Source organism: Gopherus flavomarginatus, chromosome 1, assembly GCF_025201925.1.
Source record: "Gopherus flavomarginatus isolate rGopFla2 chromosome 1, rGopFla2.mat.asm, whole genome shotgun sequence".
NCBI classification, from domain to species: Eukaryota; Metazoa; Chordata; order Testudines; family Testudinidae; genus Gopherus; species Gopherus flavomarginatus.
In genome coordinates, this window is record NC_066617.1 from 200,722,341 (window position 1) to 200,866,519 (window position 144,179).

General features: G+C 41.9%; 3 protein-coding genes across 4 annotated transcripts in view; 2 read left to right on the forward strand and 1 right to left on the reverse strand.

Moving 5' to 3' along the window:
- Positions 1-1,704: 1,704 nt before the first annotated feature.
- Positions 1,705-10,095, forward strand: SOD1 (superoxide dismutase 1). Its single transcript, XM_050962351.1, has 5 exons — positions 1,705-1,849; positions 4,443-4,536; positions 5,284-5,353; positions 7,748-7,865; positions 9,787-10,095. Exons 1-5 carry the CDS (start codon positions 1,775-1,777, stop codon positions 9,895-9,897), a joined length of 468 nt encoding a protein of 155 aa, XP_050818308.1. The 5' UTR covers positions 1,705-1,774; the 3' UTR covers positions 9,898-10,095.
- A 3,887-nt stretch (positions 10,096-13,982) lies between these two features.
- Positions 13,983-88,777, reverse strand: SCAF4 (SR-related CTD associated factor 4). 2 transcript variants are annotated; one of them, XM_050957089.1, is made up of 20 exons: positions 88,597-88,777; positions 64,058-64,141; positions 63,409-63,453; positions 60,648-60,809; positions 59,696-59,831; positions 57,289-57,428; positions 55,860-56,036; positions 49,492-49,589; positions 47,711-47,819; positions 46,985-47,152; positions 42,191-42,276; positions 37,180-37,370; positions 33,641-33,741; positions 32,395-32,508; positions 31,551-31,707; positions 29,876-30,030; positions 25,254-25,428; positions 25,031-25,111; positions 24,719-24,910; positions 13,983-15,182 (listed from the first exon to the last, which is right to left on the reverse strand). In XM_050957089.1, the coding sequence occupies exons 1-20, from the start codon at positions 88,624-88,626 to the stop codon at positions 14,347-14,349; spliced, it is 3,237 nt and encodes a 1,078-aa protein (XP_050813046.1). In that variant the 5' UTR covers positions 88,627-88,777; the 3' UTR covers positions 13,983-14,346. The 2 variants fall into 2 exon arrangements, with proteins under 2 accessions (XP_050813046.1, XP_050813041.1); XM_050957084.1 differs by having other exon boundaries at positions 49,492-49,592.
- Positions 88,778-138,035: 49,258 nt separating this feature from the next.
- HUNK (hormonally up-regulated Neu-associated kinase) overlaps positions 138,036-144,179 on the forward strand; it is a 79,044-nt gene continuing 72,900 nt past the window's right edge. Inside the window, exon 1 of the mRNA XM_050937189.1 lies at positions 138,036-138,692. Coding sequence (XP_050793146.1) covers positions 138,435-138,692 — 258 coding nt within the window. The 5' untranslated portion in view covers positions 138,036-138,434. The remainder of the gene's footprint in view (positions 138,693-144,179) is intronic.

Consider the following 144,179-nt stretch of genomic DNA (forward strand, 5'->3'; position numbering starts at 1 on the left):
TATTTGGAAAAATGGTAGTATGAAATACTCACCCCCTTCTAGTCAGTGGCAGTATGCCATTGAATTCTATGGGTAAAATCCTGGCCTCAGTGTATTGTATACTTATGTTGCATTGGTGTAAATCAGGTCACAACTAGGTGTCCGGGGCCTCCTGTGGGGCCATGAGCAGGTTTCAGAGGGTCTGCTAAAATAAACCAGAAAGTGAGGCCAGCGTTAGACTCGCTGGGACCCAGGGCAGAAAACCAAAGCCTAAGCCCCACCGCTTAGGGTTAAAGCTAAAGCCTGAGCAATTCAGCTTTGCAGGGCTACATGTGGCAGTGGGCCCCATGCCATTGCCCTGCTTGCTACTCCCTAATGCCAGCCCTGGCTTTTAATCTACTGGATATGGAGAAAAACAGTTGCTGTGGCACAGGTGGACCAGGGAATTTTTATATCATGTTGGGGGGCCTCAAAAAGAGACAGGTTGAGACCCTGGATGTCACGAGACTACTTTCTATGCTCTTCAATGTCTCCTATGAGATTGAGTGCACATTTATCACCCTCAATGCTTGCTGACATGGGACTGTAGGATCAGACCCTGTCTTCCCTATCCTCTGTCATATTCAGGCCTGACTTGCTACCCCTCATCCAATACAATGCCTTTCTTTTTTTCAAAACTTAAGCTCATTTGCCTCCCTCCCAAGTTGGCTGGATCACGTCCTCTCTGTCTCATTTCTCTTTGACCATTTTAAGGAGGTAATTGATTTTCAAAATAGCATGAGTATGATTTTACATCTCATGAGTATTCATGGTGAAACTGATATGAAGAAGGGTTGCTTTGACTATCTGGCTGAAATGGAATGATGGGACCAAAAGGTTCCATGAGAGTTGGAGATATGTGTCAGCTGGGTTATTAGCAAGTAGATGAGCCTAGAAACAGGATGAGATGTGCCCAGCTAGCTCCCCGGTCTGACTAGAAGCAGGATGAGATGTACCCAGCTAAGAACAATAATAAAATCCATCTCAAACTAGAGATAAATAGGCCTAGCTAGCCTAGCCTTTCAAATTGTGAAAGCATCAGTAAACAGAGTTCTTGTTTTATCCTAATCTAAATGGGATAATTACAATTTAGGCCCATCTCCACAGGCTGAGGAGGTGGAAGAATGCAAGTGTAGTGATGAGGGAATATTTTTATAAAAGACCCTGTAATCAAGCTTGTAACCTTTTTTATGTAACATGCCCTGAGGCTCTGACACTCTCTTTGCAGACTCTTCAGAAAGCTCAGCGTGCTGTGTGCAACACGTTCCAGCCCTTTGTAACTTTGTAGGATCACAGCCTTGCACCCAGCCAAACGTAGGTAAGAAAAAGAACTGCCTCCTCCCATAGGGCAGAAGGACACACGCTGACGTAACATAAACTCTAGTCAGTGAACTCCCTGGGCGCAGATTTGAGGCTGGACTACACAGAGACACATGCCGCGCTAGCCCTGCCTCCGCACTGGCCTCTTCCGCTCCTTCTGCCATGCTCCCCGGAGTCCCTGCGTCGGACAGGCGGGCGCAGAGCAATTAAGAATGAGGAGGGCTGCAGTGCTCCCTCTCCCGATTGGTGGGTTCGGGCGGCTGATTCTGTCGTCTGGATTGGTTGAGCCTCTCCAGAGGCGGGCAGAGGCGCGCAGGCGAGCTTTGTGATTGGCTGCGCGGCGGCGGCGCTGCTATAAGAAGCACGGCGGCGGGGGGAGAGAGGGCTTTGGGGACGGTCGCATCGCATCTCTAAGTGTTTAGCGCGGGGCGGTATCATGGTGACGGTGAAGGCCGTGTGTGTGCTGAAGGGAGAGAGCCCCGTGACGGGCGTCATCAACTTCGAGCAGCAGGTCGGCCCCGAGGGAGGGTGAGGGGCGGGCTGGTGTAGTGCTCGGGGGGAGGCTGCGGGTGCTGCGGCGGGGAGGAGGAGCTGAGTCATTGCTGGCTGCGCGGGGCCGGGGCTGAGCTGCGGGTTTAACCGCCTGGGGAAAAGGCTGCCGGGTTGCTCGGGCGCCTGGATGCGCCGGGAGGCAGAACAAGTGGTGGGGGGCGCTGGCCCGCAGCCAGCCGCTGCCTCGCCTCGCCTCGCCTCGTGTAACCGCGCCCGCAGGCACCCGCGACAGCGGCGGCTACGCAGCTGCAAAGAGAAGTGCGTGGTCAGGCGACGCGCGTCGGCTCCCCCTGCGGCTGGGCTGCCAGCGGCGCCGCGGAAGGGTCGTTCCCAAGTACGAGCTCGGCCCGCTCCTCTAAGGGCTTCGGGGAGCTGGTTCTGAAAACCGCCTCTGATAAGCTTTGCTGCTGCCTGTGGCGTAGGGAAGGAAGCTCTTTGAGTCAGGTTGCTGAACATCCACCTACATAGCGAACTGTGTTACTGCTCGAAATGGCTTTCAAGAGCCAGTCTCCGGCCACTTGAGATCAGTGGGGACAGAGCCGCACTAGAGAATTGGACCCTTTGTGACTGAGCTGGCTAAAGTGCAAGTTCAGTATGTCTCCGCTGGCTCTGCTAACTAGATACCAGTTCTGCCCGTGTTTTCATAGCACTTGCATAAATCTAAGTTGCTGTAGGCTCTGTGCACTCTGGAAGACTTTGCAAAGCTACCGCTGCACAGGGGACAATATTGGTAGGCCTGACTGAATCACTTCAGTTTGGCTGTGTCCATATTTGTGACAAATCAACAGTTGAACTTTAGTTTTAAGTTACTAAACCTGCTGAAAGGCTGTTTTCTTAACTAGTTACACCAGATGTAGACCATTTAGCCTATGACTACACTGCCCACTTTACAGCATGGCTGCACTGTGATATGGGCAGTGCAGATAAACTTTATCCAAAAAACCCCACACCAAATGAGAGGTGGTAGTTTTATAACCAGGAGCTGTCTACAGTGGTGCTTTTCAGCCCTGAAATGTGTTGCTTGGGGCAGGGGAGTGTCTTCACACCCTTGCATGCCTGTAGGTTTAGTGCTGAAAGTGAGAGTGTAGACACAGCTGTAGAGTCACTCTGACTGTGAAGTGTCTTGTGGGTTGAACTATGCAATAGTATGGAAAACTGGGAACAGCTTTGCTTTGTGTGTTCTCTGCAGTTGGGCACTGACACCCCCTCTGCTGTATCTGTGCAGGCACAATGCCATTGATTTCAGTTGGCACTCATATAAATGAGGGAAAGAGTAGCTATGCCACCTCACCGAGCCAGTGTTGCTCTGAGATCATCTTGCCCACCCCTCCACGCAACCAGTACTTGGCAAGACTTGTGTGCTAGTGCTCCGTACTTGAAGAGGGCATGTATCCATAAGTGTTACTCAAATAGTAATGTGCATAACAATGATTCCTGGTAAACAGGGCCATGTAAAATAGTGCATGGAAAATGTAGTTTCATAACTGATATATTAAACTAAAGAGACAAGGTGGGTGGAGTAATAGCTTTCATTGGCCCAACAGCAGTTGGTAAGAGACAGTTTTTGAGCCACACAGCTCTTCTGCGGGTCTGGGAAGAGTGACAGCAAAATGCAAGGTGGAATGGATTGATTAGCATAAATAGTGAACTCATATTGTAAGGGACCATTCAAGGTAGAGTGGCCTGTTAATGCCTGTGCAGTCATAGGACAAAAGGGGGTGGGGTGCTTATCTGGTGTCTGTTCAGTCCATGATTTTTAGTGTCTAGCAAAGTAATTATTTTAAACTCCCAGGCTCATCTTTTTGAAAGTGTTGTGCAGGTTTAAAGCAGTTAGGTTTTCCATGGTACTGAATACTGCTTTTCTTGGACAGCATACTGCTTAAACTCTGGTCTTCAATCATAATGATCAAAAGTAGCCCTGCAGGAGCCTAAATTTTCCTGCAGATAGAAATTACTAAACTCTCTATCTAAGAGGGCTGAAAACAGAAAAGATGATCCACAGGTTACAATATCCTTTACACAAATTTCCAAAATGAAGCTAATGACGATTACTTCCAGGCTAAACATATATAAAGGAAAATCACTATTTATACTGCAGAGTTTAAAAGAACACCTTAAAGCATGAAAATAAAATGTATACACTCCCTTGAAAAGGAAAATAGCTCTTGGCAAGGGTCTTAAAATATGGATGCCAACAAGATAACTTTCTTGAACAGCAATTGTGCTGTGGGATTATAACATAGAAACCAATTATCCTACGTTATGTAAGTGGTCAGGTCAAAAGACTGCTTTGTATCTTCATTTGAGGCTTGAATCAATAAGTCTCAGCACCTGTATTGCTGGATGGACTGACTATATTTCATGTCAGTTGTGATCTGATGCAGTAGTTGTGAACAACTACAAAGTGCTGTACAAACTATGGAACTGCAAGGTGTATTCTCTCCATTGATTAGCAAGCCTCAGTTACAGCTTTATCTGCTGCCTTAATCTATAACAATTAGTTGGACTTTTAGAGTTTTAACAGAGAAATAACTTTCTTTTTCCATTTGAAGGATAATGGACCAGTAACACTCTCAGGAAGGATTACAGGTTTGACTGAAGGAAAACATGGCTTCCATGTCCATGAATTTGGAGACAACACAAATGGTGGGGTTCTTGTCTGGGCTCTCTTGCTATAGCTAAACTGCATTCTGACACTTAAGTTTATGGCACTTGATGTGATTGTCCTTAATATTTTGTATTCCGGTCCTATAAAACTACTGTAGTGATACTTGTACTGGAATCAAACTCCTGTGTAAATTCAGTTTCTGTACTGAAAGGAAAGAAATATAAAATGGTCTGTCACTGATATCAGCAACTAGCAGTATCTCACTTCAAGAAACTGGATGGTAAATGACCACTGGATCTGAGCTACCAGTATTCTAACACAGTAACTTTAAATCTGAAAATAAATAGGCAGTGGAATGGAACGTGAGGCCAGCTAGCTCAAATTTGGACAATGTTTAACTGGTCTGCACCCACTATTGGGTGGATACACTTTCAAAGTATCATTTTCAGCTCAAGCAGGGATTGACTCACTGGAGATTTAACCTTCCATATCTATGTAGGTCAATCTGAGGAAGCTTGTCCTGACAGTCCTCTTGAGATACCGTGGATAAATCACTCTGGAAGTTCTCAAAGAAGCATCTCTTGTGAATAAACTCTAGTGGGTGTTCAGGGCAATAGTCATTCCACCATCTTTGACTGGAAAGTGTCACATTATTACAGGAAATGGTTAGTGAGTTGTATTAAATGTGTATAAGGCATCTTGCTGGGGAAATAGGTATATTTATGCGTTAGAAAGTTTACTCATTTCTGCAATAATTTTGTAATGAAGGCTGTAACTTGTTACAGGATGTACCAGTGCAGGTGCTCACTTCAATCCTAATGGCAAAAACCATGGTGGACCACAGGATAAAGAGAGGTGAGCATCAGTATTTAACTTCTTGCATTCTATGGATCTCTACTAGACATAAGCTGGTTTTAACACCAGTTGCTCCATCACCAACAGTCCCTCTGAAACTAGGGTAAAGTTCACCCAATGCCATTGGCCTTCCTCAGTCTTCAGGCACTGCAGTCCACTGGAGATTTGAAATTGCAATATCTGGCTCCACATTGCCTGTACTAGGGGCAGGGGGTATCTCCCAGCTTCTATAAAACAGGAGTTAAGGATTAGTGCGGAGGCTTGATAGCTGTGTGTACCTAATGCTACCAAGCTGAGCCAGATTTTGTTCCTTAGAAATTCCAGAGGCCCAATTGTGTTGTCCTGTATAATGCCCTTGTGAGTAATTGACAAATGACAGAGCATCTGGTACTTGACCACCCTGTAATCAGAACTGGCACTGTGGAGTTGAGAACTGAATTGGATCTAGATCTGTTTATAATGGTGATGAGTGAAGCCAAAAAAGTGAAGGAGTTAGGCTAGTGTTCACATTCACAAATGTGACTAGACTACAGCACTGTAGCAGGTGTAAGCATCTAATTTAATCTTTATTGTATATAATGGAACCAAATTTGTGGACTTTTTGTGCTGTTAATCATATTGAGCAAATACTTCATTTAGGGTTTATAGTAAATGTGGTTACTCATTCCAAATGTTTAAACAACTTCTAGGAGTGTCCCAAGTGAACTTCTAACAAAGTCAGCCACACCATAAACATGGCTGTAATTGTCAGACTAGCCAAGCTATTCCTTTCATTTGATTCCACTTCTGCATTAGAGCAGAGCTTTTACCAATCCTTCAAAATTTCTGCCATAGTTCTAGCAGAAATGGGTGTGTAACTTCAGCATTTAGGTGTTGGCTGTAGTGGTCCTGCATAGACTTTTATTGCTTATGCAGTCAGTTTTGTAAGCATCTTTTGGAAAAGGTTCCAAAATAAGAGTGTGGAAAACTAGTCTTCTGAGCCTTCACTTTTTAAAAATTCCTTTGGTATCAAGTTAAGGACCATTAAAAACCTTCTGGATGGTGGGGGGTGGAGAAGGAGAACTAGCATAGCAATTTTCCTTTAAAATTACTATGCCTCCTCTAGAACTCTAAAGGATTCAGCAAAAAGTATGGAGGGGAGTGGGTTGGGGTAACTATTGACCAAAGCAGTCTCTCTTTAAACGCTTCTGGTATTCTAGTCTGGTATTCTGATTACTAGTCAGAATAATGATGATTCATCTGTCTCCAAATTACATCTCAAGATGGACTTCTGGATTTTCAAATTCCTGGGTAACTAGAGCAAGCACAGAGTCTTAGTGTCTTGCCTATAGTTTATTTTGCAATTTATAAAATACAGATGTCAGAAAAGAAATATTACAGGCAATGATGCTAGTACAAGCAAAATACAGCCAAACACTAACAATCTCAAATTGATATTTGGACATGGTGAATTTATGTACATTACTAATTTAAATTATACACAAAGGTATTCCGCATCATTTCTCTGCAAATCATAATTCTTCTGGAAAATTCTGGATGTTGAAGAACAAAAACAAATCTAACCTGTTCCTCTTCTCTCCCTCCCTCCTGCTGCTTATGGATGCATGTCCTAATTATTGAGAATCAGATAATGGGAAATACATGCTAGGGAGAATGTTCCACAGTAGGCCAAAGCCCTGTAAAATGCCATATAAGGTCACTTCTCATAAGAATAGAAAGTCACTTTTTTAATATTCCAGATCATGGTACCTATGTTTTTCCTCTCAGCTGGCAGCTTGCTTTGAGTCAAATAGCTGTTGATCACAAGTATTGTGGTCCTGCATCAAAAGCTTTAAGTGTCTACTTGTGCCCTTGTCAGTCTGATGTTTTTAGTGTCAGACTAAGCCAGTTTAGAGATCTGCCTACTTGAGATGAATAACTTTTTGATAAGTTGAAAATACTATATGGTAAGTGTGGACAGATCAACTTTACCAGCTGGTGAATTTTGATGCATTTTGCAAAGATTTTTGTAGGCTGGACTGCCATCTGTCGTCTTTAAGACATGTTCAGAACACTAGCTATGCTTTGTGGTCTCCAGAGCTCTGCCTGGGACTAAAGTCAAACTGAACAGTTTCCTTGCCATTGTGTTGGCAGACTTCCCTTATCCTTAAATAGCTGATTCTTTTAAATAGTGAGGACTTTAAGTTGGGGAGAAGATGGGGTTAGGTGGCATGCTTTACTCACTACTTCGGTTCAAAAACCTGGTACAAATGACAACTCAACTGTTAAACAAGAAACCAGAAATCTAACACAATGTCAGTCACTACATGGGAAAAACTAATGTCTTTTCTACTAGTGAATGATTCAGACTTAATGTCTCAAGACTCAAACAACTTCTATTTCTGTGCATTCTAGGCATGTTGGAGATCTTGGCAATGTGATTGCTAATAAAGAAGGTGTGGCAGAAGTGTCAATTAAAGATTCTTTAATTTCTCTTACGGGACCGCTTTCTGTTATTGGACGCACCATGGTGGTAAGTATCAGCTGACTAGTATCTGTACTGAAGTCTTGTTGAGAGACTGAAATCTAGTATAGTGCACATGTATTACAGAAGCTACAATTCTTTGACTGAAAAAGCTGAACCAGTGACTGTGTTTGTAAATGGACCCTGTAGTATTAACTGAACAGCACTATTAATCTAAATTAGGTGTCTAAAGATGAGCTAAATGTCAACACTAGCATTTCTGGATATCTTAAACTAATTCTTCAATTCAAACTACTTTCTGGGGTTTCAGAATCTGTTTTCTCTACACTACTACTGCAACAATTCTGCCTTTGCCAGCAAGAATCTGTGTTCCCCTAAAAACAGGGACAGGGTCATGACTGCAGGTTATTGTATTTTTGTTTAATGAAGTTACCTGAAGTTTTACAGAATTTGTGTGAAAGCACCTGCTAATAACAAGCAGCCGTAGCTGTGTGTACAAGTCATGCTGAAGGATGACTTTTCAGCCTCAAACTTAAGCTGACCTGCATTTTTGACTTTAAAACGTGTGGTAGTTCTCTTGCATGAACAATAGCTCCAAAACTTGAAGCCCCATTTAAAATGAGACATGGCAAACTTGAGGTATGAGTTGCATAATGAAGGCTTGTGTGAGGGGAGAAGAGAGCAGTTTCAAGGTGGAAGGTTAAAGCCTACTTGCACTTAAAAAGACTAGAAAATCTTGATCCACCATAAAGGAAGAGGTGGGAAGATGCTGAACATGTTGGAGCTCTTGAGCTACATGTGTAGTCCTTCCCTGATTTCTGATGTCACCTATAGGCTTTCATGATGAATTGGTGTCATGTGTCACTTGTCACACAGACTACTCCAACTACTTGATTTCTGCAAGTGGTGTCTTCCTGGCTGGCTTCTGGCAGGCTAGATTCTGAAGCTCACTTCCTCCTTCACTTAACAATTTTTGCTTCTTTCCAACTCTCTCCTGCCAAGTATCATTCAGTAGGTGAGATACTAAAAAAAGTTGGCTAGAGGAAACTGTGGATCTGTCTCTGTATTGCTTCCTCTAGTATTTGAGGTGTGGCTTTCAGATAACTGGTTTGAGTACAGGTGTAATCTGATTCAGTGAAGGATTTGACAAGAGGCACTTTAGCAACCAGGGTCTAAAGAGTGACTTAATAGTGAAGCTGCTAACCTGTTACAGCATTAATTAAGTTGGCTGCTAACACTTTAGTTCAGTCACTCTCTGGATCTCTATTGTAGACTACTATAACTTAATGCAAAGTTCTCGTTCAGGAGGTATACTACGCAAGGTAACTGGTGTGAAGCAGTTGCATCACTGGATTGTGAATGCACTGTAAAATCACCACTGTTTGATCAAGCAGAGAAATTACTTGTGCCATCCATTAGGTTTACAGCATAGGCACTAGCTATGAATGCTTTAACCTGCTACTGGCTATTGAAATCTTCCTGTTGGCTTGGGTCCCTATTACAGGGATGAATTTAAATATTAAATAGCTTAATACTCCCCTTTGGGTAATGGTGCCAAGATATTAAGGCTAATTTTTTTAAGTTTGGATTTTAACTTCAGCTTCCAAATAAGAACTGGAGGTTACTCTTGTGGCCAATCTAGACTTAAGGAAATATTGACACTCATGCTGAGTACTTATGAGCAGTCAGGTGCACTTTCATATACAGCACAGAATTATTTGAATCTTGCTCACTCAACTCTTATCTAGAAGTGTAACTTCTAAGACACTGTTTCCAGCAGTATGAGGGAAGTAGAAGTATCTTTCCTCTCACTTTAATATATTAAACTAGATGACAAACTTAGCTTTCCTTGGTGATATGAAGTAGAATTCAGAGGGACACATTACCACTAAAGTTGCATGGCTAAAGGTTGAAATTTTAATTTTAATCCATTTAAATGGCAATATATTAACACTACTATTTTCTTTAGGTTCACGAGAGAGAAGACGACTTGGGTAAAGGAGCAAATGACGAGAGTTTAAAAACTGGCAATGCTGGTGGTCGTCTGGCTTGTGGTGTTATTGGAATAGCTAAGATCTAAATATTGATTCATTAAAATGGAAATGAGAAGTAGGCTATATAGCCATTTTCATTTCACTGAAAACATCAATATTTTGGCCTTGTTCTGGCAAAAGCTTTAATTGTACTGCTACTTTCAATCTATGTACTGGCTAAAATAGTGTAAAGATTTGTGATTTTGTACAATGTATACTGCAATTAAAATGTTGATGGAAATATATATAGTGTTAATGTGTTCTAAAGTCATCTCTGTAGGATTAAAACATCCACTTCTGAAGATGGATAGGATCAATATCACCATGCATGTATGCAGTGGCTTCCAGTTCCTAAACCCTTAACTGGTGCAGAAATTACTTAAAGCCTATGAATGAGCACTGTAATACTAACAGTAAAACCTTCTATAATGAAGGGATATACCCTGCTGTATAACAGCTGCACTGGAAGTCATTCATTCAACCCCTAGTACCACTGATCTTGTAAACAGGGTTCCCCATATGGATCCCCTTCTCTAGTGTAATCTGGAAGACCAGAACACTAAATCCCAGTGAAATATCTAAAAACAAAACTCTTGTACTATTCTAACTCTTCTTATAGAACTGCCTGTGTTATTGAAAGGAGGTATTGTTGAACCAAATGCTGGGCACACATTTCACATACACAGTATTTTGACTTCACTTTCTGCAGTACTAAATGATTAAAACTGCCATACAACATGCTTAGTTCTGACTGTGTAAGGGTAAAATTTAACCATGCCTCTGATGTAGAGGACAACACAAATCGCTTGAAGGAATTGACTTAAGTATCAAACATTGAAATGGGTAATTTCAGCAGAAAATAGTTTCTCCTACAAGCTATAGCTATACTGCATTTTGGGATGGGAGGAAGTAAAACAAACCTAACACTATCATCACACAGTGAAGATCTTTATTTCCCTACATCAGTTACAGGCGTGGTAGTGAGAACAAGGGCAAGTATCTAGGCTGGAAGCCTTACCTGCTTATCAAAGTGCAGTATTGTCTTTTAGATAAAGATCCATAAGATAATCTTGGCAAATGTACTAACTATCATACATCTTGAACTAATGAAGTTGACAAGCTGGAATGGCTTGGGAAGATAGTTCACCTGTTACCAACCCAGCTGGCTTAGCCCAGGTCATGTTGGTGAACTGACCATGCACTTAAGCACCATCCATATGAAGGTCATGTAAGGTTTTTTTCTCCAGGTAGTGTCACTCAAGGTATGGCTACATTTGGAATTTCAAAGCACTGCCATGGCAGCGCTTTGAAGTGTGAGTGTAGTCAGAGCAGCAGCGCTGGGAGAGAGCTCTCCCAGCACTGCATGTAAACCACATCCCTTATGGGTGTAGTGTGCAGCGCTGGGAGCCATGCTCCCAGCGCTGCTGCCCTGATTACACTGATGCTTTACAGCGCTGTATCTTGCAGTGCTCAGGGGGGTGTTTTTTCACACCCCAGTTGCAGTGCTGTAAAGTGTGAGTGTAGCCAAGCCCTTATTTAGTGTACATTATAGTAACAAAGCATTTAAAGGGCCTAGTAATTCCTGGGGTATACTATTTAGACACTTCTATTTCTCAAGAATGAATTTTAATAAAGATCAACAATCCTTCATATTTTGAATATATAAAGTGAGCTGTGGAAGTAGGTGGCTGCACTTCTAGCCACCTAGATGCCCATGTAATTACAAATGGAATGGTTCTTTGAATAGCAATGAAACTGTAGAAAATGCATATACTTTCATTTGAGGTAGGAAACAATAACAGATACTCTATGGAACTCTACCATTCTAGTCTAGATATTGACTTGTCTACAACAGCAGTACTGATACTAGTGAGGGGTTATTTCAGGGTTTCAGCATTACTCAACCACAGGAGCCCTGAACCTTTGAAAGAAGGTGTACTAATACCACCATCTTCCCCCAACAACCCTTTCCTTTAAAATCAACATATTGGATATGTGCCTGTTTGATTTTACTTCAGGACTGAAGATAATTTTGTCTAAATTATAAAATTGAAATTGGCTTACTAAAGGTCAACTCTGTATTAAGCACTGTACAGTTTGCAGATGTGGATTGATCCATGGTATCAGGGAAACTTGCATAACAACACCATCTACTAGTTCTACTCACTACAAGCTAACCTACTTCTTATAGAATAACTGGCTTTTATACAACTGGGCCAGGTATTTACTTTCAAAACAATTTTCTTATACCATTGATACTTAATAGTATGAGTTTTCTGCTATAATGAAAAAAATTTCAGGTGAAGTGATCAATAGTAAATGGAACCTATGCCTGGTAGTACCCTATCAAAATACTCCTTTCCAAAGTGATGACCTACACCAGTTAAGTTCATGAAAAGAAAAAGGTCAGCACCTCAGCAATGCCTGGTTGCACTCATTTAAGTGCAACTCAGATTACAGGCATCCTAAGGGGAGATTTCAAAGGTTAACCGGACAGTTAAATATTAATCAAAGTAGGCTAGCCTAAAATATGCACTATTTCACAATGTTACTGGCACACAAGTTAAACCATATTTACCCTTTAATGTTTAAAAAAGTTCATATACAGGGCACCATTAAGAAATGGCATTGCAATGGACTGTTTGAAAATCTGATTTCTAAATGGAGATGGTGGAAGTGTAGGGTGACACTTGTAACTTAAATACATAATTGATTATTTCCATGTCTTTTGATAAAATGTATCCACTCAGACCTCCCCCTCCCTTATAGAATTGACAGTTGTTGCTAAGACAGTTTTAAACTTCAAATGTGTTTATATATATATTAACAAAAGGTTAGGTCCAGGGGCCTGCCATGGAACAAACATTAAGGATACACAAGTTTTAACACATGGAATTTGAGTTCACTGCAAGTATGTAAAGTTTTTTTCTCTTTATTCTGCTACTGCAAGAACAAAAATATGTCCTCTTCCCCCTGATATCCTCCCCCTATTGTTACCTCCCTCCCAAAAAATCCCAGCTATGAAAAAAGTATTGATGTAAGAAAGCAGCTGCCCTTAAGAAAAAAATCAACTTTAAAATGCAGAGCACATCTAGCCCCAGGGGAAAAACATGGACAAGATTCATACAGGGTTTTTTCCACTACATTTTATAGTATAACAGGCTTCAGTTGAACCTCTGTGTAACATAAGCCTCATTTTCTTGTGCACAGGGTAATGAAGGAGAAAGAACTTCCAGAAGTAGAATTCTTTGGGATTTGGTTCAGATTACTGTTGGCAGCCTCTAAATGGTTTGCAGCAGAAGAGCTATTCAAATTAGTACTTGCTCTTTTGTAGTTTTTTACAAAAAATAAATTTGTCAGAGAAAGAACAGTTAAACTTACACAAACCCAGGAATGTGTATTCTTCCATTAGTTTGATAGTTAAACCACCACATGGGCAAAAAGTTTAAGCCTACCTCTTGCTACAGTACAGGAGATAGGCAATTTTAATATAAACAAACAGTAATTGGCTAGACTTGTGTGAAGGAACAGACAACATTTTATAAAATCCTTGAATATCCCCACCACCACTTCCCATCCCCACTTAAAAAATATAGGTTAGCATTTTAAATTGGTGATTTGGTGTCTCTGATTTCTCCCCCACCCCCCTTTCCAAAAAAGCATTACAAGTACAAAAGATGGTGAACTGGTGCTTCCCCAGCCCACCAAATACAATCTTAATATAACATTACAAGCAGAGCAGACTTTCTGAAGTGGTCTGCTTTGTCAGTAAGTATTTTTAAAGATTAATTAGGGCAACATTTATTATAGAACCAATTGGAGAAAAAATAAAACCTTGATTGCATTGCAAACACTTAAACAATTACCTCTTCAAATAACATTTTAAAACCACTAACCTTTACCTAGTATGGTCAAGTAGATCATTAAAATGCAGCAATCTAAAAATCAAAACTATTACAAATAAAAATTTGCTTTTGTGAATAGCTACACAAACAGATGTATTTCTTTTTAACAATTATAAACAAAACAGTCTAATTTAGACTCCAGTACAGCATTAACAGTTCAAACTTTAAGATGTTGAACAATCCTTTTCCACTTCAGTGCAGTGTAGGAAGAATAGCACACGTTAAAGTTTGTTACGAAAATAGAGTTTATTAAAAACACATCCCTATTGTTTTGAGAAGCTTTCACCGTTACCTTTTCTTAAATTAAAAAAAAAAATAGAAAGCACTTCTACTTCTGATTTGTAAACTTTTTAAAGTCAAAACTTTAAAAAAGTTACAGCAAAAATGGGTAATATTCATATCTTCAGTATTTTGTGTTATGTTGACGCTATTTTAAATAGAAGGGAAGCAATCAAATTGCTTACAATTCCCCACAAACTACTGAGGGGCTGTGGTATAGCAGAAGCAAATATAATACAGCAGTACTGTACAACTCTAAAGCTCTACACTCCATTAAATGTCACTGTCACGTTTTTGACAAAATTCCAGTCTCTAGCGAGGAGCCTCTACAACTGAGCCAGTATCCTTTTCGGCTTGCTCAACAGATGAGGTAGCCTCAGATGTTAACTCTTCATCAGGTTTTACACCTGTAGGTCCAGACTCCCCTTTATTAAGTTCTGAAACAATGTCTGCATTTTCCACTTTGCCACTATGAGATTCATGGTTTTTGTCACCATCTGCCCTGTCTGTCAGCTCAGGTTTTTCCTTTCCTCGATTTTCTTCCTTGTCTCTACGAGACTCCCTATCTCCAGAATCTCTCTCTCTGTCTCGGTGTCCACTGGACCGTCTATTTCTCTCTTCCAAGTCTCTATGTCTATCACGTTCAGGGCTTCTTCTTCCCCATTCTCTCCTTTCGCGATTACCAAGTCGCTCATGATCTCTATCATCGTTGCGGTTACCATAGCGCTCACGCTCATTTTCTACCCGGTTTCCAAAAGACCTCCTTCCAAACCTTTCCTGGTCTCTATTAGGAGTGAATGTCTGCCTATCATTCCTAAACTGCCTCCCATCTCTATTATCTTCAGGCCCACCTGGTCCTCCAACTCCCGGTATCCCACCAGGCCTGACAAAGTGACCAGGTGGTGGAAAAGGGTTTTTCATTCCATGTGGTGGAGGCATTCCAAAGCTCCCTGGTCCTGGAGGTGGACCTCTGTGCAACATATGGGGAGGCATGTGCCGAGGTGGCATCAAGGGAAACCGTTGTAGATGAGGTGGTGGCATTCCTGGAGGTCGCTGGAGTGGTATTAAACCAGGCCGTGCACCAAGGAGGCCAGTAGATGGTGCCTGTAGCCCGATCACAGGAGCAGGTGGTGTAACCCCTTGAGTACCTGCAAACCAAAAAAAGTAAATCTGTTACAAAAAGTCAGTCTCTTCTGAAAGTTACTCCTTTAAAGCTCATGGAAAACAGTAGGGTTAGGAAGTATGGACAAATCAGAACTGCTTGCATAGTATTTAAATTTTATTTACTCCTTGTAGTTTGTCTCATAAATACACATCTGCCATATACTGAACACTGTAAAAGAAAACACCATTTTTTAAACAGAGGTTGTGTTGATACATTTGCATTAAAAATAGTTAATACTAAATAGTATTTTTGTTTTTCATACGGTCGTCTACCTTTAAAGCCTGGCAGCTGCTACTGTGCAGGAGAGACTGAAGTGGGCTGTTTATCTCCACCTCGCTGCACTGCTCTGGCCACACCTCCAACTTCCTAGCAATTTATATTCCACATATTTCACAACTGCTGCAGCACCTTCCCCACTATCCAACCTGTGAAGTGTAGTTAAAGTAGCAGGAAAAATGTTAAATTATTACCCAACTGAAAATAATTAGGATTAGAATTTAGGCAGGAGGGACAGAGTCTGAGTGAATGGGGGAGGGGCAGCAGGTGCAAAATAACTTCCTGAGATGGGGGTGTGGCCAGAACTGGGAACCTGGGCAGGTGGTGAGATTAGATACAACTCATTTTACTTTGTTCTTTAAAGGTGACAACTGCCAGGTGTTGGCCAAATTTTAACCTTTAAATTACTTTTAGCAGTCTCGCTCAACTGTTTTTCATTCTTAAATTTGGGCACTATTTGAATGCTGTGATCAGATAGAAGGAAAAAGTATAAAACTTGAGAACACCTCACTAGAACAGGCCCAGTCCTGAGTTTGTTTACATCTATCTATACGCTCCGTACCTGGGAGTCCAAAACTCAAAGAGCAGACTGCAAGAACAGTAACAGCCAAGTATTTAAAACATGTACGGTGGGAATTTATCTTGCACAGTTCCATTTGTTTACAGTTGATAACATGGCTGGCCCGTTATTTAGCTTTTATAGTGTATCTACTAACCCAGCCCTATGACTTATTTCAGTCACTTCTGTTTTCTGCTCATTGAGAAGCTTGTCTGAAAATACTTCTTTCCAGCTAGAAACTGATACACACATGGCAGTCGCCATTTTACAATTTTTTTTTTATTTCAAGGGAAAGCAATCTCCAGGACTCAACTTTAACCAGAATACTGGCAGGATTTCATTCAGCATAACACATGTAAATTGATCTTAAACTGTCTCATTTTGTTTTTAAACTTTTATCATGAAGATAATAGGTTTTATTCATAAAAACAGTCACAGGAAACTTAGACTAAGTGAACATAAAGCTAACAATGCAACTTATAGACATTTTGAGACTGCTCCTCCAGGGGAGACAAAGAACCAGAAGCCATGTATTATATTTTTAAATTACTTAAGAGTACCACTACAGAAGGCCTGAATTTTAAAGCCATAGTTGTGGGCAGAGGGAAAAAGACACATCAAGTGACCTCTCCCCCATTTCACATCCCTCAACTCCATTTCAGCTACAGTATCGACTCAATTCAATGTGAATCTGACTATATATAGTCCTCTCCCACAGGTAAACATGACATGTTTAATGATCAGTAGAGTGTAATGCTTTCCCAAGAACAATCTCTCATCTCATAGTACCCCGTCTTGTTTCCAGTTTAACTAAATTTAGATTAAATTCCTTGGGACTAGGGTCATCCATCTCTGACACCTAGCACTATGGTATCTTCCTTGCTTATAGCATGGATATTAAAGGCTCTAGATAGCAAGAGTCTACTGGCAGGAATGATAAAGAAGCTGGCTGTTGTACTGGTCCATGGTACGGTCATCCATCTTGTTGCCTTCCTCTCCAACCAGATACTTTAACTACTGAGTTCGATACCGTAACATTCTTGATAAAGAATCCATCAGTAAAAACTAGCTTGAGTTGTGTTTTTTTTGTCTCCCAAAGAAGGGCATTTTGATAATGTCTTCACCATATCATTCTTGTAATTGTGCCTATTATGATCTGGTTTACTGTTTCTGTGAACAAACTAAGCTCATGAGACTCCACTTTCTCATATTTGTACAATGCTCAGCACATAGTCAATACATGCTAATACACATTTTATTCTTCTTAAATGTCAAAGAATGCCTGAGAGTCAAAGTAGGTGAGGTAATATCTTTTATTGGACCAACTTCTGTTGGTAGAAGGGACAAGCTTTTGAGTTTCACTGGGCTCTTCTTCAGGACCACTTAAAATGAAGTGTGCAATTCAGGGTTAGCAGACAGTAGTGTGTACTACAAATTACTGTAATGAGCCATAAAACCAGCATCTGTGTAGTCTATGGTTAGTTGTTTATATTGTGAGGCAAAGTTACTGCATAGAGAATAAATGTGACAAAAAACAACCTAAATCTGTGATGTAATGAGTTTAAAAAGGCAGGTAGATGCCTTGCGTTTATATTTGGCATAGGACAATGAGAGTACATTGAAACAAACTTTAGAAACATTAATATGACAAAAATTTTAATTCCATTTTTGAAGTCTTGGTTGCTCATTAATTTCTCCTCCTCCGCACACTGAAAATGCAGTGGTGTCTATCCCACCCCCAGTCTTCTCATAGTGTAAGAAAATAAAACAGTCAGCAAGTTCCTTTCTTCCCAGAGTAGCTGAATAGATTTCACTGTAAGTGAAGCATCTCGGATGTTTTAGCCTTGCACCATACAAGGTTAGGCTATATAATTTCTTACTGAATTGACTCAAGCATTAGACTAGTTATACTCTTAGCCCAAAGTCCATAAATTACATATCTAAGTTTACTGACAAGTGCTAAATAAAAACTAAAACGCTACTTTGATTGTACATGCAACTTTTGGTATAATTTACTTTGTAATCTTCTAGGGTAGAAACAGGATTTCAGTGTCAAACTGTTTATCATCAAATGTGAAAAGCAGCATCAAAGCTCCTGCTAAAGACATCTGACCTTGTAAGCAACATGTGAGTTAACAAACAAAAAAAACCCACCCACTCTAAGAAGTGTCCACCAGCAATTGTGTAGAGTAGTCATGAAAATGTACCTGCCCTGGAAGAAGATCTACTTGCCCATCCATGACTATGGTGAAAAAAAATCACATCTCAACCACACACATTTATTGTAAATTTTTTTGTTAATAATTGGTTTAAATTACATATAGCCATTTATAACTTTCCAGATGGGTTAACTACATGCTTCATTCTGCACCTCTTACCTAGAACATGGCATGTACTCATAACAGACATTAATTGCCATTATTATATAAGGAATATGTGAGGAGTCAGGTTTCATTCATGCAACACATATGGATAAAAAATATTAATCACCTCCACAGCTTTTACCAGCAATATATGCTAAGGTGATAGGAGCTTTTAAAAGTGTACAACACAAAGAGCTCAGCAATAAAGTGTATTTGAAATATGTTCTTCAACCATTTTCAACACAAAACATGGATGTTGCCTCAGTGAAGTAGCATTACACGTATCAAAAGCTGCTATTGTGATACTCGACTTCATTCATAGATGAGCTATGCCTCAAAATGCTGTAATAGCCTTGTTTTGTATAAGAGCTTTAGTCCATGGTTTGTCAGGTATAATATACTAGAACAGTTAATATATTCAGTTTAATATACTTGTAATGAATGATACAGCTAGATTTCTAGGCCAATATAATTCCACTTCTGTTCATCTCCTCCTAGCAATTTTTACAAATCCACGTTTCTTTTTGGTAGGTTTAGCATTTGTAACTCTGAAGTAGCTGAAAAATATTACATTTGTGTGAAAAACCAAACTCTGGACAATATTCAGTCCAAAGTCCAGTGTAACTTTATCCATTTTTGCTCCAAAACACACCCTCTTCTGGAGATCTGTTGGGGTGACATAAAAATATTGAGATTCAAAATTCTGGGACATTGGTAGACCATGAGTAGGGCAAATGTTTAAGATGGAGGTTATTGCTAAGATTTTTAGATGTTTAATTTCCAACTCTCAGATTTTGCACTGTAAATCTCTGGTAAGATTTTAACACTGCTCCTCATAAAATTGGAAAGTTAAATACTGTCATGAAATCCTTGAAAATGGTGCTGCACAGTAAAAATTTCTAAATGTAAACAGTAATTTCCTCCAACATCACTATTTCCTTCATTATAATTTTATGCACAATTTCACTTGACATAGCTTCTTGTGTTTTTAAGATTGAGTCCATGTCTGAACCAAGAAATGTTGTTTCTCTCAGTTTTCTATCGTATCCATTAACGCAGGCCAAGATTAAAAGAAGCCTGCATGTCTAAATTTAGGTTGTAAATCCATATTTAGGCACCAAAAAATTGATCTGATTTTCTGTAGTGCCAAGCACTCAACAGCTTCCCCAGAAGCCAACAGAAGTTGCTGAATGTTTAGCACTTTTGAAAATTATGGTATTTATTTAAGTTCCCAAATACAAACTTGAGAGTCTAACTTCAGGCTTCATTTTTTAAAAATCTTGGTTATCATATCAAGCTTTGGCTACCAATATATAAAATACGTTATTGATTTTATAAAACATTTGTTAGTGAAATCAAAGCATGTCACGTGACTGATTTACAGTAGAGTTCAATTACAAAATGGTGTTTGAGAGCTCTCCCTCCTTTACTGGAATGAGTTACCTAGGGAGGTGATGGAATCTCCATCCTTACAGGTTTTTAAGGCCTGGCTTGACAAAGCCCTGGCTGACATGATTTAGTTGGTGTTGGTCCTGCTTTGAGCAGGGGGTTGGACTAGACGAGCTCCTGAGGTCTCTTCCAACCCTGATATTCTATGATTCTACTATACTTCTCATTTGGTCACTTGTCTTGAGAGTTGGTATTGCTACTACATTAAGGGAGAAAATAAAATGTTTATTGTATTTTTATAACAATGAGTTATCACAAAAAAAGTCTAGCAGTACAGTTATATCACCAGCACAGTGTAAATTTTAAAAATAGTCCATAAACTTCCTTTCCTAATTGCCACTTTGTAATACACATGCACTGCTTCTATTTAGCTCAAAATAGTGTAATCTTTTCTCAGTGTTTTACTTCATTTTTCTCTATTAACATAGATTACACTAACATGCAGACACCTCACTGAAGGATGGCAGAGGGTGAGAGAAGAGATATGCACCATACATTTTTTATTATCAGGAAGTTGATTATAGCAAATCCAATGGAAACAGGAGGCAATTTGTTTTAGGGTAGAATGCAAGTGCCAGAGTTGGAATTTTGATGGTCACCAGAACATTTCTACTTATATCAAATGTGACAGTATCTCGATTAGCATAAAAAAAGCCAGGTCAGAGCCTTTTAACATCCATCTCAAACATATGTTCAATAGTGACATGCCTACTAAAGCTAGGGTATTTGTTCAATAATAAAGTACCACCCAGTGAGTCAAGTCCACCACTTCTTGCAGGAGGCAGATCAAGGATCTCTGGAGGGATCTAAAAATCTGCTTTGCGTATGGGAACTTATGACATCACATTCCAAGTTTTGTTATGAGCAGTTTGGATGAGACCAAAAACAGCAAAGTGAAGTTGTGTTTCTACAGACTTGCTCAGATTGAGAATACTATCATGAAAGTAGATGTGATCAGGAGCATCCACTGAATTAAAGCCACCCTGACATGGCTGTAAAACTTCACTTAATGTTGAGGAAATAAACAGTGCTTTAGATGTTCCATTCCAAAAAAGATCTTTTGAAAAGGTGGAAATATTTAGCCACTGTATTGGCTAAAGAGTCAAGCGGGTTTTAAACTGGAGAAATATATTAAATGCGATAGGTTGTAAAAATTATTAAAAAACTGCTCTCATATGTAGACATCACACCAAAAAATGTATTTTTTCATTTTGAAGCTGAGTTATCAGCACTTGAACACAGCAGTACAATGACACACTGCTACTAGAATTAGAGCTGTGTATCAATTTTTCTTCCAAGACTACTTTTTTGTATCTTCTACATGAAATAATCTGTGCATCTGAAGGTGAACTATATGGTTAAATATTACATTAAGGCCAAAGATCTTCAGATAGTAAAAATCACTATGGAGACTCACAGTGTACAAAAGGGTCCTTTCAGGAATTAATACTGTACAGACAATTCAGACACAATGTGACTATAAAGATAATCAGAACCAAAGCTGTCTGTTGAGAAGGGAACTATACTGCAGATATGAACTAGAGAGGTCACTGGAGTGACAGACCAAAAAATAACTATGACATCACTGCAAAACAGCATAAGGAAGCTTACAGTAATTAATCCATTTAGAACTCTATATATAATAATACATGTTTTTTGTAAATCAAACAGATAAATAAGCTTCATTTTAATTTACAAAAATATTAGAAGAAAGACCCTGACTTTATACAGATTACATTTAAAGTATTCCCAGGCAAGATTATTAGGATTAGACTTTTATGACCATCTTGTCAGAACAATCTTCTGTCCTTATATTCCACTGGCTGAGATACGTTCTTCTATGTTGTCCACATCGTTGAAGATCATTTTCCCCCTCCTTCCCCCCACCAGATCACCCCTAGTTCCTCAGACGGACCTTCATGATGCTCTTGAAAGATCTGAAAATCTTTCCATCTATTTGCTTCCCCACTTCTCTCAATTCTGAAGGCCCACCTCGTGGCCTAGGAGAAGCTGGACAGGGCTTCACGTAGAATTTCTCGATGTCTATTCCAAATAGCTACACCCCATATTCAAGAACGAAAGGTTCTATTGTCCAATGTGTTTGATGCCCCTTGCCTGCTTCTCTGCATGGCAATGGATAGCTAATTGCAGGTGACTGTTTACAGCCTCTTGTATTATCTTCTAATACCCTTCCCATTTTGATAATAATTCAGAAGAGTTATGCAAGGCACTCTACTTTACTATCCTAAGTGCAAAAGAACAATTTCTTCCTCCCATCCAGTCTCTTGAAGGTCTAGTGAACAAGAGACGAAGTCTGGTTCTCTCACACAGCAATACTGAACTCAACCCTCTAGGGTAGGGATGGCCAACCTGAGCCTGAGAAGGAGCCAGAATTTACCAATGTACATTGCCAAAGAGCCACAGTAATATGTCAGCAGACCCCAATCAGCTCCCCCCACCCACCCACACACTCCCAGTACCTCCCACCCACTGGCAGACTGGATCAGTACCTCCCCTGTCCCTCCCGATCAGCTGTTCCGTGGCACGCAGAAGGCTCAGGAAGCAGGCAGGGGAAGGGCATGGCAGGCTCAGGGGCAGGAAGGGGTGGAGTGAGGGCAGGGCCTGTGGCAGAACCAACGGTTGAGCAGTGAGCACCCCCCGGCACATTGGAACGTTGGCGCCAGTAGCTCCAGCCCCAGAGTCCGTGCTCTAGGGGTAGTGCACTTTGAATATTCCTTTTAAGGGTGCAAGAATTTCAGTTGATTTTCAGTTAGTAAATACAACAAGGATGTTAATTTCTGACTTTTAATTTGTAAAACGCACGCATCTCTTTGTATGCATTTATTTCTACTGGTCCTGTGATGTTTTTGTCTCTCACCTGCATGCTCTTGCATAATTCCTTGGTATATATAATCTCTATCGTAAAAGGGACACCTATTAACCTGAAATAGTCATTTTTAGTAGTGGCAAAGTAGGAACAGGTATAGTACCTGAAACAAGCCTGCTTGAAAATTTCGGCTTTTATAATCACTTTTCAAAAAATGCTTCTCCCTCTGCCCCACTCAGTAAATATCCAGAATGTTGGAATAAACTAATCTGACTGTAAAATCAGCACCACAGTTTTTCCTGTATGCAAAGTACTGTTAATGTATGAAGTTAACAAACTGATAAAAATGGAGACAAAAATTTTCAGAGTCAATTTCTCTAAGCTCTTTCACATGTAAACACAGAAATTAAAAAGATTCAGAAATGTTTTGATTTTTTTTAAAAGCTGACAATGTCACTTGAATTTATTTTCCTTCATAAAGTTGGTTTTCACTTCACTAAATAAAATCCCTTATATACAAAGTCAAACAGCAAACTGTACAATACTCTAATAAAGTTAATTGTTTTGAGTAAGCTCTAGGTTATACATTATGGCACCATTACCAAACAGATTTGAAAAAAAACAAAACACATTTTTTTTATAGAGTCGGTTATTTAAAAAAAAAAATCGAGACATTGTGATGTTCACATGCCTTGACTGAATAACCAAGTGATCTTATCACTATAACCACCTTCCCTACAGTTTGTTATCCCCCACTTGTCACACTGGATTAGATTTTCACAAGTGAACACTGATTTTGAATGTCCACTTTGAGGCACCTTAAGCAGCCTGATTTTCAGAGGGTGTGCGCTCAGCACTTTCTGAAAATCAGGTCTCTTGAAGTTATCTCAACTTTTGAGCTTCCAAGTGGAGGCCTCCAAAAAAAATAAATCACTAATTGCTTTTAAATATCTTGGCCACCATGTCCACTATGAGATTTTTCAGAGTAAGCTCCATGTCCTTCTACTTCTATAACGCACTCAGCAAATTTCTGGACACTATACTAAATAATGTTATCCTTTTATATCATTCACGCCAAGCTCTTCTCTGTAAACTCCAACCAAATTTAAAAGATGATTAGCTGCAATGTTAGTATTTTATTTTATTTTTATCAATATGAAAATTAGAGCAGACTTTTGAGTGCATATGTGGTGAATTGACACATACTGGTAGAAGCAAGTAAGGGGTACATGAAAGACATTCTTAATACACCCGTAGAAAACGAAATTGCCTTTATAATCTGCATGTATTTACATGCAATTAAAAAATAAATAAAAATAAAGTAAACCAACTTTGGTATGTACAAATCCAATATGTTTTCAAATCTCTTCTCCTATAATGTAAATATTTAATAAGATTTAATACTTAAGAGATCATGTACCACAGGCAGTTACTAAAGCTTTGCATACAGCAGAACTAGGTCAAGACAATATATATAAAATTACCATTTTTGTAGACAAAAAATAAATATACCAAGTGTTCAGATTTTTTAAAATTTATTTTCAGGAAAATAGCATTCTTTCAATGGATGTGTACAATTTCCTCCATGCACACAAAATTCAAGCTTAGAGCACAGATCATGTCACATGATCAAAAACCAAGCTGTCATAAAGATAATTGCTAAATTAAGTCTTATTTGGATGAGTGTACATATTTGCTGGAACAGTCTAAACATTAGACTGAGTCAGTCAGTCCTAAGCTTTATCCAAGATTTAGAAGTAGATTAACAATATAGGGTCTTCATTTATGAGGAAACAGAAGACAAATTTTAAAGTTTAAATGCTTGTTCTAGACCAAGCCAAATGTATAAAAAGGCCAGTATTGGCCATACATAGACAAGACAGAACTTTCAGTACACAGCTTGCTCTGAACTGTGTTAGTTTCCCATACATTTTAAATAGGTAACAAGAAGCATAAATATCCTAGTTTGCTTTTAAAAAAACCCTGATTCTTAAACAAACTGAGCATAAATTGAAAAATATGCAAACAATAAAAAACGAACTTACCAAGAAGTGGAATAGGTTGAGTGACAGGTGGAGGAGGTATGTTAGTGGGTGCTACAGGTGGTGGACCAGTTCCAAATATTTTGGATCCATCACTAGTTTCAGCATTCCCTCTCGATCCAGAAACCACAGTTGGAATGGGATTTCCAATAGATAAGTCTTTTGTAGTGTCTTCATTTATTCCAGCCACAGTAGCTGAGGAACAATTACATTAATATATGAAAAGTTAGATGTTATTTTTCCTGCATACACCTAATTCCTTCTCTCTACAGTCCCCTTAATCAAATGTACACACACACACACACAGACACTTACAATTTGGGATGCTTATTCCTGGAGTGTGAGGAACAGATACTGGAGGGGTTATAGGAGGTGGCGGTCCAGGAGGAAGAAAACCTATATGAACAAACACAAAAACTGACAAATTTTAACACTACGTACTTTTAAGATCATATTTTAATTCTGCAGTTTTACTGCAGACACTTTAAATGGTTATAAGTTTAAATCAAAGTATATTCTCTGGAAGTACTTCATATACCTGGGGGCAAATGCATTGGATTGAATCCAGGTCGCAAAAATGGAGGTGGTGGTGGTACACCAGGGCCAAACCCAGGAGGAGGGATCCCTAAAGGAGCCGTGAAAGTAGGAGGCTGAAGTGCACCAACTACAGGAGGACCTGACGGATGTGGTGGAACTGATGGATGTGGTGGAACCTACAGAGGAAGGAAGGAAGAGTTAGCCTCAAAACCACATGCATTTGGTGAGAAATAGTCTGCTGCGCTTACTTTGTTAGACAAGACAAAGTAACAAATTTATTGTCAAAACTGAAACTGATCACAGATGGCTATGATTTTACTCAAACACTGGCGAACACACAAAACACCATCACATTAAATTGCAGTTCTGCTCTGAAAAGTGACTAGATAAAAATGGCACCTTATAAATAAGGATACGATTTGGTCACGGATTCCATTGCATCTGAGTAGCCAAAAAAGGTACTTTTTACTCCTAATAGCACTGGAGACCCATGATAGCTCTTGATTTAACTGAACTGTATTCCTTAGAACATAAGAACAACCATACTGAGTCACACCAATGGTCCATCTACTACAGTATCCTGTCTTCCGACAGTGACCAATGCCGGGTGCTTCAGAGAAAATGAATAAAACAGGGCAATTGCACAAGAAGGGAAGACTCAGCTCAACTCTCAGATCCTAGGCTGAGTTTGCATGAGCTATCTATCAAAGATGATGTCTTTTTGCCATAAAATAAGCAAAGTTGATATGGAGATTGAGAGGAACATACAACCCTATCCCACCATTCTCATAATTTTTTTTTAAATTTAACTTTGTTTTTCAGAGCAGACTTTAATTTATTTTTATTTAAAGTTTAGACTATGCCTGAAATATGACAACATAATATTTCCTATTTTAAAATGTTATAAAGTTAGTTTTAATTTACATTTCCTTCCTGCTGTGTGTATTGTTTTGGTTATATTTCTTCGATATAGTCATTAGTCAGTTTTCATAAAGGTGTTATGAGAGTTTTCTGTATTTCCTGCTAGTGTACATGGACATTTTTACTGGAAAAATTTCATGTAAATCAACATCTCATTTATTACTATAAAAGGTAAGTGTGGTGGTTTTACACCTGGTTAATGTATCTTATCTGAAAATTAAAATAAAAGGACTTCTGATGTTTACATATGATATGATAGGTGTTTGTCCTCTTTGTTGAGTTTTAATTTTATGCATTAATTTCTCTAATAGAACTATATCCCAAACATAAGCGAAACAAAACTTTCTCAGTGTATTACAACAAGTAATAACAGGAGAGCATTTTCTTTTCCCAATTCCCAATAGTAATAGCCATGATACCACTAAAACATACTGAAGATTTAAGTTTTAAAAAGATTGCCTCATTAATTGAGAGACCTAAAAAGATCTCTAATGGGTCATTTGGAAGACTACATGTAGTTACTGACCAATGGTTGATTTTTGGGTGGTATCTACTTCCTAGAAAGGAATGGAAAAAGGCAAAGCATCTGCTTCAAAGAAAAGCAGGATCGATACTTGGGCCTCTAGTCCTTTAACCGTTTCTTCCAGTAGGGAGACTTGCATACACTTCATACAGATGAAGTCGCTTCTGTCCTCCAGGAGAAAACCAAACATATCCTGTGCAGGTCACAATAGCTGGCACCTCACTACCTGTATTTTCTTCCTTGTAATATATCAAGAGCCTCTTCATACCATGTTTTTGTTGTTTCTGGAAGCCTGAAAGACAAAAGCTCTGTGCGCTCTCCCTAGGAGAACTTCCAGGCAAACTCCTTGTGTTTGCTTCTTCTCTGTTCGTTGCTCCCTAGGTTCACGACTAGCTGCCTTTTTATAATCTGTATTGCTTTAGCGCATAGAAGAAGGGAGATCTCATTCCTGCTTGTATGTTGCATGATACAGATTGACTTGTCCCTGCTGAGAGGCAGAAAATAAAGGCAGGAACTCCTGACTGTCCTGAGTTCCAATAGGTTAATGTGAAGACTGGTTTCTTGAAGTGACCATCTGCCTTGGAGCTCTCCCTCCCAACAGGGATGCATCCACTGTTACAGTGACTATCAAGATCACTAACAGGGATGGCTTCCCAGCAAGGGAAGCACACTTTGAATCCTGGTGAGCCCAGCATGCCCTTCCAAGGAGAGGAAGTCTCTCCAGAGGGAGGACAGAGGAACAAAACTAATCCTTTCAATTACTAAACTAAGCTAATCTAACTAACTAAAAAACTAAAGAGAAAAAAACAGCCAAGGCACGCTCAAGATGGACATACTAAAGCTTCATCTCAGGCCAAGGCAGTTGAGAAGGAAGTGAGGCTGGTTCACCCAGGCAGCCCTTTATAGCCTTGGGGTGGGGCATGGAGGTTGCATAGGGTGCATGCACGGGCTGAAATGACATAGCTAATGAAAGTCTCGGATCAAAGGCGTATGCAGGGCACGCACACCTGAAACAGAGAACCCATAGGGATACTCCTCAAAGAAGCAGCATTACTGCACCATAACAATGGATTTTTCTAAACTTTTAGTGAAGTACTCAAAGGCTAACTCAGTGAAGTATCGAAAACACTGATTTTTGTTCAAATTCTACAAGGGCTGTATTTATTACTTTTAAGTCAACAGCAAGGAAAGTTAGTTTATAAACAGCATATGGAACAAGCTAATGCACTCTTGTGATAAACTGACAGATTGAAAGGTTACAACCAATCTGGTTAAGAAAACTCATGCAGTAGCTTTTATTGGACCAAAGCTTCCGGAATAAAAGTCAGGATTTGGTACTGTGGGCACAGCATTCCGAAGAATCACTGAAGGCAGTCCAGGGGGGACTGAAGAGCAGTGAGGATGGGAGCTGGTATACCTCCAACACAAAGATAAGCAACCATTTTCAAGCTCTCGGTACAGGTATCACTGCTGAGAATGCCTTTGAGTAATCTGAGGGAATGGTTCAGAAGGAGATCCCTGTTGACTGGAAGGCATGGTGGGATGCATTGTCTTAGGAATGAGGGTTCCACTACTATCATTCCCAAGTGGCGGAGAAAGGTGGTGGTGGTCAGGGCCTCCCTCCTAAGGGGGATGGAGACATTCATCAGCCATCTGGACTGGGAATCCCGAGAAGTGTGCTGCTTGTCTGGAATCTGAATTCAGAATTTGACAGAGTCTGCCGAGACACATCAAGGCCTTGGACCACTACACCATCCTATTTATCCACATGGGCATTGGTGATACCACCAAAAATGACCTTGAGCTGATCACTGCAGACTACGTGGCTCTGGGAAGAAAGACACAAGCCAACAATGAACTTGGAGATGCCAATCCACATCGGAGCCTTCCCAGGAATGTGGCTTGGCTGGTAAGAAACTCAGTCATGCATGGACATGTGACTTGCCCATGTAACTCCAAAACTCCATCTTGGAGCTGGACTTTGCATAGGAGTGAGGGGGGGTCTCCACTCACAAGAGAAAGTCTATTTAAACCCCTGGGACACTCCTCCATTTTGTCTTCAGCTGGCTAAAGAGAGCGCCTCTCCACCCCAAGGATACCTGAAAGGGACTGGAACAAAGGACAGTAGCTACAGGAGGTATGAGTGTTTGCTGGACCCAAGCTAGAAGGAGACTAGTCTGTAAAAGGAAGCTTACTGAGTGAGGTTTTTATCTGTATTCAGTTTCTTAGACATAGACTTGCGTGTTCTATTTTATTTTGCTTGGTAATTCACTTTGTTTTGTCTATTATTACTTGGAACCACTTTAATCCTACTTTCTGTGTTTAATAAAAATCACTTTTTACTTATTAATTAACCCAGAGTATGTATTAACCTGGGGGGTGAGGGGGGCAAACAGCTGTGCATATCTCCCTCAAGTGTTATAGTGGGTGAACAATTTATGGAGTTTAAACTGTATAAGCTTTATACAAGGTAAAATGGATTTATTTGGGGTTTAGACCCCATTGGGAGTTGGGCATCTGAGTGTTAAAGACAGGAACACTTCTGTAGGCTGCTTTCAATTAGGTCTGCAGCTTTGGGGCACGTAATTCAGACCCTGGGTTGGTTTTGGAGCAGATGGATGTGTGTGGCTCAATAAGACAGGGTGCTGGAGTCCTGAGCTGACAGGGAAAGCAGGGGCAGAAGCAGTCTTGGCACATCAGTTGACAGTTCCCAAGGGGGTTTCTGTGACCCAGCCCGTCACATATACCTCATCTCCATCTTCTGTGATTTTTGTTACTATCATTGAGACTTAGTTCAGCAGCTAGGATGAGACCAGTTGCTTTTTGCTAAGGTGTGCTCAGCTGGAAGGTAAAACTAGGCTGAAGTTGCACTGCCTTTTTTTTTTTAAAAAAAAAAAAAAAAAAAAAAAAAAAGATTCAAGCAGTTGGTATCAGGTAGAAGCTGGATGTGGGAAAGAAGATTATATATGTGACACATTGCCAGGGTTACCAATTAGCAGACAGGCATACCAGAATAAAAAAAGGCTAAACACTACCTCAGATACTCTGTGACTTTTCTTTCCCCCACTCTCCCATCTCTATGATTAATTCAAGAACTGACAAGTTGAACTATGATTTAAATATGTTTCTAGTTGCAGCTATCCAGCAGCAAATGGACAGAAACAAGTAAACAATCTCACCTGTGGAGGAGGTACTGTTATAGGTGCCGGTATGGGAACAGGAATTGGAACAGGCAATGCTTTAGGGATAGGTGACACTGGTTCATTATGTGTAGTTTCTGCACCTCCATTTTGAGCTACTTCATTTTCAGATTTCTTAGAAATTCCTTTCCACTCTACAGGAAATAAATAGAAGCCAGTTCAGTTGAAAAAGTATGAATATTTAGTCACTATCGACGGCTGCTAAGTAAAGCCAATGTGACGATTATGTTGCAAACAATCAGCTAACTGTCTCTATAACAAATTATATGTAAAGGTGTTTCTGAAAATACAAACTGAAAAATCTCTGTAAATACAGACTGTACAACAAGCAGTCACTAAAGCCAGCCAAGTTAAAAAAAAAAAAAAAAAAGTCTTCCAATATTCATTTAACAGCTGATGTGACTCAGATCTTTGCATTCAGAACTGCTGTTGCATTTCTGCGAAGGATTCTGAAGCACATTAGCGACAATAATGAAAACAGTGAGATGTTGCCTGGAACAAGCTCTGCAGTCAGTACGCATAATTAGTTATTCCAGGGCAAGGCAAAGACAGCTTTTCCCTTTGATAATCACCATGTTGGGAGCACTAATATTGTATTAGTGCTGTGTGGTACAACATACTCCTGTGAAAAACAACATGAGAAAACACTAGTCAAGTACCACTAGAGGAGTTTGTAGCTATAGCTAATGCTCATTTTATAATGGAGTGAGGACATATTTAGGGGAGGTCCCTATTGCCAATCAATGCTTTCTGAGAAACCTGCAGAGAAAAAGCAAGATGGATGAGGCAAAAAACTACATGGAGAAACAGTCCAGATATTAAACACAAAAAAGAATAAAACAGCAAGAAAAAAGACAAGAGATTTAGAATGCCGTTCTTGATGATGGAACACAAGTGTTGATTTACTATCAACAGAAATGCTGCACTGAGATGAGACTGAAATAGTGCCTGAGATGATACAAAATGCCTGAAATCACTTAGGTTGCTGGAAGTACAAACATTTAAGCAAAGCCAATGTGAAGTCTACCGCAGATTATTGCTGAATAAGCTTTCACATATCGCTCATTTTAATGTATTCTTTGCTTTTTTGCTTATTAAAGCATTTATCTGGGAGAAAAATGACCCAGAGCTAACTAAAAATTGGATAGAACAATGAAGAATGTTGAAACAACACTGATTGGCCACTGAAGTTTCTCTCACACATCAATGGCTAAACTGTTAAAATCAACAATAGTCTAGTGTTCCATATCACCAATTCACAAAAACAGACACAATAACTTCCAACTTTAAAATAAATTTTGGTCACATGGTTGTTTTATGCACTTTTTAAACCACAACAGTTAGTAATAAAAGCTATCGTTAGCATGTGTGTTAAGCCATAAATGGTCATTCCCACTAAGTGGTTTACCACGATATCTATCGCTGTTTTCTTATTATAAATTTAACAAAACTTGAATTTTCAGTACATGTCTACACATACAGAAGTCTATGCGCATAGTTTAGGTCAAGACAAATATAATATTTCTATACAATCAATATTAACATGTTTGTAAATAAGAATGATTTCTATTGAAACAAACTATTCTCAGCTCTAGTTAAAATCAACCCAAAATAATTCATTTGAAGATGATTTAAAAAAATCTGTGTATTTTACCTGGGCTAAGAGTTTCATTGTCCAACATTCCTCCTTCACAAAAACTTTCAAGGTCTTCAGGCTTCACTTTGTCCCACGGTACATAGGTAACACCTAATTCTACATCCCAATACTGCTTATAGTCTGGTTTAATTCCTTTATTTAAAGCCCATGCAATCTTAAGAAAGAAAATAGAAAAAAGAAAAAAAAGTCAGAGCCCAGCTGCATTTTAACTTTTTTGTTAAATACTCAGAAAATATGCACTTAAAATTAAACAGCATTCAGCATCACAACATAGGTCAGGAAGCAACAGAAGGATACTGTGTCCAACTGGAGCTGCAGGAGAAATTTAGGCAATTATAAATACGGGAATTTAACCAGATTGTCTGTGCTAATTCTTCCACATATTTTGTAAAAGATGCTATAAGATTTTGATTTACTTTAAATGATCCCAAATGGTCAGCACTTCATTTTGGTTTCATTCAAGACAGCACTGAACTTTCTAAAAAAATATTGGGACACTGATTTATACTGATTCAGAAGAAAGAATGCCACTATTGAATCAGCTTACTTTATTTAGTAGTCTATTTTCTTTGAGGGTTTCCCCAAAATGATTACAAGACAAACGGAATTTAAGACAGGCACCCTTTTGTCAGCTTAAGAGAAACCCTTGTTAGTGACCTGGAGGAGGAGAACGGATCCAAATGTCATCAATTTCCATATACCAAATGCTCACCAATATCAAACTAAGTAGGGCATTCACATAAGTTACTGAACATCATGCTATATATAAAATATTAAATTTAAGGATCATGGTAAGTTTTAAAACTGTTTCAATCTATTATAACATTTTTCAAAGTAGTACCTTTATAGATTTCTGATTGACTTTGAAGTTGCCTCGGCTCAGTTTTTGTAGGGCACGGTAAGCATCCTGTCTGTGAACCATTACAATATAGGCACATCCTCTAGGCGGTATCATCTGTTACAACATGTACAGGAACAACATTATTTAAGCTGCTACATGTGGTAAAACAAAAGGTAACCAATGTATTATTAAACAGAAGTAGGCTGTAACAACAGTCTTGCATGTCAGGAAGACCTCTGGATGAGTTAGAGGGCATAAACAGATCTAATACTTATTAGCGGATAACCTTCTAAACTAATATCAAGATGACATTAATATTTATCCATCTAAAATTCCTGTTTAGAGAGAGTGTAGCCTGATAAACAAGGGGGCAAGTGCTTATGCCACAATGTAGATATTCCATGTGAGGGAACATGCTCATGAAAAGTACTCCATCCTTAATATGTCTGAGAATAGCATATACATAAATTAGCTCCAAGATCATGGCATTTTTAATGGTTTTCCTCTAATACATAAGCAGTTTGTTTTTCTAAAAACTACAAATTGCCACCTACACCTCTGCTTTCAGTTTTCTCTTCAAATGGTTGTAATCATTTTAACAATAGTCACTTTTTAAAAATTATTTTTACAAAGCTACCTCTAATTTGTTTTGAGGAATCAGAGGTAGCAGAGAGAAGCTACAGCCAAATTATGGATTTTTGTTTTTTTGTTTTTTATTTTTTAAGTTTCACTGCTAGTAGGACCATAAGCTATATCAAAATAACAAAAAATTAAGAGAGACTGCCGTAAGCTTAAAGGAAGTGGAAGAAAAGTGTACTAGCAGAATATTACATAAACAAGTTTCTGCAATCAAGGGGTCTCCACACAATCAAACTTTGGGCAGGAGAATGGAGGACAACAGCTGTGCAGCGAGCATCCTGCAGCTAAGCTCCTCATCTTTCACTTGGGTCTCCTAAGACAAAGCATGGTGCTCATGAAATTGGGGTACTCTTCTGGGTTAACCCCAAGAACAACAGTGCTTTTAAAAGCAAGTGTCTTGTAGCAACCGCTTCATATTTTCCACAAATCTAACTGTGGCAATAGTTCAAAAAAGATGATGGTACAGTGTAAAAGGTAAGTGTTGATCTTGGGAATGAACACTAAAACAAAAAGTTGTTTTAAATAAATGAGTTGTTTATAAATAAAAGGCCTCTTTATAACAAAGGCATATCATGACCTTGGCTTATATTTCACCTTTTATACTCACATTTATAGATTCAATCGGGCCAAACTCCTCTAAAAGACTTCCAACATCCTGCTGAGTTGTTCTTTTGTCTAGTTGTCCTACCCACAGTGTAGTACTACATACTAAAAGAAAAACAAAGTCCGATACTTAGGACTTTACAAATTTGCACTTTTAAATTTTACTTCTGCAATATAAAGGCTTGTGTTAAAATGGCCATTAAAGATAAATTGAAGTTTTTTTTCTGTTAGAAAAATATTTATAATTCAAGTATTTATAATATTACAAAATAAATATATCTTTTAAAACAGAAACATTTGAAAGTTATTTCCGTTTTTCTTACCTGCCAGGAGCTGAATTTAGGGTTCTGTTTAGCCATGACTACATCATAACCATTGTTAGAATGTATGCACAGATTTCAAAATTATAAATAAATGCTTAATTGACTTGGAATTTTAAAGAGTCACACATTTTAAAATTTGTGATAGAAAGGGGGGAAAAATTTTTTACTGCTGTGTCAGTGCAGATCTGTGGATTTCCCAACAAATTATAATGAATGAACCCTAACAAAGCAAATACTAACTCCCAATGTTTCACACTTCAGTTACAGGCCAAGGTGACAGATTCTAGACAGGTGACAATACAAAATGAAAGATCTTGCTAGCAAGGTGGTACCTGGCAGGCACAAGATAAGGCCTTCTTTCCAGCAGACAGGATAAATCAATTCGAATGGATGACAGATCCCTCCTCTTAGAATCATAGAATATCAGGGTTGGAAGGGACCTCAGGAGGTCATCTAGTCCAACTCCCTGCTCAAAGCAGGACCAATCCCCAACTAAATCATCCCAGCCAGGGCTTTGTCAAGCCTGACCTTAAAAACCTCTAAGGAAGGAGATTCTACCACACCTCCCTAGGTAACCCATTCCAGTGCTTCACCACCCTCCTAGTGACAAAGTTTTTCCTAATATCCAACCTAAACCTCCCCCACTGCAACTTGAGACCATTACTCCTTGTTCTGTCATCTGCTACCACTGAGAACAGTCTAGATCCATCCTCTTTGGAACCCCCTTTCAGGTGGTTGAAAGCAGCTATCAAATCCCCCCTCATTCTTCTTTTCTGCAGACTAAACAATCCCAGTTCCCTCAGCCTCTCCTCATAAGTCATGTGCTCCAGTCCTCTAATCATTTTTGTTGCCCTCCGCTGGACTCTTTCTAATTTTTCCACACCCTTCTTGTAGTGTGGGGCCCAAAACTGGACACAATACTCCAGATGAGGCCTGACCAATGTTGAATAGAGGGGAATGACCATGTCCCTTGATCTGCTGGCAATGCCTACTTATACAGCCCAAAATGCTGTTAGCCTTCTTGGCAAGAAGGGCACACTTAAATGGTTCCCTTCTTTGGTTAGCAGATGGAAACACTTATTGATTAGAGAGGTGGGGTTTTTTTGTTGGTTTTTTTTTAAGCCAGGAAGGAATAGTGTCAGGGATCTGTAGACAAGAAGTGTATTTAAATTAATTACAGTTAACTTGGTTCTTTAGGTTGAAAATGGAACAGAGGTAGTTCAAAATACAGGCTTCCACAACCACCACTTCAAAAGTAAGTATGGCAGAATTTGACTCATGGAATCTATCCTTTTACACTCCCTGTAAGTAGGTATAGAATGGCTAACCGTAGATAACCTGCATCTCCCAGTGGCAACAGACATGACAAAGAATTGGGAGAGGGATTGGAAAAGCAGCATCTAAACACCTGAGGCACTTGGTAGGTCTTTTCACCTCTAATAATAAAAGCATTTGAGAGTGCGCTGCCCAAATGTGTCTGGCTAGTCAAAAAGTTCCTCATTAACAGGCAAAGTAAACCTGCTTCAGCCTTTACCCACAAATATTAAAGAGGACAGGTCTTCTTCTGGACTGACACTAAATTCAAGGTCTCTTATTTTGTCTACTGATTCCAGGAACTACTTCATATCCCCAGGGAAAACGTAGAAGAAGCCTCCATACTTTTTTAATCTAGAAATGTAGACAACACAAGGTTCAGTATCAGCTCCACATCCTCCAAGCCAAAGTCCTTCTGATTCAGACAGATCTACAGTGCTGAACAGCAGAGAAGAGGAACCAGGCTGCTCAATTCGTCAAGGCAGACAGTGTGAGAACTGCAGATTTCTTGGGAGAAGCCAAAGAACAAGACTGGGTGCAGACTTGGCTTCCCTCTTTACAACGCCTGAGAATCTCAAGGTATAGAGGTATTCCAATAAGGCTACACTATCAAAGTATAATACGACCCACAAAAGGGAGATGGCATGAATTCACTCAAACAGCTTTGGAATAGGAGGAGAGTCGACCACCACTATGGTTTGGAATTGTTTCTTCCCAGGATGCATCCAGGCATACCTCAAAGCCCAACTCAGATGGCACCAAGCTTAAACCAGGCAATCCTTAGCACTGAGACTGACATGGAGGAGACTCATCCCTTTGTCTGGCCTTTTAGATGGCCCTTGTAGAGGAAGAGGCAACAACCCTGGCACAAGAGAGTTCCCCTGATCTTTAGGAGACCCAGTCTTCATCTGAGGAATCTGCAACATCAGGAGATGCAACTGGAGTTTGAGGACATTTCCCCCCCCCTCAGATCCAGGTCTCTGTTTTTCTTTTTCCTCACCTCGAAGTTCCTCCTATATTTGATGGTAGAGATCAGAGGGAACTCAAGGTCATCTGACAGCCCAGGTCTAACTGAACCAACAGATGAGACAGTGGTACAGCACTATTGTCAAAAGGGAATAGCAACCAAGTCAAATCTAAGACCACCACCGGCAGTAAGAAGTCAGCCCTCGTGGTGCTGACACATTAGAATCTCAAGTAGCACGGATGACTTTCCAGCACTGAGAGCTCTCTGGCACCAGCACTTACTGAAAGTGCATTGTCTGAGGCTTTACATCAAAGATTTCAAACCCAGACAAGAACCATCATGATCATCCAGTCTGAACTCCTGTATAACACAGGCCATACAATTTCCCTAAAATAATTTCTAGAGCATCTCTTAGAAAAACATCCAATCTTGATTTTGGCATGTTTCTGTAAGAGTTATTCCATTCAAACTAAGGCAGCAAGAGTTAAAGCAGCAGTCCCTCATCCCCTCCCCTCCCTTCCCCCCACCAGTCTGTCATATTGACCACACAACATGCAATGAGGTGTGTGGTAGCCATCATTAGATTGCAAAATACTTGAGTCTTCTGAGACTGCTCAGAAGTGATTTTTCACTCATTATTAATTCATCCACAAATCTCTCAAACCCATTGAAGGCATTGTGCCTAGTTAAGGGTTTTAGAAACCAAATTCTATGTTTGAAATTTCAACTGTTTTAGATGTAACATTTGTCTGGAATTTTAACAATTTCTTCAGCCTCACAGAACTCAAACTGCTAAAAGAAATTTCCTCACCTTTTCACAGAATGCAGCTGTTTAAAGAGAAAATCTTAAGCACCTGAGAAAGGATGCTATAATAAGAACCATTTTGCACTAAAGCCTCCTTTCCTTTCAAAGTAAAATGATCAAAGGAGAGCACTCACCACTAACAGTTTCTGATTTGATTTGAGGAAGACCTTTTGATCTGCGTTCTCTCTCTTTTTCTCGTTCACGCCTTTCCTGCGACCGAGATCTAGGAGAGTGTCGGCGCCTATCCCGGGATCGAGAACGAGAGCGCCGATGACGCGACCTTCGAGATCGAGATCCAGACCTCGATCGTCTCCTTTTTGGAGATCTAATTTTAAATAAAAATATTAACATACAATGCTTTGTTTAAACACACAGTAGAAATATCTATTTGACTCATTGGGAGCGAAAGTTCAACAATTGCATTTTTTAAAATTTTGAAATCAAGCATTAGTGTGCGTACACACTAGACATTTACACATAACAGTACATAGTGTATCCCAAATAAGTATTTATACCAACTGTAAACTTAAGCAACTAAACATACTTTATCTATACTACAAATTTGTTGTAATTTATTACTCTTTCAACTTCTGATATCCTCTATCACTTTTATTTTACTCTTCTATTATAGAACTAATTTCAATATCTATTATATCACAGAAAGTACCTGCAGCTATAAGTGAGGAAAACTTCTCTTACAAGATAACTAAAAAATTAATAGAAATGTCAGTGAAAAAGATGGTTACCTACTTTTGTAACTGTTGTTCTTTGAGATGTGTTGCTCATGTCCATTCTAAGTAGGTGTGTGCACTGCATGCACAGTCATCAGAAGGTTTTCCCCTACTGGTATCTATCAGGTCAGTCCAAGAGCCCCCTGGACGTCAAGGCCTTGAGCTCAGATACCTTCCTGGCTGAAGTTATCGTGACCAGGAATGCCACCTTCCATGAAAGGTAGAAGAGCAAGCGTGTTGCTAAGGCCTCAAAGAGGGGCCCCCATTAACCTGGAGAGTACCAGTTAAGGTCCCATGCTGGTACTGGATGGTGAACTTGAGGGTATAACCTGTCTAGTCCCTGAGGAAGCAGCTCATCAGGCTAGTGAGCACCAATCAACCGTCAATCCCTGGATGGAACGCAGAGCTCGCCGTCAGGTGAACCTTTAAGGATGAAACCGCCAGACCTAGCTGCTTCAAATGCAAGATGAGGGGTATTGATGCTTTCATCAGATGTAACCTTCTGCATCACCGAAATAAAAAATCTCTTCCACTTGACCACGTATGTAGCTCTAGTGGATGGTTTCCTGCTGCCGAGGAGGACCTCCATGCCGTGAGGTGGAGAGAGACGATGTTGGAATGCTGGAAGTATCCATGGTCCTGGGTGATTAGGTTTGGCACCAAAGGCAAGGCGACTGGAGCGTCTACTGACAGTTCCAGGAGCGTGATATACCTGTGTTGACAGGGTCAGGCTGGAGCTATCAGTATGACAGATGCTCTTTCCCTTCTGACCTTGAGCAGGACCTGGTAAATGAGCGAGAAGGGTGGGAATGCATAGAACAGGTGGTCCTTCAAAGGAAGGAGAAATGCATCCATGATAGAGTCAGGGCTGTGGTTCAGGAAGGAGCAAAACTGCTGACACTTTCTGTTGAGTCTTGTGAACAGATCTACCTGGGGAACCCCCACTGTTGGAAGATGCTGTTCACGATGTCCAGGCGAATGGACCACTCGTGGTTGTGGAAGGACCTGCTGAGATGGTCCTCCAGCTCATTCTGGAATCCTGGAAGTAAGATGCCTCTAGGTGTATTGAGTGGGCTATGCAGAAGTTCCACAGCTTGAGGGCTTCCTGGTATAGGGGAGAGGAGCGTGCGCCACCTTGTCTGTTTATATAAAACATCGTTATTGTATTGTCCATCATGACTGATATGCACCTGCCTTCCAGACGGGATTGGAAAGTTTGGCAGGCTAGACGAACCGCTCTCTGCTCCCTGACATTGATATGAAGTAAGAGCTCTGCTTGGGACCAGAAGCCTTGAGTCCTGAGGGCCCCTAGATGTGCTCCCCACCCCAACACTGACGTGACCATGACAAGGGACATTGAGGGCTGGGGCTTGGAGAAGGGCACCCCTGTACATGCCACTTGAGGATTAAACCAGCATATGGAGGGACTCTCCAGTTATAAGAGGGACTCTAACCAGAGGTGGGAGCAAAACTATCTTGTCCAGATTGTCTCTGGTTGGTTGGTACACTAATGCCAGACAAGCCTAGAGAGGCCTGAGGCGCAGTTTTGCATGCTGAACTACATATGTGCATGCGGACATGTGACCTAGCAGCTTCAAGCAGCTCTGCGCCATCGTGGCGTGAAAACGCCTGAAGTCCTCTATGATGGAGCAAATGGCTTGGAAGTGAGGCTCCAGTAGTGTGAGTGGAGTCCAGGATTGCTCCTATAAACTCTCTCCTCTGGATAGGGGATAGGGTTGACATTGGCACGTTCAGCAACAGACTCTCTGTCAAAGGTTGACCGGATCAGGTTTACATGCATCTCTACCTGCGCCCTGGAGTGGTCCCTGACAAGCCAGTTGTCGAGGTATGGGAACACCTGCCGTCTCCTCAGGAAAGCAGCGATAACTGACATGCACTTGGTAAACACACGAGGGGCCGCGGACAGGCCAAAGGGGAGGACTGTAAGATGAGTGCAGTTCACTACGAACCTGAGGAACCTCCTGTGGGACAGGACTATCGATATATGAAAGTATGCGTCCTTCAAGTCGAAGGCAGCATACAAGTTCCCCAGGATCCAGGGAGGGAATGGCGACGGCAAAGATACCATGAGAAACTTCAGTTTCATGAATCTGTTGAGGTTTTGCTGGTTGAGAATGGGTCTGAGACCCTCTTTGGCTTTCAATCAGGAGTAGAAGCCCTTTCCCCTTAGCTCCTGAGGAACCTCCTCTACTGCTCCTGCACTTAGGAGTGTTTGCACCTCCTGCACAAGAAGTTGCTCGTGAGAGCAGTCCCTGAAGAGGGACGGGGTAGGGGGATGGAAGGGAGGAGAGGAACAGAATTGGAGAGAATATCTCAATTCTACTGTGCACTGCATCATCAGTCTGAAGTTATCTGGGTCCACGCACAATAGAAGTGGGATAGATGGTTCAAGAAACAGGGAGAAGGATCCAGGATGTGGTCTGGTGCCTCGCCTGGGTGCACCCTCAAAAGGCATGTTTGGAACCGGAGGGCTGCCTCGTTGAACCTTGGCTTTGGGTGGATGGGGACTGAGGAAGCCTACGTCTATTGTTCCTGCCCTGATTCCTGGAGTAGTCCTGCCTAGGCTGCGTAGGATAACAACACAGGAGAGTCGGGGGCTTAAAGCGCTTTCTGTGTGGCTGGTGCCTACAGTCCCAAGGACTTCAATGCTGCCCATGAAACCTGCTCTGAAAACAACCCCAAGTCTTCAAAGGGCGGGTCCTGTATTGTTTGTTGGGCCTCTGAAGGGAGGCCTGACACCTGCAGCCATGAATTCCTCTTCATGGAGACAGCGGAGAATATGATTCGCATTGTCAAGTTTGCCGCATCCAGGGCAGCCTTCAACGGGTCCTTGCCACTGCCAGAGCCAGTTGGGGACAAAGGGCTCCCTCCATGAGGAGAGGTTTAAGTATGAAGTCCCTCTCTTTTTTAGTGCTATGACGAAATCCCTTGCAAATCCCACACTAATTTGTCTGATGGGAGCTCAAACAGGACTCGTGGGGATCGCCCTTTGGCATAGGTTTATGGCAGGCCCCGCACGGCTTGAATTCCTGGGATTGAGGCATGCCCCAATCCCTAGGAAGGGGGAAACCAATTTGGGGGGGAGGGACCAAATTGAGGTGGGAACCCCCCCCCCAACAGAAACTAACTAAGCTAACCACTACCAAAACACTAATTCTACTCTATTTATAAATGCAATAATAGAAACAACTAGGGGAGTGCAAGAGAAGAGACACGCAGATCCAATGACTGTCATGGGTGGTAAGAAGGAACCCAAGTGGCGGCAGGTCAGCAGGGCCTTATATGAAGCGCCATGAAGGTGCAACTCCAAGGGCACCGACCCAACAGGTACCACTAGGGGAAAAACCTTCCAATGACTGTACACGTGGTGTGCGCACACCTACTTGGAATCAACATGAACAAGCACTCGAGGAAGACTACTACTACTTTACACTATTATTTAAAGCTAAGCAAACCAACGCCTGACAGGTATTTCAAGGTAATCCTCCAAAAAACCCCAAGTAAAGTGCTGCAAAGGAGTGGCCCTGGTAATTCAGTAGGCATATTTGCCACATAAATACAGGTGGCTTTTTAACAGTATCCCAGGATTCTGTTCGGATATGCTATCTGTCTTTCTGATAGGCAAAACCTACAGCCCACAAAATCATTCAAGTGCTTATGGATTTTTTTGCAAAAATAGTGTTGTGAACTCTAGACTCCTCGTACAAATTAAATAATGACATTCTGTCTATTTAAGATTTCTCCAATAACTGCAAAGGGAGAAGTTATTCTTCACTTTTACTAGAAGAAGAGAAATGTAATACTGATGGCTCTGAGTGACTGTTTCATTCCACTCAAGTAGTAGCTGTATTTCAGAGATATAAGAGTAATCCCTATGTATCTACTGCAGCAACTTATTTGGCCCCCCATTATTGTAGTATCCAAGCACTTAATCTTTAAATGTATTTATCAATACAACCAATGCAGTAAGAAGGTCATTTTACCCATGGAGAAGTGAGGCATAAAGATATTAAGGACTTGTCTACACCAGGAAATTTACTAGCATAGTTATATCATATATCCTTTGTGCATACTCGTATTCTGGAATAAGCGTGTCCACATAGGGATTTATCCTGCCATCTCTATAGTGGTAAAATTATACCAGTAAATTTCCCAGTTTAGACAAGCCCTTAGTGACTTGCTCAAAGTCACCCAGGAAGAGCAGGGAATTGAACCCAGGATCACCAAGTCCCTGGCTACCACACTAACCATAGGGCGATCCTTCCTCAACACACAGATATACTTAGTAAAGCATTTTGAATCCTTTTGATGAGATATGCTAAAGTTTATATATATATATGTAAAAAATATCATACATATATTTTCAGTGCTAGAAAAAATTACATTAACTTACCTTGATGCTGATCTAGATCTTGATTTTCTGTTATCAGAAACATGTCGTTTAACTTCCTGAACACAGGGCTGTTCCACCTCCATATCCTAAAATACCCCACAAGTTAAAATGCTGTAATTGCTGCAAGTATTAATTTTATTCCAGTTTCTGACCGGACTCAATTAGTCTACCGAATACAGTTACATGAAATTCAATTCATAGTTAGATATCCAGAATCAAAACATGATATGATTTTGTCCAAAACAGATTTTACTGTTTTATTCACTAGTGCAAAAAAAAATAAAATAAGCACAATACATCTGTAATAAATACTATTACTACGTCAACATTTTAAAAATAATTCATACAAAACTTCAATTTTTAAATTATTGATTTTTCTCCATGATTAGTTAATTTCAGCATGTTATGTTATTAGGTATAATAAATGTTTCTAGTTAGAATAGGGTATGAATAACTAATGACAGCCAAGCTAAAAAAACCACATTGATTTTTTTAAAAACCTACTGTTGTTATAAGTAACATACAAAGTCACCTAGTCTGTGTCTCACAATGTGTTCCACAACAGTATGTTCTAATAGTAGAAGATATTTGCTCTAACTGCCAGTTCAAATTTTCCACTTTGTTTTAACATTTTCTTTTAATTGAGCACCAAAATATTAAATCACTGGCAAAATAAGGTGTGCATGAAGGGACACACCCTGACTCTTGTGGGGAAGATACTAACGAACTCTTCCAGGCCTGTTCAGCACAAATGAGGCACACCTGCAAGGCTTGTTCTGCCGGAAGAGTGAGCTTAAAAAAAGAGAAAACCTGACACAGGAAGAGGCAGGGAACAGGAGGAGGACTGTTCCACCTCAGAGACTGCTGACAGCAAAGACAGGCCAGCTGAGAGGGAGAAAGTAAAACTGCCCCCTCACAAAGCAGCACACACCCTAAGAGGAGGACCTGGAGGTAGCCCCCATTGAAAGACAACAAATCTGCTGACAGACTAAGCCCAAAGGACTGAATTCAGAAAGACTGCCTGATATCCAGGCCACTTTTGCCTTTGTTTTCACACAGATTCTCCTCACTCATAAGGGAAAGAGAGGGGAGCAGACCTCTCTTTTGTCTGTTTTATTCAGAGAACTCCTCATGTGCTACTAACTGGGGGAAAGACACAACTGGAAGTGGGGTCTGGAGGGAGCCCCTGCCTCCTAGTCTGCAACAAGGAAACTTTGCTCTGAAATGTCTTCTGGGCCCAACATGGGGCTCCCCCTTCCTGCAGACTTTAAGCAAAGTCTATAGGAGAAAGTTATACTGGGTGGATTATGGGGATTGTAGAGAGTAGGGGGGAGTCTTATCCATATTTTAAGACCTTGAGGTTTAAATGCTTAACATTTTCTCCTCCCTCTCCATTCAAAAGCAGGGAGTATGACTCCATCCTGCTCTTTCCCATGCCTCCCAATTTTCCACCATCCTCTCCATATTCCTTTTCTCAGACTTCTTCTACTATCAGGTCTCTAGTCAGAGATACCTATGAGGAGGGCAAGGTGTCATTTCCATGAATTGTGAGATGAAATGTTATCAAGCAACCACAGGCCTAGTGTCTCATTTTTCAAGGGTAAAAAATATATATATAATTATGTTCATCTACTCTGGCCAACTGAATCAAGTCACCTGCTTTTCTCAGAGCTACAGGAGCAGCAAAGGTCCAACTTATTGATGTCTGAAGCAAATAAATTGACCAGCAGGGTCCCCAACTCTTGGAAGACTGAATCATTCTGCAGCTCAGTTTTCTCTCCCCTGATCACTCAGCCCGAAACCTTAGTTTTGCCAGAACATATGAAGCTGAAACTAGCTAACTCAAACTGTGTTCCACAACAGTTAGAGGGGGTAGATCTCACCCTAAATCACAGAGGAAGCAGTAGTAAGGAGCCATGTATCTCATGGCTTTCCCAATTGCCTACAATCCCAGATAATGGATGCTCCTCTTGAATTCTCATGGGAACTATTTTTCTTCCCATTTGCACTTGATCAGGCAGGCAACTCTAGTAAACCACACAGTAAAAATTTTAGACAGAAATTTTCCTCACTGATGTTTCTAGATTTGTTCCATCTTCTCAGGGAGTGAAAAACTTCAGTGAGGAAGGTTATCTCTGACTAGAGACCGGGCACTGATCTTATCGACAGAAGAAATGCCTGGAAAAGCCTACTGTAAAGGACGGTCCACTCAGCTGTAGGTGAGCAATAAATCATCAACTCCAGATGAATGGCTTGCCAAATAGTTGCAGCAGCGTGTTTGTGTAGTCTCTGAACCAACTGTTCACTTTGTTACTGTATTTTTATTATTTTACATGACTGTAGCACCTAGGAGCCCCAGTCCTGGCATTGCACTAAGCATTGTAAAACCAATGAAAAAAAGACAGACCCTGCTCCAAAGAGTTTACAATCTAAGTCTGCAGGAAGAATGAGCCTTTCAAAGTGTGTGCAGAACCTGAACCTCAGGTTTGTTAAGTCCCACAAAAATGATAAGGAGCATTTGTCCCAGATGATCACAAAACTGTGTTGAAGAATCTGGATCATTTTCCAGGAGTTCTGAATTACCTCCTGTCTGCTACAAAACCTGAGGTGGTTGTCATCCAAAAGGGCTGAAATGTGTATACCCTCTTCTTTGAGGACGGTAAATATGGCCACTAAAATCTTGGGAAGAAACATGCTGACAAAAAGCTGACAAAAAATCCAAGGATGTGGGAGAGGGAAGAAATACTGAAAATGGTGGTGATCTCAATCACAGGTACTAGAAACATGATAGACCAATGGAAACAAGCAAGTACGGGATTATTTTTATATCTACACAACATAAACAACTCCTTTGCTGGATGTCCTGAATGAAGAAAAAGGGTCACCATCCACAAGCATGCATCTTACTGCCAGAATTTACAGGAAACAGGACCAGGATTGGGATGGATCCTCATCATTATTTTTGGGAACCAAGGCAAATCTTAAATATCAAACTGCCTCTTCAGAGGGTGGGGCAGGTGAAATCGCATATAGGAACAGTCGGTTATGAACCAAGTCCTGAAAAGCTATCCATTTGCTTGGGCTGAAGGGAAGCAAATTAGGGACATGAAGTTTGGTCAGAGGGGATAAAAATGTGGTAATTACATTGCACAATGTCCAAAACACACTGGGATCCCAAGTGGATTTTGCCCAAACTGACAGAAGAAACCTTCTCAAGCTAGCCCTGATAGGGAGGCACAGTCATAATCAACACTCTGACTGCTCAGTGGCTCCTAAGAAGTAATCTCTCTCTGGTAGAAAAAAGGACTGCTTCCTAGCATTTGCCAGTACCCCTAAAGTTCTTAGCCTGAAGAAAGCAATCATTTTTGTCTCTGTGCACAGAAAGCTTGTTCACATTCAAGGCCTCAACAATTTACTTTTTGTGATTATAAAGGGAGCCTGAATCTGATAGATTCGGAAGATAGCCTATGTCCCAGGACTGCAACTGAATGTATACCCTGGCTACTGTGGTGGAACAGAAGAAAATCTTGCGATATCACAGGCTGCATCATAAATTGAGAAAACTTGGTACGGATTCCAGAGCCTCTTTTTTGTAATTGCATTGCTTTTTGGATCTCCATTTGGATGATTTACTGTCTTTAATAAAAGAAAGGGAAGCTCTGGAGGTGACTACACAGGCTATAAGTACGCACAAGACTGCTGAGAATGCACTCAATCTCCTTTCAGAGAATGTTCAAGTCTTATCCTTACATTCTTCAGGGAAACTGCCCCCTCAAAAGTCTTTCACGGATAAAGTCTTAGAATCCCTTTCAGAGATGGCGAATTTTGACTTCTTGTTTTTAGGAACTTTATATACTTTATATACGTTCATTAGCTTGTTCATTTATAAGTCAACCCCCCAAGATGGTTAGGTAAAAATGGCAAAAGCTGTATGACCCTTTCATAAGCCGATCCTATATTTCAGGGGTTGGCAAACTTTGGCTCCCGGCCCGTCAGGGTAAGCTGCTCGCGGGTTGGGATATTTTGTTTACTTAGAGCGTCTGCAGGCACAGAGCCCTGGGGCTCCGTGCCTGCAGATGCTCCAGGTAAACAAAATGACAATGTGTTAGATATTCAATTAAATGATTCCATAGAGTTTAAAATCATCAAATTTTGGTGTAGACCCCTGCTCTTTGATGCGTCACTTTTTTGCCAAAAATATTCAGCTTATGAACAAGTATACACCGTAATTTAAGTCAGAATTTGCTCACTGATCGCTTCGAAGAAGGAGCCAGCCACTTTAAATCCACAATATCCTCCAAAACCTCTGAGATAAGGGAACTATCCCTTACCTACCATTTTTCATTTTAAGGGGAATTTCTTGGAATTTTTGAATCTGCCTCTATTTCAAATATATTGTTAATCTCTAAAATGAGCTCATTAACATAGTTTACCTCCAGAATTAGAGTCAGACTGATATTGCTGCAAGGACTTTGAGGAGAGAGAGTATTCCTGTAGCTTGATGGGGATGGAGGGCGAGATGAAAAGAGGTAAACAGACTTACCTGCAAGATCCAAATCCAAGTTTTTTCCCAAAGAGAAGCAGGAAAAGAGTAAGCATTGCTTCTGCTACACAGAGGCAGAACATTTGTGGTGCAGTGTCTACTGAAGCACTTTGGCACCTAAACTTCTATCAAGTGAGCTGCCTCCATGAATGTCTGTGGGCACAGTTACCTTCAGTAGTCTGACAGATTACCTGCTAGTACTTTTAAACCACTAGGAGCCTAAAATTGTATTGGATAGCAAGAGTCCTCACCTGCTGATGTGTTTTCTGTATGTGTGGTTCACTCTGTACTGGGAAAGGAGATTGGAAAGTCTGCTGCACTGCTGGTGTTTGCGGTATCACAGGCTGAGCCATAGGAGGAAACTGTGGGGTAGGTAGAAGTCCAAAACCTGGCATTTGTCCATTAGGAGGGAGTGGGACCTTTAGGGGGAAAAAAAGTTCATTTTCAGTCTTGGCTTGGCTTGATTAATGGAAAGCTGCAAATATTTTGCTCAGAGCAGCACTTCAAGTTTTATATGAAAAAAGCACATATATACATTAACTATGTGTCTTCATACATGCATTTATATATCTCCCTAGTTGTGTGGCCCCTTTCAAAACGCAAATGAAAAATTTAGCATGCAATATGTCATTAGAATATGTAAAATACATTAACATGCACTCACAATGCAACTTAGTTCTAAACATTTTCTACTCTAGGGGACTGACAAGGCTCTGATGCTGCAACACATTAAATTTTCTATATGTAAGTACTGCAATTGAAGTCAATGGAACCACACATGAAATTATGTGTATAAGTTGTTTACCAAAGCTAACGGTGTATACAAACGTTATTTCTTCATATTTAACATATTTCCTTCCAGTTCCATGCATCAAAAATATTAAATGATTCCACATGAAGAGTAGACATTCTAAACATGTATTAATAAAAGTAACAAATTCCAAAGGAAAAGAATCTCAAAGGTAAATCAAAGCTACCTGATGGTGCATTGGATCTTGCTGCATTCCCATCAGCCGCGATTGAAATGGGTCTATATTTGGGAGCTGTGGATATACTGGCTGCTGCATACCTTCTCCTGGAAATCCACTAAAAAACAGATAATTACTCTGCAGCAGCAAGGCAATGTTAATATGTAAACATTCTATATTTACATTTAAAAATCTCATTGCTGCTTCACATTTAGATAAAAATTTAGCTGAATACTCCATAGAAACCAATCATCCAATTATAGGTAGAGCTGGAAGTGATTTCTTTAGTTAAGGCTACCTAAAACTTTACATTACAAGACCCTATTTTCAATGATAACTTTGCCAAAATTTAATCATCCAGGCTGAGATTTTTCATGTCAGGTGTCTGTCTCAGGCTACACCCATGTTTCAGCAAAAAAAGGTTCAGCTGTTTGAGAACAAGGTTAGAGAGAAAAAAAATCTTACAAATGTTTTGTTGAGAAACTCTAGTACCCTCACACTTTGGAGCAGGACTTGAAGTTTGGCCAAGGGAGGTTGGGGAGAGAAGAGGGATGTGTGTCACACTGCGATCAGAGAAGTGCCTTTTGATGCCTTATTCAGTGCACAGAACAGACAGTGCTCAGGAAATTAACCAGATATGCATAGGGAATAAGGGTGTTATAGAACCCTTGTCTCTTCTGTTGCAGACATTGGAAGGTGTGTAATGAATGGAAGTGTGAAAAACTGAACTCTAGCCATGACTCTGCCACAGATTTCCTTTGCGATGCAGGACAAGTCACTTAAACCAAACTTTTCAGTGTGAGTTCTCATTTTCTGTTTGCCCAACCTGAGACAGCTGGATCCTGATTTCCAGAAATGCTACATATTTAAATACAAATGGAATCAATGGGAGCTGTGTTTTAAACATGTAACGTGCTATAAATACATTAAATGCACTGAAAAAAAATCAGGCCCAATATGGCCTCAAGTGGTACACCCAGTATTAGTGGATACTTTCAATAATTTTGGTCTTAATCTTTATGTGCCTTAGGTCCCACCTGTAAAACAGGGACACTACCACCAATTTACTTCACACGGGTGCTGTGAAGAGAAGTTCATTAATATTTGTGAAACATTCAGATGCTGTGGAGACAAGCACCATAAAAAGAGCTTATGAGGAAATTAACATTCTGCATTAAGTGCGGAGCTTGGGTTGTGTGTGACAAATAAGACATGAGGCCACATATTCAATATTTTTGTTTAGATGCTTAGTAACTATCCATTCACTGAGTACCATCCAGCCTGTGCACTGAATGAGGCAGGGCCATTACAGGCAAAAGTATGTAATCACGTAATTAAACACTACCACAATGCGTATGCACAAAGGGGCTGAATTGAAGTTGCACACGAATTAAGGATGCACTTTACTCTGAGTGCTTAAGATTGCAAACTCAATTTTCTTTTAATAATTCTGTTTCTTCCACAGCCAGAAAAGCAGTCAAGTTCATTTTATTAATAAAAAAATGCCTTGAAATATCCATCTATAAAAAAAAAATACAAAACTGAAATCTTGCACCAATAACTAGATGAGCTGTTAGATAACCTACAGAACAGATTCTTCACCCAATTCTGTGACATGTCAAACTCTTACACGGTACTGTTTAAATAAAAATAATGTAGTCAAACAAGTATCAGTATCTAAACTTGCAGACTCTTTATTTCTATATTGTCATAACCTAGAATTTTAATTGAAGCTTTCTTGTATTCATATGAATCTTATTAGTTTTATTTTACGAAATCACAAAACTTACAATGGTGGTTGAGAAATGGAAGGAGACGGAGCTGAATCCTCTTTCTTTGAGTCTTCTACTGCTTCTGGCTCATCATCATAGTCAAATCGATCTAGCAGCTTCTGAAAGAAGTTACATTGAGCCAACTCCACTTTCCTCAATATTTTATAGCTAAAATGTTTCTATTACGTTAAGGATATAAATGTCTTACTATAAAATTTTAGCAACTCCGGAAACAAAAAGGCAAAAGATATTTTACTCAAGGAGCAAAGAAAAAGAGTTACCTTTTTTCATAACTCGTGCTCTTCGAGATGTGTTGCTCATCTCCATTCCATTGTAGAGGTGTGTGCTCGCCACGTGCACCGGTGCCAGAAGTCTTTCCTCAGTGATATCTGTAGGGACCGGCACTGGTGCCCTTTGGAGAGGTGTGCACATGTCACGGTATAAGGGGCACTGCCATCACCCCCTACCCTCAGTTCCTTCTTGCAAGAAACTCTGACAGTGGGGAAGGAGGGTGGGTCATGGAATGGACATGAGCAACACATCTCGAAGAACACTAGTTAAGAAAAAAGATAATTGTCCTTTCCTCGAGTGCTTGCTCATGTCCATTCCATTGTAGGCAACTCCCAAGCAGTACCACCAGAGGAGAAGCACAGCTCTGCCAGATCCAGAATCACCTCTTGCTTGCTGGGTGATGGCGTAGTGCGTCATGAATGTGTGTACCAAAGACCATGTTGCAGCCCTGCAGACGTCCTGGATAGGGACATGCACCAGGAAGGCTGCCGAGGACACTTGAGCCTTGGTCGAGTGGGCCTTCACTATAGGCGTTGGCTCGGCCTAAGTCAGCTCTTAACAGGTTCAGATGCAAGTGGGTGATCCAATTCGAGATTCTCTGAGAGGACACCGGGAGATCCTTCACCCTGTCCACTGTGGCGATAAAGAGCTGGGTTGATCTATGGAAGGGTTTGGTGTGCTCCAGGTAGAATGCTAGAGTGTGCTAGGCATCCAAAGCATGTAGCCACCTCTCCTCATTGGTTAAGTGTGGCTTCAGACAGAACACCAGGAGGAAGATATCCTGGTTGACATGATAAGGGGACACCACCTTAGGAAGGAGAGCAGGATGAGGTCACAGCTCCGACACCCAGCGGAAGAACCGCTTCTACTTTGCCAGGTAAGTCGCTGTGGGGACGGCTTTCTGCTTTCCCCTTTCCAGCTGCTGTACCTGACTAGAGCAGGCTTGTTCCTCTGGGGTCAGCCACGCAGCAGCCAAGCTGTGAGGTGAAGAGAGGGAAGGTTCGGGTGCAGAAGCTGACTGGTGTCCTGCAAGAGTGGGTCCAGGCAGCTTGGCAGTGGCCACAGAGCAGCCACAGCCAGATCCATAAGTGTGCTGAACCAGAGCTGGCATGGCCACACCAAGGCGATCATGACGACTCATGACTCATCCCTTCTGATTTTCAATAGGACCCTGCTGATCAGCAGAATTGGCATGAATGCATACATCAGATCCCCCGCCCATCACAGGAGAAAGGCATCAGAAAGGGCACGCCTGCCAAAGCCTTAGAGAGAGCAGAACTGATGACACTTCCTGTTCTGGCTGGTGGCAAACAGATCCATTCAGGGAGCCCACCACTTCTGGAAGAGCACCCGGACAACCTCCAAGTGGAGTGACCACTTGTGGTGAGAGAAAGAGAACCTGCTGAGGAGATCCACCAGCATGTTCTGGAAGCAGAGAAGATGTGAAGCTTCCAGGTGGACTGCGTGCTGGATGCAAAAGTCCCACAGGCGGAGTACTTCCTGACAGACAGCTGACGAGTGCACTCCCCCTTGCCTGTTGACACAGAATATTGAGGCCATGCTGTCTGTCAACACCTGCACTATCCCACTGGACAACTGTAGCAGGAAGACACCACAGGCTAGGCGGATGGCTCTGAGCTCCCTGACATTTATATGTAACACCAGCTCCTCTAGAGACCATGTCCCCTGGGTCTGCAGCATACCGAGATGTGCTCCCAACCAAGGTCAGAGACATCCAATATTAGGAAGACTGTGGGCCATGGACACTCAAACGACACTCCTTCCAGCACTAACCCTGTGTCAGTCCAGCACTGCAGAGAGGTAAGCATCTTCAGCGGGATCGTGATGACAGTGTCCAGATGATCCCTGGATGGAGAATAGATAGTCACTAGCCTCAACTGAAGGGGCTGCAGTCTGATCTTCACATGATGGATGAAGCAAGTGCACGCTGCCATATGACCCAATAGTATGAGGCAGACCCAGTTCGTGGTGAGCAGATGTGCTGAGATGCTGTCAACGAGATCTGACATTTTCCTGAATCTCTCCTGCAGCAGAAATGCCCTGGCTCAGGAAGAGTTGAGTACCACTCTGATAAACTCTATCCTTTGGATTAATGTTGATTTTTGCTCATTTATCAACAGATCCAGGGCATGGCATGTGGATTGCAGCATGGTGACGCTGCGCTGGACCTGGGTCGTGGAATGGCCCTGGATGAGCCCATCGTTGAGGTATGGGTAAATCTGGATACCCCGATGTCTGAGGTAAGTCGCCACCACCGACATGCACTTGGTAAACACTCTCAGGGCTGTTGCTAGGCTGAAAGTTAGCACTGCAAACAGGTAGTGGGCAGTTCCAACCGTGAAGCGCAGGAAAAGTCTGTGTCCATGGAATATCGATAATGGGAGTAAGCATCTTTCAAATCGAGGGCAGTGTACCAGTCTCCTGGATCCAGGGAAGGGATGGAGGTGGCCAGGGGGGGCCATGTGAAACTTCAACTTCTTCAGATATTCTTTGATGTTTTGCAGGTCCAGGATGGTTCTTTGACCGCCCTTGGACTTTGGGATTTAAAAAAAATAATGGGAGTAAAGCCCCTTGCCCCTGAAATTTAAGGGAACTTCCTCCACAGCTCCCACCTGCAGAAGGCCTGCACCTCCCAAGCGAGCAGACTCTCATGAGACGGGTCCCTGAAGAGGGACTGGGAGGAGGGGACAGATGGACAGAAATAAATTGAAGGGTATAACCCTGAGCCACAGTGCTGAGAACCCACTGGTCCGACACTGTAGAGGCCCAAACAGGGAGGAAAAGGAGACAGGCAGTTGGAAAAAAGCCGGGAAGCAGGATCCAGGACACAGGCTGGAAGGTCGCCACTGAGTACACCCTCAAAATGCCCGCTTACCACCATGCTGGTTGTGAGTGGAGCTCTAATGAGCGGAGGATGTTGGCTGATGGCCTTGCCAGTGCTTATAACCCTTGCCGTCTTGTGGAAGGGCTCCAACCAAGTCTGACTCCCCAACCTCTGGAACTGTTCCAGCTTAAACCACTTCCTTGCCAGCCCCGGGGTGTACAAGCCCAGCGTTCGCAGCATTACCATCGAGTCCTTTTATATCATGCAATTTGGTATCTGTTTGAAGAACAGTGCCAGGCCATCGAATGGAAGTTCCTGGATCGACTGCTGAACCTCCGTCAAAAGGCCCGAAGATTGTAACCAGGATACTTGCCTCATGGAGACAGCTGAGGACATGGTTCAGGCTGCAGAGTCTGCCACATCTGAGGCCACTTGAAGGGTTGCCTTTGCCACCACCTTGCCCTCATTGAGGATTGCCAGGAATTCCTTCCTGGGCTCCTCAAGCAGCAAGTCCAAAAACTTGGCCATGGACTGCCAGATATAAAGTCATGGCGGCCAAGCAAGGACTGATGGTTGGCCACTCACAGCTGGAGGCTGAAAGATAAATACTTTTTCCTTTCATAGCGATCGAGTTTCTTTGCCTCTTTATTTTTGGGCTCATTGACTGCAGACAACACCAGTGAGCTTACAGGTATTCATAACCCTTGGAGGGTACATAGTATTTATGTTCTCCTCACTTGGAAATGGGGGGGCTGTGATGAAGGCGTCTGGCACAGAGTCTTAGTAATTTTTGCCACTCCCTCATGCACGGGAATGCCACCCTGGCAGGGGCTGCTAAACTTAGCACATCGAAGAGGGAGTCTCAGGCCTCTGCCAACTCCTCCGCTTCAAGACCCATGTTTGAGGTAACCCTCTTTAAGAGATCTTGATGAGCCTTAGCATCACCTTGGGGGACTGGGTGAGAGGCTCCATAATCGTTTTGTCAGGCGAGGATGAAGGAGGCAGATACCGGTGGGTATTTCATCTTCATCACCTCCTCCATGGGCACCTCTGCCGTGGCTAGGTGACCCTGAGGGGTCCTCTATAGGGTCATGTCTGTGTATGGAGGAGGGGGGAAGGGATACCATCGCTGACCACTTTTCTGATGCTCCCAAGGCCATCCTATGCCCCTATGAAGACTGTGGAAACTCCCAGGGATTCCAGAAGTGCCAGGGGGGCAGACCACTGGCACCAGATGGTGCTGCGGAGAAAGCCAGTGCCCCCGATGGGTGGCCCTGACTTGCTGGCAAGGACTCCTCCTCGCTATCAGAGCCTGAAGAGGAAGGTCCGTGTCTGGGGGGCCAGGACAGTGCCCAAGCCGTCTGTCTACCCATCCCATTGTTGCTGACCTCAGAGCTCCACTGAGGATCTGCATGAGGGCAATGACCCCTTGTGCCACAATCCCGGTGAATGGTGATGGCATTCGGCAGATCAGTGACAGTAACTTAGTGATCTACACCTGCCTGACACTTAGTGAGTGATCAGTTGAGCGGGAACAGGAGTGAGTGGGCTGCTGCGCTGGGGATCGGCGGCATGCCTGTGGTAAACCATACTGGCATTCCAGCAACAGGTAATAGATTCCTGAACAGGTGGCTCAAACTGCTGCAGCGGTGCCATACACTGGGAGAGCGATTAGGGCAGTCCCGGTACCGGGGCTGTGGGAATGGGTGCTGCACCTCTCTGGGTCTGCGTTGTTCCACTGGCAATTGCCTGCTCAAGCCCGAGGAGCGCTGCCCGGAGTCCGGGGACTGACATCCAGGACTCTGATGGGTGGGCTGACCCATGACCGGGATGTGGTGGCTCTGCACAGGTGAGCGCTGGCAGGACACTTCCTGTGGTGAGGAGCAATGTTACACTGATGGGGACTGTTGGAGGGGTGTCAAGGCAGATTTTCCCCTGAAGCGGAGCACCTCCATGGCCAGCACCAGTAGGGACAATGTCCTTCGTGGCCTGAAAAGCCTCCGGTGTGGATGGCACTGCCAGGTGTCGAATGCCTCTGCCGCTTCCTGGGGTGGTGGGCTGATCCTGTAGTGCGCTAGCCAGCTCAGCAGAAGCTGGGTCCTGACCTTCATCTGGAGGTGAAAAGCTGCCCTTCACAGGTCTTTGCTCCCCTCTGGCCCTCTCCTTCCCTTTACGGGACACAAGAGAACATCCGCTCCCGGCCTTCCTTTGCTTTCTAGCTGGTACCGGGGAGGGGGATCAATGCTGGTCTGCAGTCGGTGCCGGTGGCACACTCCACACCGAGGCCACGATGCTATGAGCGGAGTCTGATCTGGACGGTTCAAGTGCTGGTGTAAGTGCTGACTCCATGAGGAGCGCTCGGAGGCGAATGTCCCACTCTTTTTTTGGTCCAAGGTTTAAAACATTTACAAATGCAACACTGGTCACTAATGTGGGTTTCCCCAAGCACTTCAAACAGCTACTGTTGTGGTCACTGACTGGCATAGGTTTTCTGCAACAGTCACAGGGTTTGAAGTCCCGTCAGAAACTACAAGCTAACACTAAACTACAGTCAGGGAACTAAAAATTAACAACTTTTCAATAACTATATATGTCAAAAGTTCACAACGAGCAGTTGAGAGGAGTAAGCTTGCTGAGCTAAGGAGATGTTCCAGCACCATCACTGGTGATAAGAAGCAACCAAGGGTGGGGGGAGCCAGCAGAGCCCCTTATACTGCGGCATACACAAGCTACTCCAGACGGTGCCAGAGCATGTCCCCTACGAATACCACAGAGGGAAAAACTTCTGGCACTAGCAGATGTGGCGAGCACACACATCTACAATGGAATAGACATGAGCAAGCATTCGAAGAAGTAAAGTTTACTTAAAGAATAGATCTAACTGTTCAAAACTAGTTTTATTCAATTTTTGAAAGCAAGGTCAATCCTTAATACAGGAAAACAAGAAAACCAGTGATCTGAAAGTCAAGGGACCAGAGGGAGTTCTGATTTTTTTGTTCTAGCAGTTGGACGTTTGTGGGCGGGTGCATACCTCTCTGCACAAAACATCACTTGGAATATTTCAGAGCTCAAGGTGAAGTCCATGTGGCCCCCAACAACCAGACCTTTTCAGAGAGTCCCTGGCTTTGGGGCAGGGCACACGCACATCCCAAAACTGGGGATCTGCACTGACAACACTCAAAGGTGAACTTCCTATTAGTTATGATGTTAAAATGATCCTTATGAATATGAAGATCAACAAAGGATTTACCTTATCAAAAGAAGTTTTTTGCTCAGGTGGTGGGAAAGCAGCTTTTTGTTCTGGTGGTTGTGTTGTTGTAGTCTTCAACTGAGCAGTAATAGCCTGAACCTGAGCCATCACAGTATTATCTATGACTGGAGACTGGGGTTTTGGAGGCTGCTGAAAAGTCTGAAGAATCTGCTGAAGCTTAACAGAATAGATGTTAAATCAAAATGAGTTTTTCCATTTCAAAAAAATATGTCTGAACTACTGTTAACAGAATAAGTTACACAATATTTGTAAGACAGATACAAATATAAAAACGTAAACTAGACAGGTGGTTAGTTTTAAGAGGTCAACATACTTGTGTGCTGGTATAGCACTCATTTGTTTACTCTTGATAGTTAGATGGGTACCAGCAATGGATTTGTTGGGCAGGAAGTCACTAGGAAGCAGAAGGATATTCATAGAGACACTCTTGATATGTGTGGCCCTGCTCATCCTCCCCTGAGACAATCAATTATGTTCCTCCTAAAAACAGATTCTCTCTACAAGCCACATCAGAGCTCACTGGTTTAGTTTTTGCACTTTAGCCCCAATAAAGATAGTAAAATGGCTGTTAGTGCAGAAGGTGAACAGTGCCCTACACGCAATTTATTAGTCACAGGGGTTGTCTGTTGTAGCTGAACAGATGAAAGCATATACACAGAGTCATGACAAATATGAGAGAACATTATGAACAGAGTGAATATTTCCGTTAAGTCCAGGTTTGAAAGTTCTGTTTGCTCTAATTCAGAGGAGGATTTACAAATTGAGTAATTCAGGTCAAAAGCAAATTCAATGGATTAAGGCTGTCTCTACCCTTAAGGGAAATATGGTGTCATCAAGAAAAACTTAGATGCTTTGGAAAATCAGGTTAAGTCTAAAAACCTATCTGCGTTAAAAAGAATGAATGTTGGGAGTGAATTTAGAGAGCTTGTTCTGAATATAAAATCAAATCCAATGATCTAGGTAGAGAAAGTTTATATGATCCACAGGCCACCTTCTAGTATCTCAGAAGCAAATGGAAGATTTGCTTCTGAGAAGATCTTGCTCACTCTGCAAATGTTTGATGAAGGGTGCTAAGTAAAATATAGGAGAGAAAGGGTTTCTGGATAGTAAGTGCAATACACTGTTCATTACATTGATAATTTAACTGTGAGGGTTATTGGAATGTATCAGTGAATTTTCCACAAAAATATTGACATTACTGGATGTTTTACTCATAAAGACCACTGAACATTCAAATAAGTTATCTTAGCTCTTGAATTCCATATTTTTAACGGTTTTATTTGGGGGAGGGGCGGGGTACAGTATTATAGATTTTGTATCAAGGCTGTAGAAGCAACTGCTGTAACTAAGTTAGGTGATTTGTGAGAGAATTAAAATTACAATTGTAACTGAAATACAGATAGCTTACCTGTTGTCCTTGTGTTGTCTGAAATAACTGAGCTACAGCTGCAAAGGCATCAGAACTAGGCAATTGTGATACAGTAGGTACTGAATTAGCAGTGACCTGGGTGGGTTCAGATAGAACCTTTGCTGGAGAGGGTGGTGAACCTGCAAGAGAATTATATTGAAAACCAGTTCACTACAATTTAAGGTACTAACAGTCCACGTGTGTAATATAAAATATTTTACCTTCCAATGAAGAGAGAATACTCATTACTTTGTAAACTTAGCTATCCCCCTCAAAAGAATCGCTGATGTACATTAAATTCAGCCAAATCAATGTATCCGTATTCCGGTTTATACCACTGTGAACTAGGCCTGACAACATGCTCTAACGTTCTTTTAGATATCCCATTTACTATCTAGCACCTGCATGCTCTGTATTCAATGACAGAAAACTACGAATATTGGATCTCATAGGAGGGAGTCCAATGCATGAAACTTTGACCCAATGTTCCATTTATAGTATTACAGTTTTATTTTTTTTTTAAGAGGAGTTGAAGGTGAAAACTTACCTACTGAAATAGCAACTAACATTGCATATCAATACATTTGTAAAATAAGCTCCAACTGCAAAGTTTAAATTTTTACTATTAAATAATTCTTTCATTAAATAATTTATTCTAGGTTCCTATCCAATGGTTTATTTAAGGAGAAACAGCTGTCAGTGCCCCCAAAAAGTGAAATCAGTGGCAGCACTCCAGATGAGGATGCGCACCTCTGACAGAGGTAGCATACTGCGGACATGAACCACCACAGTATGTTGACCTAACTTAGGTCAACTCAATTTGTAGTGTAGACAAGACCTGGGTAAGTTTCCCAGACCTGAAGAAGAGCTCTGTGTAAGCTTGAAAGCTTCTCTATCTCACCAATGGAACATGGTCCAATAAAAGATATTACCACTTTGTGTTTCTAATATCCTGGGACCAACACAGTTACAACAACATTGCATATCACAATGCCTGACTTATTTGTATGAACATGTGGATCTACTGACAGTTTAAATAACTGCTTTCCCTTTCTGTAAGTCAACGCTGCAAACAACATTCTGAAAAATTTGTTTTCCCAGAAGTCAAATGCAAGATTAAATGTTTTGTAATGTTTCCAAGAGTGTGATTTTGCTCAAAAAAATTACATCTCAAGACTTGCTCAGTGCATGTATTCAGTTACACTGCTTGCTTATGGGACAAAAGTAAGTTTACTACTTTTTACTCTTTGCTGGATAGGCTCTGCAGTGCCATGACTGAGCTGGATTCTATTCCATGTAATGCATTAACAGAATTGTTTACTGCAGGGCCAAATTATTTCCTCTATTACACTTATGAAATCCCTCTGAAATCAGTAAGATTGCACAGCTAAATCTGAGGGAAAGGAATTTGGTCTGCTAGTTACCAGTGGCAGTACAGGAAAAGAAAAAAAAATACAGATCCCAGTCACATCTCAAAGTGAGTTTTGCAAGGCTGTCAGTGAGTTACTAGGTATAGCAAGAGATGTCTCTGAGCTCTGTTTTCCTGTATGTTCAGGAAAAGTGACAATAGGTGATGTCTTCCTAAACATTATTGAAAAACATTTCACAGAAGTCTTGTGACCTGACACTATGCCTCACTTATACCAATTTAAACCATGTACAATACTGCACACTATTCAACACCAACCCTTTATCAGAAATACAAACTGGGTATTCAGGATAAGGATGGAGATGTGTGCTACAGATGGTGGAAGGAGATAGTTCAGAGAAGGCAAAAGATTGAGAAGGGGAACCAGAGAGTGGAGAATAGGTGGGGTGTTGAGTGACAATTATTTTATTGCATTTTATGGCTTGCACCAATGTGTTATGCAGTCTAAATAACCTTACAAAAATCTTAAGGCGTTGCAACAATGCTGTGTAGGCAACAATACGCTGTGTAGGCAACAATATTTTTATATACTTTAGGGCATGACTGTTCTCCATTGTAAGATGTTCATACTTTACTGAATCAGATGCTTAAAAAGGAACACAGAATTATACACTGGGAAATAATAAAAAGTCTCACAGATACAAGAAGAAAATTAAGAAGGAAGTCATTTTTAGTGGGAACATTACTGTCAACACCCAATAGGTCTATACATACTTAGTTGTATGGAAAGACCCAAAGCCATATTAGCTCAAATTTCAATAATTTCCAATAACATAACATATGTATAAATATACAGCAGCAACATTTATTCAGAATGTGTTCAGATTCTTCTATATAATTTTTGTGATAAAAGTGAATTTTGCAGTGTGCTAGTGACCTTGGTTTACAAACATGAGGTACTTTTACCTTAGTGTACCAAACAGTAACAAGTCATTGGTTCCATAACTTTTAATTTACAAGTTGTACTGACATTCGTACCTTCATTATTTGTAGCATTTTCTGCCATTGGGGCTGCACTACTAGTTCCTGCTGCCATATCCAGGAGAGGCTGAATGATCTCTATTTTAAACACTCCATTTTTCTGCCAAAGGTTCAGGACACGAACTATCTTACTCTGTTCAAATAAAATAAAGTATTAATAAAGAACAAAATATTCCTAATGCATAGGCTCAAATTTTAGTTCCTGCACATAAAGAAATGGGTGACTGGATCAGTGGTCTTGTAGCATGCTCAACATTTAGACACAGCTTGATTCCCTGTTGCACAAGTTAGGAGGATCCACACTACTGGATCCCCCACTCCTCCTTTTTTGGGGGGCAGTGGGGGGTACACTAAGATAGCTTGTGCCACTCTCTAGCAAACTCCTCTGGCAAACCAAAAGAATAGCAGTGACAGAAAATTACGAGTTGCAGCCAGTCATATGGCCATTTAGGAGAGTCTGATGTGGCCTTTGGAAGAATCCTAGAAGGGGAAGGCAGTGAAAGAGCCAAGAAAAGGTGAGAAAAAGACAACAAAAATGCAGAAGTGAAGTGGGAAAGTCTGACAAAAGGGAGTGAAAAGAAAATGTTAGAACAGAGTTTTGAAGTTGGGGGTGGAGGGGGACAGAAGTAAGACTATCTGCATTTCTTTCAGCTACAAACACAATTAACTGCAACAAGTCCCTCACAAGAAGGATCCCTGAAAAGGAAATAGTTTTGGCATGGTCTCCAATTGGACAAAGGCATGAACACAAAGAACAGAAAATAAGTTAAAGAATTTATCATCATCAGGATCTCCACTGAAGTATTATCTCTAATATTACCACTACCCACACAAAGACAACTATAGCATTGCAGTCAAGGCAGAGAACCACCAAATTAGCTTTCACATAAGCAAGAACACACAATTAAGAATTCAGCCATTCAAAACATTCAAGAAGTTTTAGCTATACCTTGTCTTCAGATGGACAGAGATATAAATACTGGAATGTGGCAGTTATATTTTTAGAAAATCTTGGCCCAAAAACATCCTTGTCTGTTCCAAACTGGTGACGAGATTGACGAACAATAGAGTCAATAACATATAATCCAGGGACTTTATATTCTGGTTTGCACTGAAAAGATAGATTGTTCCCAGTTATTGCAGGATAGCATATATAGTACTAACAGCATAACCCCCCTAATGCCCCAACAGGTTTCAGAATCACTACAAGCAACCTGCACCTTGTACTTAATATTTTTCTGCAGGTCCCAATACAAAACTTGAATTCTAGTATTTACAGTTCTCTTTTAACCAGTACTATAAGGCTGTACACGGAGCTATATCTAACACTACTAAATCTAATAGCAAAATGTGTTAGTAATGTGTATCCTGATAAACAAAGTAGCTAAAATACTTATTTTTGAGAAAGATTGGCATGGCAATACAATTTAAACTTGAGTAAAAACACTTACATAAAGCAAATACTCAAAATATTATTAATCATGAACCATAACTATCCAGGCTTTCCTACTAATTGAAAGACAATCTACAGGAAAAAGAATGAACTGCAGCAAGCCTATTTAAACACATGATGCAGCAAAAGTTTTACTATTTAAATCAATTTTATACTAATTAATTTGGTGGGCAGGACAACGTAAGGACTGAAATGAGTTAAGATGATAAATATGTAAGAGGAAGTAGTGCATGAGATATTGATCTTAATAATGCAAAAAGCTAGTTCTGTTGTATGTAATAAAAAAGGTTGGAATAACTTGGAGAAAGCAGGACCACAAACAGTAGATACTGTGAAATGAAAATTGTTTAAATGAGCAAATGTAGAAATCAAGAATGTAAAAAAAGAGATGACTTCCATGTATTATATAAGCATTGTGTCCTGTAATGTTTCTAAATGCAACTAAAATTAATTGGTGGCAGAGGTAGAGAGAAAGGAGATACATTGGAACATAGGGCAGAATAGAGGAAAGATGTTTGTGTGCCTTTATGTAGTAAAGATTCACTGTCTCCCTTGCTACCTTAAGAAGCAGGGTCTGGGACTTGAACACAATTCCTCTCTTACTTTCCAATATAGACCACCACCACTAGGACATCAAGCTAGCTCTCTCTCGCTTTTCAGTCTCCTTCCACTAATTTAGAATTAATTAGATGCTTGAAAATAAAGTGTTTATCTTTCTGATGTTGCCTTTTTTTCATTTGACATATATAGCTATTATTTCTTGTTTGTCTAATGGAACTTAAATTAACATGCCTGTTGGTCTACTTTTGTGGACAGTGATGTATTTAACCTATTTTTCTAAGTTTTCAGGCACCAGAGTATAAAAGTTAAATTTTCTGGAAACATCAATCATAACAGTAGTAGTAAAAAGACACAATCAACTTGAAAAATTAGAAGAATGTGTGTTTCAAGCACTATATCTATCCTTAAATCCCACTGACAATTTCTGCGGTTTTACAATCACACTTTTTTGATCTTCTGTTGCTGTATGAAAGACTCACATGAACAGAGGGAAATTGTTGACTATATAGAAATTACTGTCAAATGCACAAAGAAAAAAATGCTGAAAAAAGTTCTCTCTAAAAATAGAGGTTTTTTTCTGATTTTTCAGTACAGTAAGTAGCCTTAGGTAACACTTGTAGTATTACTACAGTAACTCCTCACTTAACGTTGTAGTTATGTTCCTGAAAAAATGTGACTTTAAACGAAACGATGTTAAGCGAATCCAATTTCCCCATAAGAATTAAGGTAAAATGAGCGGGTTAGATTGCAGGGAATTTTTTTTCCCCCAATTATATATATTATATATATACACACATACACACACACACACACACACACACGTGTATAAGTTTTAAACAAACAATTTAATACTGGTACACAGTGATGATGATTGTGAAGCTTGGTTGAGGTGGAGGAGTCAGAGGGTAGGATATTTCCCAGGGAATGCCTTACTGCTAAATGACGAACTAGCAATTGGCTGAGCCCTCAAGGGTTAACTCTCACACTCTACAAGGCAGCAGGAATGGAGGAAGGGGAGACAGCATCGCAGACAGACACACACCGTGTGTGAGATGTGCATTTCCCCTTTAAGTACGCTGACCTTACTATTAAGTACACTGCCTTGTTAATTAGATCAGCTTGCTGAGACCGCAGCTGCTTCCAGCAAGCTCCCTCCATCCCGTCCTGAGCCCTGTCCTGTGTCCCCCCTGCTCTATGGAAGATGACGTAAGCGGGGTGCAGGAGAAGGGGGGAGAGGGACACCCTGACAGCCCCCCTCTTCCTTCCCTTCCCGCCGCACAGCAAGCAGGAGTCTTGGGAGCAGCTCCCAAGGCAGAGGGCAGGAGCAGCACATGGCAGTGCGGGGAGGGACAGCTGAACTCCCGGCAACTGCTGCACAGGAAACTTAGGAGAGAGGGGAGCTGATACGAGGGCTGCCGGTCCACCCTGGTTCCAAGCCACCACCAGCTACCTGCAACAGGCTGCTCTTCCTGCAAGCAGTGGACAAAGCAGGAGGCTGCCAAACGACATTAGAAGGGAGCATTGCACAACTTTAAACGAGCATGTTCCCTAACTGATCAGCAACTTAACAACATTAACCAGGACGACTTTAAGTGAAGAGTTACTGTAGTTAATAAAAAATAGAGATAGAGTTGTGGATGTTTAAGTGCCCAGTATCCCATTAAGTAAATATTAAAAATACTATAAAAGCACTTACCTTTTTGATAAACTTCTCTACTATCTGGACTACATGCTTGTAGAGCTGGAAAAGAGATGTGTGATCTGTTTAATCATTATCTGATTTACAGTGACGTATGATTTCAGAGGTATTTTAATTCTTTGTACATATTAACAATTAGGAAAACAAAAATATTCTAGTGTGATGCATTTCATCTCAAACATTCCTTAAAAAGTTTTCATGGAGAAAACTGACCATGCCATTGGAAGCATCTCACATCACACATACATAACATGAAGGCAGTACTATTGTGACAACTACTTTTTCCTTTGTTTTTAAATTTTTTTTGTTAAATTTGATGTGATGGGATGTAATTATATGCTACATTTTGATTTTATCATATACAAATCATAACAAGACTGTAAATCACAGCATCAGAAAATGACATTTTCTTAAAAGCAAGTTGGTGTTATGGTTTTGCAGAGATATTGGCAGCATAACTCAAGATAAAGAACGTTCACTCACTTTCCTATGGAAAAAAAACCTCCGAAAGTCAAATAAAAGAAATCTTTACCAAGCTATACAATTTTAGAAATCATGTAAAAGATATGCATTTTTTAGAAATCAAGTACAATCCAAAAATAATGCTACTAGTATGGTCTGAATTTCTATTTCCGTTTTTCTTTACCTTAATAGCTTTAATGGCAGCTTTAGTAATGAGAATCATCTTTGCTCGGGAGATAGGAGGTTTCATCTCCATGAGTGAGAAGAGCTAAATAGAGAAAATAAATATCAAAAAAAATTCTGAAGGAAGCAAGCAAGTCTGTCAACCTAACAATCAATGCAGGTTCTTGTCAACTGTTATGCAACCAAGATTGTGTAATAACAAGGCCTGAAATCAAGAGATTAGTCACTTCAACAATGCTATTACTGACTTGAAAGCCAATGCCTGAAGTTGTACAATCAATGTCAGGGTTTTGTTTTTTTGTTTTTTGGTTTGTTTTTTTTTGGGGGGGGGGGGGGGAAGAGGGTTTCAAAGCCCCATACATGGATTTAGCGGCTGTTGTCAGAAGATTTCATCTGTGTCTGACTTACCAGTTACGAAACTAAGTATACATTAATTCCCAAATTCTAAACTATTTCATGGAAACTATCTGCAACCAAGGGAATAAACTGTAGTTTGACTTAAAGTTAATTAACCTGATCATCATCAGTTTGAGCTTGATCTTGCAGTTTATACTTCTACACAGCTCGGGAGTCCAAAAAAGGTTTTCCTATGAGCACAAACTTTTAACCATTGAGACCATCACAAACCAATATCTCATCTCTTACTCATCCTGTTACATATAGGTATAGCAGCATATATGTTAAATATCTTCTGTTTAACATTCCTGAAATAGTAAGGGTGAAATACTACCACAGAAACTAACTGCATCAATTGCTTTGGAAATTTTCATACACTGAACTACTCTTCATGCTAATATTACACAGAGGGGAAGTTATTTATAAGTTCCTCAGAAATCAGAGCCAAGATTTTCAAAAGTAACTAATGACTTTGGATGACCAGTGTGAGGCATCTCAAGAGCCTGATTTACAGGATTAACTAATTTCTTCAAATATAATCTAAGCACAACGTTTCTGTTTTAAGTTGTCAGTGTCATTCTATTACCACCACCATTCAAGACAAAAAAAGGCCTGACAGTGTTAAATTTCTTTAAATACCTACTTAAAAATTAATTTTAACTGTAACGGGTTTGTAAGTGGTAAGAAAATTCATTAGTATCCAAAATGTTCTGTAAATTTGGGGAAGATACACTGTATTCCCCATGCATAATAAAACAGGGATTCAAACTACTACAAGGACAAAATCAACTCAATCTTAAAATGTGGATCCACAACTGACACCTCTATAATTTAACAGCACCTGGTGTGTGAAAAGTTAAAAACTTAATGGAACCATTTTCTCTTAGAGTCAAGGTATTTAAAAAACACACACACAGTACTCTACCTCTTCAAGGTGATAAGCATTACCCTGAAAGGCAGAGTAATATTATCTCCATTTTGTACGGAGGGAAAGTTATAAACCCGGATTAAGCCTGGGTCTACACTACAAACTTATATCAATATAACTACATTGCTTAGGGGTGTGGAAATTCCAGAGCCCTGAACAACACAGTTATACCAATCTAACTCCAAGCGTAGACAGTGCTATATTGATGGGAGAGCGTCTACCATTGATACAGCTACTGCCTCTTGGGGAGCTGAAATACCTGCGCCGATGAGAGAAACTCTCTTGTTGGTGTATGCAGGTAGCATCTTCAATAAGCGCTACAGCTATGTCACTGCAGCGCTGTAAGTGTAGACAAGCCCTAAGTAATTTGAACAAGATTATAAAGCAAGTAACAGATCCAGGAGAGGAAGTTCAAAGATCTTCTCTCCTTGTGGGCACAGAAGGGGTGAAGCAGCACTCCTCCCCACCCTCACCCACCACCTAATCACAGTAGAATTCTCCCACTGTCCACACAGCAGTACTTCAGCAGTCTGAGGAGTCAGTGTTATAGATTCGGAAGACAGTGAAGCCCTAGAGACAACCACTGTTCAGGTGGGTAGAAACAGGTGCAGAAGGGAGAAGAGAAACAACCAACAGCTACTTCAAACCAGCACTATACTGTGTAGCTTTTGCTAATAACTATACTGAAGTCTAAATACACATAGATCATCTATGTCACAGTAAGTTATTTCACCTTAAAGAATAACTCACAAGAAAGACTATATAACCAAAGTTGCCCAAATATCTTAAGAGATAACAGAGTTTTGCAAGGCAGTTCTCCAGGTGAAGGAGGAGCAAATACAGCATCTGTGGGATAAGTGACTGTCTGTAGTGTGTGTGTGTTTGGGGGTTACTTGCTGTGTGCTGAGCTTGTGTTTGTCAGTCTGTTTGTTTGTTTGTTTGAAGGACCCTGTGCTGTGGCTGGCAGTTGGAGGCCCTGAGCTTCAAAGGAAGTTTGAAAGCTCAAAGCCTCTGGTAATTAGCTGAGCCTTAATCAGTGGGCGGGGCATTAACTCAGGCCAGGGCTTTATAAAGCGGCACACAAGCGACCAGGAGCTGCTACCAGGGAGTTTTGCAAGGGAGTTTGGAAGGGGAGTGGGGGTCCCGTGTTGGTCCTACCTGTTTCCTGTAGTCCCCTTAAAACCTATAATCCAAACCATATTCCAAAACCCCTTTCTTTAAACCACCCTTTCATTAATTAGGAGACAATGCAGGCAGAAGCCCAGCAGCAGAGTGGGGGCTATCCAGTTTATTACGCTGAGTATAGCATGTATGATTACTTGCCCTGTGGGTGGGTGGCATATGTGTGCAGTCGGTGCAAGGAGTTCCTGGCTCTCAGACACCACGTACGGACTTTGGAGGCCAGGGTGGCGGAACTGGAGGAGCTAAGAGACACAGAGAGGTATGTTGAGGAGGCTTTCCGGGACACTGTAGAATTGTCCCACCTCCGCTCAGACAGTCTCTGTGCTGTTGAGGAGGAAGAAAGGCCCAGGGAAGCAGGGCAGTCAATGGGAGCTGAGGGAAACCTTCCCATAATTGGGACCCTCATTCCAGATGGTGCTGAGGTTGCCTCTCGCACTGAGATTACCTCTCCGGTGGAGGGAACTCCAGTTGCTAGGAAAAGGCAGGTGTTAGTAATGGGAGATTCGATCATTAGAAACATAGATAGCTGGGTTTGTGATGACCGGGAGAACCGTATGGTGACTTGCCTGCCTGGTACGAAGGTTGCGGATCTCTCGAGGCATCTAGACAGACGTATGTGTAGTGCTGGGGAGGAGCCGGTGGTCATGGTACATGTAGGTACCAATGACATAGGGAAGGGTAGGAGAGATGTCCTGGAAGCCAAATTTAGGCTGCTAGGGAAGAGACCGAAATCCAGGACCTCTATGGTGGCATTCTCAGAAATGCTCCCAATTCCACGTGCAGGGCCAGGTAGGCAGGGAGAGCTTCAGAGTCTCAATGCGTGGATGAGATGATGGTGTAGAGAGGAGGGGTTTACGTTCATTAGGAATTGGGGAAACTTTTGGGATGGGAGGAGCCTATACAGGAGAGATGGGTTCCACCTAAACCAAAGTGGAACCAGACTGCTGGCACTAAACATTCAAAAGGTTGTAGAGCAGTTTTTAAACTAGGAGATGGGGGAAAGCCGACTGCTGCAAAGGAGCATGTGGATCGGATACAGACTTCTCTTAGGGGACAGTCTGAAGATAGGGAATCTCCAGGTTATAGTCAGGAAAGAGGACGAAAGAGGATAATGTAAGGGTTGGATCAGATGATAAACAGTCACATAAAAAAAGAACCTGGCACATCAGATAAGGGCAGAAAAATTAACAGGGACAAGTTTTTAAAGTGCTTGTACACAAATGCTAGAAGTCTAAATAATAAGATAGTGAACTAGAGTGCCTTGTGATAAAGAGGATGCTGATATAATAGGCATCACAGAAACCTGGTGGACTGAGAGCAATCAATGGGACACAATCATTCCAGGGTACAAAATATATTGGAAGGACAGAACAGGTCGTGTGTGTGGGGGGGGAGGGGAGGAGTGGCACTAAATGTGAAAGAAAATGTAGATTCAAATGAAGTAAAAATCTTAAGCGAATCCACATATTCCATAGAATCGCTATGGATAGAAATTTCATGCTCTAATAAGAATATAACATTAGGGATCTATTATCGACCACCTGACCAGGACAGTAATAGTGATGATGAAATGCTAAGGGAAATTAGAGATGCTATCAAAATTAAGAACCCAATAATAGTGGGGATTTCAATTATCCCCATATTGACTGGGAACATTTCACTTCAGGATGAAATGCAGAGATAAAATTTCTCGATACTTTAAATGACTGCTTCATGGAGCAGCTGGTATGGGAATCCACAAGGGGAGAGGCAACTCTAGATTTAACCCTGAGTGGAGCGCAGGAGCTGGTCCAAGAGGTAACTATAGCAGGACCACTTGGAAATAGTGACCATAATACAATAGCATTCAACATCCCTGTGGGGGGAAGAACACCTCAACAGCCCAACACTGTGGCATTTAATTTCAAAAGAAGGAACTATACAAAAATGAGGGGGATAGTTAAACAAAAGTTAAAAGATACAGTGACTAAAGTGAAATCCCTGCAAGTTGCATGGGCCCTTTTTAAAGACACCATAACAGAGGCCCAACTTCCATGTATACCCCAAATTAAGAAACACAGTAAAAGAACTAAAAAAGAGCCACCATGGCTTAACAATCATGTAAAAGAAGCAGTGAGAGATAAAAAGACTTCCTTTAAAAAGTGGAAGTCAAATCCTGGTGAGGCAAATAGAAAGGAGCACAAACACTGCCAGCTTAAGTGCAAGAGTGTAATAAGAAAAGCCAAAGAGGAGTTTGAAGAATAGCTAGCCAAAAACTCCAAAGGTAATAACAAAATGTTTTTTAAGTACATTAGAAGCAGGAAGCCTGCTAAACAACCAGTGGGGCTCTTTGACGATCGAAATACAAAAGGAGCGCTGAAAGACGATAAAGTCATTGCGGAGAAGCTAAATGGATTCTTTGCTTCAGTTTTCACGGCTGAGGATGTTAGGGAGATTCCCAAACCTGAGCTGGCTTTTGTAGGTGACAAATCTGAGGAACTGTCACAGACTGAAGTGTCACTAGAGGAGGTTTTGGAATTGATAAACTCAACATTAACAACTCACCAGGACCAGATGGCATTCACCCAAGAGTTCTGAAAGAACTCAAATGTGAAGTTGCGGAACTATTAACTAAGGTTTGTAACCTGTCCTTTAAATCAGCTTCGGTACCCAACGACTAGAAGTTAGCTAATGTAACGCCAATATTTAAAAAGGGCTCTAGAGGTGATCCCGGCAATTACAGACCAGTAAGTCTAATGTCAGTACCGGGCAAATTAGTTGAAACAATAGTTAAGAATAAAATTGTGAGACACATAGAAAAAACAAACTGTTGAGCAATAGTCATCATGGTTTCTGTAAAGGGAAATCATGTCTTACTAATCTATTAGAGTTCTTTGAAGGGGTCAACAAACGTGGACAAGGGGGATCCAGTGGACATAGTGTACTTAGATCTCCACAAAGCCTTTGACAAGGTCCCTTACCAAAGGCTCTTACATAAATTAAGCTGTCATGGGATAAAAGGGAAGGTCCTTTCATGGATTGAAAACTGGTTAAAAGACAGGGAACAAAGGGTAGGAATTAATGGTAAATTCTCAGAATGGAGAGGGGTAACTAGTGGTGTTCCCCAAGGGTCAGTCCTAGGACCAATCCTATTCAACTTATTCATAAATGATCTGGAGAAAGGGGTAAATAGTGAGGTGGCAAAGTTTGCAGATGATACTAAACTACTCAAGATAGTTAAGACCAAAGGAGATTGTGAAGAACTTCAAAAAGATCTCACAAAACTACGTGACTGGGCAACAAAATGGCAAATGAAATTTAATGTGGATAAATGTAAAGTAATGCACATTGGAAAAAATAACTCCAACTATATATACAATATGATGGGGGCTAATTTAACCACAATGAGTTAGGAAAAAGATCTTGGCGTCATCGTAGATAGTTCTCTGAAGATGTTCGCGCAGAGGCGGTCAAAAAAGCAAACAGGATGTTAGAAATCATTAAAAAGGGGATAGAGAATATCTTATTGCCCTTATATAAATCCATGGTATGCCCACATCTCAATTACTGTGTACAGATGTGGTCTCCTCACCTCAAAAAAGATATTCTAGCACTAGAAAAGGTTCAGAAAAGGGCAACTAAAATGATTAGGGGTTTGGAGAGGGTCTCATATAAGGAAAGATTAAAGAGGCTAGGCCTCTTCAGCTTGGAAAAGAGGAGACTAAGGGGGGATATGATAGAGGTATATAAAATCATGAGTGATGTGGAGAAAGTGAATAAGGAAAAGTTATTTATTTATTCCTATAATACAAGAACTAGAGGTCACCAAATGAAATTAATAGGCAGCAGGTTTAAAACAAATAAAAGGAAGTTCTTCTTCACACAGCGCACAGTCAACTAGTGGAACTGCTTACCCGAGGAGGTTGTGGAGGCTGGGACTATAACAATGTTTAAAAGGGAACTGGATAAATTCATGGTGGCTAAGTCCATAAATGGCTATTAGCCAGGAAGGGTAAAAAATGGTGTCCCTAGCCTCTGTTCATCAGAGGATGGAGATGGATGGCAGGAGAGAGATCACTTGATCTTTGCCTGTTAGCTTCACTCCCTCTGGGGCACTTGGCATTGGCCACTGTCGGTAGACAGATACTGGGCTAGAAGGACCTTTGGTCTGACCCGGTACGGCCGTTCTTATGCTCTTATGACAGGCTCTGATACAGTTTTTATTTTCTGCTGAGCACTTCTGACAGCACATGCCTGATCCAAAAGCTCCTTCCCTCCTGCCTTTCCTCCTCTCCCAGGTCCCACTGCAAAAATCATAGTATTGAGTCTGAGAACAGGTCAGCTGGCTCAGGCTAAAAATAGAAGTGTAGAAGTTTGGGCTTGCTGGAGCCCAGGCTCTCAGTTATTTCCCCTTGTGGGGTCATAGAGCCCAAACTCCAGCCCAAGCCCAAACACCTATACTGCAAATTTACAGCCCCACAGCCTGAGCCTGAGTCAGCCAATACAAGCTGTGCCATGCACCTTTTACTGAAGCATAGACATACCCTTTGTGGAAATGCCACTCTTGCTCCCCCCTCCAACCTAAGAAGAGGTGCACCACCACTTTTCATCCTCTCCCTTTTAACTCCTGCCCTCTGTCATTAAATCCATTTCTAGATCTTCCAGTCTATTAAATTGAATGTTTGGTGCTCTTTCCCTACACTGTCCTTGGTATTTGACGGCATGTCTACAGTATTCCAGAGTTCAGATTAAGGGGATATGAATATCAGAGCACACCAAAGTGCTGCACTCTAACTCTCCAGTCTGTACACAAACTTATAAGGTCTCAAGTTTGGACGTCTACACAGAGAAATTATAGCACAGCACTCTGGTGTGCCCTGCTAGTCACATTCCCATAGTCTGAACTGTGGGGCAAAGTAGATAGGCCCTAAGTCGCTGTTTACTATGGGCAGCAGTATGTAATTGATTCTTGTGATCGAAAAGCCTGCAAGTCTCAAAATATCCTATACACATGGAAGAGTTCAAGGTAAAAAAAATACAGCTATATTTCAAAAAGAAAGAAAATAAATGAGCTATTATATAAATTAATCTATTCCTCGGGGCTGTGTAATACATGAATCAGGACCTAGTAAATATCAGTTTAAAAGGCCCAATACCAGGATCCTCATCTCCAACAAGAACCCATTAGCCAAATACAACAAGGGAACAAGGAGAATTCTCTTTTGGACAGTTTAAACTAAAATAGAATTGTAGCCACCATATTAGTCCTTTTTTCTAGTATATTTGTTTAAGTCTGAGATCCTGGTAAGATGTTTAATAGCCCATTTCAGAGGCTGTCAGATTAGTCAGATTTCTCCTCTCTTTCCAATTACTAATGGAAAGAAAAAACAAAAGTAAATAGGTTTAGTTAAATAACTAACAAAATCATGGACTAAATACTTGCAGTCACAGCCACCAAGCTTTCAGCATAGTTACCAAAATGAAAAAACCCAATATTGGCAGTAATTAAATACAGGAAGAACAAACAAGTACATGCTTGTTTCCTTAACTAGATTCCTAGTCCAGAAAGTATTTTTCTTTCAACAGCATCTTCCTTCAGGAGCTAGTAACCCAATAACAAAGAAGAGCCAGCCACCACTTACAGCTGTTGAATCCATTCTCTCTGTGCTATCATCAATCTCTCTGTGCTATCATCAATCCTTTGAGATAATTTTTAATCCAGGAGTTTGGATGACCCTTCCACACAAGGAAAATTCCAGCTCCAGATTGGCTTGAACCAGTCAACATTTCAAACCAACAGATACATTCCAAGCTAGAATCCACCTCTGGCTGCCGAGAAGGATTAGTATGGCTAACTAAACATTTTGTGTCACCTGCTGGTCAGCTTCACACAATGAATGTGTTTCTTCCCTTTATCATTTTGAAGCTCAGTCTCTTTTTTGCTAAATTATTACACATTCCTTCTTCGAAGTCACTGTTGAGTGAACAAAGAGAATGCCAACACTGATTCTCCTGAACTTTAACATAAAAATATTGAAAGACAAAGTAACCATTAGCATGGAGATTTCTAAATTCTGCTCCTCACACCTGCCCTTCATGGTAGAACATAAAAGCAGATGTAGCTGTGGCCAGGAGGCTGACAGAAGGAAAGAAGAGTACAAGAAGCCAGTGTTGTACAAAAGGAACCACTTCTTTCTTCTCATAGACCAAGGAGGAGTTGTTCCAGCCGAGAAAGCAACCAGCCTCCCACCATGGAAGCTTGTGTCAAGGCACTGTCCTCAGGAACAGTAGTTATTTCAGGAGTATAATAAAAAAAGAACAAGGAACTTGCGGAGTGCAGAAGGTAGCCATGGACCCAGGAGGAGGTAGGAGCCAAGCCTGAAGATCAGGAGACCGCTTCTAGAGACTGATATGATACAGCCAGGAACCAGAGAAGGATTCAAGTAGCAGACAAGGACCCAGCAGGTAGGAAGTGGGAAACCAAATATGAAGCAGTGTATGAGGTAGGAGTAACATGGGGCCATTATCTAAGGAGCAAGAGAAGCAGGAATTGAGGCCTGATAATTTTTTTCTTTTTTGTGGATTATTTTAACAAGGACCTTGAGGAAAGCAGGGCTGGCCAGAGGACTTGGGAATACTGCCTGTATTGCTGCAGATAGCACTTCCCAAGCAACAACAGCATGAAAAGAGTGAAAGTGAGTAGGACACCACAAGCAATATTCCCAAAGGGGACTCTGAAAGTGCACACATGGGGAAAATGGGGGTGGAAAGATATGGATCAAATTTAAATGCAAGTCTAAATTAATGAAGACAAGTTTTTTAAATAACTGCACCTACAATTTGTAATTAGCCCTTGGGATGGAACAAACAAAAATCTGTTTCCTTCCCTAATAATTTTCACATACTCCATTAAAATAAAACATGGTGATTTGCAATTTTAGAGTTGATTATGATTGCTAAACTGTGGAAATTATATAAAAATGTGGCAAAACCGTGTTTTAAATAAAAAACTAATTGTGTGTTTACAAACTTTGTTAGTACCTTTTTAAATTAGTTTTGGTGTAAAATCTCACTGTTACAAGAGGGATGTGTTACAGTAAGGTTTATGTCCTTTCCACATACATGAGTGGGATGTCCCACTAAACTTTGGATCTTTTGTTATATACATTGAACCCAAATCAGGGTACACGCAGAAAAGCTATATTGTCACAAATCAGTAGAGAAGAGCATCATTCCAATAAAATTACCTACAAGAAATGTCAAATTTCTCAATTTAAAAAATGTCTTAAAATTCAACATCTTAATCAATTTAAGAAACAGCACTTGGATAATCATGTAAAAACTGAAGTTTTTACTTTTTATGGCAATGCATATTTGATAAAATTAGCCAAAGACACACCAATTTGAAGCTTTAGAGAGTACTTTAAATTGACTACCTCATAACAGGGATCTTTCCCTACAAGCCTCTCTTGCGGGCAAACTGGACCTAAAACAGTAGATTTTCCTCCTTCCTCACTCTGCAGTGGAGCCAATCATTCTATGTAGATCATACTTTAGATTTCATAGCTGTTCCCCAACCCTATCCACAGCTACTGATTTCATAGACTAAAGAAATGAGAGGTGGAGCCAAACTCCTCTCTCAGCATGTTCCATTTCCTCCCCTTTCCCCTTGGTTGCTTGGAGCCACAGGTACTCAGTTTGGCAAATCAAAGCCACACCTCAAATCAAGTTGAGGCACTGGGCAGGGAACTGAGTAACAAAATAATACCCTCATCATCTAGGATGTTGAGAAAAAAAAGTCAAGGTAAAGACAGAAGTAAAATGAAGCTGCTTTATTTTAAAAGGGATACTGTCAGCCTGAAGACCATGGAGGGTTGAAGTATTATACACCTGCTCTTGAATTCTGCTGATTTCAGTGTTTTTAAAATATATGTTTCTCTCTCTCATTTTATTGTGAGGGCGTTTCGCACAATAGGGAAAACTGACTATGTACAATGCTGTCAAATCCATGAAGTAAAAAGCTGAAAAGAAAATTTCACTAACCTTTCACTTAATAGTAGTCTTTAATTGTTACTAGTAACAATAGTAGGAAAAGAATGTGATTTTTATTTTGCACAGTCTCAAATACTATCCCCAAATTAGAGTTTAACAGGAAATTCCAAAAACTTATGTACATTTGAAAGTCAGTGTGTGGTGGGAGTACAGCAAGCATGAGAGCCTTTTTACAGACAAGTAAAATTAAAGCCTTGCTTTTCTTTTTTACTGCTACTTCTGCAACCTACTGTGCTATGAAAATGAAAGCAATATTAAGTAGCTTACTGAACTTAAACCAGCTGAACATAAAGTACTTAAATTCATATGCAATCCTGCATACTCTTCCTTAAACTGTTAGCAAATAAAGTGTTCAGTAAAATATTCACAAAACCAGTGCTCACAAAGCTTAGGGTACGTCTACACTCAGGATTATTCCGATTTTACATAAACCGGTTTTGTAAAACAGATTGTATAAAGTCGAATGCATGCGGCCACACAAAGCACAATAATTTGGTGGTGTGCGTCCATGGACCGAGGCTAGCGTTGATTTCTGGAGCGTTGCACTGTGGGTAGCTATTCCGTAGCTATCCTATAGTTCCCACAGTCGCCTCCGCCCATTGGAATTCTGGGTTGAGATCCCAATGCATGATGGTGCAAAAACAGTGTCGCAGGTGATTCTGGGTAAATGTCGTCACTCATTCCTTCCTCCGTGAAAGCAATGGCAAACAATCATTTCGCACTCTTTTTCCCTGGATTGCCCTGGCAGATGCCATAGCATGGCAAACATGGAGCCCGTTCTGCCTTTTGTCACTGTCACCGTACGTGTACTGGATGCCGCTGACAGAGGCGGTACTTCAGCGCTACGCAGCAGCATTCATTTGCCTTTGCAAGGTAGCAGAGACAGTTACCAGTCGTTCTGTACCATCTGCTGCTGTCATGGGTGCTCCGGCCTGACCTTCGCTGAGGTCGGCCGGGGGCGCAAAGGCAAAAATGTGAATTACCCCCCCCCCGGGTCATTTCCTCCTTTATGTTGTATCTAAAAATAGAGTCAGTCCTGCCTATAATATGTGGCAAGTGTACTAGAAAACCAGTGTATCAGAGAACCAGAGAGCACAGCCGCTCCGTGTCAGATCCCACAGAAATGATGAGCTGCATGCCATTCTAATGGGTGTCCATGCAACAACTCCACCCGTTGCTTCCCTCCTCCCCCAACCCTTCTGGGCTACCATTGCAGGGTCCCCCCATTTGTGTGATGAAGTAATAAAGAATGCAGGAATAAGCAACACTGACTTTTTAGTGAGATAAAATGAGGGGGAGGCAGCCTCCAGATGCTATGATAGTCCAGGCAGTACAGAATCTTTTCTTTAGACATGAAGGGAGTCAGGGGGGCTGATCAGCCCCCAGTTGCTATGATGAGGACGGTTACCAGCCATTCTGTACCATCTGCCGGGAATAACCGGGAGTCATTCCTATTTTTACCCAGGCGCCCACGGCCGACCTCACCTGAGGCCAGCCAGGAGCACTCACGGGCTGATGACGAGGACGGTTACCAGTCCTACTGCACTGTACCATCTGCCACCGGGGAAGGGAGGGGAGAGGATGCTGCTGTTCATTGCCCCAGCACTGTGTCTACCAGCAGCATGCAGTAGACATACTGTGACATTGAAAAAAGTCAAGAAACAATTTTTTCCCCTTTTCTTTCATGGGGGTGGGGGGAGGGAGAGTAAATTGACGAGATATACCCTGAACCACCCCAGACAACGTGTTTGACCCTACAGGCATTGGGAGCTCAGCCAAGAATGCAAATACTGTTTTGAGACTGTGGGGACTGTGGGATAGCTGGAGTCCTCAGTACTCCCTCCCTTCCTCCATGAGCGTCCATTTGATTCTTTGGCTTCCGTTACGCTTGTCACACAGCACTGTGCTGTGGACTCTGCATAATAGTCTGGAGATTTTTTTCAAATGCTTTGTCATTTCGTCTTCTGTAACGGAGCTCTGATAGAATAGATTTGTCTCCCCATACAGCAATCAGATCCAGTATCTCCCGTACGGTCCATGTTGGAACTCTTTTTGGATTTGGGACTGCATCGCCACCCGTGCTGATCAGAGCTCCACGCTGAGTAAACAGGAAATGCAATTCAAAAGTTCGCGGGGCTTTTCCTGTCTACCTGGCCAGTGCATCCGAGTTCAGATTGTTTTCCAGAGCGGTCACAGTGGTGCACTGTGGGATACCGCCCGGAGGCCAATACTGTCAATTTGCGGCTACACTAGCCCTAACCTAATATGGTAATACCGATTTCAGCGCTACTCCTCTCGTCAGGGAGGAGTACAGAAATCGGTTTAAAGAGCCCTTTATATCAATATAAAGGGTCTCGTTGTGTGGATGGGTGCAGCGTTAAATCGGTTTAACGCTGCTAAAATCGGTATAAACGCATAGTGTAGACCAGGCCTTAGAAGGAGAAGAGTTACCACCTCATTTTCCAGGCTAATAAATACAACTAAACAAGAGGAACTGAACTTATGAACATTACTGGACTTATAATAGGTAATGTCAAATAGGCAACAGTCAAATTGACTAACTTACAAATGTCAATATATGTGCAAAAGGAGGAAATAATGTAGGGAATAATCCTATGGTGGCAAGAGAATGGACTGGATGACCTACTAGGTCTTTTTCATAACTCAGCGCAAAAGCTGCCCAGGCTCACATCCAAAGTTTAAAAAAAGTACTCGACAAATTTTCCCTCATAGCAAAGTATACAAGACTTGCATTAATTTCACTCTGCAACTTATTTTGAGGACCAACTATGTTTGGAAGCAGCAGAGGAACAGTGTTCTGAGACAAAGAATAAAAAAGAATTTTTTTATCCATGGCTTGATCTTAGAACCCCAAAGAAAAAGTCCAAATCTGTACATAGCAGATCCCAAAAAGAGTAGCAAAACAAAACATAAGAATTCTGTCAGCTTCCCTCTGACAAAAGCTGTCTTTTGCCGACAAAATTGTGGAGCTCTACCCACTGCAGTGCCACTTTTGGTGACAAAACTCTTCAGTTTTGGCGACAAAATAAAACCATCTTGATGAGAGACGAAGTTTTTTTCAGAAAAGTTAGAGACAAAGCATCAGTGTACATGTTACCATTATGCTGACATAACTGGCCTCCCCCAGTATCCCACAATGCCTGCCGTGAACGCTCTGCTCATTGTTTTGAACTCAGCTGCCCTGCAGACATGTGCCTCTCTCCTTTCAAAGTTCCAGAAGCTATGACATTCCTCAGCATGGGAGCTCACAGAGCAGCTCAGGAGGCTGTGGGAGAACTTAAGAAGGAATCAGAACCATTAATGTGGAATGGTGGGACTTCTCTACACTATCAATTTACAGCACTGCAACTTTCCCGCTCAGGGGTGTAAAAAACAGGTGATCAAAGCCCACAGGTAAGTCAAAAACATGAAGACCTGGGAGAAGGGTCAGAATCTGGGGGGAGCATGGGCTGTTAAGAGTAGAAATAAGGAAGAGAGAAGACAGAACTGGGGGTGGGAAGGAAATCAGATCAGTATCTTAGATGTCTATATACTAATGCGAGAAGTATGGGGAATAAGCAGGAAGAACTCAAAATGCTATTAAATAAACACAACTATGACATAGTTGACACCACGGAGACTTGGTGGGACAATACGCATGACTGGAATATTGATATAGCTTGCTCAGGAAGGACATGCAGGAATAAAAGGGAGGATGTGTTGCCTTATATAGTAAAGATGTATACATTTGGACTGAGGTTGAGATAGAAATAGGAGACAGACTTGCTGAAAGTCTCTGGGTAAGGATAAAAGGAGTACAAAACAAGAGCGCTGTCATGGTAGGGGTCTACTGCAGACCAGCAAACCAGAAAGAAGGGGTGGATAAAGCTTTTTTAAACAACAAACACAATCATCCAAAGCACAGGACTTGGTGGTGATGGGGGACTTCAACTACCCAGACATCTGTTGGGAAAACAACACAGAAGGGCACAGATTATTCAATAAATTCTTGGAATGTACTGGAGATAATTTTATATTTCAGAAGGTGGAGAAAGCTACTGGGGGGGAGGCTGCTCTAGATTTGATTTTAACAAACAGGGAGGAACTGGTTGAGAATTTGAAAGTGGAAGGCAACTTAGGTGAAAGTGATCATGAAATGGTAGAGTTCATGATTCTAAGGAATGGTAGGAGGGAAAACAGCACAATAAAGACATTGGATTTCAAGAAGGCAGACTTTCGCAAACTCAGGGAGTGGGTAGGTAAAATCCCATGGGAAGCAAGTCTAAAGGGAAAAACAGTTGATGATAGTTGGCAGTTTTTCAAAGAGACATTATTAAGGGCAAAAGGGCAAATTATCTCACTGCGTAGGAAAGATAGGAAGTAACGCAAGAGACCACGCTGGCTTAACCAGGAGATCTTCAATGATCTAAAACTCAAAAAAGAGTCCTACAAAATGTGGAAACTCAGTCAAACTACAAAGGATGAATATAAACAAATAACACAAGTATGTAGGGACAAAATTAGAAAAATCAAGGCATAAAACGAGATTAAACTAGCTAGGGACATAAAAGGAACAAGAAAACATTCTACAAATATGTTAGAAGCAAGAGGAAGACCAAGGATAGAGTAGGCTCGTTACTCAATGAGGGGGGAAAGATGGTAACAGAAAATGTGGAAATGGCTGAGGTGCTTAATGACGTCTTTCTTTCGGTTTTCACCAAGAAGGTTGGTGGCGAATAGATGTCTAACATAGTCAATGCCAGTGAAAATGGGGTGGGATCAGAATCTAAAATAGGGAAAGAACAAGTCAAAAATTACTTAGACAACTAAGATGTCTTCAAATTAACAGGGCCTGATGAAATGCATCCCAGAATACTCAAGGAGCTGACTGATGAGACATCTGAGCCATTAGCAATGGTCTTTGAAAAGTCATGGAAGACAGGAGACATTCCAGAAGACTAGAAAAGGGCAAATACATTGCCCATCTACAAAAAGGGAAATAAGGATAACCTGGGGAATTACAGACCAGTCAGCTTAATTTCTGTACCCAGAAAGATAATGGAGCAAATAATTAAGCAATCAATTTGCAAACACTTAGAAGATAATAAAGTGATAAATAAAAGTCAGCATGGATTTGTCAAGAACAACTCATGTCAAACCAACCTGACAGCTTTCTTTGACAGGGTAACAAACGTTGTAAATGGGGGGGAAGTGCTAGATGTGGTATATCTTGAAAATTGTTCACAGAGAGTAGTTATCAGTGGTACCCAGACATGCTGGAAGGGCATAACAAGTGGGGTCCCACAGGTATTGGTTCTGGGTCCGGTTCTGTTCAATATCTTCATCAATGATTTAGATTATGGCATAAAGAGTACACTTAAAGTTTGTGCATGATACTAACCTGGGAGGGGTTGCAAGTGCTTTGGAGAACAGGATTAAAATTCAAAAGTAATTGGACAAACTGGAGAAATGGTCTGTAGTAAATAGGATGAAAATCAATAAGGAAAAATGCAAAGTACTCCACTTAGAAAGGAACAATCAGCTTCACACATACAAAATGGGAAATGACTGCCTAGGAAGGAGTACTGCAGAAAGGGATCTGAGGGTCACAGTGGATCACAAGCTAAATATGAGTTAACAGTCTAACGCTGTTGCAAAAAAAAGCAAACATCTGTCTGGGATGTATTAGCAGGAGTATTGTAAGCAAGACACGAGAAGTAATTATTCCACTCTACTCTGCGCTAATTAGGCCTCAACTAGAGTACTGTGTCCAGTTTTGGGCACCACATCTCAGGAAATATGTGGACAAATTGGACAAAGTCCAGAGAAGAGCAACAAAAATAATTAAAGGTCTAGAAAACAGGACCAATGAGGGAAGATTGAAAAAACTGGGTTTGTTGAATCTGGAGAAGAGAAGACTGAGAGGGGACATGATAATAGTTTTCAAGTACATAAAAAGTTGTTACAAGGAGGAGGGAGAAAAATTGTTCTTCTTAACTTCTGAGGATAGAACAAGAAGCAATTTGGGCTTAAATTGCAGCAAGGGTGGTTTACGCTGGACATTAGGAAAAACTTCCTAACTGTCAGCATGGTTAAGCACTGGAATAAATTGCCTAGGAGGTTGTAGAATCTTCATCATTGGGGATTTTAAAGAGCAGGTTGGACAAACACCAGCCAGGGATGGTCTAGATAATACTTAGTCCTGCCTTGAGTATAGGGGACTGGACTAGATGACCTCTCAAGGTCCCTTCCAGTTCTATGATTCTAAGAGTCGCCAGTGTGGTTGCACTCTGCCAACATAAGCAGCATAGATAGCGTGGACATGCAAACAGCAGTTTAATTAAAGTGGCATAACTTTTATTGATAACTCCACAGCGTAGACAAGCCTTAAACACCAGCAGCCGGCCTTTGTCAACTAGATATTGCCTTTGAATCCTCCACCCCCAACTCTGATATTGACTACCGGCTACTAAGTTTCTGGTGATTTTTTTCTTGTTTACGGCCAAGAGAAAACAGTCCAACATATTATTGATATCTCCAGCAGACAATCAAAGAATGTTCCTAAGTGAGTCTGTTTTCCAACAAACATGTTGAAGACTTTCTCCAAAAAGCAGGTCTTCCATAGTCCATGTATACTGCCACTTACTCACAAGTTCCAAATCACCTTCTCTAGCACAAGGAAGTTTTAGTTTAAGGCAACTCATCAAGGAAATATAATGAAACAGACTTTGAAAGCATTTTCACACACACGAGTACATCAACAACCACATAATATCAAAGAGCAAGGAAGCAGGGGACAATTACAGAAACAATGATAAAGATAGACCTATTTTTTAAATTTTTGACAAGGAACAACAGGTAGAAATACCAAGAATCCCCATATGAAGTTAGGGCAAAGCATAGTGGTAAACACTGACAGTTTTTAAACTGAAGTTTGCAAAGACAAGAAAAAAATATATTTGGGGCTGGGCATGATCTTTAAAAAACACAATTACACATACACCTATATCTTTTGGGAAATACCAAATGTGAGAAATAATTATACATTCTGCGATACTATCGAACAGAAGAACCCTGTTCAAGTTCAATAGCTTCCGCCAGTACTAAATACTGTGGCATACAAACATGAAGCTGTGAAGGTTTGTAAACTGCTTTAAGGAGCTCAAACAATTACCCACTTTTCAGAAAAAGGAGGTATGTGTCTGATGTGACAAGTCTCAAACTTCTGAGTTAATAGTTCTTCACATCAACATCAGTTACTTAATTGGCCAGCAGCAAATGCTGAAAACTGGGCATCTGGCATCTAAGACTTAGAAGAGTGTCTTTCTACATACACAGCCAGGACCTGACTTTCAAAGGAACCGAGCACACACAACTCCACTGAAGCCCATGAGCAATATAGGCGTTGAGCACCTCTGAAAAATCTTACTGTTAGTAATAAAATCAACCTACAACATTACACCCTATCAGGTGCTGAGACATTAAAGAAAGTTTGTGTTTCTATACAGTACGATGCTGTTGCTTGCTTGACGGCTTGTACAGTCTTGTTCTAAACATATAAATAAGAAGTCTTCAAAAAAATTAGCAAATAAGGAATCCAAAACCAGTTTTTTTTCCTACAAGTGTGTTGAATACATTTGAATTACCATTAGAAATATTTTTCACTGACAAAGTTATAGGTTATTCAAATATAATTTTAGATATTTGCTCATATGCCTATACAAAATTAACGGAACATTTGCAGGAAGGGATGGAGGAGGAAGGAAAGAAGAAAACAAAATACTTATGCTAACAAAGCACCAGTAATACTACAGGATTATCAGACTGAGAAGGTCTAGCTAGAGATAGACATAAAAAATGAATGGGTCCAGGGTCTACCTGCTGGCTAGAAGCCTAGTCCTTACACTACCACAAATCCCCAGAGCTACTGAGGAAAGAGAAATGTTGGAATTCCTACAAAATTTCTGCCCTTGGGCTGCAGCTCAGAGGATCCGTCATTAGAATCAGCCTCTGATATGTGAGCTGTGAAGCTTAGCAACTACTAGCTGCTGCCAAGGGTAAGAGACCATCATAAACTGCATGATTGTCAGTTTATGTTGTTTGGAAGATGAAGCCATAGTCTAATTTGTCCAGAGATAAACCAAGGGCAGTCTAGCATACATGAGACTTAGTCCACTAAAGTATTCCTGCTGACTAGAAGGATAAACTCACAAAGTTAGGAGACCATTTGGGGCAAACTTCTTTATAAACACTTTCAAATGGAAATGAAAAAATATGTGGGAGCGGATTTAGTTTTGGTATGAACTATTTAGTTCAGCAGCCCAAAACCTGAAACATTATCTGGCAACTAAGATCAATTTATTAATTTCTTTCTACCTTCATAAGTCTCCTACTCTCCTTGAAGGTTGCTTTTCTTCATTTCCCCATTTTTTACTTCTTCTAGCCTCTGACAGGATCCTCCACCTTTCTTGTTCTCTGTCTCTTGTTCAGAAGGAATGGGATCCTTCAGGATCACACTGATACTGCTCCTTCAGTTGCTCTGAAGTGGCCACTAAAGCAATGCAATGCACCTTCCTTACCCCAGGGGATGAATTTGCTGCTGCTACAATAATCTCAGTTTAGTACAGTAAATGAAGTACCAAGCTTAATCCAAAATTCTGATGTACTGCAACTATCATACCCTTCTAACTGTGCATATATCTACTCTTCTCATGCACCCCTCTCCCCTCAATGTACATCCATTGCTTCTGCTTATGCACTCAGAATAACCCCTAAGGATATCTGGAGAGTAACACTGGCGTGATCCCAGGCTATGCCTACACAGTGCCATAGTGTGGACTACAGGGGCATGAACTGCAGCGTGCACCAGAGTTGTGCTTTAACTGCCCCATGTGGATGCTACTGCTGCAAACTAAAAAGTACCTAGTTCACATTAAGATACTCTTTGGTGTACTCTGTAATTCACATCCCTATAGTCTGCACTGAGATGCAGTGTAGACAAGCCCCTAATCTGTTTCACTCTACTTCCTACTTTTCAGAAGTTTGAGTTTGAAATACTTGGTTTTCAGATGTTTGAGTTTTGCTGAACTTGACCTTCTTGAAAGGCACAATACATTACTGGGCAATCTTAACTCTATGTTAATTAAGTTTTTTGCCAGTAAATTTTCTATTTTTTTCAACAGAAAAAGAAAAACAAAACAAAAAGATGTGTCATTGGTAAGAGTTGATGGTCATTTAGGCAATTGTATTTATCATGTAGGTTTGCTATAGGGATGCTACTGTGGCCAGCTAAGGATAGTACCTAGTTCTTACATGGCCCTTTTCATCAGTAGACCTCAACACCACTTTACTAAGAGGATACTGTCATTATCCCCATTGTAAAGATGGGGAAACTGACACACAGAGAAATTACGTGACTTGGCCAACATCACCCCTAACACTTTGTTATTGTGGAATGGGAATAATGGTCATGCTCTAAAATGTTTGCAGTGCGTAATTGCTAACATGGTTGGTGAAAGAAGTCTCACACATGTTATATGCCCCTCAAAGTTGAGTTTTATTACACAGTGGTTACAGTAACTTTAAGGACCTGTGAGAAAATTGGTGTGTGGACGGGAGGAGGATAGATAACACCCCTGCAACACATAGCCCCTCCACCATTTCCAGCTCACCCTCCCCTTGTTATCCCATGGAGCTATCAGAACTTCAGAAGCCAGGTATGCACAAAAAATGCTGGTAGAATCTGTGAACTTTAATAAAAACATTTTTCAGCATCTTGGGAACCTCTTGCTCAAATGACCCCAATTTGATTCACTATCCCCACCTCACGCCCCCATGAAGCACAGGAAAAGTCAAGCCAGCAAAAGTACATATGTGAATTTTATAGCACTCAAACCACCATCTCAATCTTAACTGTAGAGCACCGATCCTCCACACCTCCCCAACCCTAAACCCTCTCGCTTGCTGTGCCACCCACCTCCATGTCACCACTCTCAGTATCTGACCCCCTGCCACTCTCAATGCAGCTCCTATCCTTCCCATTCCTCTGCTCACAAACCCCACTACCATCCCAGCAAGCATTTGCATGCAGAATTTATTTTCTGGTTCAATACATTTTGCCAAAACACATCTGATAGACATACTTTAGCAACATGCCTCCAATCTTTTTCAGATATCTGCTCTAGATCATACTTGAACTCACACTGGCTGGGTGTAGCTCTGGCTCAATGGCTACTGCATATCCCCTTTAGCTACCCAGCTGCAGTGAAAACTTGCTGGCCAGTAAGCCTGAATGTTAGGCATATGCCTAACTAGAGAGCTGAACTCTCTTGCTATTATTTTCAATTTGCTCCCCTCAGGAGGCAATAGATTCTCTGCAATAGCTGGAGTATGTATCCTAAAATGGAGACCATTTGGGACTCGATCAGTTCCCTTGCTCTGAATAAAAATATGTTGGCAGACTCCATCAATCTTTAGAAAAGGTGTTTTTTTTTTTGGGGGGGGGGGGGGATTTTATCTCAGTATCCTCCATGAGCAAACTACCCCAAATTTGGGTCACTTACTCTACTCTGAATCTCCACAGAGCAAACCAAATTTAGAGGCAATCCAAGTAACCATGCGGATTTTAGAGCATTTAGAAGAATCTGGCTATAAACAGAAAGCAGTTCTAACCTTAATTATAGCAGACCTAGCATTGTACTATAATACTGCGCTCTTCATGTAAGGAAATAATGCTAGCTGATAATAGGTGAGTGACTAGGGAAAAGATTGGGAGGAAAAGATAGAGGTACACTGACATTGCAAAATGAGATCAATCATTAGCATAAGATTGCTATACTAGATCAAAGATTCAATTGTCTGGTCAACTGCCCATGTATAAATAATAAAAAACTAAGCCACAGTTGTAGACAAAGAAGAAATGTCCACCCAAGTATCCATTCTCTTCATTTTTTGGGAGGGTAGGGAGGGGGTTACCAACTTGAGGTACAGTGTCTTTATCACCACCCTGAGTCACATGTAGAAGTGAGAGACGACACCGCTTGGTTCTTAACATAATCATAAAATTATAAAAATGTAAATTATCAGTCTGTTGGCTCTTATACTACTTCCACTGGCAAAGCTAAGTACAGAAGCTTAGGCCAAGTCTACACTAAAAAGTCAAGTCAATCCAGCTACGTAACTCAAGGTGTGAAAAATACACACCCAAGTGATGTAATTAAGCCAATATAACTGACTGTGTAGACAGTGCTAGGTCAATGGAAGAATTCTTCCACCGATCTAGCTACTGCTGCTTGGGGAGATGGATTAACTACAGCTACGGAAGAACCCCTCCTGTCAGTGTAGCACATGTCTACTCTGAAGTACACTGCCACTGCAGCATTTCTAGACACAGCCTTACTGTGCAGAGGCCTATAATAAGCAGTACTGGTCCCTAATTTTTATAATTGCTAAGTTAACCAATTCTTTTTCAAATTCGAAAGCTAAACCTACACTGTCAAACCAAAATATAACCGAAATGAACATTGGAAAAGAAACATTACATGCTTTTTCACATGGGTGTCAAGGTTATCTTTTTTTGGTATACTGGTTTTCTCAAGAAATGTGTTAGTAAGATTTTGCACTTCAACATGTTACCCATTAGTTATGCTCACTATATATTTAACAAAACTGTATACTTTTAACAAAATTCACAAATTCTGATTGCTTCAGAAGTACCTGGTTCAAACTACTTAGCTGAAGGGTAATACACTACATTACAGGGCTACCAAATACCACCAGTTGGCAACATCTGGTCAAAATTTGAATAAAAATATAGTAGGCAGAATAATTGTTTGTTTAGCACAAAATGTGCTTATTGCTGTAGAAAATTTAGTGTTTTCCCAAATCAGTTTACAATCCAACACACAGATATAGAGAAAAGGACAAACTGGGAAGTTCAGAGAAGGGATTAAGAGCTAAGTTTTTTATTTAGTTGTCAAATATATAAACTAATTTCTTGTGGGCATCAAAAGAAAGCCAGGAAACTAAATGTTGAACTGAACAGATGAGTAAATCCCATTGAGCATAAAGTTAAGCAAATGCACAAGTGACTGCAGTATTGGAACCACAGAGAATAAGCCATTTGTGAGGGAAATCATATTAAAATCTCAACTGGATCCATTTTTAAAATACAATTTAGTCTTCACATAAGTTATCAAACTGAAATTCTGCAGTTACCAGAATTTCAAGTACTCTTTTTTATTCTGTATCCAGAAGTAAAATATTGACAGAGCCAGGCATCGTACATTTACTATTTCTTGGGCACCCAGTTGTGTTATTTAAGACATACCCATTTTGAATACATCAGAATGAGATTACTTAAAATACCAAGAGATACTGATGGTTAGCTAAATTAACACATTTACCTAAATCATTTGGGTCAGCAAAAAAAATTTGTACAGTTATATGAATGGCATTTTGCCCAATATCAGTAAAGTTAAGCTGTACAAGGAAGCAATACAATGAGATGAATGAAGTGGCAAGCACTGCTAGTATCTCCACTGATGTATAGACAGATAAAAGCTATTTCTGTCCTACATGCTAATAAGTGTAGTAAGCACATCATATGTGCAATCTAGCGCCACTTAATTTAATTTAGTAGATTTCTGTTTAAAAACACCACAACTGAAATACCAGAAATGTGGAAAATGGATAGCCATTAAACTGCCAATTGTGTCAAAATAAGGAACATGTCAATTCAAATGAAAAGTGCTGGTTAAAATTCACACTCAAAATTCACTCCTGAGCTATGGAGTTATCTGTATTGTTTCAAAATGTAAAGACCCCATGAATAGAATAGAAAAATCATACCATAAAGAGAAAAATACAAAGTCAGTTATTTAGTAAAGGATAAGCAGGTATGTAATTGTGTTCATAATGATACTCTAGTCTAGTGCAACTAACAAGCAGATGCAAGGAATGAACTTTACACAGTATGACTTTGTCACATGAGAGCAGTCTGCCATTTTTACTGTTTCTGTTCAGCAACCATTCACAGCACACTAATCTTCAAAATGTATTACACATTCTGGAATAAGTCTTGCAAACCTTACATTTAAGATAGGCTTAGATTTGCCAGGTTACTTGCAATGAAAACAAACTATACTTAACACCTTGTGTAGTCCTAAAATGATTTTCAAGAACATTCTATAAACCAAAACTTTTATTTAAAGTTCTCTCCAACTACACATTCATTTTAAATTTAGGTGGGGAAAAAAGCTTTAGACATCAAGATCTGGCATATTTTGATGTCTAATTTGGAAGACACGATCGCCGGTATATTATTGCCCAGCTAGAGAGTTTTCAGATCAGGCAGAGTTGCAACAAGCAGCAGCCGAAAGAAAAGTGACGGAGATAGCACAAGGGCCTTCCATGCCTCATAAAAGGAGACTGGTCCCTACTCCCCCCCCCACCACCACCCGCCACATGCTTCATTTCGGGGCTTGTCACCTGACCCTTTCCCAGATGCTGCTCCGCACCCGCACACGGAGAAGTTCCTGTACAATCGCGGGCAGCCCAGCCCGTGCTAGCGGCCGCCCGTTCACGTGGTCGCTTCCTCCCCCCGCGCTGGCAGGGAACTAGGCGCCTCGGCTGTGAGCCGCCCGGCCCCGGCGGGGCGCAGCGCACCCGGGGTAACGTCTGGGCGCGAGGGCCCGGCCGCGCTCCCCAGCTCCCCGCGCGCGGTGCGTGCGGCAGGGAGGGGGCGGCGATCCCCCGGCTTCTCCCAGAGTAACGCGGCGCTGGCCGCTCCTGGGCCGCCCGGCCCCCGTCAGCCCCAGGGGGCCCGAACAGCCTCTGGAGCGAGGGGAGGCCGCAGGCCGGGTCTCCGCGGAGGCCCCTGCAGAGCCGGGCCTCTCCCTCGCCCCGGGGCCGGAAGCAGCGGGGCAGGCGGCCGCGATAGCGGCTTCGTGACCCGCAGAACCGATTCCCGGGCCCGGCCTGTCCCCGCGCTCCCCGGCTCCCACCTCCTGGTTGAAGGCGTTCACGGCCTCCATGTTGGCGGCGGCTGGTGCGGGTGCCCGCGGCGGTGTGAGGCGCGCGGGGGAGGGGGGCTCGGTCCCGCTCAGGGGCACCGCGCTAACATGTCCGTTCGGCGGCGGAGCTCTGCGCGCAGGCGGCGTCTCTCTGGCAGGGCCCCGCACAGATCGTCTCTCCCAGTGGGATGGCGGAGGGAGCCCACGCCGCGCACAGCACCCTGGGATCGCGTAGGCCTCCCGGCCCCGCGCCACCCACAGGGGAGAGCGCGCGCGCGGCGGGCTTGCGGAGGTGCCACGTGACCACACCCCCCCCCGTTACTTTCCCGAGCCCGGCCATGTCAGCAGCGGCCCCGCCCCCGAGGAGAGGGGAAATGGGCGGGGCGGGGGGAGATAAATCCCTCGCTCCCCGCCCCTCCCCCCGCATGTGGGGTTGCCAGGTGAAGAAGGGGTCGGGTTCACCCAGCCGAAGCGGAGAGAGAGCTCTGCCCCCCCCCCGCAATGGGGGGAGGGGCCCCAGTGCAAGAAGGCCGGCAATGGTCCGGCGCTCCCGAAGGCGCAGGGGACTCGGCCTCTGCTTGCAGCTGGCCCCGGTGTCTAGAGACGGACAAGTGTCCCGAGGAAGGTGCCTACCCAGATGAACAGTGGGCAATGGGTTTAGCATTTAGGGAGCCCCTGGGGGCTGGCGCTGGGCTGGGCTGGGCTGGAGGCGTGTATGGCAATAGCTCCAAGTACGGCGGGGGCTGTGAGTAAGGTGAGCAAAGTGCCTAGAGTCACAGAGATTTGTACGTTTGGGCTTCCCAAACTAGGCTGGAGGCCCGTTTTGTGTCCTAAGTCGTCATGAGTACGTGGTCGTGTTTCAACAGTGGTGTGAGTCTTTGAGCGACCATTGTGACTTTCTGTTGGATGCCTTTGTAGGGTTACCAAGAAAAGTACTGATGCCAGAGTATTGGAGAAGTCAGCATTTATTCAGAGAGACAGCAGGATGTTTTTCCTAACCCCACAGTATTCTTTTTAATGGGGGGGCTCCTTTTTTTCATCATAATACTCTGGTTTTGCTAAATATCATGATTTTTATTGTGAGTTCCATGATATTTGGTGTTTTCTTAACACCCTAGCTCATAAGAGTTAGTGGATTACAGGAGAATCTCAGCTTTTTTTTCTTTAAGCAACTTTCTAGCCCTGAGTTGAAGAGAAAAGCTGACTCAGAGCACCCTAAAAGCTCAGAAGCCAGAAGGAAAATAAATACAACCCAATAATTATTATATTAACTCACGATTTTTAAACCAATCTCATCATTTGGGAGTGAAGGGACTGACCTATGATTTTTGAATGCTTGGTTGAGCAATAGTGATTCTCTGAGACCCTTGCATACCCATTGCTCTTTGGATTGTAAAGTCATACCCTGACTGTACAGGCCTTTCCCACACCTGAAAAAGAGATCTGTGTAACGTCAAAAGCTTGTCTGTTTCATCAACAGAAGTTGGTCCAGTAAAAGTTATCCTCACCCACCTTGTCTGTACAGACCTTGAGGGATAGTAGTTCATCTACAGATTCAGCAGGTGTGGAATGAAAGTGGAATGTACATTTGAAAGGCATAGAGGAAAGGGAAAGATGATTAAAAATTAGAACAAACTATCAAGGGAAATGGTAGATTCCCATTTCTTGAAGTTTTCAAATCAAGACAGGGTGCTAGAAGTTTGATGCCTGTGCCGATGCCTGTGCCAAACCCTGTAGAACCCAACTACACGTGTTCGGGTTCAGGTCTGGTATGAAAATATCTTGACATTCTTTGGCTTGGGTCAGATTTGGATTGTGAAAGAGGCAGGCCAACACCTGGCTGAGAAGAGTAAAGGAAGGATGATAACATTCAAATGGTCATACTGGGTCAGACCAGTGGTCTATCTGAGTATTACATCTCTGACAGTGGATGATGCCAGATGCTTCAGAGGGAATAAAGAGAATAGGGCAATTTAAAATTGCCCATCTCCTATCATCCAGTCCTAGCTTCTGGCAGTCAGAGATTTAGGAACTCCTGGAGCTTGGGTTTGTGTCCCTGATCATCTTGGCTAATAGTCATTGATGGGCCTATTGTCTAGGAACTTATCTAATTATTTTTTTGAAATAGTTATACTTTTGGCCTCACAACATCAGCTGTCAATGAGTTTCATAGGTTGATTGTGCACTGTGTGCAGAAATACTTCCTTTTGTTTGTTTCAAACCTGCTGCCTATTAATATCATTGGGTGACCCCTAGGTCTCGTGTTATGCGAAAGGCTAAATAACATTTCCTGGTTTGGTGTCTTCATGCCATTTGTGATTTTATAGATTTCTATCATATCCCCTTCAGTCATGTCTCTTCTCAGCTGAACAGTCTCAGTCTTCTTAAATTTTCCTGGTATGAAAGCTGTTTCACACCCCTAATCATTTTCATTGCCCTTCTCTGCAACTTTTCCAGTTATATCATTTTTGAAATGAGATGACCAGAAATCCACACAATAGTTAAGGTGTGAGTGTGTAAGGGATTTACATAATAAGACAGAAAATATCACAATGCCACTATCTATACCAGGGGTAGGCAACCTATGGCACAGGTGGTGAAGGCAGCACACAAGCTGATTTTCAGTGGCACTCACACTGCCCGGGTCCTGGCCACTGGTCTTGGGGGCTCTGCATTTTAATTTAATTTTAAATGATGCTTCTTAAACATTTTTAAATCCTTATTTACTTTAGATACAACAATAGTTTAGTTATATATTATAGACTTATAGATAGAGACCTAAAAATGTTAAAATGTTTTACTGGCACATGAAACCTGAAATTAGAGTGACTAAATGAAGACTCTGCACGGCACTTCTGAAAAGTTGCCGATCCCTGATCTATACCTTTCCTAATGGTTTCTAAAGTTCTGATCACTTTTTGGACTGCTACTGTATATCGAGTAGATGTTTTCAGAGATCTACCCATTATGACCCTGAGATCTTCCTTAAGTGGTAATAGCTAATTTAGACCCCATCATTTTGCATGTATAGTTGGGATTATGTTTTCCAATATACATTACTTAACACTTACCAACACTGACTTTTGTTTGCCATTTTCTTGCCCAGTCACCCAGTTTTGTAAGATCCATTTGTACATCTTCGGACTTAACTATCTTAAGTAACTTTGTATCCTCTGCAAATTTTGTCAGTTCACTGTTCTCCTCATTTTTCCAAATCTCTCTCAGCTGTGAAAATGGACCACTTATTCCTACCTTTGTTCCCTATCTTTTAATCAGTAACTGATTAAAAAAGACTTTCTTATCCCATGACTGCCTTCTTTGCTTAAGAGTCTTTGGTGAGAGATCTTGTGAAAAGCTTTCTGAAAATACAAGTACTCTAAATCAGCTGGATCACTCTTGTCCACATGTTTGTTGTCACTTTCAAAGAATTTTAATTGATAGCCATGTTGACTCCTCCAAAACATATCACATTTATCAGTGTGTCTGGTAATTCTGTGCTTTACTATAGTTTCAGCTAATTTAACTGGTACTGTACTGAAGGTAGGCTTACTGGCCTGTAATTGCCAGGATCACCTTTGGAGCCATTTTTTAAAATCGGCATTATATTAGCTAAACCCGTCCTCTGGTACAGAAGCTGATTTAAACAATAGGTTACATGCTACAGTTCTGCAATTTCATATTTGAATGCCCTCAGAATTTTTAGGTGTATACCATCTGGTCTTGGTGACTTTTATTACTGTTTAATTTATCAATTTGTTCCAAAACCTCATCTGCTTTTACACCTCAGTTTAGGACAGTACCTCAGATTTTTCACTTAAAATGAATGGCTCAAATGTGGAGATCTTCCCCGTATCTTTTGCAGTGAAGACGATTGCAAAGAATTCATCTAGCTTTTCAGCAATGACATTGAGTCCTCCTTTAGCATCTCAATCATATGATGGCTGAACTGACTTTGTCAGGCTTTCTGCTTTTGATGCACTTTTTTTAAAAAAAATTGCTGTTAGTTTGTGTCCTTAGCTAATTACTCTTCAAATTATTTCTTGGCCTGCCTTATACTTTTGCACTTAACTTGCCAGTTTGTGGTCCTACCTATTATCCTCACTGGGTTTTGACTTCCAAATTTTAGAAGATGCCTTTTTGCTTCTGCTGGCCTCCATTACTCTGCTGTTTCACCCTGGTTACATTCCTTTGGTCCTCTCATTGCCTCTTCAGATTTGGGGTATACATGTAGTCTGCACCTCTAGTATAGTGTTTTTAAATAATCCCCATACTGCTTGCAGGCATTTAACCCTTGACAGCTCCTTTTAATTACCATCAATCAAGTGTCCTCATTTTTGTGGTGTTCCCCTTTTTAAAGTTAAATGCTACTGTGATGGGTTTGTTGGTATTCTTTCACCTACAAAGAAGTTAAATTTAATTACATTATGGTCATTATTACCAAACAGATTAGCTGTACACACATCTTGGACCAGGTCCTGTGCTTCACTTAGGACTAAACCAAGAATTGCTTTTCCCTTATGAGTTTCAGGACTAGCTGCTCCAGAAAGCGGTCATTTAATGTGTCTAGAAATTTTATCTCTGCATCCCTTCCTGAGGTGACATATACCCAATCAATATGAGGATAGTTGAAATCCCCTAGTGTTGTTGCATTTTCTGCCTTTATAGCCTCTCTCATCTCCCTGAGCATCTCGCAATCAATGTCACCATCCCAGTCAGGTAGTCGTTAGTATATTCCTACTGCTATATTCTATTGTTCAAGCATGGAATTTCTATCCATAGAAATTCTATGGTACAGTTTTACTCATTTAAGATTTTTTTTAAATTTATTTCACATATAGTGCTACTCCTTCACCAGCATGACCTACATTGTATTCCTATATATTTTATATCCTGGTGTTACTGTCTCCTGTCGATTTATCATTGTTCCACCGAATTTCCATGATGCTTATTATATCAATATCCTCATTTCATGCCAGGCACTGTACTTTCCCCCATCTTAGTATTTAGCCTTCCAGCATTTGTATATAAGCACTTGTACATTTTGTCAATGTTCATTTGCCTGCTTTTATGTGTTATATTTAAATAGGACTCTATTACATGTACTTTACTAATTTCTTTCCTATGCTCTTTACTAAGATATAGAGTTCCCCTTTAATTTATTCCCTAGGGATGCCTCTGACAGTATTCCATCGCACCTATAGGCGTTACTCAAGCTCTTTGTTTAAAAAATCTTCTACAACCTTTGTAATTTTACATGCCAGCAGTCTGGTTCCATTTTGGTGTAGGCAGTGGCCCTTATTCCTGTATTGGCTCCTCCTTTCCCAAAAGGTTCCCCAGTTCCTAATAGACCTAAATCCTTCCATCCACACTTTGAGACAGGCAGTTCTGTCTTCCAGGCTTCACTTTCAGAGATGGAAACATTTCATGAATGCTACCATGAACATCGTGGACTTGAATCTCTAACTTAGCAGCCTAAATTTTGCCTCCAGCATCTCTCTCCTACATTTTCATATGTCATTGATAACTACATGCACTGTGACCATTCGCTGCTCTCCAGCACTGCACATACAAAGTTTTGGATGATATATAGCTGGGAGGGGTTGCAAGTACTCTGGCAGATAGGATTCAAATTCAAAATGATCTGGGCAGATGGAGAAATGGTCTGAAGTAAATAGGTGAAATTCAATACAGACAAATGCAAAGTACTCTGCTTAGGAAGGAACAATCAATTGCACATACAAAATGGAAAAGGGCTACCTAGGAAGGAGTAATGTGGAAAGGGATCTTGGGGCGATAGTGGTTCATGAACTAAATATGAATCAACAGTGTAAAATTGTTGCAAAAAAAGTGAATATCATTCTGGGATATATAAGCAGCAGTGTTGTAAGCAAGACTCTAGTCTGCTCTGATAAGGCCTCAGCTGAAGTATTATGTCCAGTTCTGGGTGCCACATTTCAGGAAAAATTGGAGGAAGTCCAGGGGAGGACAACAAAAACAATTAAAGGTCTAGAAAACATGACCTGTGAGGAAAGATTGAAAAAAAAATTGGCTTGTGTAGTCGAAGGAGAGAAGACTCGGCAGGGATGGGACATTATAAAAGTTTTTAAGTACATAAAAGGTTGTTAGGAGGGGGAGGAGAACGAACAATTGTTCTTGTTAACCTCTGAGGATGGGACAAGAAGCGATGGGCTTAAATTGAAGCAAGGGAGGTTTAGGTTGGACATTAGGAGAAACTTCCTAACTGTCAGGGTAGTTAAACGCTGGGGTTGTGGAATCTGTCATTGGAGATTTTTAACAATACGTGTCAGAAATTGTCTAGTTATTATGTAGTCCATTGAGTGTAGGGGACTGGAGTAGATGACCTATTGAGGTCCTTTCCAGTCCTACACATCTGTGATTCTATACACTGGCTGGATCTCTCATGAGATCTGCAGCCTTTGCACCTGGAAGGCATGTGGTTCTCCTAATCATAAACCCAACTGTCAATTCTTTATAACTGAATCCTCCATTGCTGTTACCTGGCTCTTCCTAATAACTGGGGTTCTCTCCCCAAGAGAGGCATCAATATGAGGGAAAACCCATGACATCATCTGGAAAGAGGGTCCCAACTATGGGATTGTTTCCCTCTGCTCCAGCCTGATATTCTCCTTTTCTGAGACTTTCATCCTCCTTAGTAGCACAGACATTATCAGACTGGGGATGTGACCATTCTATTGTATCCCTGAAAGTCTCATATAATATACACCTCTCTTGTCTCCCTTAGCTCTTCCAGTTCAGCCACTCTGGCCTGAAGAGCACGTAATGTGTCTCTGAGGGCCAAGAGCTCCTTTCACCATAAGCACACATATGACACCTGCCCACAAGGCAAGTAATTGTACATGCATTCCGTGCAACAAACTGGATAGCTCCTCACTCTGCTGCTGGACTTCAGTCTGCATTATTTTTATTCTTGCAGGGTTTTTTGTTTTGTTTTGTGTTTTTGGTGGGAGGTTTAGTGGCCTAAGTTTAGAGTATGTTTAAGTATATCTACTTCTCACACGCCCTCTCCAAACTCCCATGCAAAACTCCTCTCTTTTTGCAGCTCCTGTTTGCTAGGTGGAGGCAATGGCTCAGAACTTTGATGTTCTTAAGTTCTCATTTTATTAGGTTTATATCACTGACACCCAAGAATGGAGGAGCTGTTGCAACTATACTAATGGTCAGGTGCTCTGTGATGATTTAATTCAAATGTGCAATTGCTTTTTCAGTACCTGAACCACACTGGTGTGAAGAGGAGGCAGTTTATATATAAACTATATGAATAATAAAATCAAGTTCTATTGATAACTATATTTTTGACAGTTATACAATTGTCAGTACAGTTTAATAGCAGAAAGTCAACAATGAAAAGAACTCCTGTATGTTTCAAAGATATGAATAGACCAAAACATTACGGTCTGGTTCCTGCTTACTCTAAAGCACATTCTCAACTTTGCACATGAGACTAGTTCCACTGAAGTCTTTGGACTGCTTATATGTATAAAGTTAAACATGCACTTTAACATTTGCAGGATCGGGACTAAAATGTGTAAAACATCAAGAATGGTAGATATACAAGGTAGGTAGTCTAATAAAAGATATTACATTAACTTTGGTTGGCCAAAGGGACAAGATTTTGAGCTTCACAGAGCTCTTCAGGTCTGGAAAAAGTAACCAGAGTGTCACATACATTACACAGATATAGAATGCATGATTGTATGGTATAGCATAAAGGTTTTATCAGCATGAGTTGGGATATCTGCATTACTTATGACCCAGTCTGCCTGTAAAAAGCTCACTGTAGTTTTATTATTATTAAACATTTATGTTGTGATAGCACCTAAAGGCCATAATCAGGTTGGGCCACACTGAGTGAGGTACTATACAAACATAATAAATTACAGTCTGTGCCTCAAAGAGCTTGAAATACAATATGGCTTATGGAACATTTTACATAGCTTTAATGCCATATATTTTAGTTTAAACTTTTTTCCTTATTTTGATATAGTTTATCTGTGCTTTGGAAGCTTAGGATTCCCCCCCCCACCACCGCCCTTTTTTTTTTTTTCTCCCCCTATTCACTCTTGTACATGATTTGTTTTTGTTTTTTTTTTTTTAAAAAACACAGTTTCAGTCCGTGTGCTCATTACTAGCACAGGGATGACTATACTAAAGAAAATATGTATAGATACCTGGGCGTGAGTTTGCTGTACATAAATCACAGTTATCTGATGTAACAGAAAAATTGTTGATGCTTCATGACTTTTACTCATATTTCATCAGCAGCTGTAGAGCCATACTTCTTTACTCAAGCTTGTTTATCTCTGAAATAGTTCTTGGCATTTGGCATCTTTGCTGTCATTTTCTACCATAATGCAACTTTCTGCCTCATTGATCTTCAATTTACATTAGCATTGACAGATATATTATGATGTATGGTTCTTATCTATTTTTTTTGCAAAGTGACATTAGTAGAGTCTGATGTTGCAAGGTGCTGAGCAACCTAAGTTTTCCTTCGTGTCTTCTAAATCATGACCATTGTAAGTCATTATTGACAAAATTAGTGGATAATGATAAAAATGTTTTCACACTTTTCCTTGATTCTCCATATCTGCCTTTGATTGTTACTCTGATGAATCATTTGATAAAGAGCAGTTATAACCGGAGACATTTTCATCACTGTCACATTCTCATTTACCGGTGTAACTGATGGGGTACGAAGTTCTTGAGTAGGATTTCAGGAAATCCTATCTTCTAAAGCAGGTGTCAGCAACCTTTCAGAAGTGGTGTGCCGAGTCTTCATTTATTCACTTTAATTTAAGGTTTTGCATGCCAGTAATACATTTTAATATTTTTAGAAGGTCTCTTTCTATAAATCTACAATATATAACTAAACTATTGTTGTATGTAAAGTAAATAAGGTTTTTAAAATGTTTAAGAAGCTTCATTTAAAATTAAATTAAAATGCAGAGGCCCCCCAAAACCAGAGACCAAGACCTGGGCAGTATGAGTGCCCCTGAAAATCAGCTTGCGTGCCGCCTTCGGCACACAAGCCATAGGTTGCCTACCCCTGTTCTGAAGTAAATATCAGAATCAGATGCATGCCATGTTTAATATATTACTGTGATTTGTGTTCTTTACTAACAAATATTATTGTATGTGTTTACAAATAATAAATATTCTGGGCTTGATTCTGTGCTACTTTATATTTTATGTAGTCATTCACATCTGTGCCAAGTGGTTGTAAAACACTACCCTTCTGCATAAATAAATACACAAAGTGCAAGGCTGTGGCGAATCAAACCGCTGCTCTCAGCAGCTCTGTGAGAGAGAGTTCAGCTTTCTCTTGGGCTTGGTCTACACTACGCGTTTAAACCAATTTTAGCAGCGTTAAACTGATTTAACGCTGTACCCATCCACACTACGAGGCCCTTTATATCGATATAAAGGGCTCGCTAAATCGGTTTCTGTACTCCTCCCCCGACGAGAGGAATAGCGCTAAAATTGGTATTACCATATCAGATTAGGGTTAGTGTGGCTGCAAATCGATGGTATTGGCCTCCAGGCGGTATCCCACAGTGTACCACTGTGACTGCTCTGGACAGCAATCTCAACTCGGATGCAGTGGCCAGGTAAACAGGAAAAGCCCCCCGAAATTTTGATTTTCATTTCCTATTTGCCCAGCATGGAGCTCTGATCAGCACTGGTGGCAATGCAGTCCCAAATCCAAAAAGAGCTCCAGCATGGACCGTACGGGAGATACTGAATCTGATCGCTGTATGAGGAAACAAATGTGTTCTATCAAAGCTCCGTTACAGAAGACGAAATGCAAAAGCATTTGAAAAAAAAATCTCCAGGCTACACAGTACTGCGTGACAAGCCTAACAGGAAGCCAGAGATCAAATGGACGCTCATGGGGGGAGGGAGGGGTTACTGAGGACTCCAGCTATCCCACAATCCCCAGCAGTCTCCGAAAAGTATTTGCATTCTTGGCTGAACTCCCAGTGCCTGTAGGTTCAAACACATTGTCCGGCGTGGTTCGGGGAATAGCTTCTCAATTTACTCCACACCCCCCCCCTACACATGTGAAAGAAAAGGGAAAGAAATAGTTTCTTGACTTCTTTCAATGTCACCCTATGTCTACTGAATGCTGCTGGTAGACGCGATGCTGCAGCAGTGAAGAGCAGTATCCACTTCTCTCCCCTCCCTGGTGGCAGACGGTGCAGTAGGACTGGTAACCATCCTTCTTATCAACCCGTGAGTGCTCCTGGCTGGTTTCAGGTGAGGCTGGCCAGGGGTGCCTGGGTGAAAATAGGAATGACTCCCAGCCGTTCCCAGTAGATGGTACAGAACGGCTGGTAACCGTCTTCATCATAGCCACTGGGGGCTGAGCTCCATCAGCCCCCCTCCCTTTCCTCTGTAAAGAAAAGATTCTGTCCTGCCTGGACTATCATAGCAGCGGCTTGCTGGGCTCCTCTCCCCCGCACCGCTTAATGTCCTGCCTGGACTGTCATAGCACGGGGAGGCTGCCTCCCCCTCATTTTATCTCACTAACAAGTCACTGTTTCTTATTCCTGCATTCTTTATAACCTCATGACACAAATGGGGGGGACACTGCCACGGTAGCCCAGGAAGGTTGGGGGAGGAGGGAAGCAATGGGTGGGGTTGTTGCAGGGGCACCCCCCGTGAATGGCATGTAGCTCATCATTTCTGCGGGATCTGACATGGAGCAGCTGTGCTCTCTGATACACTGCTTCTCTAGTACACTTGCCCCATATTCTAGGCAGGACTGACTCTCTTTTTAGAAACCATAAAGGAGGGATTGACTCGGGGAGTCATTCCCAGCTTTGCTTTTGCGTCCCCGGCCGATCTCAACCAAGGGCACCCATGATAGCAGCAGACAGCACGTAAGGACAGATAACTGTCATCTCATTGCGGATTTACAGCGGCAGCAGACAGTACAGAACGACTGGTAACCGTCTCTGCTATCATGCAAAAGCAAATGAATGCTGCTGTGTAGCGCTTGAGTATCGCCTCTGTCCGCAGCATCCAGTACACATACGGTGACTGTAAAAAAAAAAAAAAAATAAATAAGCTGAACGGGCTCCATGGTTGCCATGCTATGGCTTCTGCAAGGGCAATCCAGGGAAAAAGGGTGCAAAATGATTGTCTGCCGTTGCTTTCATGGAGGAAGGAATGAGTGACGACATTTACCCAGAACCACCCGTGACAATGATTTTTGCCCCATCAGCCACTGGGCTCTCAATCCAGAATTCTAAGGGGCGGGGGAGACTGCGGGAAGTATGGGATAGCTACAGAATACCTACCCACAGTGCAACGCTCCGGAAATCGATGCTAGCCTCGGACCATGGATGCACACGGCCGAATTAATGTGCTTAGTGTGGCCGCGTGCACTCGACTTTATACAATCTGTTTTATAAAACCGGTTTATGTAAAATCAGAATAATCCCGTAGTGTAGATGTACCCTTGGTCTTTATCAGCACCTTGCAGGACTAAGCCCTTAGGGCTTGCAACAGATGTCTGCACTTAGCTAAGAGGTTACAGCATTTCCTTATTGATGCTGATCTTTCTTTAGTCATCCATGCCTTTGTTACTGGGAGGTTGGAGTACTGCTGGAACACAGTGTATTGGGGCTGTTTTGAAGGCCACTTGAAAGCTTTAGCTAGTGCAGCATGCAATTGACTACTTGGTTAGTGGAGCAGATCAATGTGAGTAAACTGCCTATGCTATGTGAACAGAACTAGCTTTCAATCTGCTTTCAAGTTCTGTTCCAAGTATTTAGTCCTACTTTAAAGCCCTGGGTTCTAATCTATAAAGCCTTGTAAAGTTTGGAAGCTGGCTACCCTATAGAGTGCCTCTTTCCCTGTGCACCATTACTATGACAGATCAGAGAAGTTGTTTTTGCGGAAAGACCCTGTAGATCTGTGATGTTTTCACGTAAGGTTCTCCAACTGCAAAACTTGCTGTATCTGGTCTCCCAAAGACTACTTGCTTGCAAAATGCATGGTGCAAAATATATCTTTTTTTCGGTCAAGGATTTAGTCTCTCTGTGTTGGGTTTTTACAGTTGGCTGGGACAGTGGGGACTTAATTCTGTTTGTGTTGTCAATTGTGAGCTCTTTAAATTATGTTGTGTGCCTAGATAATGCTATAATGGATACATAGAAAGAAATCAAACTATTTAATATTTTTTATCTGTTGAAGAAACTTTGGGTCTCCTGAATTTCAGCTAATGTGTATCTATTCGTTGAGCATATAGCTTCCTTATATCCAATGTTTAGTTTTACCAGTTCATTTTAAAGTTTTGCAGCCAAGGTTGAGCTTCTGATCTTGCCTCACATAGATGTCACACCATCAAGATTACCAATAAATAGCATCAATTCACAGTCTTAAGCCATGATTGCACCACAGAGTTAAGTCAACTTAAATTTAGTCAACAGACACCACTGTGCATATTCACACAATGCTCCTTGTGTTGGCAGAGCGCATCCACAGTTGGTGCTCTAGCACCAATAGAGAGAGCAGCGCACTGTGGGTAGCGATCCCATTGTGCAAATTGCCACCTTCTCCCATTAGGAGTTCAGGGAATGGATTGAAGTGCATCGTGGGGGTAGGATCACCACCCAGGAAGCAGTGTTCTCTGTCTCATAATGCCAAAGGCTTTCAAATATGTTTTGTGCCATTTTCAACTGCCCCTGTAAACTTTGTGCCCACTATCTGTGCCTGAAAGCATGGATCCTGCACTGATCACCTGTCTTGTGTGATGAGTGTTATGGACACAACGCAGCTGATCCTGCAGCATTTCATTAGCTGCAGATTTGAAGAGGAATCAGTGCTGCCTGCCCTGCTGTGTGCCATGGAAAGGAAGAATTCAAGACTGATGATGGCATTCATGGAGCAGCTGCACATGGTGGACCATCACTACTAGGCTCGAGAGGCAAGCACTGAGTGGTGGAATCAGATTGTGATGCAGGTATGGGATGATGAGCAGTGGCTGCAGAACTTTTATATGCACAAGTCACCTTCCATGAATTGTGTGTAGAACTCGCCCCCACCCTGCGGCACAAGGACTCCAGAATCAGAGCTGCCCTAACTGTGGGAAAGCATGTGGTGATCACTTTGTGGAAGCTGTGCGGAAGCTGGCAGACTGCTACCGATCAGTCACAGATTAGTGTGGCGTTGGGAAGTCCACTTAGGGATTGCGATGATGCAAGCCTGCAGGGCCATTAATCGCCTCCTCTACAAAGAACTGTGACTCTGGGCAATATGCAGGAAATGGTGGCTATGTGGTAATGGGATTCCCTAACTGCAGTGGGGCGATAGATGGCATACTTATCCCAATTCTGGCCCCAGACCATCTTGCAGTGGAGTGCATCAGCCGAAAGGGCTTTTTCTCAATGGTATTGCAGATGCTGGTGAATCAATGGGGTCATTTCAGTGACATCAATGCAGGGTGGTTAGGGAAGGTGCATGACACATACATCTTCAGGAACACGCCTGTATAGAAAGTTTCATGCAGGGCCTTTCTTTCCAGACCAGATGATTCCACTAGAGGATGTAGAAATGCCCATTCTGATCTTGGGAGACCTAGACTACCCCTTACTCGAGCCTTACACCGGAAATCTTACCAGCAGCAAGGAGCACTTACACAACAGGCTCAGCAGGTGTAGAATGTGTGTTTAGATTTAAAGGGTCGCTGGTATTGAGGGGGAGGAGGAGGAACAGGGCGTGCTCAGGAAAGAGGCAGAGCTGGGGTGGGGATTTGTGGAGGGGTCCAATGGGGGAGGAGGTGAGGGGGCACAAGCACCCACCGGCACCAAGGAAAGTTGGCGCCTTGATACCTAGTGTTAATTTAAATCCCTTCTCCCATGTGCACCATGTAACAAAATAAAGGACACCTCTGTCTTATGTAGCTGTGCACTATTAAAGCAAAATGAGTACTTATAGAGCACCCCTCTCCTGCTTCAGGCACACCAAAGCTGGACTGCTGGGACTGGCTAGAGCCTTCTGGAATCAAAAAGAGGTCCTGTTTCGCCACACCACTGGACGAGCCCGTCATCTGTCCCACATCTTCCTCCAAGCTGACCTCCTTGTCCACCACTTTGTCCTCAGGGTTGACTCTAGTGACTGCTGTCTCCAATCCCCCCGAAGTATCCAAGAAACCCGCGGAAGTAGAGGTGGGATTGCTGCCAAGGATGGCATGCAGCTCCTTATAGAAGTGGCATGTCTTTAGCACTACACCAGTGCGACAGTTGGCCTCCCTTGCCTTCTGTTATGCCTGCCTCAGCTCCTTGATCTCAGCATGGCACTGCTGTGTGTCCCTTTTGTGCCCCTTCTCATCCATGCCATGAGCAATCTGCTCGTAGGTATCAAAGTTCCTGTGACTGGATCAGAGCTGCCACTGCCCAGCCTCCTCTCCCCACAGATCCAGCATCTCTGGTGTACTCCAGGCAGGAGCGTGTTTGCTGCGGAAACCCAGCATGGGTGGCTGGGAAGATGTGGTTGGGAGCTGTCCATGTCAAACAGGAAGTGGAATTAAAAAAATTCTCGGGGCTTTAAAGGGGGAGGAGTGCAGGCCTTTGTACCTAACTGCAGGGCAGCAGAGCAGAAACCACTTACCAGAGCAGTCATAATGGGCAGTGTGGGACACCACCTGGAGTCCCCTTAAGGCAACATAAGCAAGCACAGTGTCTACTCTACGCTGATGGTGTGTCACTGTAACTTGGTTGCAAAAAGCTCCATGCTGCTGGTCAAGGTGATTTTATTATGTTGGCAGAGCAGGAGAGTTAAATCAGCGGGAGGAACATTGTGGTATATACACCTCAACTGTGTTGTTGACACGACCTGACTTTTGTTGACAAACGTGTCGTGTAGACAAGACCTCAGGCAAGGCAGAATCTACCTGGAATTGATTAATGTATAAAAGAAAATGGAAACCCTAGATGTTCAAATATTAAAAAGAAAACATGAATCCCATCTGAAAAGGAGTGATTTCTATTCATAAGTTAATTGTACAGGAAAGTCCAGCTCCGATATAACAGGTGGGGTAAAATCCTGGCCCCAGTGAAGTCAATGGCAGATCTCCCACTGAGTTCAATGGGGCCAGATTTTCACCCCTGGTATTTAGTGAGTCACAAGAGACTTGCCTCATTATGTCAATAAATTAAGTTGCAATAAGGATCTGCAAGCTCTCAGTGTGTGCCTAGTCCTTCTGAAGGACACGGAGGTTTTGCAGATGGATAACTTACAGGATTGACTTATTCCCTGGTATTAGAATGCAGTTCCTTCTGGCTTTTCTGTGCCTTGCTGTGCATGATAGAGACTGCAGTTATAATAAATATCATAAAACTGTAGTATTGATCATAGTATCCATAAGGTGGGGACAGGGTTTGCTAAGATGAAATAGCAATAAAGCAAGAACCAATTAACATTTAAAAAAAATTCAGTATGTAATTAACTGTGGATCAATAAATATAAATATTCTGAATTTGATATACACAGAAAATGTAGAAATGTTTGTTAGTGTGTAATGATTAACATTAATAGTTTCAGCCTGACACAGTATGGGGTTAAATTTGGAGGCTAAGAACAACTGTTATTATCAAATATTCACACCTTAGTATCCAGAGAGAGAAAGCGTTAAAAGCATTAGGGAACTTGCACCATAGTCAGTAAATCATATTTGTCAAAAAAAGCCAAAGACCTCTGTGTTTAGTTACTAGGTATCAACTTGTACAGTGTATGTGTATGTGAAGGAGAGCCAATTAATCCACCTCTTCTGGCTTCTGTAGGTGGCAGGATCAGAGCCTATGTGACTCCAAAATCCATTGATTCTAGTAGGATCAAAGCATGAGGTCCTTATTAAGGTTTTGAACCTGCAGATTTTTCAATTTGGGCAGACCCTCCATTGATGTCACAGAATCAAGGCCTTAATTTCTTTCCTCAGTGCTTGACTCCCACTGATACCTTCGATTAAAGGAAGTGGAGAAGGTTTTCCCCCATAGTGATTGTGACATTATACTACATATTCATACCATAAGCGTATTTCTATGAAGAATATGGCATAACTAAGTTGGGTTGTGAGATATCATTAGAACGGATAATTATATTCAGTAAATTATAACCTGTTTGTATGCATGTATCATTTCTGTAGCTGAAGTTAGGAATATTGACTATGTAACAATTACAACTGTGTTTTCATCTGGGGACTGCCAACCAGACAGTATGCAAATAGCCTGGATGGGCCATTGGGGGAAAAATAGGTCTTTGAAGATGCTAATCTCCCCGTTTCCTGAGAAGTTTCCTGGGATGCTGCTTTGACACTGCAGGGTCAGATGATCATGTCACCTGGTGCTGGACACCATCTTGGACTTCTAGTGTTTTTCCATTGAGAGGATGTGGGGGTCAAACTGGGAAACAAAGGATTCCCGCCATATGCAAATCCTATTTAAGGTTGGGGAGTGAGTTAATCTAGGCTGGGGTGGGCAAAGTACGGCCCAGGGGCAGCATCCAGCCCTTCAGACATTTTAATCCGGCCCTCGAGCTCGCAAGGGGGAGCAAGGTCCAGGGCTTTCCCCTCTCCAGCTGGGGCTCCTGGAAGCAAGAACATGTCTCCCCTCTGGCTCCTTTACGTAGGGGCTCTGCACACAACCCCTGCCTCAAGTGCTGCCTCCGCAGCTCCCATTGGCTGGGAACCACAGCCAATGGGAGCTGCAGGGGCGGCGCCTGCAGATGGGTCAGGGCACAGAGCTGCCTGACTGCGCCTGCGCGTAGGAGCCAGAGGGGGGACATGTTGCTGCTTCTGGGAGCTGCTTGAGGCAAGTGCCACGTGAAGCCTGCTCCCCCTCCCACCCTCCAAACCAGGGCCAGCTCCAGGCACCAGCTCAGCAAGCAGGTGCTTGGGATGGCCAACGGAGAGGGATGGCATGTCCAGCTGTTTGGCGGCAAGTCCCTCACTCCCTCTCGGAGTGAAGGACCAGCTGTCGAATTTGTGCTGAAGACTGAAGCGGCGGCAGTAGTGCCGCAGATCATGATCACGGCCTTTTTTTTTTTTTTTTTTTTTTTTTTTTAGCTGCTTAGGTCAGCAAAAACCCTGGAGCTGGCCCTGCTCCAAACACCTCGGTCCCAACCTGGAGCACCCTCCTGCACCCTCAACCCCTTATCCTCAGCCCTACTCAGAGCCCCAGCCGGAGCCGCACCCCAGCCTCCTGCCCCCTGAACTCCTCATTTCTGGCCCCATCCCAGAGCCCACACCCCCGGCTGGAGCGCTGACCCCTTCCCACATCCCAACCTCTATTTTCATGAGCATTTATGCCCCCCCATACAATTTCCATATCCAGATGTGGCCCTTGGGTCAAAAAGTTTGCCCACCCTAATCTAGGCTCTTCTCCACTGCCTCCTCACCAAGAAGGAAGATTGCTGAAAACACCTGAAGAAACAAAGGAATTAAACTAGGGGCGACAGGCTGAGTCCAGGTGAGAAAGGTCTAGCCTGTGAAAGGAATAACTGGAGATTCAAGTTGCTAGCAGTGCAGTTTACCTTCAAGAAACTCCACAACCTGCATAAAACAACATTTAGGGTAAGAATTTGCTACTATTAAGCAGTTAATTTAGTGTATTAAGCTTAGTTTGCATGTTTTGTTTTATTTGCTGAGTAATCTGCTTTGATCTGTTTGCTATCCTTTATAATCATTTAAAATCTATCCTTTGTAGTTTATAAACTTGCCTTTTGTTTATTCTAAAACTGGTTTGTGTAATTCATAACTAGGGGCGGAGGGAGCGAATTTCATGAGCTTATGCTGTGTAGACTTCTGTGCAACGCAAGACAATACAGTTTTGGGTTTACTCTCCAGAGGGGGTGGGGACTTGAATGCTTAGCAATTTCCTAGCTGAGTCTTCCTGTGGAGAGCTGATGGCAGACTCTGTGATTCTACAGCTTGGTGTGTCCCTACCTGTGTGTGTGCTGGAGGATGCCGGAGAGCCTGGCCCAACAAAACAGTGTAAGGGAACCCAGGCTGGTGGAGCAGGTGAGCTCAGTGAAACCCCAGTACATCAAGTGACACCCCAGAATGGGGGACAACCCGTTACAGTGATTATCATGAACAATGAGTAAAGAGAGTCAAGTTTCAGGTCTAGAAGTGACTTGCACAGAACGTTATACTTAAAAACAATAACAAACACACAAATTTCTGGGGCAAAGCAAGTGGAGAATTTTGAAGTGATTTTGTCTGTGTGTAATTTACGTATGTGGTTGTTTGTTGAACTAGGCTTGTGCTAAGGAGAGAGAGCTCAGTGGTTTGAGTATTGGCCCCTTAAACCCAGGGTTGTGAGTTCAATCTTGAGGGGGCCATTTAGGGAACCACGGTAAAAAAACAAAAAACAAATGGGATTTGTCCTGCTTTGAGCAGTTGTTTGGACTAGATGATCTCCTGAGGTCCCTTCCAACCCTGATATTCTATGATTCTACTCAGCATTACCAATCCCAGGCATTCAAAATTCATGAGTCAGGTACCCCCAAAAATCACAAGAGTGGCTTAAAAATAACAATTTTGGGGTTCTTTTTATTTGCCTTCTGGCTTTTGAGCCTTTAGAGATCATATATTCCAGCTTTTCCTCTCAATCAGGGAGACTAGAAACTTAAATATTTTGTAAAAATAAGAGCTGAGATTCTCACATAGTCCTGTGACTCCAGATGTGGAACTTTAAGAAAAACACCAAATATTATGAGATTTGCAATAAAATCATAAACTAAGCTGGATTTGTTATGGGAACATGGCCATCCAATATTAAAGATGAAGGGAGAATGTCCAATTTATGTAACTAAATCATAAGTTAATTAAGATTTTGCAGTTCAGTAGAACAAAGCTCTGCCTGTTAATTGTCACTTGGGTGGTATCAGCAAGGTTCTATGAAAATCAAGTTGCACACAGTACACTGTATTTAAAATCAAGTCATAACGGCGGAGGAGGGGGGAAGGGTAATTGACAATCATTCTTCTCTGTTTTGGCATATAGAATAAGTTTTGTTATCATATAGATTCCAACCCTGCAGTGGAGTGTATGTGGGCAGACTGCTATCCTAGGTGGAGCCCTGTCAGGTTTCATGCACTGGTAACAGTTTGTCCACATGGTCTATACTACAGAGTTAGGTCGATGTGAGGCAGCTTACATCCTCTACACTACGGTGTTGCTCCGGCTGATGTAAGTTGCCCACTACATTGACCTAATAACTCCATCTCTGTGAGAGACGTAGCATTTAGGTCGATGCAGTTAGGTTGACAAAGTGTCAGTGTATTGACTATTCCAGCTGTCAGCTGCCAAGGACTGTGTCTGACAGCTGGATTCCAGCCGGGCTGACATTTGGAGCCTCACTGTCCAGGGCTGACAATGAGGCTTGGGGCTGTCAGCCCTGGGTGGCGGGGCTCTGGGTGTCAGCCCCGCACAGGACAGCGGGGCTCCAGGTGTCAGTGCCCCAAGTCAGTGCAAGCGTTCCTGGTGAGGAAGCACACCACAGCAGAAGGAGTGTTGTGTGGATGTGAACAGCCAATTTAATTACTGCAATGGGTAACTTAAGTCAACTTAATTTTGTAGCGTGAGCTGTTGCCACATCAGAGTGACAGCATAGCAAATGAAATGTCAAGATTTTCTGAAATTCTACTTACCATAGTAACTGCCATGAAAGGGATTTTAACATTTGCTTTGGTTTCTATAGGGAAACAATATTGGCACATTCATTCTTGTCATTGCATGGGTTTAACTTTTCAGAATCTAATTCTGTAAACTAATGAAGAGTTGTGCTTACATGTTAAACTTTGTTTTCCACTACTGTGTACTGAGTCAATTCCCCCTGGTGACCAGTAGATGGCACTTGAGTACATGCTGAAAAGGAGACCTGAAGGTTTAAGTAATTTATTTCAGACTGAATTTTATATCTGCAAAAATAACTTTTTGAACAGGAACATGAGTATAAACTATATTATACATGTGCATTAGATCCCAAACTGGCAAGCTGATCTGTGCAAGCCTGCCCTTTGCACCACATGAAGTGCCGTTGAAGTTTAGGGACTCTGACCAAGTGCAAAAGTCTACCACCTATTGGATCTAATTTTAGGATCATGGCCTAAAACATGATCCACTGTGTGACCATAAACATGTGTACTACTTGCACTTGGATCTAATTTTAGGATCATGGCTTAAAACATGATCCACTGTGTGACCATAAACATGTGTACTACTTGCACTGGGAGTCTGGTAAGTATACTTACTCATTTTACAGATAGACACACTTCAGGCATACAATGAAATACAAGATAAAAGACCAACTTCTGTCTTCGGTAGTTTGAAAGCAGAGATTGAGCCATCTGACCAAAGTCCAGGAATGTTTTATTCCACATAGAAACTTGTATTTTACTTTTCCACAGTAAAGTTTATTCTTTTTAAATAATGAAATTATTATATAGGAGACTGTCAGTTCAAAATCTTTCAATAAAAAAAGAATTTAAAAGCTGTTTCCAGTGTTTTTACCACCCTGGATAAGGTTCTGGGCTGCATCTGTAAGGCCTGGTCTAAACAGGGCCGGTTCCAGGCACCACCGAAGGAAGCAGGTGCTTGGGGCGGCCAATACAAAGGGGCAGCACTCCGTCCGGTATTGGGGCAGCACCCCCGGGTCTTTGGTGGGAATTTGGCGGCGGGTCCCTCAGTCCCTCTTTTTTCCTCTTTGAGGTGCCGCTGAAGAGGAAGAGAGGGAGTGAAGGACCCACCACCAAATTACCACGGAAGAATGAAGTGGCGCGATTGAGCTGCAGCAGAAGTGCCGCAGACTGGCTTTTATTTTTCTTCTTTCCTTTTCTTTTTAGCCGCTTGGGATGGCAGAAAAGCTTGAGCCAGCCCTGGGTCTAAACACAGATTTTGGATTGGTACAACTAAGTCAGTTAGAGGTGTAGTTTTTCCCCACCAAAATAATTATGCTGATACAGTCCCTAGTGTGGACATAGATATACCAGCATAGTTTATTCCCCTTGGCTTATGGCAAGAAGATATAGGAGGGTGGTATTGCTTTAACTATACTGGGATAGTTAAAGCAGTGCTATTGTGTATAGACAAGCACAACCCTGGAATAGTGGTGGCTAAGATATAGTGGCAGTCACCTTTCCATCCTCTCAATCCTGGTCTGACCCAGAGCTCCCAGCATACTTTAAGCAATCAGGGATTCCTGCTTAAATTACCATAGCTTCCCCAGACTGCCCTGTGGGCTGCAGCACTGCCTGGAATCTCTGAAATGTTGCATGTTGCACTATCATCTTGGCATGCCCCTCTCACCTCCTACACCAGGGTTAGCCAGGTGCTGGGAGGGAAGTTTTATTACTGTCTATCACAGTGTGTCCACCAGAGGAATTCTCCCTGGATAGGAACCAAGGTGTTTAGGGCCCCTTAACACTGCTCTGGCGCTTTCACCTGGTGTATAGCTCCAGGGTGTGGTGACCCATGCTGTTCCCTACCACACATGTTTTTTAACACTGATCTATTTTCAAAGACTCCCTTCAGCCCAACTGCATCACTTTTTATAAGAACAGCAAGGGTGAAGCACTTTGTACTGAAGTGAAAGTGTCAATTTGCTGTCAAGCCATCAAGCTTCCTCAGTCCTCCAGTCTGCTATAATTAATGCAGTCCTTGAATGAGCTCAGATACTACAGTAATAAGGGTAGTATAAGAACCAGAATAGAATAGAATTCTGAGTTTAGCATAGACTGGTGGACAGGAGACCTGATTTTCTGTACACAGCTCTGCCACATACTCCCTGCTGCAGTGCCTCTTCCATAAAATGTGGTTATTAGCTTACCTTTCTGAGGTTATGTATTTTTAAATTTGCCAATGTTCATAAAGTATTTTGAGAACCCCAGATAGAAGGTGCTCAATGACTGCAAAGTTTTATAATCTTGCTCTGGACCTGTTAACCTAAGGATCAGAATATTTAGCTTTCAGTGCAAAACATCCAATAAAGTATAAAACATTAATAAACGCCCACACATATTGAAAGCCCAGCAATATAAGGGTTAGGGGTATATTTTCATCTTGGTGGGTAGGATGGACAAGTGTAACTTTCAGTTCCATTAACTGGAAATAGGCCTGTTAAAGTGACAATATGCTCTTGAGCTGAATTTTTGAATTAGTGACATAGCCTCCTACAAAATATATGCAGTCTTCAGTTTAAAAAAAAAATTGTGTGCATATAAATTGAATGCTCATGCAGGGTGCCAGATAGGCACTGCTATAGAGTGATATCCTATATTTTTCCACAGAAAAGCTAAAATATAGTCTGCAGAAGTGCACATTTCCTTCCGGTTTACCACACATCTGACTTAGAAGGCCCATCAGCACAGGTGAGATGGTAGTTCAGTCTCTGAGCCTTTTGTGAGATTGCCAGTAGGGTGCCAATTAGGGTAGTGGCAGTTTTTTGTTTTGAGGATAAATTTTTCAAAGCTCCTAAGTCAGTTAGGTATCTAAATCCTATTTTCAAAAGAGCCTCAAATTCAGATTTTCAAAAAAGTGCCTACAGATGCATTTAAATGCCCAGTGGGATTTTCAAAAGTGTCTTTCAATGGGAGTTAGGTACCTAACCTCCTTAGTTGCTTTTGAAAATCTCACTAGCCATCTATCTGCAAGTTTAGGTACCTCAATGTCTTTGAAAAAACTGATCCTAAAGCGCTTAATCCCACTGACTTTCAATGAGACATAGGCTCCTAAATGTTTAGGTGCTTTTGAAAATTTTTCCTGAGGACACTTGGACTGAGACCACATAGACCTCCAAATAACCATCAGATATGTAACAGTTTTTGGTAATTTCTGACCTGGGGCCTGATCTGGCATTGCTTGTGCTAAACACCTCCATAACTAGAATAAAAATTCAGAATGTTCAAGAAATGCAGAACAGGACTCCTGGATTAGATATGAACAGAGATCTGGAAGTGAAAGGCTCAATAATCCCATTTTCTCTCACCGAAAGCATCTAGCTCCCCCTAACCTCAGCTTTGTGCATCTAATGAAAATACAGTAATTTGATTTTTCAGGATTTTGTTTACATTTTAAAATGAGTAGTATTTGTATATTTTGTCTTTTTATTTTGCAGTGCTGTCTCTTTTAAGAGCTCACTGTAGTAGTATAGCAATATTTTGTTTTCTGTAGCCACTCTGCTGTTGCTAGGCAACTAAATACTAATACCAATTTGCATAACCCATTGTTTGGATTATATTAATATGCAGGTATTAGTGTGGTAATGTGACCAATCACAAACAAGGATCTCCTGAATGTCTGCCTCATTTCCTAATGCTGCTTGAAGCTGCTACTGAGTGAGCTACTATATATTATCTAGTATTAAATGACATGTAGAAATGTTAACACCAAGAAAAATATGACTTTACATACTCTGAGATCATCTTTATTTACTTAAAACAGAAGAGCATTCAAGGATAGAGAAGGGAGTGTGGTGAGAGGTTTAGTGTGACAGATACATAATTATGAGCAATCATTTTAAATGTAGGATGCCATGTTAAAAATGATCTTTGTGATAATGTGTGCTGTAGTAATTTACAATCCCATTGATAGATCTAAAAGTGTTTGGCCACCTGTACAGAAACCATTTCTGGGAAAGATTCCAAAGCTATGGTGACCATCTTCTTTCCAATAGTATTGAGGCAGATTTTCAGAGCCATAGATGGCAGTTAGGTACCTAACTCACACTGATTTCCAACGGCAATTAACTGCCTCACAGCCATTTGTGCCTTTGGAAATCTTCATATAAAATAATTTAATGTGGATTTTTTTTTTCACATCAGAAAACTGTCTTTGAAAAAGGCTAGGATGTGTTACACTGATATAGGAAATGTGATTAGAATAAGGGACTGGCAATCAATAAACTGGGAAATACAACCTAGATGGAGTTTCTATAAGGTCACCCACCTTATGTGCATTACATAACTGGTTGGAAAACCATTCCCAGAGAGTAGTTATCAGTGGTTCACATTCAAGCTGGAAGGCTGTATCAAGTGGGGTCCCGCAGGGATCAGTTCTGGGTTTGGATTCTGTTCAATCTCTTCATCAGTGATTTAGATAATGGCACAGAGAGTATACTTACAAAGTTTGAGGATGATACCAAGCTGGGAGGGGTTGCAGGTGCCTTTGAGGATAGGATTAAAATTCAAAATGATCTGGACAAACTGGAGAAATGGTCTGAAGAAAATAGCATGAAATCAATAAGGAAAAATGCAAAGTACTCCACTTACAAAGGAACAATCAGTTGTGCATATACAAAATGGGAAATGACTGTCTAGGAAGGAGTACTGCAGAAAGGGATATGAGGGCCATAGTGGATCACAGGCTAAATATGAACCAACAGTGTAACACTGTTGCAAAAAAAGCAAACAGCATTCTGGGATGTATTAGCAGGAGTGTTATAAGCAAGGCATGAAAAAAGCAACAAAGAGTCCTGTGGCATCTTATAGACTAACAAATGTATTGCAGCATAAGCTTTCTTGGGAGAATACCCACTTCGTATTCACCCACGAAAGCTCATGCTCCAGTACGTTTGTTAGTCTATAACGTGCCACAGGACTCTTTAGTTTGGATCTGTAAAAAGCAACAAACACGGCGACCCCTCTGATACAAGGCATGAAAAGTAATTCTTCTACTCTACTCCATGCTGATTAGGCCTCAACTGGAGTATTGTGTCCAGTTCTGGGTGCCACATTTCGGGAAAGATGTGGACAAACTGGAGAAAGTCCAGAGAAGAGCAGCAAAAATGATTAAAGGTCTAGAAAACATGACCTATGAGAGAAGATTGAAAAAACTGGGTTTGTTTAGTTTGGAGAAGAGGAGACATAAGTTTTCAAGTACATAAAAGGTTGTTACAAGGAGGAGGTAGAAAAACTATTCTCCTTTGTTTCTGAGGATAGGACAAGAAGCAATGGGCTTAAATTGCAGCAAGGACTGTTTAGGTTGGACATGAGGAATAACTTCCTAGTGGTCAGGATACTTAAGCAATGGAATAAATTACACAAGGAGGTTGTGGAATCTCCATTATTGGAGATTTTTAAGTGCAGGTTAGACAAACACCTGTCAGGGATGGTCTAGATAATACTTAGTCCTGCCATGAGCGCAGGGGACTGGACTGGATGACCTCTCGAGGTTCCTTGCAGTCCTACAATTCTATGAGTCTATGATTCCTACGTTCTGTTACCACTTGCTCTGTGAACTTGGGCAATTCACTTGGGTCTATATTTTCAAGTGGGCTCTAATTTTGGGTTTCTTCATTTTTATGTGCCCAACCAGAGACGCTAGATTTTCAGAGATGTAATATTGTATTTCAAGGAACAATTAAGAAGTTTATATGTCAGAGGTGTGGTTAAGATATCCTCTTCAATCTGTCATTAATTCAAGATTAATGCATTATTTTGTGTAGGAATACCATAGATGTAGGTGTGAAAATGGAAGTGTAAAGTTATCTTAAAATTAATTAAACAAATGTAAATCAGATACTTCTTTTAATTTGTTATACATTTATGAAGAGCATTTCTTGCAGCTACAATAACTATTTTGGCCCCAATCCTGAAAACACTTAGAGACATGCTTGACTTTGCTACTATTAGTAGTATTAACAAACTTCTGGCCATGGGGTGGTTATATGTGTGGTTTTATATATATAGCAAGAATGTTTTCTGATGTACCCATAACTTTGGTGAAGCTCTATTTTCAGTAGCAAGTGTTTACCTACAAATTTTGAGATATGATGTAAAATTATGATTATGAATGTAAAGTTCTTCAGAAAAGGTATCCTGTAAGCATACAAACATAGGTATATGTACTGGGAAGTTGAACTCGTATTGTGGTCAGAGTTAAAGCTTGCTATGTAATTTTTTGGTTTCTTATTTGTACTTAAGCGTATTGATTGAAATATTATGTAAGAGTACATTATTTCTAACGTTTGGGAGAGAAACTTATCTCAGGATTTCCTTTATTTTTAGTAATCTATTATTTAGAAATGGATATTGACAACCTTAACTCCAGGTTAATGTAGGGTTGTTTTTTGTTGGTGTTTGTTTTGTTATTCTGCTGACAGTCAAACTTTGTTGGAATCTTTTTTTATATTCCTTATTAATTAGAAACATTGGTGAAATCCTGGCCTCATTGAAGCCAATGGCCTAGCTCCCATTGAATTCAATGGAAGCAGGATTTCATCCACGGAGTTTGGATCCTTTAAACTTTTACAACAGTAGTCCTTATGCACACAAGTATTGTAGTCTCATTACTTCAGCAGGGCTACTTAAGTGAGTAAGGGTTTGTAGAATTTGGCCCATTTTGAACATCAGCCTTTAAATATAATCATATTTGCTTTTGATCCCTTTAAGAATACTTACTCTGTTTATTTCTAGACAAAACTATGTTTTTTTAATCTGTATGTGTTCTTACGGTATTATAATTCAGGGGACTTGTTTTTCCATAAAATGCTTACATATACAAACTGAAAACTGTAAGTGATTGAAAATGCTGCAGTATATTTAATAACTAGGTACTTCCTCATAATCATTCTACATAATCTTTACTGGCTCTGTCAGACAGGTGGTTGGTTTTTCATACTAATTTTGATTGTGAGGTACAGTCCTCCTATTTATGTGAGGGGCTTTCAGGTTTGCTGGAACTGTACACCTGTTCATGATGTCGAATATGCATGCGCACACATTGTACCATATCTCCATGTTCCAATCCAATTCCATATTTATGGGCCAGCATAAACTCAACCAGCTAGGTCATGGTGATGATGCTTTTCATCAACAGTGATTTTAAAGCCCGTGCAACCCTAGACCTGAAGGGCTAATAGTTTTGCATGATACAATGGATTTATCTGGAAGCACCTGCCTTGAAAAACAGGACCTGCGTCACACCATGGCTAGCCATCACTCCTTATGGTCTGTTTTATAAACTGATGATCATCATATTGCATGTTCAACTAAAATTTTACTTGCTCTGATGATTTGTGTTACAGAATGCACGGCACCTAATAATATGTGAAATCTGAATTACTTGGTTGAGATGGTGAGCAGAAATTCCACTAAATCTGCTAGGCTCCTTCAGTTGCCAGATGAGCGGTGAGCATATGGGGTGAAGGATTATGTGGAGGGTTAGAGATGTTATCCTCCATATAGCTTCCTTCTTCCAGAAGAAGCCAGGCTGATCTAGCCTTCTCCACTTTTCCCCAGATATCTATTCAAAATTTCACATATTTATAGTGGCTCATCATATTTTGGGTCATATAGAGAACAAGAACTTGTTTACCTATTGCCTGGATATTCAAATACACCAATATGTTCAGACCAATCTGTGGTGGTTCTCAGGGTGCCCAGGACTGAGAGTCACCTGGTTGTCCCCCTGCGTCCTGCAAAAGAAACTTGCTGATGCTTAACTGGGTATCTGCTCCCTGATAACACTGTATAAGCCACTGTGACAGAATGCACCCCTGTAATCAAACCCTACACATTATTGTAATAATCTTAGTAAAAATATGCCTTGAGAGGTGTCATTTGAAAACGAATCATTCACTGGTCAATAATATCATGATGAAATGTATGTAGCAACATTATATGTAAAATTTTGAATTTCCCCAAAATGATGTTGATGGCACATGTTCAAATCCAAGTAATACTGATTAGGCAGAACTGGTTAAGCAGGTCTTGAACAAAGGAATGTGTGTTTACCTCAGTTTACGTATAAGTTGTAAACAGGGTCCTCAGGTAGTAAAGGAGGGAGACAAGGAAAATATTTACTTCAGCAAACAGAGGTGAGAAGAAACAGCGTACATCTTTTTTTCACTACCAGACAATGTTGCCTTCTTTATTGTTTGAATAAATTTTGTTTTGAGAGGTAACCTTCTGGAAAACGTATCTCAAAGGAGGACTGGGCTATAAAAATGAGGGGCAAAAATACCCAAGTTATCTTTCCCTATTCTCTTCTCTCTTTTTTTTTCACCTACAAAGATACAAGAAATAGCCACTGAACTTGAGAATTTGGTCAGCAGTGTTACTAGAAATGTAGTATGTGACTTGATCTTAAACCAAGTCTGGTTTGTTAAGTAGAAAGCATTTTAGCTTTATTTTTCTTGAAATTGTTTCTGACTTTAATGTCTCATTACTGGTACTCACTTAAAGTCTCTTTATAGTTTTTTGTGCTTTAATCAAAATGAACCCAGTGTTATAAATTGCTTGGATAACTCCATTTAAAGTAGCAGTTGATCCCCCTTTGAAGGGATATGGACCTAATATATCTGGACTGTCCAGGATACACATTTTCGTGGGGGAAATCTAGGACTGGGAGTGTGTTGGGGTCACCTTGCAAGTAGTAACCAGAGTGTGGCTGGTGTTTGCCAACAGACTGCTGGAGTCAGAGTTGCTGGACCAGGGCTGTGGCTATACACATACACTCAGGGTGTGGCCTGCATGATGTTTGGGTGTTTGTGAGGAGCCAAGGTTGGGGGGTACAGCAGCAAAGCATTGTGAGACAGGGCAAATGGGGACACAGCCCTTCACTGGTCTGGGTTGCACCCTGGAATGTCATAGCCACCCCAGACAATCTCTTCAGTGCAGTGTTTGCCCTCACTTTACTTTGTAGGTTAACAATTGATGCACCTGAGGCCCTGAGACCCTTTGTAGTGTTCCCCTATATCCAGCCCCTGTCACTGGCTACTTACAGAAATACTGGATGGTGTGCACAGCAGCTTGCTTGAATCAGCTGTGGATCATCTCCTACATACCATTGCAGCACTGAGATATCTTTATAATGAAAACAGTCATAAGTGTATTATCAAAGGTTAAGATTTAAGACATAGCAAATAAGGACTATGAAAAGAGAGAGCTTATACAAAATCCATAATGCTTTCTAGTGACTAAACTTTAACAGGCTAACTATCTGTCGAAAAGCAGTCTTATTTCACCTACACATCCTTTACAGTGATTCCAGCCAGGTGCAGGATAAAGACATGTCCTTTTTCTGTCTCATTATATCCCCAAAACTTGTTGTTTTGTCCCCAGAGTCAGGATGACCCCCGGGTTTATTCCCTAGTGTGCTGACTCCATGTTGACTTCACATCCTTATGTTGACTTTGTATGCAAATAGGCCTTCCCTGGTGCTGCCTTACAATGCGCAATTTACATATGAACTGAGGCAGACAGGTGAATATACATCCTTTGACCGACAGAAACCTGTTTGTTAATCCTGCCTTGATTCAGACTTTAGGAACATATTTTCATTGTACATTTATAACTTTTTACACATTATCTGTACATATACTTCATAATGATATCAATGATAAGCATGGTCCTGGCTTTCATTTAAGATCTTGCATAACAACATTTATGAATATACTACGATGAAAGCAGGGTGCTAGGTGTAGTGAGTTTCAGACCTGTCAGTGAACCCATTGCCAGTTGGCACTGAGGGGTTCTTAGGGTCACATGATCACATGATCAAAGAAACTAAACCGCACCCCACTGGTCCTCATCACAGTTACCAACCTCTTCTTACAGTACCAACTTCTTAACTTCAATTACAAGACTGATCCCCTCCCTTTCTGAATCTTATGACGGGACCATGACCAGCCTCCTAATCCCTTTCCATCATAAACCACCCTCACGACTTCCCCCCTTGTCTTCACTACAGACAATAAAATCGAGTTAGCTTGAGTTAAGAACATGGGTTTTTGCAGTGATGACAAGGCCAAAGGTTTTGTGGCTAATACCTTCCGCCAAATCTTTCATGATACCTCAGAGTCCACCTATCCATCAGTACTCTTCCCCAGGCAAAAGTACATTTTCTACAGGATCAGATGCAGGAATTATAATAATACCCTTATCTATGGGCATTTTAACAACCAACCTGATGTCTCCACATATTCAAATATGCCTTTGTGTGATATTTCAGTCAAATACATACACAAACACAGCACTATTCTCTTCTCCTTCTCTCTTTTATTCTGCCTCTCTCCTCTTTTTTAGCTCTTTTTCTAAAAAGGGCAAATTAAATTTTAAAAAAGCCTACTTGTAATAATTAGGTTGACAATTTAAGGGCCTTATTCATTGCCAGTTGGAGTCTTTCCACTGACTTCTGTGGGCTTTGAATCATGACATGAATGTACAAAAGTCAGGAAATTTAGAAATTAAGATTCCACATTAACATTAATTTGGTCATACTGTACATATTTAGGATCTGATTTTGGAAAACCTCACTCATGTGAATAGTGCAATTATGTTTGACAGGCATACTCATGAGTAAGGGCTTATGTGATCAAATGTTTGCAGGATCTTATATGTTATGGGCCATATTTAATGGCATAAACAACAATCTAAATACTACGTATGTCGTATGTGCAATGGGTCAGAAGTAAATTTTCTGAGAGAACTTTATCTTTTTGTTTCCTGATTTTTTTGCATTTATATTCCCAACTTTAAGTTGCATTCATTTAATTTTTGCATTTAATTATCCATCTTTAAACTTCTAATGTAAATACCAGACACAATATTTTAATGCTGGAAAATAAGTATTTTTGACAAGTTACTGAGTCATAGAATCATTGGATTGTAAGGGACCTTGAGAGGTCATCTAGTCCAATCCCTAGCACTCATGGCAGGACTAAGTATTACCTAGACCTAGACCATTCCTGACAGGTGTTTGTCTAACCTGCTCTTAAAAATCTCCAATGATGGAGATTCCACATGAATCAAATCTATTGAACATAGATGTAGTTAGAAAAGGTGTACATTTGTCACCAGCTGATTTGAGTAATATGTAGAAACAGATAGGCATACAAATTGAGACATAGAAAACTTATTCATATCTTCTTCTTTTTTAATATAATATTAATACATTGCTTTGGACTGCGTCCTTGTATGTTTCAAGAGATAAGAGGCTGTGTAATAATCAAATATTATTCTGTACTATGACATTTTACCCTAAAATGAAGAAAAAGCTTTTATAGGGTCATTGACTCATAGCAAATGTAGGTTTCTAAACATGGAGACCTTTCAGTTAATGCAAGGAAATTAACTTTCTTTTTGAATGTCAAGTATCTAACTCTGAGATATGAAACAATATGAGGGGTAGGGACTATTGCCAATATTCACAATCTTGTTGCAAGTTTTGTGTTGTTTGGTGGTTTTCTCAAAGCCCCATTTCCACATGCAAATGTCTGTCTGTCTTTCGTGTTACTAGTCACAAACCCAAGTGTACCTTAAATGTTCAGAAATCCAGAAGTCAAATAAAAACAACCTAACATTTATGATTTTTTTTTTTTAAATCTCACAATTTTAAGTCAATTCTATGATTTTGGGAGCCCTGACTCATGATTTTTGAACGTGTGCAGCTGGCAATGCTAGGTAGTGTTAATATGAAGCATCTTTCAGGGCATCACAGTGAGAGGGAATGGGTGGTCACAACAGAATGCCAGAGGAAGACATGCCACAGCGCAGTGTTAGGGGGCTTATTCCTTCACTCTCACACGTCCCTGCTCCTTCTCGCATGAACAGAGAGCAGCAATACCTGAAGTCCGAAGGTGCAAACAATTCGATGTTTATTGGGGTGAATTTCCAGCAAGCTTAAATCCAAGTTCCTTTTTCCTTATTTTCGAATCCCAATTTGCTTCCTGTTTGCCCCTAATTTATATAGTAATATTTTTAGCTATACCTTAACCAATCATTCTACTAAAATTTACCTAACCAATCCTAGCATGTTGTAACATGATTAGCTAACCAATTATATCCCACCACCTTAATTAGTTTACACCCAGCAAAATTAATTATACAACAGACAGAAACAATTACAGAACCAGAGACCATGCAAATAAACATACAAAACAATACAGAAGTGAGGATTTCATAACTACATCTATACAGACATAAGGGTTTCACAACTACATCTACACAGACATAAGGGTTCTTCAGCTGTGTCTATTGATAAGTGAGTTTTTACTAAACAGAAAACTATCAAAGTAAATTTCCTTTTACATGTTCTAGGCTCTTCCCTTTCTCTGGAGGTGATAGATTGGATCATCGTCCTAACAGCCCCAGATTGCCTTATTTCAATATGACTAAACAGGGCCTTAGACTGTCACAGTGAGAGAAGGCCCTAATACAAATAGACAATGATTTTGATTCTTTCTTTTATACCTGTATAACTAGCTAAGTGATGAGAATACACAATCCAGACAGGCTTGAATATCTATATCCTAACAAGCAGCATTGGAGGAATGTGGGGGAAGGTGATGCAGAGCCTCCTGGACCCATCTGGTTTTGGGATGAGGACCATGGAGTTTTATCATATGCTATGAGCTGTCTCAGTGACCTCTGACTCAGGTATTTTTTGGAGTTCTTTTGCAAACTCCTGCATTTTCCATGAGATGTGGTACGCTCCTTTTCACGCTTTTTCAATAAGGTGATTTATTTCATGTCATCATCCTACCAGCACCAAAAACACAGTGAAAAGGTTTTGCCATTAATTGGACAGTCTTGGCTTTCTGCTCAGGGATTAGGTTTTCTCCTACTGTCAGAGCAGTAGTTATTTCTAACCCCAACTCCAGTTTGGCTGGGCAAGGATCTATAAACAGAGCTTCCCTCACTTTCCAAGGTGATGTTTGCTTGCTTGATGCCTGTAGATCCAGTCACTTCCTCTTGATGGAAATAATCCATGTGAACCATTATTCCACCGTAATCACTTCTGCATGCTCAGGTGTCAGCAAGCACCAACATAGTTTCTGTGGTAAAAATTTCAAAAGCACCTAAGTCACTTAGAAGCCTAAGTCCCATTTTCAAAAGTCAGTCAGGTACTTGGGAGCCTCATTTGTATAGATTTTCAGTGAGAGTTAGGCTCTGAAGTGCCGGTCACTTTTGAAAATGAGGAGTTCGGTGCTTCTGAAAACTTTACCTTGTAGCTTCTGGGCCACTGCATAGGGACAGACTCTAGGCAGATATTTCTGCTTGAAAAAAAACATCTCAGTACATTTCTTCATTGATGTTTGGTGGTCCAGAATAGCAACAGAAGCTTCCAAGCCTGAACTACCCTATCAGATATGAAGCCTGCTGGATTGCCCGCTGTTCACGTGGCCAGCAAGACACATCTGGTAGTACTTATGGGTCTGGAGCATTTAGGACTGCAGCCTGCCCTTGAGGCAGCCACTTGTTGTACCAGCTGTTTTCCATTGCTGCTGTGGCACTGCCATCTGCTGAATTGGCTGCTGCTGTTGCAGCTGGGCAGCCAACCATTGAAGAAACTGTTGTTGCTTCTGCAGAGTCTGGTTTTCTGCCATCCATTTTAATGTCCATTCAACATCCATGCTGCCAGCATTGAGTGACTCGTCCTCTCCCTGTCCTAGGAGTGTTCAGAGGAAATCCCGCTTTAGCACCAGTGTGTAGGGAAGGACTGAGTGGCCACATAGGAGACAAAAAGGAAGACAGCTAAGGTTAGGAAAATCCATCTCTTTCTCCTTGTAAAAATGAGAGAGATGCTAACAAAACCTTGAGTAAAGGGTTCCTTAACTAAAATTGGTTATGGGGGTGGAGACAGTGGCCAAACATTCTAAATTGTTTATTGTCTCACAGGTTTTAATTTCTGGTGCTATTGACCTCTCTAAAAACTGAATGTGATAATTACAGTGTTTGAGAATTTCTGGATCTCTGCAGAGAATGAAGTTTATAGCTACTACTTCAGGGAATAAAATAAAAAACAAACAAGAAATCTGACGAGAACCAGAGCGCAGATGGGAGTAAACATTCTGCTGAGTAAGCGGCAAACTAGTGATGAGTTAACGTTTGGTTTTGGCCAGGTTTTGCTGTAGTGAAATTGAGTAGCTTCACAGTCTTGCTGCTACCACACTGTGGCAGTCTTAGTCACTGATGCCAGAAAGCTAGAGTTAAAGTAGTCTGATGGTGGTATATAAAAGAAAACCATGAAACATTAAAAGATCCCTATGCAGACCAAAATGTGACTTGACCGTTGAGCTCTGAGCAGGATGCCAACAAGCTCTGTGAGAAAGTGCTTTAAACTGTCTGCCTGAGCTATTGTGTAAAAAAAAAAAAAAAAAAAAAAAAAAAAAAAAAAAAGATACTTTAAAAAAGGATTTTCATACTGAAGAAAACTTTCAGATATATCAAGTTTGCATCTAAATGGATACCCAGGAGCACCACTTGTAAGCTACATATATAGTGCAGAATGCAGATACCCTGTTTATTTATAATGCTAGCCACAGAGGGTACATTACAATTTTCCTCCAAAATCTACCTTGATTTCCTGTGTGGTTCTGGGAGCAATATCAGGTACTGATTTTGATTGATGAACCCCTATGCAATTTGAGTCTTATCTGCCTAGAAATTGCCTCTGCCATTGTGGACAATCATGACAGCTGAGACCAGTCAGGCTGCTTTTGTTGACATGCCCTGCATTTGAACATCTGGTGACTGGAAGCAGTGCATTCTTGGTGAAGGATACTCAGCTCTGGAATTTACTTCTCCCACTGGTCTATTGACCATCAGGGCACAGTATAAGGCCCATATGTTTTCTCAGGGCTTGCCTGAGGAACTGGCAGAGACGCTCAGATGTAGCTTGTTCTGGGAGAGTCTATTTGAGACTAACTTTGGTCAGTACATTGTGTATCTTATTTTTAAACTATGTACAGGTACTCAGAGTGTCCGATAAATACATTTAAAAATAAAATCCTTTTATCTTACAGCTGTTTCAAAATTATTTTCGTTTGTATGCTAATTATCCTGGTGCTATTTATACTTAGACAAGAATTTTGATTCCTCCTAGACTGTCTTCTCTTGATGCTGCAGAGAAGTCATCTCACAATCACTTCCATGACAACGGACTGCGATATAGTATATGCTCAGGATTATATCATCACTGAATCATTAAACAGAAGAGTTTGCCTCTGTGATAGGAAGTCCTTATTAAAACAAAATATAATTTCCAGGGAATATAGAAACACATTGGCCAAATAAAGGACTTTTCTTCAAACGTTTTTTTCTCTTTTCAAGATCATTTTAGTTAGTATCCCTGTAAGGCAATGGATGGGGAAAACTGCAAGTCTGATATCAAGATGTCCCCACACATGGGCTCTCTAAGGTATGAATGGAAGGTGATGGAATAAACAGATATCACTTCACTAGTGGAAACACTTTTAAGGGACCCAAAGTGTCATTGGAATGTGGAGGACATCTTTCCGCTCTCATAACATCTTCAAGAGGAACTCCAGATCCTATGGGAAGCTCACTGTGGTCCATCCTGAAAGCTGTTACAGATCCTTGGAGATCTCACTTGTCTACTTCCTCCGCTCTTGTCTTTGTGCCTTCCTTCATGTCCCCCACTGTACTTGGCACAGCCGCCTTCTTCCTGTCTGGCATCTCTTCTTCATCAAATCCTCTTTTAAAACATACTATATTTGCCCAGACTTCCACTGCTGATCAACTATGCCTCTGCCTACTCCTGCTTTCATCCTTTAATTGCTTGCATAAATACTTGGAGCAGGAAACAGAGGCCAAAACTTTCCCCTTTTACTTGCACAAGTAACTCTGTTAAAGCCAGTAAGAATAATCTCGTTAATAAAGAAATTGGGATTTGGCCCTACATCTAACTTTATATTTGCAAAGCACTGTGCACTCCTGGGTTATATAAGTAATTAATAATAGTCCCCTACAGTCATGTTTGTTAATTATAAATTATTAGGAACATAAACTGAATATACCAAATCCCATCTAAATTAAACTATTTTAGCACTTATTTGAATCACATGGAAATGATTCATATTTTAAACCTTGCCTTACATTCTTTGTTCATAAGCCAATGTCACTTGTAAAATATGGTTTCAAAGTAGGTAAAGTCCCATGTGCATGCAGAAATGTTCACATCTGAAAATCAAACGTGCACTTCATAATTGAATCCCTCATCTCCAAATTTTTCTCTTGGTTTCAGTAGCTAGGAGAATTGCATAGAGAGACATGACTACAGCAAGTTAACCATGACTTGCAAATGAGATTTAACAATAATCGTGCAGCAAGTCTATCTGTATACAAAGGAAGATTCAGGGAAAATTAATGCTTTCTGTTTCAAGCACCAAGAGGAATTTTATAAAAAAAAAATTGCATTCATTTCAAGGGCTATCATCTAATTAAAATCTATAATGTGTCCTAAATTCTTACTTAGCACTGAATTTATTAGTAGGATTTGTATAGATATATATTAATGATATTTTGGAATTTGTGCAAAACAATCAAACTAATGATTAACTAAATATTATTTACTGTTTTTTTCATACCAGATAGAAATCTGTAGTGCTAGTTGATTTAAATATAATTTCATGGATAAGATGCTGTCTTTCTGGCTGACAGACAACAACTCTGAGCCTACAGGAATCCAACTGTCAGTTGATGGTAAACAGTGAATAAATGGCACTCCTGCACAACTATATTTAAACTTGGGGAGAGCCCAGTCCTGCACGGGGACATGCAGACCTACTTGTTGTGCACCCTAGTGATCTGTTGGTCCATAATTCCCAATGTGAAAGCAGGCAACCAACTATAGCACACTGGCTATGCTACATTCTGCGCTAGGTTGGACAGATCCTGTTCACTCCTTTTGTACACCCCTGGTACAGCAACCTGCATGGAACTTAAATGGAAGAGCACAGGTTCCAGGAGGGAAGAGTTTGGATTAGTTACCAGGAAGTTAGTCTGTATGCGCATGGCACAAGTTGCAGCCTCTGTGTAAATAGTTCTCTTAATAAAGAGCTAGCTTAATTTTACAGGCATGCGGTACATGAATCACCTGGTTGCTATTGCCTGCAGAAAAGGAAACAAGTAGAGAAGGGTATGCAGCAGGGCTAAAGTGGAGATACTCCAGACCAGCTGTCAAGCATCCATTTTTAAGTTAAGCATTTAATTCTACACCCCCACCGCCAAAGTAACTGCCTTTACACAGCTCAAATATACTCGGGTCTATCTGCAATTCCATTATAAAACTCTATTTTCCAAGAGTTTATAATTCAGTTACAAAAGTTTGCTTCAGGCTTTAAATGAAGCATATAGATCCTTAGCCCAGGAATGAATCACTCAGTTTGCTTACAGATTTTTTTCGTCCTATGTAAACTATGGGTTTGGGAAATTTGTTAGAAAAAGTATTTAAATGGCTGAAGTACTAACATTCAAAGATCAGCTGTGACTGTAGGTACTAGAATATGAAAGATGCCTCCTGATTGTGGTTCAGCCCAAATACTGAGTCGTCAAACCCAAACTAGGTCCTGAAAAGCTGTGGTAGGCTGGGATCTTTTTTTGATTTACAAATCAAAGCAAACAATCAAACAAAAAACACTACACATTCATGGTCCAGTGGGTTCTTGTTTCTGACACAGTGTTGTGATGAGTCTGCCACTTGCATGTCCTCTGACCTATGAATATATTTTTAAGAGGTAAGTTGTACAGAATCATTTAGACTTGAGTTCAGTACCAGCATTAAACCCAAAGTTTTTTTTCAAATATCTGCTCATCTTTAGCTTTATGGTGTGTTTGAATATGCCTATATACCTACATTACCAATGTGTAAGTACCACAACGTGGATTGACCCAGAAAGTAAACTGGAATGGCTTTGTCTGCATACATAACACTGCCCAAACACGCCTCACACTTATCCCAGTGCAACTCCATAGATTTCAGCAAGGTCACTGTGTGACTGAGAGCAGAATTTGGCCATCTGTGTTTTTAAATTTCAGATATTTATGGCAGATTAGTTTGTTGTGTCAACTTTCCTCGACTTGAGTGAGAGATTATTTTTCTTTAATACTATTATAATATATTTTATAAGTTAAATATAAAAATTTCTAATGAGCCATAACATTTTAAGGTCCTCTTTGTTTCTTACATGGTGTCCAATATCTAAGGGCTTGCCAAAATCATGAAATGTATGCGTATATGCATAATTATACAAATTACTCTCTGGCTAATGGAACTTAAATTCAAGGTCCTTGAATTCTATGATACTCTGGTGCATCAGACTAGAGGTTTTGCAGCAGCTTAATTTAAATGTTTACATAGATACTTTAACTTAATGAAAGATGAAAAATAATAATGTAATCAGAACAGCAGCCCCCTGCTATTTACTTTTATATTAAATTCAGTTTGTTTTTATAATGTCTCCATGTTTTCAACATACTGTTGTCTTTTGTATTGACAACGCATAATTGAACCATTGAAGTTATTGGGCTGTGGGTGTGGGAGAGCTGGAAGTTTTGGTGGCTACATAAGGATAGTTGGGGCTTTTGCCACCTAGGCAGGCTGTGTGGAATTGTGGGGTAAACCCATTACCTAGACATTTCTGTTAAAATTATCATCACATGGTTTAAAATGTTTACATTTAATGTTATCTTGAGAGTTCGGAGTGAACAAACCATGGAGATGAATAGGTCATTTCATACTTCTCAGGTATTTTTTTCCACGCTATTTGCAAACTCAGAAAGGAAACAGTGTATCATTTTACATTCTGTGTTTTCAAAGTTTTCTTCATAACCATAAGGGTTAGAAACATAGGGCCTGGTTTTTCCTTTCATTTTTTAGCCTGGTGTAAATACACTTCATGTGGGATTTCTTCAGATTTACACTGGCGTCAATGGGATTAGAATCTGGTTGATAACATTTTTCAAATAAAAATTTCACTTCTGGAGCACAATTCTGTGACAAGGAATGAGCAAGAATGGATTCTGTAGCTATGGATTACGTGTGTGTGTGTGTGTGTGTGTGTGTGTGTGTGTGTGTGTGTGTGTGAGAGAGAGAGAGAATATGTATCTGCAGGAAAGATTCTAATACCCTTACTTATAGTAAATTCCTTATTCCTTAAGTATTAGCTCTGAAATCAAGGAGTGAGGTACTATTCAATTTGAGTAAGGGTATTCAAAACTGAATCTTTGTAAATATATCCTATCAAATGTCAGAGGACTGTTGTCATATGGATTTCTGTATGAGCATACAGGTACTACCATTATCTTATACTGCACAGCCAGGGCCGGCTTTAGGCCAGTTCCACCAATTCCCCGAATCGGGCCCTGCGCCTAAGAGGGCCCCGCGCCCAGTGAGAATCTCTTCCCTGGCTAGAGGTGCCTTTTTAATTTTTACTCACCTGGCGGCGCTCCGGGTCTTCGGCAGCACTTCAGCGGTGGGCCCTTCGCTTGTTCTGGGTCTTCGGCGGCACTTCAGCGGCGGGTCCTTCAGTGCATCAGTGGGTCCATCAGTGGTCCCTTCAGTCCATCAATGGATCCAGAACTTGCCTTGTTTGCCCCGACCTTCCAGCATCACAGCATACACGTGAGGGTGGCCATATCAGTTAAAAAGAAGGTTGCTATAACTGTCTGGAAGCTAGTTATCCCAGACTGTTGCAGGTCCGTTGCTAATCAGTTCAGTATTGGAAAGTCAACTGTAGATAAAGTTGTGGCAGGAATGGAAGTGGTCAGGTGTGGGATTACGCAGTGGTAGGGGGCATAAATAGGGTGACCAGATAGCAAGTGTGAAAAATCGTGATGGGGTGGAGGGTATAGGTGCCTACATAAGACACAGCCCCAAATATCGGGACTGGCCCTATAAAATTGGGACATCTGGTTAACCTAGGCATAAATAATATTCCTGGAGTATTTGCTGGTTTTGAGAGAATGGGCTTTCCAGACAATACCTGGGTCGTTGGTGGGACTCATGTGCCCACAGTTTGCCCTCCTCAGGGAGCAGATGAGTACATAAACCACAAAGGTACTCCATTATTGTGCAGGCCCTTCTGGATGATTTATGGATGCCAGTGTGGGCTGCACTGGAAAGGCTCATGATGCCAAAGTTTTCCATTGGTTGGGAGTCCACATTCATGGATAGGCTGGGGACACTAGTCCCACCAAATGACATGGTCATAAATGGAGTTACTGTCCCCATTGTTATTCTGGGGATCCCATGTACCCCCTTTTGCTTTGCCTTTTGAAACCACATCCTGATCTCAAAGGTCCTGGCAAAAGAAAGTTTAATTACACCCTCAGCAGGTGTAGAATGTGGTTGAATGTGCGTTTGGCAGATTGAAATCCCACTGGGATTCCAGTGTTATCAATGCTGCCTGCATTATTACGGCTTGCAGTGCTCTTTGCAATCTTTGCAAAGCCAAGGATGAGCCATTTGCCCCTGAATCGCCCTATGACAGTAGTGGATTGCTGAACTGATACACTCAGCCAGAAAGTGCATCAGTCATAGCTGGAACAGGATGCACCTGGGCAACAGACATCAAGGATGCTCTGTGCTCCCACAGTAAGGACTTGAATGGGCCAATGGAAGAGGGAAAATAGTATGTTTATCAATGTTTTTGTACAGCACTATTTACAGTAAATGAGGCATTGTCACATTGTGCAATGACATGGGAAGGGGTACTGTCACTGTACATAGTGAATGTGGGGTATTGACTGTCCCACATTTTTATTTTGGATGATATGACTGTTAATGTAATGAGGATGGGGAACAGTGCCCTTACATTATTGACTGATGTACATAGATGTACTGAGATACTGCGGTTGAATACAACTTGCCAATTGTGCCTTATCCTGTGTTTATCTTTATTATTCAAAATACACATTATAGTATGGATGTAGAGATGGCAATAAATTTTCTTAATAAAATGAAAGCTTTTACTTGTATTACAAAAATAACTATATTAACGTATTGCCAGGCAGGCCAGCTGCCACTAAAACACTGAAGTAACAAACCAACTTTACAACTAGTAATAAAACAAAATGCATAAACCAAACACTGAACAGGGCAAACGATGTCATCAAAAAATCCCCTAATTTTGGATGTGTCCCCTGGCATGTTCTCCTTTCCCTTTCTTATGTGTTTAGCATGCACTTACTGCTGCTGCATGGGTGTGGAGGCCTGCAGGAGAGTCATGGACTGCACAGGGGAGGGGCTCTGTGCAGCGGTGGATGCATGCAGTGTAGGGGGAACAGCATGGGGTAGAAGTATGCAGAGGGGAGGGGGTCACTGCAGGGATAGAAGTATGCGGGGGGTAGATATGCCTTGTCCAGCTGCTAAGTCCCAGTTGCACAGGCCGCCTAAACAAAGAATTGTCCAAAGTGTTCCTGGTATGTAGCACATGGTACCATGCAGGGCCGCCGAGAGCGGGTTTGGGCCCCGGTGAAAAATTGTTTCGGTCCCCCCCAGTAAGGGCGGACCAGCTAAACAGGGCCGACGAAGCCAGGCCCTGGGCCCCCTTCTGGACAGCTGGGCCCCGGTAATTTGTACTGGCTTCCCCCGCCTCTCGTCAGCCCTGGTACCGTGGAGGTGACTTGGGCCACAGTGAAGGGGCAGCTGGAGCCAGCAGTCTTGTAGCCATTAGCAAAAGCAGCTGTTCAAACAGGTCTTTCTGCAGCACTATGTCATCCTCCTTCAACCAGCATTCCTGGAAAGGCAATGCAAGTGTCTGTTCCCACGCTGCCATTCTGTCCTCTGGCTTTGCAGCCTGCCTGTGCCTCTCTACTTGCCTCTCCCCTTGCCATGAATCCTTCTCTTTTTGGTATTGCACATGCTTGTTGGCTATGTTCAGAATGTCAACCATAAAGTTCATCATGGAAATCGTTTCCTCTTGGACTGGTCCATAACTGTATGGAGACCCAGGCTTATGCTGGAGTATGTGCGATCTACCAGGTACAACGGCCAGTAGAACTAGAGGTGCCTGCAAGCAGACATAAAACAGAGCATTATTGTCTTACAAATGGTTCAGTGCAAGAGCACAATCTCCCCTCCCCCAACCAAACAAAAAAGTCAATCCTTGTAGACTCTCAGGGACAAAAATGATACTTTGCAAAACTGAATGTCAGTATATTGTCAGAGGAATTCTTCAGATCCCAGAAACTCCATGGACACAACTGGGTTAATCACAATGAAAAGAGGGCCCAGAGAATGGTTTAAAAATCCCAATTTTGTTTAAAAATTGCAGACTACTCTGGGCTCTGGGGGAAGTGGGTGGCTGTGGTGTAGCCTTCTCTATCATTTCAGACATTCCATATTTTGGAGGACATAACAATTCTTGTGGTTTCTGAATGACAAATAGAGACTTTATTCCCAGCTTCTAGGGGCAGGCCAGCCATGTATGCCACCGAAATACTCAAACTTATGGTGACTGAACAGCACAACTATGAGTGGAGAGGGCTGGTCAGCTACCACAGTGCCCTGGGAAAATACACCATTCCCCAAAATGTGACTATATGATGTTCCTGCTAGGGGAATATGTTTGCAGTTGTCAGCACCCAGGATTGGGATAAAGCTCCTGAAGGAATCAGCAGGATGCTCTGTTAGTGTCTACATGGATTTCTGCCTCCTCATGGCTTCTGATAGAGCATTTTATGACTGCATGCAAACACACACGCTAATGTGGACTTGCAAAGAACTCCACAGCAACAGTGACACCCCACCCCCACAGAGCATGTTTCTGGGCTATATACACCCCCCAGCCATATTTCGGACAAACAATTTTGTCACCCATGGACTACATTCATAAATGGACTCATTTCAACCTCCCCCCTCCCAGGCAGTTCTGTGTTTACAGGCAGCTCATTACACCGTTGCGTTGGTAGGGAGGAGTGTACTAACAAGGAGGACAATATAAGGTTCTTATTTTTAACCCTCCAGCACATCCGAGCAAGAATGTGTAAATTTCTAGTAAAACTTCATTTTTAAGTGCTTCCCTGTCATCATTTTGAATTCCATAGTGGTAGGGGGATGCCGAGGTCCTGGCATGTAATCAGCCATAGATACCTGCTGCCATCCGTGGTTTTGCATTGGTTCATAACCTGGAAATCCCTCCCATTCCTACATTAATAAAACAAACACAGAGCCAGAAACGTACCAGGCTTTGGCGCACGTCCTGTTTCTTCCTTTTCTGTTGTCAGTGCTGCAGCAGGGGTGGGCGGGGCATAAAAAAGCTCCTCCAAGTAAGGACCCAGGATATGCTTCAGCTACTCTGGTAGCAAAGCCTTCACAGTGACTGGTTCCAGCACCAGAGTCACTTCACTAGCTTGATCCAGCACCTGCTGGTTCCTCTCCAGTCCTATAATGGACCCAGGGGGAGAAGGTTGCCATTCCAGCGGACTAGCCCATCATGAAGCATTGTTGGCTCCATGCTCAGTACACTATAGAGTTGCCAACCCTCCAGGGTTGGCCTGGCGTCCCCAGAAGTAAAGATTAATCTTTAATTAAAGATTGTCATGTGATGAAGTCTCCAGGAATACATCCAACAAAATTGGCAGCCCTAGTGCAATAGCCAGCACCTGGTCAAACTCCTCATAAAAGGGGCAGGATGATGGTGAGTTCCTAGAGATACAGTGCTCATCTCTAACTTTTTGGTAGTCAGTCTTCTGTCACTTAATCCTCTCCCTGTACTGGTCCAGTGAATCGCCAACACTGCCAGCTTCTTTGCTGTCTTTTGGTATGTGTAGTCATTCCTGGAGCTCTTACTAAAATCAAACTTGTTGCCAGCCTTGCACCAGAGATACACCAAAACCCTCACGACCGGGAAGCAGTACATTTGGCAAAGGTCTTCCTCTAGTCGGTGGCCATTTCAAACGCAGGAGAATATTCATTGTGTTTGCAGTTCAGAGGTCAAAATAAAATGGAAGCTACTGTACTTGAACAAGGGGGGACAGGGTTTGCTACCATTTCTTGGGAGCTGATTGACTACTCTTGCAATAGAGAGGACAAACAACACCATCAGTAGGATTGTGGGATAGCACTGGCAGACTCTTAGGGCCCGAGTCCAGGATGCATAGGCCCGAACTGCATCCACACTGCAAAATAATGGAGTCTGGGCCCAAGTCCTAACAGGACCCATGCTTGAACCCACCCGTCCTGCAAGGTGTTGGGACCTGGGTCTAAGTCATACAGAGCTCTGTGTACGCAGAAGGGAGAGTCTGGGCTCAAGCCTGTGTCTGAGCCTGTGCTTATATTGCAGTGTAGACATACCCTGAGGCACAGAAAGGCTACATATCTTAGCCAAAGTCATAGAAAGACCTAGTGGCTGAGTTGGGAATAGAATCTAGGCATCCCAGCATCCACTCTACTGCTTCAACCGCTAGATAAAAGTGCTTAGAATGCTGCTTTTACAAGTATAGCAAAATGAAATAGCTAAGAGGTTAGTGATTAAACTTTGTGCTAAGGCTCCCATGGGGTTTGACCCTGCAGAGGGGTCTGCTTTGACCCATGCATTTCCTTTTTCAGTACCAAGGTCTAAATGACCCCGTTGTTCCTAGCTGTTATAAAGATCTCATAGCACTGATTGAAACTGCAATATTTTAGAACAATGAAATTAGTGAAGGACAAAACAACTTTGAATTTCTTTGCATTTGTAGGAAGAAATCTGGCTCTTACTTATTTTTAGTAGCTGGTTATAACAGCTTTTTCAACCTGTAACTAGGCTGGTACCTTTAATTCATTAGTAATTTCAACAGTTAGTCAGAAAATGTCATTACCTAGGACAACTACAGCTCAGATTGAAGCACACAGGAGTTAAATTTAAATTAAAGCACTGACAGAAACAAATGCAGCCTTTGATCCCAGCAATCCCCTTCCATCCAGACTGCACCCTGATGGGCACAGCTGGATAGGGTAAAAACCAGAGAGAGGTGAGAGGCTTGCCTGTTTAAAAAGATACTGTCAAGCTATTTTGTCCACAAGTTTAGTAAAATTTAAAAATAGTCACCAGGCTCTTTCAGGGTTCCTGTCATGGTCTCTGCAACATCCATTCAAAAAAAAATTTTTTTGAAAGTTTAAATGACTACAGGCTTAACTTCTATTAAACTCTATTCACAGTGACCAAAACTACATTTGTGTTAGCTGACATGTATCTTTGTGTGTACAAACACAGTAATATATGCCTCTCCCTCAAAGTATGGTCCTAATGGCCAGATGAGTGTCCCACCAGTTGTACTCCTGACTAAACCTGGGTGAAATTTTTTGGCTGAAACATTTTTTGCCAAAAAATGCAGATTTAGGTCAACTGAAACATTTTGCAATTTCTTGTTGATTTTGGCAAATTGTTTCAATCAAAAAAAAATTCAGAAATGTTGATGCATTTCCCAAACTAAATGGTTTGATTTTCTAGGTTAGACTCACAAGGGGATTTAGGTACCATTTACAAAACTGAGGAGGAACGAGAGGTTCCACCATTGTTATCTTTAGCTTAGTGGTTTGGGCACTCACCTGGGATGTAGATCCAGGTTCAAATCCCCACTCCAAAGCAGGGCACAAGTCTTCACTTTTCCAGGTAAGTGCTCTAAACACCTGGCTATTACCTGTTTCTGGTGCAATGACTGCTCCACTATTCAAGTGGAACAGCTGCCACAAGAGAGACTGAGCGAGCCTCACTCTGGAATACCCTCTAGCCTGGTAGTAAGAGTATTCACTTGGTAGTGGTAAAATCTGGGTGCTACTTCCTGCTTTAGCTGGGGACTGTGACAACTCAGGTGAGTACTCTAACCACTGGACTAGAAGTTAGGAGGAAGGTTCTTCATCCTCCTCCAATTCTGTGTGTGTAGTCATTCACTGCCTTTGCCTATGTTGCAAATTCCTGAAACAAAATGTTTTGTTTGATCCAAAATGCAAATTTTCTGACATTTCAATTTGCTGAAAATTCAGAAAGGTTTCAATATGACACAAACGGAACAATTTTTTTTTAGATTTTTCAGAACTGCCAGCAAACTAAAAAGATCTGTTATTTGGTCAGCTGTACTCCTGACATGTTCTGAAAGTTTCTAGGGTCAGTCACGGAAGGTGTCCCTCCTCCTGACAGTCTGTTCTCAGTGGTGCAGCAAGCAGGACTTAACATTTCTGGTGTTAGTGAAGAGGATGGTCCTGAAGCCTTCCCAGTTTCTCCTCGAAGTCAGGGAATAGCTGCAACACTTATATCTGAAGGGTATAGGGAAGGGGAGGGGAGAGTTTATCAGCTCCAAGTGATTTGCTAGAGTCCGGAGGAACTGGTAGTGGTGAGTTGTTTGTGTGAAGTGTGGAAAGTTGGTCAGGGCCAGATTATTTGCATGGTCAGAGAATATCAATCCTCCTTGGTTTTAAAACCTTCCATGAACTTGCTGCTACCTGTTCCTTGGACTTTATCTTTCTCTCTACTCCCTCTCTGCTCCTTCTTCTCATCTTGCACTGTCACCTTCTGTGGACTGTCACAGAGACTCTCCCCTGTTTCATATTACCACAGTTGAGCCAACCAGCTGCATTCAAGATATGCAAAAAGAACAGGAGTACTTGTGGCATCTTAGAGACTAACAAATTTATTTGAGCATAAGCTTTCGTGAGCTACAGCCCACTTCATCGGATGCATGCTGTAGCCCACGAAAGCTTACGCTCAAATAAATTTGTTAGTCTCTAAGGTGCTACAAGTACTCCTGTTCTTTTTGCGGATACAGACTGACACGACTGCTACTCTGATTCAAGATATGGGGAGCAACACCCCACACGCCTGAGGGACCGAGGTGCAGAGGAGACAGGAGAGGGAAGGATTGAAAGGAGGGAAAACAACTGGAGTTGAGGTTGGTTGCCATGGCTTCCATTTGCAGCAGACAGGATCAGTGGGAAAGATCAGAGGTGGTGACCTTGCGTCCTTTCCCTGTGACAGTCTTGAGTGGCTCCGCTTAAATCCAGGGCAGCAGCTTCTCAATGAATTCCTTCACCACCATCATCTGAGGGCAGGAGCTGTGCATCATTCCAGGGTAGGTTTTGAATTGAACCTTGGTGGTGGAGACGACGGATTTCAGCTTCTCAGCGGTGAGGGCTCCACAGTGGACAGGGATCATGGGGTCCATCTCCCCGTGACACTGCAGGATGGTGATATCCTTGTTTATGCCATTGCTTGCTGCTTGAGGGAAGGTCTTGTGCAGCGGGAGCCAGCAGCTGAGAGCCACGATACCAGACAGCTGGTATTGGGAGGTGAGCGCCGTGTAGAGTGATAGGGCACTGCCCTGCGAGAAGCCCCCGAGGATGATGCAGTTGGGTAGGTGCCATTCATGCTCAATGGAGGAGGAGGGATAGCTCAGTGGTTTGAGCATTGGCCTGCTAAACCCAGCATTGTGAGCTCAGTCCCTAAGGGGGCCATTTGGGGACTGGTCCTGCTTTGAGCAGAGGGTTGGACTAGATGATCTCTTGAGGTCCCTTCCAACCCTAATATTCTATGGTCTCTCTTGGTTTAACTGAAACAGGGCATGAGCAGGCCAATCTTGGTGAGATAGCAGCAGCAGTGGCATTTGTTCCCTGGTCTGGCATGCCAGAGTCTGAAAGTGTTAAACTTCAGGACAAGCTGAAAGAGTCATTTGTTCTTCCAGACTTTTCCTTAAGGGGAAGATGTAGTTCTGGAAAAGGGGTGGGAACTGAGAGTTGGTGGGTAATTTGGTTGTTATTTTCTGTTTGCATATATTGTAATACTGTACTTGTGCCCAGAGCATGGGATGTGTGTATATGAAACCATCAAAATAAGTTCTATTGGTGTTAGACCCTTCTGTTCAGTTCCTGCCCATATTTCCCCTCATTACTTTTCCATCTAATTTGAAATCTCAGCTGAAAACTTATCTTTTCACCAATAATATAATAATAGCTGATGTAACCCCTGTTGGGGAATGTCTCTACCCTGCACATAGAGGGAGAGGAGTTTTTTCAGTATTCATTATTTCACAGTCTCTAACAGTATGCTAAATTGGGGCACTTTCTTATTTGTACTCTAAGGCAAAGAGCTTACAGAGCAGTTTCAGACACATAATGCAATGTAGGGGGCAGCAAAACAGCAGGGTATAAATGGACTGGAGGAAGCACTGTGGTAACAACAAAAAGATTATTCAGTTACTTAGCAAAGGTTAGTGTACATGGTGGAGCAAAATTATTTTGACTTTTTAAGTGTAAATAAAGAGAAACATCTTTGGTTTCTTGTGGGTGTCATGGTACAGGGAGGGTTTAGGTAGGAATTTAAATGAGAAGAGGTCAGTAGCCTTCTGGGCCAGCTCAGGAAGGGCTTTTATGTATATACAGGAATTCAGTACCTGAGTGAGGTACTGAATGTCCTCAACTCCCAGGGACTTCAGTGTAAGTTGAGGGGTGATTAGCTTTAGGATCAGGACCTCAGTGCATTAATGATCCAATAGATCTTTTAAATCTCTAGATTCTATTATCCTTCCTTGTATATGTCCCTGATTGCCACTGTAAATACCTGCACATACTGTGTACAAAAGAGGGAAGAGGAGAATGGAAGGGTCTGATTTCTTCTCCTTTTGCCTGGGATGAGGAAGATCTGCACAGAAGGGATTGCCCTTGCTCCACGCTCCACTAAGGGGGTGGGATGTGAGAGAGGATGGTGATCAGAACCCATGCCTCCAACTCTGTCTCCCCTCTTGCTTTATTTAATGCTGCAGGTGTATTATGAAGCACTGTAAAACATTTTAGGATACAGTTTATAGGAAAGAAGCTATACCAAATAAAGTTATGTTGTAAAATGCAACTTGGAATTAATCAGTAAAAACAAAATCAACGTAGAGAACTTAAAAATGTAGAACCCACTTGTAAATAAAGTGATAATTTGAACTGAAGCAAAAGGGTGGTACTCGAAAAGCTGCATAGGAACTGCATTGGCACTCTCTGGATTTATTAATAACGTAAGGGCGGGGGGGGGGCAGTATTCATGCACTCACTAGCAGAACTGTCACGATCTCAGTTCTGGAGCACATTCCACCAACAAAGGAGTGAAAAAAAGGCACACACCTGAAGTGTTCAAGAGCAGAAAGGTGGGGAAAGCGGAGCAGCATAAAAATATTCTCAAGCAAGAATAAAACATAATGAGAAAATAAAACCCCACACATACATGTTCAGAAAAAGAACCACGTAGAATGTCTGTATCTGGCTGGGAGCTGGGATTTGTAGTCTAATTATCTATAGAGAGGTGCACCGCCATGAATTTCAGGAGGCTTTTCTCTCTGGGAGATGTTTTTTGGGGTGTCCTGTTTTAAGAGCTGTGCACTAGCAGAGGGGGAAGGAGGGGCGACCAGCGTTTGAAAATGTTCAGGCTGCTGTGCTGAGTTTAGATCACATCTGTTCCCGCCGCGTGTGATCGGATTAAATTATTGCACATTCAAACGGAAGGAGGCTTTTCCCCTCCCTCCCCCGTCCGAGAGGGCGCCTCAAGCAAAGAGAAAGCACCTCTCTGCACAGTCCAGGAGAGCGAGGGAGACAGACACACACACAGAGGGGAGGGGTAAAGAGAGAAAGACCCAATAGGGAAACCGGATTGCACGGGGACTGGAGACAATTGAGCTGCGGGAGCTGGCTCTCGCTTGCTCTTCAACGTGATGCGCTGTGTGCCAGCATTGCTCGCTCGCCTTCAGTAGTTGCTAGGCTGGCTGCACACTGCATTGTTGCCGGCGCTCTCCGGAGAGGATCGTGCTGGAGCGGCCGCCCCACCTCCCCCCCAGTCTAGCCCGCGGCTGGTCGGAGGAACTTTTCTCCTTGCCTCGAGAAGGCGCCCGAGCAGCGCCCCCACATCCCCACGTGCGCCCGGGAGGCGAGCGCTTGGCTGCAGCCTGTCCGCGCGGCTTGCAGAGCTGGGGCCGGCGCCCAGAGCCGCTGGCCGCGGGGGGACTGTGCAGAGGCGGGACTTGCCCCGATGCCGAGCGAAGGTGCCCGGCGGCAGCAGCAGTAGCAGCAGCGGAAGCGGGGCAGGAGGATGCCGGCGGCTGCGGGAGACGGGCTGCTGAGCGAGCCGCCGGCGGCGGGGTTCGGCGATGGCGGGGAGCCGCGGAAGCCGCCCCTGGGCTCGGAGGGAAGTTTCCTGGCTGCCTGGGTCAGCGCAGCGGGCGCGCGGGAGCGGCTCCGCGATTTCCAGCACACCAAGCGCGTCGGCAACTACCTGATCGGCAGGAAGCTGGGAGAGGGGTCCTTCGCCAAAGTGCGCGAGGGGCTGCATGTGGTGACCGGCGAGAAGGTACCGACCCCCTGCTCTCCCGCTAGCCATCCTGCCCAGCCCCGGCCGCTGCCCCTGTGCACCCCGACCCCGGTCCTCAGGGGGCAGTTCCACCCCATGCACCCTGCTCCCCGGGGGAAGTTCCTCCCCACCATGCACCCCGCTCCCCGGGGAGAAGTTCCCCCCATGCACCCCGTTCCTCCATGCATCCCGCTCCCCGGGGGAAAGTTCCCCCCCATGCATCCCCTTCCCCCATGCATCTCGCTCCCCAGGGGAAGTTCCCCCATGCACCCATTCCCCCCATGCACCCCGCTTCCCGGGGAGATGTTCCCCCCATGCACCCCGTTCCCCTCATGCACCCCATTCTCCCATGCACCCCGCTCCCCGGGGGGAAGTTCTCCCCATGCACCCCGTTCCCTCCATGCACCCCTCTCCCCGGGGGGAAGTTCCCCCATGCACCCCGTTCCCCCATGCATCCCGCTCTCCGAGGGGAAGTTTCCCCTATGCACCCCATTCTCCCATGCACCCTACTCCCCGGGGGGAAGTTGTCCCCATACACCCTGCTCCCCCATGCACCCCGCTGCCCGGGGGGGAGTTCCCCCCCATGCACCCTTCTCCCCGGGGGGAAGTTCCCCCCATACACTCTGACCCTGCTCCCTGGGGGACAACTCCCCCCCGCCATGCACCCCGATCCCTGGGTGAGCTCCCCCACTATGCACCCTCAAGCCCGCTCCCCGGGGGGGCAGCTCCCTCTATGCTCTCCGACCTTGCTGCCAGGGGAAGCCCCCCCTCCGCGCCATGCACCCCTACCCTGATCCCCGATGAGCAGTTCTCTCCCCACCCTCATGCACGCGGATCCCGGACGCAGCTCCCTATTATCCATCCATCACACTCACCCTAACCGCTGAGCAGCTCACCACTGTGCACCACCATCACGGGGCAACTCACCGCTGTCCACCCCATCCCAGCCACAGGGGCAGTTTCCCACTGTCCCTCCCCAGCCACACCCATATTGGCCACAGGCACAGCTCCCTTCTGTGAACCCCCACCAGCTGGACTCCCGAGGGCAACTCCTCACTCCTCCACTATCATCTCCTTCAGTGTGCTCAAAGGGCTAGCACCTCTCCATTCCCGCAGACTTACTAGAAGGGGCAGTTCCCCCAGTTTCCTACCCCCACCCCGGAACAGATCCCTGTTAAACCAGCCCCTCTTCTGGCAAGGAATATTGCGGTGTCCCTACAGTTATGGCCCCAAAGGCTCCCATTTACAGTTTTGATACTGCAGTGTTACTGTATATTTGTTTATCCCGCCCATGGACAGCTTCCCTCCACACTTTGAGAGCTGCTCTCCTGCTCCCCACTCACAAAGAGAATGCACTTTTTCATTTGAGTTTGGGTCAACTCTGCTTATTTAAGGGCAAACTGAGGCGACTTTCCCCTCTCCTTGTTGCTGGCATGTTGTGGACAGCTCTCTTGCAGATTGCATTTGTTCCTAAGTGGGTTCCTGGGATTGGTTGCCTATGTGAAATGAGTTTGGTGTTCCCAGTTCCGCAGGGGACAGCTAAGGGTCTGCCACGCCACCCCTTCCCCCCATCCCAATTGGTATAGTTGCTAGCAATCTGAGAAGAGAGATGCTCCCACTAGGACTGAATGTTACCTGTGATTGAAAGGACAGCAATTGATTAAACTGTCCTTTTTGCTAGCGGTAGTCCCTCTAACTGGATTGAGGCTAATTGGCTGGGCTTTATGCCTGTGCTATACTATTTAGATAGATGGGTACTTGTGTTGGCAAGAGGGCTATTAATCCAGCACCCACAGGTGCAAAATGAAAAATCATGGGGTTTTTGAGGGTCACTTCCATTGATAGATAGCATTTTATGCCTAAGAAAAAATTGACATGGTTCTATATGACAGTAAAAAGAAAATATCTGAATTGCTAGTATACTGAACTTTATGACTAGTTTGACTACCTAAACATTCAACACAAAAGTAGTATTTTCAGTCTGGCAATAAACTAAGATTTTTGAGAATTATAGATTTTGTTTTTTTCATAGGACGTCTTACTATAATACAATATAGACTATTCAATTCTCTATCTTCACCTTTTGCTTTTAGTTATAAATATGCTTTAAACATTGTGGTAAAGAACACAGCCTCTTGAACTGTTGCAATGTTGGTCACTGTGTAATCTGGTATGTCTGCAAGCAAGACATACTATTTTCTTATTGAAATGAGAGCTAGGTTGTTTTGAGTTGATAGTGTTTATGATTAGAAGTTGTTGACATTGTCACATGCTGGAAGGTGTCGCACACAGTTTAGTTTTTTGAGGACATTAGTAAGAGTTGAAATCATCTTATGGAGACTCACTTTTGTTTGTTTATTACTATCTTATACAGAATAGTTTAGCGTAAGAACATAAGAATGACTATGCTGGGTCTGACCAATGGTCCATGTAGCTCAGTATTCTGTCTTCTGACAGTGGCTGGTCTCATGCTTCAGAGGGAATGAACAGAACAGGGCAATTACTGAGTGATCCATCCCCTGTCATCCAGTCCCACTTTTTGGCAGGCTGAGGTTTAGGAATACCCAGAGCAAGGAGGTTGGGTCCCTGGCTATCTTAGCTCATAGCCATTGGTGGACCTATACTCCAGGAACTTATCAAATTATTGTCTGAACTCAGTTATACTTTTGGTCTTCGCAACATTCTCTGACAATGAGTTCCACAAGTTGACTGTGTGTTGTGTGAAGATGTACTTCCTTTTGTTTGTTTTTAAAGCTGTTCCCTACTAATTTCATTGGGTGAGCCCTGGTTCTTGGGGTATGTGGAGGAATAAACTTCCTTGTTCATTTTCTCCACACCATTCATGATTATATAGACCTCTATCATATCCCCTCTTATTCATCTCTTTTTCAAGCTAAACAGTGCCAGTCTTTTTAATTTTTCCTCACATGGAAGCAGTTCTATACACTGAATAATTTTTGTTGCTCTTCTCTGTACTTTTTCCACTTCCAGTTCCTACAGTAATCAAAAATGAGGTCACTAATATTATTAAGAGTAGTAACAACTTGGTTTGTCAGTACTGGGAGCATTGGAGGAAAACCAGCTTGTTGACAAAGAGCAATACAATTAGTCCGCCCTTGTTTGAGCCCATAAGGCTGTGCCTTTTTCTAGCCAGTTTGTCGATGGAGAACAACCAGACTTGTCTAATGCAAGACACTTTGTGATTACTAAAACCTCACTGGACCTATTGAGCTAAGTTCATTCCTGGTGTAACTCCATGAAACCAAAGAAATTATACATCATGGGTGTATTGGGCTTTTGCATAAAATGTGTCCTGATCGAGGCTGGCTCCAGGCACCAGCTGACCAAGCACATGCTTGGGGCGGCACCTTCTAAGGGGCAGCCAATCTTGGGGTGGTGGGGCAGCGCTTTGGTTTTTTTGTTTTGTTTTGTTTTGGCAGGGTGGCGCTCGGGTTTATTTTGGTTGTTTTTGGTTCGGTGGGATGGCGCTCAGGGATTTTTGTTTTTGTTTCGGCGGGACGGCACTGGGGGTAAGTTGTTTTGGCAGGGTGGTGCTCAGGGGGGTTGTTTTTGTTTCGGCAGGGCAGCGCTCGGAGTTGTTTCAGCAGGGCGGTGGCTCAGGTTGTTTTTTGTTTGTTTTTTTGTTTTTTTTGCTTAGGGCAGCAAAAAAGTTAGAGCTGGCCCTGGTCCTGATAAAATGGATATGGCGGCAAAAACTAAAAAAGGGAGCACCTTCCAGCTAATGAAAAACTATTAATTTTAAGATAATCTGGCCTTCCTACTCATGTGCAACAAGTGATGAAAAAATCACTATTGTCGATGTCCCACATTGACCTGAAACTTCTCTCCAAGGAAAGTTTTCACATAAGCCTTTTAACATCTTTTTAATTTTTACAAGCAGCCTATGAAAATATAGTTGAGTAACAAAAATGGAGGCTTACTTTGGAGACACAGTGGTCTAGTGCAGTGGTTCTTAGGGTGACCAGATGTCCTGATTTTATAGGGACAGTCCTGATTTTGGGATCTTTTTCTTATGTAGGCTCCTGTTAACCCCCACTCCCTGTCCCGATTTTTCACATTTGCTGTCTGGTCACCTTAGTGGTTCTCAACCCGTGGCCCAGTCAGCACACAGCTGTGACCCCTGTGACATCCTCAGGGCCATACAGGTAGTATATATATTGTGTGCATGTGTCCCCCCCCCATAACACACAGAGAGCTGCATATGTGGCCCATAATGGGTAAATAAGTTGTAGAACTAGTGGCTAACATACTACATGGGGATTCAGGAAACTTGGGTTCTAGTCCCAGCATTGTTGCTGGGGGCAAGTCACTTCATCTCAGTAAGCCTCTTTTACACTTCCTATCCTTTGATTTGTCTATTGAGATTGTATGCTCTTTTGGGGCAAAGGCTGTTTTACTGTGTATGGTGCTTTGCGCAATGGGGCCCCAACCTGCATTGGTGCCTCTTAATGCTACTGTAATGCAAACAAATACAAACAATAATAAAATGGGTTAAAAAATCCTAAAAAGAGTTTTCTCTACAGTTGTTCAGAGTGAGTTTGACAGCTTATTTTAACCAGTCAGATCGGTAAGCAAATGACAAGAGTATAATGTGCTCTAATTATAGTGGCGCTGTAAATGCAGCTATCGTTAAGATTGTCATAATTTCCATTATAAATTCCTGTGCTCAAATTTTTAACTCCAGTTGTAGAAGAAATTTGTTACAGGCTGAAATTTAACATGAGACTTGCCCTGAGACTCACCATGGCAACAATAATAGGGTTAGTGATTATTATGTTGTAGGAGTGCAAAAAAAATTCCTTTCCTGCTCTCCTCTGTTACCAACCCCATGCTTCTCCTCAGTAACAAATACATCTAATTCTGTGGTTGATAAAAGGCACCTATACGTGCATGTCCTTCCCACCTCCCCCTTTCTGGATTGCTACATTTACTTTAGTCTGTTAAAAAAAAATAAAAACAAATAAAAGGGACCCCCAACTGGCCTCTCTGTCTCAGTTTCCAGACTCATAGTTTTTTCATTGTCTTGAATAACAGCAATTATAACAAAAGAAACAAACAGTAAAAGTGTTGGAGAAACACCTTTCTCAGTTACGTGGGCTAGTGTCCTTATTTGTGGACAGGCAAGTTGCTTTCTTCCTGAGCTTCCCATGTCAAGTCAGCAAGTCATAGATGGGCTGACCCTGCACCATGGAAGTCACTGGAAGTTTTTGTTGCTGACTTCAGAAGGCACAGGGTCAGGCCTGTAGCTTCTAATTGCTAGTTAAAAGACCCACCTTCCCAACAAACCCCCTTATTTAATTCTGCTCTCCTGGATAAACCACTACATAGGGAAATGGGGTGGTGGTAGAGACCAGCTTCGGGAGGGATGTTGTTATCTCAGGAGGGTTCTGCCCTAACCCCTGAGGTTCCAGATACATTCTAGCACACCCTGCCTATCAAATCCTCCCTGCTCTTCTCAAATCTATC

Excerpts from the sequence above, each read along its gene's own strand:
- SOD1 (XM_050962351.1), top strand. The coding sequence starts at position 1,775 with ATGGTGACGGTGAAGGCCGTGTGTGTGCTGAAGGGAGAGAGCCCCGTG. Across the intron at positions 1,850-4,442 it reads TCATCAACTTCGAGCAGCAG|GATAATGGACCAGTAACACT; the intron begins GTCGGCCCCGAG and ends TTCCATTTGAAG. Across the intron at positions 5,354-7,747 it reads GGACCACAGGATAAAGAGAG|GCATGTTGGAGATCTTGGCA; the intron begins GTGAGCATCAGT and ends TGTGCATTCTAG.
- SCAF4 (XM_050957084.1), bottom strand. The coding sequence starts at position 88,626 with ATGGAGGCCGTGAACGCCTTCAACCAGGAG. Across the intron at positions 42,277-46,984 it reads TACAGAAAACACATCAGCAG|GATATGGAGGTGGAACAGCC; the intron begins GTGAGGACTCTT and ends GGGGTATTTTAG. Across the intron at positions 31,708-32,394 it reads TCAATCAGAAATCTATAAAG|ATTGCATGGGCTTTAAATAA; the intron begins GTACTACTTTGA and ends TTCTTTCTTAAG.